This window comes from Corythoichthys intestinalis, chromosome 1 (assembly GCF_030265065.1).
Source record: "Corythoichthys intestinalis isolate RoL2023-P3 chromosome 1, ASM3026506v1, whole genome shotgun sequence".
In the NCBI taxonomy this organism is placed as follows: domain Eukaryota; kingdom Metazoa; phylum Chordata; class Actinopteri; order Syngnathiformes; family Syngnathidae; genus Corythoichthys; species Corythoichthys intestinalis.
Genome location: NC_080395.1, coordinates 5,154,416 through 5,276,311, shown reverse-complemented (window position 1 = coordinate 5,276,311; position 121,896 = coordinate 5,154,416). Strand labels below are relative to the sequence as shown.

At 42.2% G+C, this 121,896-nt stretch overlaps 3 protein-coding genes across 7 annotated transcripts; all 3 read left to right on the top strand.

The window, feature by feature from the left end:
• Positions 1 to 6,710: 6,710 nt before the first annotated feature.
• Positions 6,711 to 118,214, top strand: LOC130913785 (NACHT, LRR and PYD domains-containing protein 12-like). Of its 3 annotated transcripts, XM_057834545.1 has the most exons (10): positions 6,711 to 6,733; positions 17,816 to 18,123; positions 26,479 to 28,306; positions 31,802 to 31,972; positions 32,347 to 32,517; positions 32,876 to 33,046; positions 33,402 to 33,572; positions 43,320 to 43,493; positions 45,376 to 45,462; positions 117,864 to 118,214. In XM_057834545.1, exons 2-9 carry the CDS (start codon positions 17,868 to 17,870, stop codon positions 45,452 to 45,454), a joined length of 3,021 nt encoding a protein of 1,006 aa, XP_057690528.1. In that variant the 5' UTR covers positions 6,711 to 6,733; positions 17,816 to 17,867; the 3' UTR covers positions 45,455 to 45,462; positions 117,864 to 118,214. The 3 variants fall into 3 exon arrangements, with proteins under 3 accessions (XP_057690528.1, XP_057689024.1, XP_057689721.1); XM_057833041.1 differs by lacking the exon at positions 117,864 to 118,214 and having other exon boundaries at positions 45,376 to 46,425; XM_057833738.1 differs by lacking the exons at positions 6,711 to 6,733; positions 117,864 to 118,214 and having other exon boundaries at positions 15,047 to 18,123; positions 45,376 to 46,425.
• On the top strand, positions 48,346 to 63,704 carry LOC130913116 (NACHT, LRR and PYD domains-containing protein 12-like). The gene is made up of 9 exons (XM_057831851.1): positions 48,346 to 49,779; positions 52,429 to 52,731; positions 52,858 to 54,769; positions 60,305 to 60,475; positions 60,647 to 60,820; positions 60,992 to 61,165; positions 61,337 to 61,510; positions 61,667 to 61,840; positions 62,301 to 63,704. The coding sequence occupies exons 2-9, from the start codon at positions 52,476 to 52,478 to the stop codon at positions 62,311 to 62,313; spliced, it is 3,048 nt and encodes a 1,015-aa protein (XP_057687834.1). The 5' UTR covers positions 48,346 to 49,779; positions 52,429 to 52,475; the 3' UTR covers positions 62,314 to 63,704.
• Positions 69,922 to 84,656, top strand: LOC130911024 (NACHT, LRR and PYD domains-containing protein 12-like). 3 transcript variants are annotated; one of them, XR_009062599.1, is made up of 13 exons: positions 69,922 to 69,979; positions 73,205 to 73,507; positions 73,961 to 75,872; positions 77,070 to 77,240; positions 79,500 to 79,673; positions 81,548 to 81,724; positions 81,909 to 82,082; positions 82,161 to 82,334; positions 82,592 to 82,765; positions 82,937 to 83,110; positions 83,184 to 83,282; positions 83,378 to 83,428; positions 83,501 to 84,656. XR_009062599.1 is itself a non-coding variant. In XM_057829619.1 (11 exons), the coding sequence occupies exons 2-11, from the start codon at positions 73,252 to 73,254 to the stop codon at positions 83,191 to 83,193; spliced, it is 3,396 nt and encodes a 1,131-aa protein (XP_057685602.1). In that variant the 5' UTR covers positions 69,922 to 69,979; positions 73,205 to 73,251; the 3' UTR covers positions 83,194 to 84,656. The 3 variants fall into 3 exon arrangements, 2 of the variants coding, with proteins under 2 accessions (XP_057685602.1, XP_057686738.1); XM_057829619.1 differs by having other exon boundaries at positions 83,184 to 84,656; XM_057830755.1 differs by lacking the exons at positions 82,592 to 82,765; positions 82,937 to 83,110; positions 83,184 to 83,282; positions 83,378 to 83,428; positions 83,501 to 84,656 and having other exon boundaries at positions 81,909 to 82,074; positions 82,161 to 82,327.
• Positions 118,215 to 121,896: the final 3,682 nt, after the last annotated feature.

Genomic DNA, 121,896 nt, shown 5'->3' with positions numbered 1-121,896 from the left:
AAACACTTCACGTAACTATAAAACAATCTTGTTTTTGATTAAATAAAACATTAACATCCAATGAAATATGGCCCGAAACCGGCCCGACTGCAATGTTTTTACAACATACCCAGAGAGCAAAATATAACTGGAGCGGATATGGGTCAAGATGTACTGCAAATTTCGGCCCAACTTCGTAAAACGGATCCCCCCCAGTGTCTTTTTCGAACAATGTCCCAAACTCAGTAAGGACTCACTTGCCGGATCAGCAACCAGTTTTGGGCCAGATGTGGTCCAAAGTAGCAGACATGACATTACTGTCTGGCCCGGATATGGCACACGTTACCCAATTTGGGCCATATTTGTATCAAAACCATTTTCAGTAATAAATTTGGAGTCCATTTTGTTCAATGTATCATACTGTACTGTGTTTTAATTGCAAATTAAATTTGTCTCTTAAAATCAATAATGACAACGCTTCTTTTTCATGCCATTTATTAATGCTAACATATTAATGCAACATAGAAACATTTTTTTCACAAAATATTTTAATTGGAACAAGCAACTCAACATTAAAGATGACCACCTTTTAGACTGTAAATAACATATTGTATTTGTTAAGGTTCTGGGATAACGGAGGACCTAATTCATTAACGATGAGAGGGAGTGTTAAATAGTGTCCGAAGAATCGAGTGGGCAGTTTGGTGATAGAACAGGTGAACAGGCAGGCAGGCGTTTCGCCAGGCAAGTAGTACAGGATCTAGGGGGGGAAAAAAACACAAAAATTAGCTCAGTCTCAGGATTACAAGATTCTTTGTTAGCTGAAAGTCACATACCTGTAGATGAGTTGTTGATCTGCAGATGAGGCGAGGTCAAGGACCTGTTTAAAGCTTGGGAAATCTTTTTGTATCCAAATCCGGCTTTAAACTTCTCCACAACAGTATCTCGGACCTGCCTGGTGTGTTCCTTGGTTTTCATAATGCTCTCTGCACTTTAAACAGAACCCTGAGACTATCACAGAGCAGGTGCATTTATACGGAGACCTGATTACACACAGGTGGATTCTATTTATCATCATCGGTCATTTAGGACAACATTGGATCATTCAGAGATCCTCACTGAACTTCTGGAGTGAGTTTGCTGCACTGAAAGTAAAGGGGCCGAATAATATTGCACGCCCCACTTTTCAGTTTTTTATTTGTTAAAAAAGTTTAAATTATCCAATAAATGTTGTTCCACTTCACGATTGTGTCCCACTTGTTGTTGATTCTTGACAAAAAATTAAATTTCATATCTTTATGTTTGAAGCCTGAAATGTGGCGAAAGGTTACAAGATTCAAGGGGGCCGAATACTTTTGCAAGGCACTGTATATGTATATATATATATATACTGGACTGTCTCAGAAAATTAGAATACACAATATTCTAATTTTCTGAGACAGTCCTGTATATTGTTCTATGTAAAGGACGTCAGCCAAGGTCGGCCCCCCACATTTTTACCACCCCAAATCTGGTCCCCTTTGCAAAAAGTTTGGACACCCCTGCTTTAAATGGTGGATTAATGTACAGGACTGTCTCAGAAAATTATATATATATAGAAAATATAAAATATATATATATATGTATATATATCAGGTCTGTCAAGCGATTAAAATTTTTAATCGAGTTAATTACAGCTTAAATAATTAATCGAAAATTATCGCAATTAATCGCAATTCAAACCATCTATAAAATATGCCATATTTTTCGGTAAATTATTGTTGGAATGGATAGATAAGACACAAGATGGATATATACATTCAACATACGGTACATAAGTACTTTATTTCTTTATTATAACAATAAATCAACAAGATGGCATTAACATTCTTAACATTCTGTTAAAGCGATCCATGGATAGAAAGACTTGTAGTTCTTGAAAGATACATTTTAGTCCAAGTTATAGAAATTTTATATCAAAACCCTTCTTCATGTTTTCCTTTTAATAAAATTTGTAAAATTTTCAATCAAAAAAATCAACTAGTAGCCCGCCATTGTTGATGTCAATAATTACTTACATAATGCTCATGGGTGCTGAAGCCTATAAAATCAGTCGCACCCATGCGCCAGCAGAGGACGGCAAAACTCTGAAAAACACAAGTACAGCTTTCACTCTGCTGTCATTTTAATCTGTTTGAGCAGGGCATTTGTGGGTTAATTGCGTCGAATATTTTAAATTTTGACAGCCCTTATATATATATATATATATATATATATATATATATTTATGAATATTTATTTATTTATGTATGTATTTATTTATTTATACAGTGGGGCAAATAAGTATTTAGTCAACCACTATTTGTGCAAGCTCTCTGTTAGGTTTTGTGTTGGTTTCTCCTAGTGTGACTTGTCCCTGTGATTACCCATTGCTCTCACCTGTGTGTGTTTTCCCAGTGTATCCTGCAATCTGCGTCCACCTGTGTTACCCAGCTGTTCCTCGTCTCGTTACCCCTTGTCAGCGTATATAATGACCCAGTTTTTTGTCACTCCTTGTTGCGTCATTGTCAATGGACTGGTCCACGTTCATGCCTGCGTTCCCCCCCAGTTCCTCGTGTTACTCGCCCTGCTTTGAAAGTAAGTTTTGTTTGAACCTTGCCTTTTGATCCCTAGTCCTTTTGTTTGTACTTTGTGCTTTTGTTAGTTATAATTAAAACCATTTTTTGAGTTCTCTGCCACCTGCCTTGCATTATTGTTTCACTGCATTTGGGTCCACACAACCTGCCTGTCCGCGCATTCCCTGACAGAATGGACAGAATGACGCAAGCACCAGTGGACCCAGCAGGAAACATCCGGCACTGGCATGCTCGCCAACGGCTTTCTGCCCGTTCCCCTGATTTTGTGTTCCCTCGGCACATTTTTATTGACTCTGATTCTGACTCAGACCCGGATTTTGATTTTACGCCTTCCGTTTCCCCTGATTATTTTTCATACCACCCTCCGCACTCTGTGTCCCGTTCGGAACTCATCACCAAAGACTCCTACCTGGGATCTCGTTGGGCCATCTATCGGGGACCACCCCGGGGTGGCCTGAGGAGTCGCCCAGGCTCATTGCGGCCTAATGGGGCTATTATGCAGCCCCTGCATCCTGAAGGCGCTCGCCAAAAGCCTCGGCGTGGTCGTCAACGCCGACGGTGTGCGGCGGTGCAGACGTCGTGGCTTCCCGAGGCTCCCGCGCTGACTCCCCGCAGTCAAGTTCCTCCCGCGCCGACTCCCCGCAGTCAATTTCCTCCCGCGCCGACTCCCCGCAGTCAAGTTCCTCCCGCGCCGGCTCCCCGCAGTCAAGTTCCTCCCGCGCCGGCTCCCCGCAGTCAAGTTCCTCCCGCGCCGGCTCCCCGCAGTCAAGTTCTTCCCGCGCCGGCTCCCCGCAGTCAAGTTCTTCCCGCGCCGGCTCCCCGCAGTCAAGTTCTTCCCTCGCCGGCTCCCCGCAGTCAGGTGCCACCCGCGCCGGCTCCCCGCAGTCAGGTGCCACCCGCGCCGGCTCCCCGCAGTCAGGTGCCACCCGCGCCGGCTCCCCGCAGTCAGGTGCCACCCGCGCCGGCTCCCCGCAGTCAGGTGCCACCCGCGCCGGCTCCCCGCAGTCAGGTGCCACCCGCGCCGACTCCCCGCAGTCAGGTGCCACCCGCGCCGACTCCCCGCAGTCAGGTGCCACCCGCGCCGACTCCCCGCAGTCAGGTGCCACCCGCGCCGACTCCCCGCAGTCAAGTGCCACCCGCGCCGACTCCCCGCAGTCAAGTGCCACCCGCGCCGACTCCCCGCAGTCAAGTGCCACCCGCGCCGACGCCCCGCAGTCAAGTGCCACCCGCGCCGACTCCCCGCAGTCAAGTGGCTCCCGCGCCGACTCCCCGCAGTCAAGTGGCTCCCGCGCCGACTCCCCGCAGTCAAGTGGCTCCCGCGCCGACTCCCCGCAGTCTTGTGCTCCCGCCAGCAGACTCCTGCGACTTCGCTGCTGTCCCGCCAGCAGACTCCTGCGACTTCGCTGCTGTCCCGCCAGCAGACTCCTGCGACCCCGCTGCTGTCCCGCCAGCAGACTCCTGCGACCCCGCTGCTGTCCCGCCAGCAGACTGCTGCGACCCCGCTGCTGTCCCGCCAGCGGACGACCCCGCTGCTGTCCCGCCAGCGGACGACCCCGCTGCTGTCCCGCCAGCAGACTCCTGCGACTCCGCTGCTGTCCCGCCAGCGGACGACTCCGCTGCTGTCCCGCCAGCGGACGACACCGCTGCTGTCCCGCCAGCGGATGACACTGCTGCTGTCCCGCCAGCAGACTCCGAAGTTCCTAACCCTCGTCCCGACGATGCTGCTCCCCGCTTCTTGCCACGGCTTGGCGGCATGAAAGACCGAGCACTGCCTCGTCTTGGACGCCCGCCTGATCGACCCGTGCGGTCGCCCAACGTCTGGCGCCCTGGACGCCCTCCAGATTGACCGGTGTGGTCAGCCCATGTCTGGCGTCCTGGACGCCCGCCTGACTGGCCCTGACGGGCTGGTGTTGCTCCCTCCTCCGAGCAGCCTTCTGACTTTTCGTTTCTTCAGGACGTCTGGGATCTGTCCTTTGAGGGGGGGGTACTGTTAGGTTTTGTGCTGGTTTCTCCTAGTGTGACTTGTCCCTGTGATTACCCATTGCTCTCACCTGTGTGTGTTTTCCCAGTGTATCCTGCAATCTGCATCCACCTGTGTTACCCAGCTGTTCCTCGTCTCGTTACCCCTTGTCTGCGTATATAATGACCCAGTTTCTTGTCACTCCTTGTTGCGTCATTGTCAATGTACTGGTCCACATTCATGCCTGCGTTCCCCCCCAGTTCCTCGTGTTACTCGCCCTGCTTTGAAAGTTAAGTTTTGTTTGAACCTTGCCTTTTGATCCCTAGTCCTTTTGTTTGTACTTTGTGCTTTTGTTAGTTATAATTAAAACCATTTTTTGGAGTTCTCTGCCACCTGCCTTGAATTATTGTTTCACTGCATTTGGGTCCACACGACCTGCCTGCCCGCGCATTCCCTGACACTCTCCCACTTGAAAATATTAGAGAAGCCTGTAATTGTCAACGTCAATTGTCATGGTTGGGTAAACCTCAACCATGAGAGACAGAATGAGGAAAAAAACCCAGAAAATCACATTGTTTGATTTTTAAAGAATTGATTTGTAAATCATGGTGGAAAAGAAGTATTTGGTCAACACCAAAAGTTCATCTCAATGCTTGGTTATGTACCCTTTGTTGGCAATAACTGAGGCCAAACGTTTTCTGTAAGTCTTCACAAGATTTTCACACACTGTTGCTGGTATTTTGGCCCATTCCTCCATGCAAATCTCTGGAGCAGTGATCTTTTGGGCTGTCGTTGGGCAACACGGACTTTCAACGCCCTCCTCACCCCGTGGTGTCAAAATGATTACAAGAACGGGGAGCAAAAATCCCAGAACCACACGGGGTACCTAGTGAATGACCTACAGAGAGCTGGGACCACCGTAACAAAGGCTACTATCAGTAAGACAATGCGCCGCCAGGGATTCAAATCCTGCACTGCCAGATGTGTCCCCCTGCTGAAGAAAGTACACGTCCAGGCCCGTCTGCGGTTCGCTAGAGAGCATTTGGATGATCCAGAAGAGGACTGGGAGAATGTGTTATGGTCAGAAAAAAACAAAATAGAACTTTTTGGTCGAAACACAGGTTCTCTTGTTTGGAGAAAAAAGAATACTGAATTGCTCCATACCCACCTTGAAGCATGGGGGTAGAAAATAATGCTTTGGGGCTGTTTTTCTGCAAAGGGACCAGGACGACTGATCTGTGTCAAGGAAAGAATGAATGGGGCCATGTATGGAGAAATTTTGAGAGAAAATCTCCTTCCATCAGCAAGGGCATTGAAGATGAGACGTGGCTGGGTCTTTCAGCATGACAATGATCCCAAACACACAGCCAGGGCAACAAAGGAGTGGCTTCGTAAGAAGCATTTCAAATTCCTGGAGTGGCCTAGCCAGTCTCCAGGTCTCAACCCCATAGAAAATCTGCGGAGGGAGTTGAAAATCCATGTTGCCCAACGACAGTCCCAAAACATCACTTCTCTAGAGGGGATCTGCATAGAGGAATGGGCCAAAATACCAGCAACAGTGCGTGAAAAGCTTGTGAAGAGTTACAGAAAACATTTGGCCTCCGTTATTGCCAACAAAGGGTACATAATCAAGTATTGAGATGAACTTTTAGTATTGACCAAATACTTCTTTTCCACAATGATTTGCAAATTAATTCTACAGAAATCAAATCATGTTTCCCCCCCCCCCACATTCTGTCTCTCAGGGTTGAGGTTTACCCATGTTGACAATTACAGGCCTCACCAATATTTTCAAGTGGGAGAACTTGCACAATTAGTGGTTGACTAAATACTTATTTGCCCCACCATATACCGTCCTGCTCCATCTGTGTCTTGTTCCAGTAGCCTACTTGACATCAGGTTGTCCTGGTCCCCCAACAGCTGACGCGAACCTTGTTAACCTTTGTTACTTTCATTTTTGTTGAAAACAACAATGCTTTGAAGTTTTTCTCCCGCCCCCAGTCTTTAAAAATAGACCAACTGGGCACAAAACCGCCCAATCTGGAAACACTGGTGGCAATAATGCACACACAGGTGTTGTGGGTGTCACCGAAGGTCACACCCAGTGTGCCCTGTCTCGGAGGACCGGACAGTCAAGTAATCACTCAGACGGGAGGCGACGAGGCGACAACAAGGCCACGTAAGTTTTCTCTTATACTGAAAAGGAAAACACGAACAAAAAAAGGAGTCACAAATTTGTTTGCTTTAAAGTTGTTTTTTTTAAATAATTTGCTCCTTTGGTACATTAGCCTATTGTTTCATTTATCGCGCTGCATTTCTATCATGTGCGTAACGGGAAACACAAAAATATCTTTAAAGCCAGGGGCAGTGGCGCCTCCAGAAATTTTTCATAGGGGTGGCCAGATGGGGCCACTTAAAATCTTGGGGTGGCACACCAAAACTTAAAGCCATAATTTCAGGTTTTCGTTATATTATTGCAGTAAAAAGGTCAGGGGAAATCTATCAGAAAGACTTAAGGACACGGCTACTGATATACTTTGGTGTATTGTGTAATACTTGATGTTACTAATGATTTAATGTGCATAGTCCATAACTGTCCAGTCAACATTTTGACTTCCACAACAATTCTGTTTAATTGTGTTATGTATATATTAGGCAAAAGGTCTACATTTAACAAAACAAAATAATTACTGGGGAAAAGCAGGTGCTGGCAGATTTGCATTTGGGATGAAATGCATAACTAATGCTACAACAATCTAATGATATACTGGCAAGCGGGGTGGCCAGGGGTGGCCACGGCCAGGGGTGGCCACCCCCTGGGGGCGCCACTGGCCAGGGGTCCCCAAACTTTTTCCTGTGAGGGCCATATAACTTTTCCCTTCTCTGATGAGGGGCCGGGGTCAGTTTGTAACTGAAAAAGTGTGACGATTGCAGCAGTGCCTAAATGTAAAAAATTTTTGTTTTTCAGAAAGCCACAATCAAATAACCCTTTCTGGATTCTTCACGGAACAAAAGTAAATAAAATTAAAATAATAATATATAATAGTAATAAATAATAATAACACTATTAATTAAATAGATAATAACCAAATAACCCTTTCTGAGTTCTTCAAAGAAAAAGGCCAGGAAATAAATAACACTATTGAGAAAAAAAAAAAAATAATAATTCAAAACGCTCTCTGGTATTGTTCAGGGGGCCGGACGAAATGTGGAGGCGAGCCGTATCCGTAGTTTGGGGACCCCTGTTTTAAGCCATACAGTACATTTTGTGTCCGAAACAAAAATGTCTTTTGGCTTGAAATACCCGATTACATTTTGCGTAAGACGGAATTTTCGACGCCCGTTTACTGGCATTGGAGCTTTTCTCCTTTTTTTAGAAAGACATGGGTGCAGAAGCAGGTTAGGCAACTTCTTGTGGTATGTAGAAGTGGCAACTCGCCTCAATGACACTTGGAATGCATTTCCTTGTTGCCAGCTATTATTTGATTGTTTGAAATCTTGCCTCTTTGAAAAAGAAAATTAGACCGAATCTGGTTTATTATGTCTTTAACTATACTGTCAGGTATTTTCAACATCAAAACATGTGATTTAGTGTCACAATATAGCTAACAATATAGCTAACAAAGCAACAAGGGAGTTCCGACATGAATGAAAAAGATCGATCTGATTTCCAGGCTTTGCGTCGCGTCACTCAAACGGTTTACTACAGGGGGTAGAGGGGTGTCCAAACTTTTTGCAAAGGGTGCCAGATTTGATGTGGTAAAAATGTGGGGGGCCGACTTTGGCTGACGTCCTTTACGTAGAACAATATATTGAAGCAAATTTTAGCAAGCCATTCTGTGTTTATTAGTTTTTTAATTAATAATTTCAATCTCGCAATTAGCCTTTGTGACGTTTTCTTTTGACTCTCAGGCTCTTGCAAAATCATGCTGCTGTAAAATTAAACTACTTTCAAGTTGCTTCAATTTCTCGCAACGTATCTTCCCTGTAATCTTGTTGTACATGTCAGCGTGTTTTGTTTGTTAATATCGCCTCAAATTGAACTCTTTAAAAACAGCGATGGTCTCTTTGCAAATGAGGCAGACACAGTTGTTGGCTATTTTAGTGACGAAATAAACCAATTTCCACCTATCCTTGAAGCGTTGGCCGTCGCAGTCAACTTTCATTTTTTGTTGATTTTAGAAAATTGGGAGTAAAGGGTCACATGGGGTAATGTTGCTTAGAGTGCTGCTGCTTTTTAGTGGGTAAATGAGGAGCAGCATTTAGTGTGAAAGCTACTTTGGACATGTCTGGTTTACGAGCTCAAGTTACAACAAGGTGTCGTCCGTAGATACCCGAACGACGGTCATCTCGCTCACGCGTTTACAAGGTATGTTAGGGTTCGTGGATGGGAGAGGATCCCAAAGCAGACAACGGGACCGATAGGCTGTGGAAAACCAAATGTTTTGTTTATTGTTTGAGCGTTGCTGGCGAGATCCAGACCGACGAGAGGCAGGCAAAGCTCGGGGAGGAATCAGGCGTGGAGATCCGACAAGGGGCGTGCGTAAACAGGTCCTGGGACAAAAGCAAAAAATCGTGAGCCGAGAGAGAAGACAAAAATGCAAGTAAGGCGGGATACAACTGACAGCAGGACTAGACGAGTTGATCTGGCGACGTGATGGTGCGTCCGCTGGTCTTTTATAGCTGGCTGATTGTAACTGCTCACAGCTGCGGCCGCTCCACCCGTCTGACGTGTAATTAGGAAGGAGGGGCAGAGGCCCTAACAGGACCCCCCCTCCCACGGGCGCCACCTGGCGACCGATGGAGAGAATCGGGATGGGCGCGGTGGAAATCCCGGATGAGGGCCCGAGACAGCACCCATCGGGATGGGACCCAAGAACGCTCCTCAGGACCATAGCCCTCCCAGTCCACGAGGTACTGAAGCCCCCTGCCGCGTCGGCGGACGTCCAACAGACGCCTCACTCGGTACGCAGGGCCCCCATCGACTGACAGAGGTGGAGGAGGGGGCGGAACAGGGGGGGACAAGGGACACGAGGAAACAGGTTTGACCTGGGAGACGTGGAATGTGGGATGGATGCGGAAATGCCGAGGGAGCTTGAGGCGTACAGCCGCGGGGTTCACCACCTTGATAATCTCATATGGGCCCACAAACCGGGGGGTGAGCTTAGCGGTACCCGACTTCACCGGCAGAGACTTTGACGCGAGCCAGACCTTCTGGCCCACGGTGTAGACCGGAGCTGGCGTGCGGCGGCGGTTGGACTGGGTGCAGGACTCTTGTGAGGCCCGTAGAAGCGCAGTGCGAGCCTGGTTCCAGACCTGGGAGCACCTGTCGACGTGAGCCTGGACTGAGGGCACGGCGATGTCCTGTTCCTGTGTGGGGAATAACGGGGGCTGGTAGCCAAGGGAGCAGAGGAACGGGGACATACCGGATGAGGAGTTCGGAAGGGAGTTGTGAGCGTACTCGATCCATGGCAATTGGTCGCTCCAGGAGGCAGGATCGGCTTGCGTGGTGCATCGGAGGGCAGCTTCTAGTTGTTGGTTGGTGCGCTCACACTGTCCATTCGTTTGTGGGTGATAGCCGGATGAAAGACTCACCTCAATGCCCAATGCTGAGCAAAAAGCCTTCCACACTTGGGAGGTGAATTGCGGTCCCCGGTCTGACACTATATCCGCTGGAATGCCATGCAGACGGAGGACGTTTTGTGTGAGGAGGTCAGCAGTCTCAGAGGCGGTAGGAAGCTTACGGAGAGGAATGAAGTGGGCTGCCTTGGAAAATCTATCCACCACTGTGAGGATTACCGTGTTGCCTTTGGACGGAGGGAGACCGGTTACAAAGTCCAGGGCGATATGCGACCAAGGGCGACTCGGGATGGGTAATGGCCGTAGGAGTCCAGCGCTGGGTCGGGTAGTCGTCTTGCTACGTGCGCAGACCGTGCATGCAAGGACAAACGATCGGGTGTCAGTCGCCAGGGTGGGCCACCAAAACCGCTGGCGTAGCACCGCCAGTGTTCTCCTAATGCCAGGATGACAAAACAAGCGCGATGAATGCGCCCAGTCCAGTACCTGGGGGCGAAGGTCTGGAGGCACAAAAAGGTTGGACTGGTCCCCCTCACGAGGGTCTGGGTGCGCTCTGTGCGCTTCTTTAACCTTAGCCTCGATTTCCCACTCCACCGAGGCGAGGAAGCAGGTTGGCGGGAGGATAGTCGGCGGTTCTTCTTGGGACTGGCTCTTTTGGAATTGCCGGGACAGGGCGTCTGGTTTTGTGTTCTTGGAACCTGGAATATAGGACAAGGTGAAATTGAACCGGGAAAAATACAAAGCCCACCGTGCTTGACGCGGGTTGAGGCGTTTAGCAGATTTTAGGTATTCTAGGTTTTTATGATCTGTGAGTACGACAAACGGTAACGATGCTCCCTCCAGGTGATGGCGCCACTCCTCCAGGGCCAGCTTCACAGCAAGGAGTTCCCGATCGCCGATGGTGTAGTTACGTTCGGCGGGGGACAGCCGACGGGAGAAAAAGGCGCAAGGATGCACCTTGCCGTCGGCTCCGCGCTGGGACAACACAGCACCCACTCCTACCTCAGAGGCGTCCACTTCCACGATGAATTGAAGCACTGGGTCAGGGTTGGCTAACACAGGAGTTGAGGAGAAACGGGTCTTGAGTTCTTGAAATGCCATACTGGCAGAGGGAGACCAGCGGAATGGCGTGGCTGTGGAAGTGAGGGCAGTGAGAGGAGCAGCAATCCGACTGTAGTTACGAATGAACCGACGATAATAATTTGCAAAGCCCAGGAAGCGCTGGAGCTGTTTTCGGTCTGTGGGAAGAGGCCAATCCTGGACCGCAGAGATCTTGGCTGGGTCCATGCGTAACATGCCTTTGCCGATGATGTAGCCGAGAAATGTGGTCTCGGGGACGTGGAATTCACATTTCTCTGCCTTAACGAAGAGCTTGTTCTCGAGTAGACGCTGGAGGACCTGGCGGACATGACGCTCGTGATCAAGTTGGGTGTTTGAGTAGACCAGGATGTCGTCTAGGTAGACTACCACGAACTGATTGATCATGTCACCGAGAACATCATTCACGAGGTTCTGGAAGATTGCGGGGGCATTCGTGAGACCAAATGGCATGACGAGGTATTCGTAGTGACCCAGGGGTGTGTTAAACGCGGTCTTCCACTCATCCCCCTCTCGAATGCGGACAAGGTGGTAGGCGCTGCGGAGATCAAGTTTGGAGAATATAGTGGCACCCTGGAGGGGTGTAAAAGCGGAATCGATGAGCGGGAGGGGATATTTATTCTTCACCGTGATATCGTTCAAGGACCGGTAATCGATGCAGGGACGTAAGCCGCCATCTTTTTTCGGCACGAAGAAGAACCCCGCGCCCACTGGGGAAGAGGATGGCCATATAACACCAGTTGCCAGGGATTCCTTGATGTACTGTTCCATCGCCTCCCTCTCAGGTTGAGAAATGGAAAACAGGCGCCCCCTGGGGAGGGCTGCTCCTGGTAGGAGGTCGATAGCGCAGTCGTACGGGCGGTGTGGGGGGAGCGAAGCTGCGTGCTCCTTACTGAAGACCTGCCCGAGATCATGGTAACACTCAGGTACGGCGGAGAGGTCGGGCTGCTCAGCTTCCCGGACAGGGCAGGACGGCGTCAGGGAGGATTTGAGACAGTGAGCATGGCAATACGGGCTCCAGGCTGTTATTTTGGGGTGGGACCAGTCAATGGACGGATTGTGTCTTTTCAACCATGGCAGCCCGAGGACGAGGGGGGTGCGAGGGCTCTTGAAAACGAGGAAAGGGGTCACCTCCCGGTGATTACCCGATGTGAGGAGGTTGATGGCGTCCGTCTGACGAGTCACCTGGAACAGGACTCGGCCGTCCAAAGCGGTGGTTTGTAAAGGGGCCGAGAGAAGATGTGTCGCAAGCCCTAACTGATGGACCAGTTCTCCATCGATGAAGTTCTCATCTGAGCCACAGTCCACCAAGGCGGTGACTGTGCGTGACTGGCTCTTCCAGGAGAGGGTGGCTGGGAGTTGAAGTCGGCGACCTGGAATATTGTTCATGTGGCTCACGAGTAGCCCCTCTGCTACTGGTGAGTCTGTTGGCCTTCCCGGGCGTATTGGGCAATCGCGAAGGAAATGTCCCCCGGCTCCACAGTAGATGCATAATCTGCTATTGAATCTTCGCTCACGTTCTCGAGGTGTTAGTCTGGTTTGGCCCATTTGCATGGCTTCCGGGTTGTCAGCAGGAGGCGCGCCTGCGCGCACACACGCAGCGCTGGGTGCCTGGTCGGGAGGCGGAAACGGCCGGGGGAGAGAGAACTGGGCGTGAGGAGTCTTCAGTTGCTCCCGGCGTTGTCGCTGGCGTTCCCGAAGCCGATTGTCCAATTTAATCGACAGTGCGATCAAACGATCGAGCGAGGGGGATTCATCTTGAGTTGCCAGTTCATCTTTGAGAGATTCGCTGAGAGCACGGGTAAATACTTCCTGTAGTGCCTCGTCATTAAAATGGCTCTCGGCCGCCAGCGTTCGGAATTCCACGGCAAACTCGGCGACGCTCCGGGATCCCTGGCGTAGCGACATGAGTCGCTTAGCAGCCTCCTTGCCACGAACGGGGTGGTCGAAGACTTTCTTCATCTCCTCAGTGAACTCGACGTAGGACTTGCACACGGGGGAATCCTGCTGCCACATAGAGGAAGCCCACTCCAACGCGACACCACGAAGACAGCCTATCAGATAGGCTATCCTCGCTTTTTCGTCCCGGTAAGTAGACGGCTGTTGTTCAAACACCAGGCTACACTGCACGAGAAATGCCCGGCAGGTTCCGAGGTCGCCGCTATAGGGAGCTGGGGCGGGAACGTAGGGCTCGCGGTGAACGGCTGTGGCGGGTGGAAAGTTAGGTGACAGGCGTGTGCGTGGTTCGACCGGGCGATCCGGTTGAGGAAGCGGCGTAAGCCGCGCCTGGACGGCTTGGAGTGTGTGCCCGATGTTCGTTACCATTTCGAAGAGGTGCTGGATGGCTTGATGGTGTCCGTCCAGCCATGTGGGCGGGCAGCTGGCGTTGTCCGCGGGATCCATTTGGCCAGATCAAACTGTTAGGGTTCGTGGATGGGAGAGGATCCCAAAGCAGACAACGGGACCGATAGGCTGTGGAAAACCAAATGTTTTGTTTATTGTTTGAGCGTTGCTGGCGAGATCCAGACCGACGAGAGGCAGGCAAAGCTCGGGGAGGAATCAGGCGTGGAGATCCGACAAGGGGCGTGCGTAAACAGGTCCTGGGACAAAAGCAAAAAATCGTGAGCCGAGAGAGAAGACAAAAATGCAAGTAAGGCGGGATACAACTGACAGCAGGACTAGACGAGTTGATCTGGCGACGTGATGGTGCGTCCGCTGGTCTTTTATAGCTGGCTGATTGTAACTGCTCACAGCTGCGGCCGCTCCACCCGTCTGACGTGTAATTAGGAAGGAGGGGCAGAGGCCCTAACAAGGTAGAAGGATGCCTCTAGACACCTGGCGTAAAGAGCTGCTGTTGAAAATGCTGATGGAGCTGGAGGAGGATGGCTGCCAGTCCACTCCAGTTATTAAGTTGCGATAAGCCATGAAAAGTTGTCGTTCACAGATACCCAGTTGACAGTCACCTCACTCACATGTTAACAAGGAGGAAGGATGCCTCTAGACAGCGGGCATAAATAACTTATTCTAAATGCTGTTGCTCCCTCTAGCGCTCAATTAAGGTATAGTTGCACAGAGCTTATCGATTGCGCCAAAGGCATGAAAACGATCAATTCACAATGAGAAAAAACCCAAATCAAAAGTAAAGTGTAACGCAGGCAACAATTTGAAAAAGTAGTGGAGTAGAAAGTACATACCGTATTTTTCGGACTATAAGTCGCACCTGAGTATAAGTCGCACCAGCCATAAAATTCCCAACAAAGAGGAAAAACACATATATAAGTCGCACCGGAGTATAAGTCGCATTTTTGGTGGCGATTTACTTGATAAAATCCAGCACATACTGGACTGTCTCAGGAAATTAGAATACACAATATTCTAATTTCCTGAGACAGTCCAGTAGAACAGATATGTCATCTTGAAAGGCAATTTAAAATAAAAATACAATACAGAACAACATGCTGAATAAGTGTACAGTATGATAATGTTACATGATATATGAACAACAAAATGCGAATGGACTGCCCTCACCACGACGCTATGGCTCGGTCCTGGCTATACAGCGAGCTAAACTCCCAAATGACAATGCTGGACATCTGTATAATTTGCTGACTTTATTTTGGCCATCGTTATGACAACATCATTTGAAGAGTGGAACTAAAAATAGAAATAATACAAATCAATTTGGTCCTCAATACCAAACAGATATTAAATAAAGAATAATTAGCTGCTATCATAGCAAATACACAAACGGTTAGCATGCGTTTGCTAGCATTAGCACATCGTTCAAACAACCACACAACTGGCTCTAAGTGTCCGATCGCAGGTGGAAAACACACAACAACATCAGAAAAGATGATACACACAGGCCTTGCCTCTTTAGAGATATTTTACAAGCATAACAATTCATCTAATAGCATATAAGGACCATCTACAGCAATATAAAGAAGCAATCAACACCGCCCGGACCACCCACTATGCCAACATTATCCTCTTTTTTTCCACCATAAACTCCTTGCTCAAACCCCATGACAACTCGTCTGCTTCATTCACTCCAGAAAAGTTTCAATTATTTCTTTCATTTTTCCCCCCCAAAATTGACAACATCTACAGTAACCTAAATACCTCCAGGATCCGTCCCATTGCTTTACTTACCCCCTCCATCCTTTCTTCCACCTGCCTCTATGCTCACTCCGATCAAGAAACTCACTCAACTTTCTCCAATATCAGCCACTCAACTTGCCACCATAATGTCTGGAATGAAAACTGCCACCTGCACCCCTAGATCCGACTCCCTCTTTTCTAATAAAAGACTGTCTCCCCGTAATCTCCTCACTTATCACCGACATCATTAACACCTCCCTCCGCTCTGGCTCTGTCCCCCAAACTCTCAAAATGGCTGCCATCACTCCCATCTTAAAGAAATCTGGCCTAGACCCCGATATACCAAGCAATTACCGCCCCATCTCCAATCTCCCTTTTCTGTCAAAAATCCTGGAAAGGGCCGTCGCCACCCAACTCAGAACCCACCTCACCAATAATAACCTGTTTGAACTTTTTCAATCTGGCTTCCGCTCACAACATAGTACCGAAACAGCACTTCTGAAAGTTACCAACGACATCCTCTTCTCATCGGACTCCGGACAACTCACCATCCTCATCCTCCTGGACCTCACTGCTGCTTTTGACATAATCAACCACACCATCCTGCTCTCCCGATTAGAATCTTTACACATCACTGGTACCGCACTTTCCTGGTTTCGCTCCTACCTCACCGACCGACAACAATTCATCGCCATCATTCATTGCACTTCCCCTCATGTTCCCCTACCACAAGGTGTCCCCCAAGGTTCAGTTCTAAGTCCCCTCCTCTTCATTCTCTCCGTCCTCCCCCTTGGTCAGATCATCCGTAAACATGGACTCCAATTTCACTGCTACGCTGACGACATCCAAATTTACATAACAACGCAACAAATCTCGCAAAGCACCCAATCCACACTTCAAAATTGCCTCGTGAAATTAATTCCTGGATGCAAGAAAACTATCTTCAACTCAACAGTAACAAATCAGACATAATCATCTTCAACCCTGCAGCCCACATCATAGACAGTCAATTTCCCTCACCATCAACAACTGCACCCTGCCTCTCTCAACACATTCCCGCAACGTTGGTATCATTTTTGACAATAAACTAAGATTCGACCACCACGTCAACCATATCACCAGAACTGCCTTCTCCCACCTCAAGAACATAGCCCGTGTTCACCCCTCCCTTACCTTCTCTACTGCTGAAACCCTCATCCATGCCTTCATAACCTCCAGACTTGACTACTGCAACAGCAGTCTCTTCAGTTCTCCATCCAAACTACTCAATAAACTAAAATATATCCAAAACTCCGCTGCACCCCTTCTCACCCGGACCCCCTATAGGAACCTCCATAAACTGCACTGGCAGCCTATTTCATACAGAATTCAGTTCAAAATCATCCTTCTCACTTACAAAGCACTCAATAGCTTGGCCCCTCCCTACCTCACAGACCTTCTCTGTCCCCACGCCCCTTCCCGTCACCTCCGCTCTTCTAACGGAAACATCCTCGCGCCGCCCAAACAAAGAACACACCGAACTTGGGGGGACAGAGCCTTCTCCGCTGCTGCCCCCTCCCTTTGGAACTCACTCCCTAAACCCATCCGTACCTGTTCAGACCTTCCCACATTCAAAAACTGTTAAAAACTCACCTTTTTAAACTAGCTTTTAACTTATAATTATTTTCTTTGTTTTGTTCTGTTCACGTTGTTTGCTGTTTTTGTTCCTACTGTAAAGCGTCTTTGAGCATTGGTAAAAGCGCTCTACAAATAAAATGTATTATTATTATTATAAACAATGAACGTAGGTTCACAGCCGTGTTTTTCTCTCTCTCGCAAACTCGCCCACTCGCTCAGAGCTGCGTAGCTGTCCGTCTTCTTCTGGCGTCTGAGCGCTCTTCTTCGCGTAAACAACTGCGAGTGTGCCCCCACTTGGGCGTGAAAGCGCCACAAACTAAAATCATGCATTTCAATATAAAAAAGCCAATAATACAATTGAACACACAATGCCAAAGGCAGAACGCGATTGTGGCCGGTATGTTAATGTAACATAGCTATTAAGAGTTATTCAGATAACTATAGCATAAAGAACATGCTAACAAGTTTACCAAACCATCAGTGTCACTCCAAAACACCAAAATAACATGTGAAATGATATCATTATGTGTTCATAATTTCACCCATAAGTCGCTCCTGAGTATAAGTCGCACCCCTAGCCAAACTATGAAAAAAAACTGCGACTTATAGTCCGAAAAATACAGTATTTGTTATGTAAAATGTATTGAAGTAAAAGTAAAAAGTACCACTTCATATTTGTACTCAAGTCAAGTATAGATACAAATAAAAATGTACTTAAGTACAGTAATGAGAGAGTTTTTCTTCGTTACATTCGACCACTGCTAAGAGGAAAGATGAAGATTACCCTGACATCTGTGTTTTGCGTGACGTCACTCAAATGGTTTATGATCTCAAGTTACAATAAGTCAATAAAAGTTGTCGTCTGTAGATACCTGATCGACGGTCAACTCCCTCACGTGTATACTGTATAAGTCTGAAGGATGGCTCTGGACAGCGGATGTAGGGATCTGCTGTGGAACACGCTGAGGGAGCTGGGGGAGGATGACTTTGAGTCCTTCAGGTTCCACACGGCCCTGCCTAGAAGGGTGCGTGAAAACACCCGCCTTGAGTACATTGCTGACAAGCTCTTGATTAAGCACGGCGAGAACACTCTGGATGAGACCGTCAAGATTCTGGAGAAGATCGGGAACAACGATTTGGCCGAGAAGCTGCGCAGCGACATGCTGAAAATAAAAGGTTAGTCCCTGACGTAGCTTCCCGTGGTAGAAAGCAGGTGACTTGAAAACTGTGGAAGTTAACCATGAAACAACCCGTAGCAAAAATGTTGTTGCTCATTTATTTCCCAATATCATCTCCTGAGACATAACTATTCCTTCTCATTTTGTGATCATTTGTTGCTGCTCTGTTGCTCCTAAGAGGCCCTTAGGAACAATAGATAGACACTATTTCTCTTTTCATTTAAGAGATATCTGAGAATGGTGAGCTCTTATCCAGATCTCATCAATAGCGCTTCCTCATCTCATTTATTTCTTTGGAATGCATCACCGAAGCAATAGATGAGGTCATTTTGAGCCACACATGAGGAACATCAGAAATGATTAAGAATGAAAAATAAATCCTTAGTTCTTAACAAAAAAAAAGTTATTGATCAGTGTAACAGTACACTGATTGATTTTTCACGACATGGCAGCAGTTTATATAAATAGAAACCAGTTCACTTAAAAGAAATTACATGTGGGACATCATAAAATTGAATCACTTCTCCAGCTAATCATTGGCGTTGTGTTTCTACAATGAAAGGAGTCTCTCTCATTTTAACCCTTTACACTCCGAGCAATTTTTGTGAATTGAGGGTTTGATTTTTCTGTTAGCATTTATAAACCGCCCCCGAAAAACACATGTTGCACATATTTTTAATCCTAGATCATCAATCGTCAAAAACTTTTTTCCCTAAATTTCTTACATTTTTGAAAGTGTCATCACCAGCTTAAGTCAAAAGAATTTCACATGCTAAATATGGAAAATCACACACATTGCTTGATGACTGATAAACTATAAATCTCAATAAGGTTTTGACAACTGATAAAAAAATATTGAACATCTTAGCTTCGATTTGGCATACTGCACATCGAGGTTGAGCAAATGAGCACGGTGTCATTTGCATTCCAAAAATGGCAGGTTTAAACAATAGTTTGTAAACAATCCACATTATTATCACGAAACTTGAAAACTCACAATTTCTATTCATTTCAATGAATTGAAATGTCATCTTTTACATCTGAGAGGGGTCTGTTCATGCCTCTGGCTCTACCTCTCACCCTCTCAGCCCTTGGAGCTCTGGCAGACGGTCGATCTGAAAAGTGAAAAATTATATACCGTCCCTGACAAAAGTCTTGTCGCTTATCCATTTTGGAGAAACAATTGTTAATAACATGACTTTTAATTATTCAATTGGTTTCAGAAATGGCTCATATGAAAGCTAAGACCCTCCCAAATGATTTTGAATGTTCAAAAATATACTTGTTTCACTGATAAAAGATTTATCATTTAATGAAGACATAAAGGTCAAATTTTGGCAAGACAAAAGTTTTGTCGCCTACAAAAAGTAGTGTGAAAATTGAACTAAAAATGTACTTCAAATACAAAAATATGTTACATAACATAAGCGAATGAAGTAGTGGTGCTGTGAGATCCAAATTTAATATCTTGTATGACTTCCATGGGCTTGAAGGACTGCATCCATGCGGTTCGGCAAGGATTCATACAATTTATTGATGAAGTCATCAGGAATATCAAAAAAAGCAATCTTGCATGCCTCCCAGAGCTCATCAACATTCTTGGGTTTCGTCTTCCATGCTTCCTCTTTCATCCTGTTCATGTCTGGTGACTGGGCTGGCCAGTCCCGGAGGATCTTGATCTTCTTTGCCTTGAGGAACTTAGAGGTAGAGATTGAAATAGGCGATGGAGCATCATCCTGCTGCAGAATGTGTCCCTTTTTATGGGTAGGATTGTAAGAGGCAGCTAAGATTTGACAATATTTCAGACTATTTATCTCTCAGGGTGCAGGCAATTAAAAAACCGTATGGCATTTGCTAAGGCCCACAGCCTGTCAAAAGGATGGATGCTGGAGAAGTGGTAAAATGTGGATTTTTCAGATGAATCTTCCATTCAATTACAGCACAGTCACCGCAAATATTGCAGGAGAACCAATGGAGCCCGCATGGATCCGAGATTCACTCAGAAAACAGTGAAGTTTGGTGGTGGCAAAATCATGGTCTGGGGTTACATCCAGTATGGGGTAGTGACGGGATCTGTCGTTCACTTGAGTAAACGAATCCATTCTGGTTCGTTCAGTAAAAAGATTCGTTCAAACAAATAATTCAACGAATCGTTCGCACCCCTCAACTCCCTCCCCGCCCAAATGAATCGTTCGGTTAGTGAACGGGAAGTGACGTTGCCGAACGAATCACGAAAGACCGCTTCGCAGTATAACCGAATGGGAAGTGACATTGCTTGGTCCCTCCCTCTCTTGCACACAGGCTCCTCATTGACTGCTCGTCGTAGATTTAGAAATGAGTGACAGGCGATATTATTCTGCATTCACAGACAGCCTGGTCTGCCTCCCGCTGCTGCAAAAGCGAGGGAGAACTTCCGCGTCGTCTGTCGTATTTCTATGGGAACAAAGTCATGGCTCGTGCTTGCATTTCAATTTAGGACACGGTTAAACATTTTCCTTTTGTGGGGGGAGTGGGGGTTTGGGGTCGGGGGCACACGGACCTTCTTTAGCATGATCTTGATCACATATACAATGCTGCTGCTACCAGCCAACGCGGCATGCTTGCTGTCACGAAAATAAAAATAAATCGAAAGTTTAATTTCTAAATATGGAACGACCAACACATCATATTTACCTCTCGCTTTGTTGTATTTTTGTTTTTATGCTCATCACTATTATTTTTGGTCACTATTGTTAAAACTAAAGTGTAAATAGCTAGTTGTCAAATGTGCTGCTCTGAAATAAAAACAATACTACATTTTGATATTTGACAGTTTAAGTGCAAATCAGTATTAAGATGATCGTATTGAATTTTTGCACTGGTATTAATAAATAAAATAATCCGGTCAGCTCCCCTGTCGTCCCCTCATCTCAGATCGTCAAATGCTGACGAGAAATAATTGTTTGCTCTTTATGATGTCGCCTTTCTACTCTCATTACTCTGTTAAGAAAAATGTCCCGTGTCCGCGTGCGTTGTTTTTGGGCGCTTGAGTAGCACATGATGGACGGATTGACATAATTTGTCAAACCAACCAACACCCGACATGCTCTGACACGAAAAAAAAAAAAAAAAAATACTCCGAAAAAATGGACATGTATATGCAGTAGTTTCATTGTAAATCAGTATTATGGTGATCATACTAAGGTAAATATTGCTGCCATGAAGCCTCCATATAGTGACAGTTCTCTGCCCCCGTCACTGCCGTCACGCGACCGCAGCTCAGCTTTTGCTTGCCTCGTAGCTACCCGTGGTTTAAACTACTGTAAATTTGATAGTATGTCGTCATAGGTAGTCCCGAGTCTGTTGAGAAAAGTAGTACACTAAACCATGCTCGCTAGATTTGTGTGGTGTTTTTGTCTGTTTGAGCAGCATTTGATAGGCTCCACGTTAACAAATATGTGACAAAGTCATTTCCTTTCATTTTATGACTCGTTCACCGCATAGTCATTACTGGAAAGTCAAGTTAGCAGCAAGCTAGGTCAGGAACCGGAAGACCGAGTCACTGAACGGGAAGTGACATAACTCAGTCTTGCCCCCCTGCCTGCACGCTGGCTGCTTATTGGCCACACGGGGAAGTGGGTGACAGATGCCCTGATTCTGTTTCCGGTCCCTCCCGCGATGAGGCTGGCGTCTGATTGGTCGTGTACGATGTCAGAAGACGCTGCCGCTTGCTCAACGCCCTCCCACGCAGCTAACGCAGCCCCAACTTCATAGAACGAATCAGTGCAGATGGTGATTAGTTCGGTCTCGTTCACCCAAACAATTCGTTCAAAAAGAACGAATCGTTTGCGGCCGATACAACACTAGTATGGGGTGTGCAAGTGATCTGCAGGGTGGAAGGCAACATAAATAGTCTGAAATATCAACAAATCTTAGCTGCCTCTTACATTCCTAACCATAAAAAGGGACAAATTCTGCTGCAGGATGGGGCTCCATCACATAATTCAATCTCTACCTCAAAGTTCCTCAAGCCAAATAAGATCAAGATCCTCCAGGACTGGCCAGCAGTCACCAGACATGAACAGGATGAAAGAGGAAGCATGGGAGACGAAACCTAAGAATGTTGATGAACTTTGGGAGGCATGCAAGCCTGCTTTCTTTGATGATCCTGATTACTTCATCAATAAATTGTATGAATTCTTGCCGAACCCCATGGAAGTCATATAAAATATTAAATTTGGATCTCACAGCACCACTACTTAATTTTCTTATGACATGTATGGAATAGCCACGACTTAACTTTCGGCTAACGTCGCTAGCTTATACTGTTCATTCCACAACAGTTGGCAGCTCTGCTTTTACAAAGTCATCAGTCATCTATCCAAAAATCACACTTACTTTTTGGCAAATCCTTGATCATAAGCAGACCGGTTAAGGAAGCAGGCATCTTCGAAGTGTTTGCAGCAGAGAACACTACTTGATGATGGCGTGAAATTCGTTCGCTTCGTGCGAACGAAAGATGTCCATTTACGTGCCCTGCAGTGCTATCCTTTTGCCACTCATACAACTTTTTGTTTGAGTGAGAACAAAACATCGCCACACACCGCCGTGGCATCTTACCGAGAGGCAATGCAACAAACAATACTGTTCTATGGCGGACTTCCCTCGCACTACCCTCTGTGACGTAATTTCAGAAGATTGCCGAAGAAAAGCATTTTCGTTGTCAAGGGCGTTGCTATGGGTTAAACAAAGAATCTGGAAGGGTTGCTTTAAAAAAAATAACGAAAATATGCTTATAACTTTTTAGCCATTGATATTATTCAAAAACATGGTTGGCCAACCTTACTTCACATACTACTGAAATGCAAATAAAACTGTTTCAGCACCGTTATTTTCCTCACATACTAAATGCCAAAAATTGAAGATCGCGCAAACGTTTTTAAATCATAAGGAAATGAATAAGTAGCCTCACATAAATGAACAAATATAAGTCCAAAGTGCACATTGACAGCTAATATGTTCTGAACCTCCCCATCAGAGCAAATAAAACTAAATAATGATAAATAAGCCTCCTCAACTCTTTCGTTGCTCTTAAAGATTTGATCATTTTTATGTTGTATTGCCCTTTTTTGTCACATCAATTCAGCCATTTTTTGTTGTTGGTGGTGCTTTTTTAGAAAACATGCACATTTGAACCAATCAGAGCTAACTATCTCTGCTGGTTACATGTCAGTATGTCAGCCAAATTAACAGACAAATGAGTCCAGGCATTTTGCTTTGCAGTGTGCATTGGCACATTGACGTGACTCATCATCGTCAGACTCAGATAACTGCAGCAGCTGGGGAAACCTCTATGCCGTCCGTGGAATAAAGTAAATAATAAATATTGGTGGAAACACTACACAAGCACTTTATTATGTTTGTTGTTAACAAGTGTGTATGTAAATCTGATGTTGTTAGATTGTTTTCTTCTTGGAGATGAAATGCATGTGTGGCAGCTTAGCCTTTTTTATTTATTTTTTTTTTATTTTTTTTTTTTACATAGTGTTTTGACAGTTGCCGTCATATTTTTGGAATCAAAGCACCGTGTAACGGAACTGCGTTCTGGCCCTGAATCTTAAACCGGAACTGCCTTCCTGAACCGTTCTGGCCCACTTTCACCCCTGGACATAACTATTGCTTTTCATTTTGTGATCATTTGTTGCTGCTCTGTTGCTCCTGAGAGGCCCTACAAAGGTCGAAAATAAAAAGCCAACAAAGTCACGCCAGTGGGCGTAACCTGGGTGACGTCACAGGCCAATAATGAGGTCATTTTGAGCCACACATGAGAAACATGAGAAATGATTAAGAATTAAAAATAAATCCTTAGGTCTTTAAAAAATGTCATTGATCAGTGTAACACACTGGGGAAAAAAATGCCACTTCTAAAACGAGTAAAAAATGACTTGAAATGAGATAAGATTTGCTTATGACAAGAACATTTTGCCAAAGCAAGACAAAAATTGTTTGTTCCATTGGCAGAATTTTCTTAGTTGTTATAAGCAAATCTTATCTCATTTCAAATAATTTTTTACTCGTTTTAGAAGCGCCATTTTTTTGCATTCCAGTTGATTTGTTTTTTCAGCACATGACAGTAGTTTATATGAATAGAAAACAGTTCACTTAAAACAAAAAATATATTAAATGTGGGACATCATAAAATTAAATCGCTCCTCCAACTAATCATGGGCATGGTGTTTGAACAGTGAGAGGAGTCTCCGCATGTCAAAGAACCGGAGAGATTCCTCTCATTTTAACGCTTTACACTCCGAGCAATTTTTGTGGAATGAGGCGTTGATTTTTCAATGAGTATTCATACACCCCCCCAAAAAACTGCGCAAACATGCCTTGTTTCACATATTTTTATTCCTAAATCATCAAATGTCATCATCAAACTTTTATTTTTCAAATTTCTCACATTTTTGAAAGTGTCATCACCAGCTAAAGTCAAAGAATTTCACATGCCAAATATGGATACTCACAAACATTGCTTAATGACTGCTAAACTATAAATCTCAGTAAGATTTTGACAACTGATTATAAAAATAAACTTCTTCGCTTCGATTTGACATATTGCACATCGAGGTTGAGCAAATGAGCACGGTGTCATTTACATTTCAAAAATGGCACTAATTGACAATAGTTTGTAAACAATCCACATCATTCCCACGAAACTTGAAAACTCACACTTCCTATTCATTTCAATGAAATGAAATGTCATCTGGGAGGGGTCTGTTCATGCCGCTGGCTCAACCTCTCGTCCTCTCAGCCCTTGGAGCTCTGGCAGAGGGTCGATCTGAAAAGTGAATAAAAATTATATATATTCTATTGTTTACAAATAGCCAAGTGGTTCTTAACCTTGCTAAAGGTACCGAACCGCACAAGTTTCACATGTGGATTCACCGATCCCTTCGGAGTTACATAATAAAGCAGTTTATTTCTAATTCAAAACCTATCTATCTAAGCTAACGAGCTAATAATTTAGCAAACTTCTGTTCAAAATTCTTCATTTTGACAGCTTGTTTTATATACGGGTCAATATTTGAGACCACGCTGGCCATCGGTCTGTTGTATTCCCTCATGCCAAGTGTGAGCCAACCTTCCACTGAGCAAACCAGTCCCTGGGGAAGAACCTCCTATCTGATCGAGGACTAGCTGATAAAAGAAATGGATTAAGCATGTAAATTGGGAGCAAACAAGTCCAAAACTTAGTCTAAAAAGCCACTTTGCCTTGATTTTAATCAGCATACAAAAATAAGGCTCTGGTTGTCTTTACCTTTGCCGAACCCCTTAGACTTGCTCACCGAACCCCTGAGGTGTGATCGAACCAACGTTAAGAACCACTGGAATAGCTGTTTTCACACTATTTTTAAATTCACACATGAGTATGATATAAAAGTCAAATATAACAATAATATCTCATAGTCTATCAAAGAATTTGTAGGTGTGTAATGGTATTTGGCCGTTTACAAACAGACAAAAACACATTTTTTTGTCATTGTTTACATGGCCAATAATACAAGATGTTATTGATTCAGCAGGGAGGGCAACTTTGTTCAAAGTATTTCTGTAGGACTCAAATCTTACCTAATATGACTTGATCTTCGGTATGTTTATGATAAATGGCTATATTTTTTCATTTTATGACCTTCTTGGAGGAGATCAATGCCAACGTTGATCACATTCTCTTCCTTCGAATCCATTCCCCCTCTTTGTGTGGACTTCTCTTCAGACTCGGACTAATTCACTGCTTCTACTTGCCTCCTAAGAACTAGATGTGCTTCTACTGGTGTTCTACACCTTATTCTAACCCTATCTTGTCGTTGTGATTCTATTTTGTCGATGTAATTGTGAGAAAATTTGGTTATTTCAGCAGAGACGTGATATAAAACATCGTGGATGCAAGATGGCGGCCACTAATGTGAACTTCAACTTCAAGTCACCTTAGGAAAATTCATTTAGTTAACATGCGACAGTGCTGCCATCCGGTGTTGAATGAAAGAGCGATTATTTCTCTATATACTGGTCTAAATGACGTCTTTATGATGAGTACAACAGACGATATGGGCCACAGAAATCAAGGGGAGGCAAGCATCCCCAATTGTATAGCACGGAGTGTAAAGGGTTAAACACTAATAAAACATTAAAACATCCCTAAATAACTCAACCATGGAGGTATTTATGAAGAGAATCTGCCTTGAGTTACACAATCACATTGTCCATTATGTGAGGGTGGGACTTTTACGTATTCATCTCTCTGGTGGCTGTGTGCCCTGGGGTTGTTTGCAAGGTTGTTGTTTTTTGTCCATAACGGCTCACCGCTGCTTTCTCGCAGGCTTCTCCGTCCTTGATGATGATCAGATTGCCACATTGAAGGCGGACCTGCAGGACAACCTGCAGAGTTTGTACAGCTCTGTTTCCGAGGGCAAAACCAAGCGCAGGCAGCAGCAGCCTCTGGCGAACGTCTACACGGAGCTGGACATCACCTACGGGGCCGACGTCAGGCCCGACGAGCGACACGAGGTGCTTCAGATGGAGACGCGTGCCGCCGCGGCCAAGAACTCTATCCTGCCGTGCGACATCTTCAAAAGCCATGACGGGCAGCCGCAACCGATACGCACGCTGCTCACCGTCGGCTTCGCGGGAATCGGGAAAACCTTACTGGTTCAAAAGTTTGTGTGTGACTGGGCCAGCGGGAAAACCAACCAGGACGTGCACTTCATATTTCCCTTCACATTCCGTGAGTTGAACACGGACAAAGGGAAAAGTTTTACGCTGGCCAAGCTCATCCGACGCTACGTTTGCGAGAGTAGGCATATGAACGAGGAGACACTGAACAATATATTTGCGGAAATGCAGACGTCCGGGAAGCGGGACTACGAACGCAGCAGGCTCAAAATCTTGTTTGTCTTGGATGGACTGGATGAGTGCAACTTTAAAATGGACTTGAAGAATGAGATGAAAGTGGACATAGATGTGAAGAAGGCTTACCCGCTGGAGGTGCTCCTGGCGCACCTCATCAAGGGGAACCTGCTTCCTTGCTCCCGGGTTTGGATCACCACGCGGCCCGCGACGGCCCGCGATATCCCCTCCGACCTCATTGACAGCAGAACGGAGGTGAGAGGATTCAGCGATTTCAAGAGGCTGGAGTACTTCAGGAAAAAGTTCCCAAATGAGGAGTGTGTCATTGAGCACATCCGAAAAACTCGCACCATCTTCATCATGTGCCACATGCCCATCTTCTGCTGGCTCACCGCTACAGTTCTTCAGGATCATTTGGACAAAGGGAAGGAGGGAGAGCTTCCCACAACGCTGACCGACATGTACTCAGAGTTTGTGTTTAATCAACTGAAAAGGTCAGGGAAGAGACAGATGACCAAGTACATTTATTATGTGAAAGCGCTAGCAAAGATGGCCTTTCACCACACCATGAGTAAACAACAGATCTTCTATGAGCAGGATCTGGTGTACAGCGGCTTTGATTACAGCCAAGCCGCAAAACACTCCGGTATATTCACCGAGGTGTTGAAGGAGGTCCAACCACTCAGAAGAAACCAACAGGGCAAGATGTTTCAGTTCGTCCATCTGACCGTGCAGGAGTATATGGCCGCATTACATGTGATGATTTGCCTTTTCCATGACAACAAGAATGTACTGGATGATTCAGGACGCATACAAAGACGTTTTAGGTTTTTCAAACAAAAGACAATCCCTGAGGTCCATGAGTCAGCTCTCCAGGTAGCCTCGGAGAGTGGAGGATACCTGGACATGTTCATCCGCTTCCTCTTTGGCCTTTCCTTGCCATGCAACCAGAAAACAGTGGGGGAACTGCTGAAGGCTCCTCGGGACTGCAGGCAAAATAAGTCCAAGAGTGTCAAGTTGATCATGGAAATGATTAAACGGAACACTCCAGAGAAGAACATCAACTTGTTCTACTGCCTAAACGAGCTGAAGGACGACTCTTTGCTGAAGCAGTTTCAGAAGGAAGATAGTTCAGACTATATTGACTGGGACAACATGCCAAATGACATGTGGTCGGCCTTGGCCTTCTTCTTACTGACAGACGACGAAACCATGAACAGCTTTTGCCTGAGGCTTTACAACCCGTCGCCTTTGGGGCTCCAGAAGCTGTTGGTGGTGGTCAAGGCTTCTCAAGAATCAATGTGCGTGGTTTAAAGTCTTTTTTAAGTGGGAAAGATCCAAAAGCACAATGGCAAATCCAAAAACAAGTGCAACAAGTCACAAAACATGATGACTCAACAAAACAAAACAACTGCAAATCACAAAACAGGCAAAAAGAAAAAGAATCTGAAAACAATTGCATATCACAGAATCCAACAACAAATCTGAAAAAGAAAGCTAATGAACACATTCACTCCCAAAGACGTGTTTGTACATTTTTTGGGAGCACTTAGGTTTGCTACCAAAGGCTTATAGAAACAATCCTTCCAGTCCTTTCAACTAGCGATGTAGGATAATACATTTTTCAACCGATAACCGACAATTTCCTCCTCGTCGCAGTTGATGACCAATAATGTCAAGCCAATAATTCTATTAAATGTTATATATAAAATTTTAAAGTGTACACAAGAGCAAATATTACTGTGTAAAAATAGAATTTCTTGCTGTTTTTTTTAAACATCAAATGTGAAAAAGTAGTAAATTCCAACATCTAAATAATGACAGCTTGTCTGACATTGTGTAATGGTAAACGTTTGGCAACAATTACTTACAGAGTAAATACCTATGTTGCACAAAAATGCCTTTAAAAGTAAGCCATTCCTAACATGCATATATACCATTACTACACTGCAAAAGCACACCTCCTTAAAAACAGTTAAATTCCTGTGTTTTCAGTATAAATCTATTGGAAATAAGTGAAATTGTCTGCCAGCACTTCAAGTACATTTCACTCACTTAGATTTTCATGAATTTATGGAAACCTCAAATCATGGTAACTGATATATACAAAATAAATACATTTAAAACGTTGTACAATAGTATTTTTACACGTGTGAGTAGCTTCATTAGCACACACAACAGAATGTGAGGAAGTCAGATCCATGAAGACCATGAAAAATAAAATGCACATCTTCCTTTCAAATTCAAAATACAAAGTAACTAAAAACTTACAAAGAAAATGTTAGCCTAGTCTTATTTGGGAGAGCAACTTGGTCATGGTTATAAATCTCACGGCCACTGGGAAACAAGCTTGAATGAAGGGAAAAAGAATAGCGTCAAAGTTCGCTGATTGCGACAAATGATCTTGCCCTAACCAAAAATACACGTTCGCTGGAAAGGGACAGGTATCACTCCCAATGTTTTTATTAGATGAAACCGTTACACAACAATATTTATATTTTAACTTGTCTTTTTAACACAAAGGCATGACATGTAGACTAGAGTTGACACAATGGCTGAAAATGGCGAAACTTTACTTGAGTTTTTTGCCCCCTCCGAAAAAGAAAAAAGGTCGTGCAGTAAATATTTCTTAATTTTATTTAGAAGTGTTTTTTTTACTGTTTTTTTCTTTTTTTTTTTTTTTTTTTGTATAGCAATTATTTTTGTTCTTGCTCAAATCTTGAGCAAACGCAGGTGTGCCTGTGGATAGTCTAAAAGTTCTATTCATTTTAATTTTATTTGAAATATGTTATTTATTTATTTTAACATTATATTCATGTTACAATTTGCAAATATGTTCTGAAAAATAAAAAAAATCCCATACATCTCAAAATGACACATTTTGGAGCTATAATTGCAATACCGTAAAACAGCGGTATTTTTGCCCAAGGTTATCGTACCGTCAAAATCTCATACCGGCACATGCCTAGTCATAAATTTATAGCATACTAAATGCATCATTGACTGATTGACTTCTTGTGAGTGTGGTTTGGTGCATGTTGAAATGATCATCTAACCACTGTGCCGTCATGATAAGCATGCTTACTTGACTGACGTCAAGTGTCCAAATGTCCGTGGTGAAACTGATGTGATCGGCATGCTTTTCACAAAGAATGGTGGTCATATAAACTGCATTATTTTTTCATCCGGGGCTTTGGCTCTCGGGTCACTTCAGTAAAAAAAAACGTTTCTCATCCGACCGAGCCTGACACCTCCTCCCGCCTGTGCTCTTCGATCCGTCCGGCCCCCAAATGAGCACCCGCGCCAGGCCTCAGTCTGGCCGTGGTGCTTAATGAGTTGAACCGGAGATGAGTGGGGCGGGGCTGCCCGAGACCAAGCTGCCAAAAGAGTCTCTCGATCGTCACAAGCCCCGTAACTTAGCTTAGTTTATGTTTGTTTACGTTCGCTTTAGCCTTCGCGCTAGCAGCAGCCTTGTATTCGTTCCAAATATCTTTGTGATGCAGCTTTAATTTTCTGATCAGGTTAGGGGTGTTGCATGAGGACACTTTCTTTCCGCCTCGTGGAACTTCTGCAGTGCATGTTTTTGCAGATGGCGAGAGCGCCGTTTGTTTCACACACGGAAAAATCAACCTACGCTGGTGACAGAGCCGCCACGACATCCAACTACCTCAACCATGTCGCGTCACTCATGCATCAGGGGCTTCCGAGGGAGGAGGGGTTGAGGAGGCGGCGGTGCAGAATTGGACAAAACTGCTTCGATTGCGCACAATTGGAGGCCAAATCAAGTATCTAATTATCGGATTCCATTATCGGTTGAATTTTTTTTTAAATCTGTTATCTGAGTGACGTCATAATTGCCACTATTGGCCAATAATTATCGGTAACCGACATTATCGTGCATCTTTACTTTCAACTGTTTGTAACTGAACAGAATCTCCAGCTCTCCATAACGCTACCAAAGGCATATAGAAAAAGGAAATTACTCCTGATCTTCAACTGTTCATCACTGTAGAACGGAAAAGAGTCAAACATTTTGTGAAACAAAAATAAATGTTTGTGTAGCCATCAAACACAATATTCTGTAGCGCTTGACAAGTCGGCCAAAATCATCGTAAATGAACAGAAGACGATGTCTTCTGAAAAACGGCTGGGAGTGAAAGCGTTAGGAAACCGGAAATGGTTGGCACTGGTGCCGAAGTTGACTCGCGGCTGTTTGGACGAGAGGAAAGACTCATTTCGAGAGGTCTCTATATACCCGGGTCTCTTGCTTTCTTTTGATTTGATGATGGTTGTGTATGATTCATTGCGAGGATTTCACGCTGCTCACCGAGATGAACATTTTTCATTGCTGGCCAGCCTTAATTTCAATGTGTATGGCGGCAAAGAAAATGTTGACCTGAAGTTCATCCTGAAACATTTTCAAATTCAGAATCTTAAAAGAATGTCAAATGCGTCGAAATTCGAGGAAATTCCGAGTTTCAATCTTGAATTAAAAAAAAACAACAACAAAAAAAAAACACATCGCGGTGGGTCTAGATGAACGACCTTGTTGAGGACATCCAAAAAAAATGAAGACTGCATCACAGTCAGCACATGAACGTTCCTGTTGCTCACATTCTCACTTGAAAATAAAATGCAAAATATCGATAAAACAATTAGTTTTCAGATTTGTCATGGGGTTTTGTTATTTTATTTGTCATCTTGAAATAAAATCTATGAATATTATTCAAAGCAGCATACCAAAGTCAGCAGGTTTAATGTTTGGCTCACGTCTTCCTCCTGCCTGTTTTCTACAGTCTAGGATCTTGTAACCTGAACAAAGACAGCTGTCACCTGCTGGCTTCCGTTCTCAGCTCTCCATCCAACATGAAGCATCTGGACCTGTCCCAGAACCATCTGTCAGACGAAGGGGTGGAGATCCTCTCGAAAGGACTGGCCAGCCCAAACTGCATCTTGGAGTCCCTCAAGTAAGGAACTCTTCCTGTTCATAATCTTCTGTGTTTCCGGTCGACCAACCAATAGAATCACTGCTATTATTAGCAAAAAAAAAAAGAACAATTCACTCAATGTGGTCGAATGAAACAAACATCCTTGTTTACGACATCCCAAAAAAAATGAAGACTGTTACGGCCAGCACATGAGTGTTCCTGTTGGTGACATCTTGACTAGACAATACAATCCATTATATCGATAAAACGATTAGTTTTATCGATCAGGTTTTGTAATTTGCCTTTTTTTTTGTCATCTTGAAATAAAATCTATGATTATTATTCAAAGCAGCATACTAAAGTCAGCAGGTTGTATGTTTGGCTCACGTCTTCCTCCTCCTTGTTTGCTCCAGTCTAAGTCGTTGTCACCTGGACAAAGGCAGCTGTCACCTGCTGGCTTCCGTACTCAGCTCTCCATCCAACCTGAAGAGTCTTGACCTAAGAGGTAACAAACTGTCGAACGAAGCGGTGGAGATCCTCTCCAAAGGACTGGCCAGCCCAAACTGCATCTTGGAGTCCCTCGAGTAAGGAGCTGCTCCTGTTCATAATCTTCTGTGGTTCTGGTCGACCAATAGATAGAATCACTGCTATTATTAGCAAAAAAGAACGATTCACTCAATGTGGTCGAACGAAACAAACATCCTTATTGACGACATCCAAAACTAATAAAGACTGTCACAGACAGCACATGAGCATTCCTGTTGGTGACATCATGACTAGAAAATACAATCCATCATATCGATAAAACGATAAATCAGGTTTTGTAATTTGCCTTTTTTTTTTGTCATCTTGAAATAAAATCTGATTATTCTTCAAAGCAGCATACTAAAGTCAGCAGGTTGTATGTTTGGCTCACGTCTTCCTCCTCCTTGTTTGCTCCAGTCTAAAGAGTTGTAAGCTGGGAAAAGGCAGCTGTCACCCGCTGGCTTCCGTACTCAGCTCTTCATCCAACCTGAGGCATCTGGACCTGTCCCACAATGATCTGTCGGACAAATGGGTGGAGATCCTCTCGAAAGGACTGGCCAACCCAAACTGCAAGTTAGAGTCCCTCGAGTAAGCAGCTCCTCCTGTTCAAAATCTTCGGGGGTTCCGGTCGACCAATCAATAGAATCACTGCTATTATTAGCAAAAAAGAACGATTCACTCAATGTGGTCGAACGAAACAAACATCCTTGTTGACGACATCCATAACTAATAAAGACTGTCACAGACAGCACATGAGCATTCCTGTTGGTGACATCATGACTAGAAAATACAATCCACCATATCGATAAAACGATAAATCAGGTTTTGTAATTTGCCTTTTTGTCATCTTGAAATAAAATCTATGATTATTATTCAAAGCAGCATACTAAAGTCAGCAGGTTGTATGTTTGGCTCACGTCTTCCTCCTCCTTGTTTGCTCCAGTCTAAAGAGTTGTAAGCTGGGAACAGGCAGCTGTCACCCGCTGGCTTCCGTTCTCAGCTCTCCATCCAACCTGAAGCATCTGGACCTGTCCGAGAACAATCTGTCGGACGAAGGGGTGGAGATCCTCTCGAAAGGATTGGCCAGTCCACACTGCACCCTAGAATCCATCCGGTATGAAGCTCCTCCTGTTCAAAATCTTCGGGGGTTCCGGTCGACCAATCAATAGAATCACTGCTATTATTAGCAAAAAGAACTATTCACTCAGTGTAGTCGTACGAGACAAACGTCCTTGTTGACGACATCCAAAATAAATGAAGACTGTCACAGCCAGCACATGAGCGTTCCTGTTGGTGATTGAAAATAGAATACATCATATCGATAAAACCAAGGGCGTAGGTTTGGTCTCTGTATTGGTAGGGATGATATAACAACCCAACCTGCATGTACAGTACACTTTTTGCTGTGGACGGGACATGATAAGACCAACAGACTGTGTGAACGGCGGCCAGGGCTACATTTCTCACCAATAAGAATGTAATTAATTGATAGGCTAAATGATAAAATACAGTGGGGCAAATAAGTATTTAGTCAACCACCAACTGTGCAAGTTCTCCTACCTGAAAAGAATGGAGAGGCCTGTAATTGTCAATAGGGGTAAACCTCAACCATGAGAGACAGAATGTGGAAAAAAACAGAAAATTACATTGTTTGATTTTTAAAGAATTTATTTCCAAATTAGAGTGGATAATAAGTATTTGGTCACCTACAAACAAGCAAGACTTCTGGCTGTCAAGAGGTCTAACTTCTTCTAACGAGGCTCCACTCGTTACGGCACCTGTTTTAACTCATCAGTATAAAAGACACCTGTCCACAACCTCAGTCAGTCACACTCCAAACTCCACTATGGCCAAGACCAAAGAGCTGTCGAAGGACACCGGAGACAAAATTGTAGACCTGCACCAGGCTGGGAAGACTGAATCTGCAATTGGTAAAACGCGTGGTGTAAAGAAATCAACTGTGGGAGCAATTATTAGAACATGGAAGACATAGAAGCCTACTGATAATCTCCCTCGATCTGGGGCTCCATGCAAGATCTCCCCCGTGGCGTCAAAATGATAACAAGAACAGTGAGCATAAATCCCAGAACCAGACGAGGGGACCTAATGAGTGACCTACAGAGAGCTGGGACCACAGTAACAAAGGCTACTATCAGTAACACAATGCGCCACCAGGGACTCAAATCCTGCACTGCCAGACGTGTCCCCCTGCTGAAGCCAGTACACGTCCAGGCCCGTCTGCGGTTTGCTAGAGAGCATTTGGATGATCCAGAAGAGGACTGGGAGAATGTTTTATGGTCAGATGAAACCAAAATAGAACTTTTTGCTAGAAATACAGGTTCTCGTGTTTGGAGGAGAAAGAATACTGAATTGCATCCGAAGAACACCATACCCGCTGCGAAGAATGGGGGTGGAAACATCATGCTTTGGGGCTGTTTTTCTGCAAAGGGACCAGGACGACTGATCTGTGTAAAGGAAAGAATGAATGGGGCCATGTATCGAGAGATTTTGAGAAAAATCTCCTTCCATTAACAAGGGAATTGAAGATGAGATGTGGCTGGGTCTTTCAGCATGACAATGATCCCAAACACACAGCCAGGGCAACAAAGGAGTGGCTTCGTAAGACGCATGTCAAGGTCCTGGAGTGGCCTAGCCAGTCTCCAGATCTCAACCCCATAGAAAATCTGTGGAGGGAGTTGAAAGTCCATGTTGCCCAACGACAGCCCCAAAACATCATTGCACTAGAGGAGATCTGCATGGAGGAATGGGCCAAAACACCAGCAACAGTGTGTGAAAAGCTTGTGAAGAGTTACAAAAAACGTTTGGCCTCCGTTATTGCCAACAAATGGTACATAACAAAGTATTGAGATGAACTTTTGGTGTTGACCAAATACTTCTTTTCCACCATGATTTGCAAATAAATTCTTTAAAAATTAACGGTGTGATTTTCTGTTCCCCCCCCACCCCCACCCCATTCTGTCTCTCATGGTTGAGGTTTACCCATGTTGACAATTACAGGCCTCTCTAATATTTTCAAGTGGGAGAACTTGCACAATTAGTGGTTGACTAAATCCTTATTTGCCCCAGTGTACATCTGTATCTACTGACATTAACTCACACACTGCAAATTCACAGTATAATGTGTTAATCTGATCGTTTTTCTTAAATCTAGTCTAATAATTTTCTTCATATTGTTTTGAGTTTTAAAGCCTAGTTAACAGATGAATGTGTCAGATTCTTACACTTACCTTTAGTAAATATTTCCCCTTCTTCTTATTAAACCCCACAATCAGTCGGTCATTTTTCACCTAAATCAAGAAAAAATGCTTTTAAATAATGTTTTGAACAATATATAATTGAAGAACATTTCTGACAAGTTTTTTGAAAGATTAAATATAGAAGCTTTTTGCTTAAAATAAGTCTGTCAAGTTTATTTTCAGATAGCTATTTTTCTTTAGGAAATCGGATTAAAATTTACTTGAAACAATGGCAGATAATTTCACTTATTTCTAGTAGATTGACTGATTTAAACCTTTGTTTTCAAAAACTACAAAGGAAACATTTTGAAAACTTCCAGAATAAATGTTTGGATTTTATTCGGAAATTTCAATTGCAATATTTGAACACAAATTTGTGTATTAAAATACAAAATTGTTAATCATCTCTTAACTATTCAGGAATGCAAAAAAATCAATGTCTTAATACCACTCAAAATTGTCTGTATAAATAAAGTAAATATAACAAAAACTCTTAGTCAGGGAATAATAAAAATAAACAAAAAAAGAGCCTTCCTTTCAGAAAAGCACGACTGCTTTTGTCCACAAGCACAGCCAAACTCAACAAAAAATGAAAGCTCCTTTGGGCTGCTTAAGACCACATAAGCAAAATAAAAATTGGGAAGAAGGGGGTAAACCTTAGTTCACTACATTTCTTTCAGCTGAGCAGAGTTCACTCTATTTCTCAGTTTAATTAACATTAGGATATTCGAATACACATACAGGAGGACACTTCTCCTGAAGTATGGAGGTAGATTTGTGTCTTTATTAATCAAGCAAAAAAAAAAAAGCTGCTACAACAACAACAAAAAAGTCACTTCAATCCAAATATATATTTTCAATTTGAAGAAAAAAAAGGACAGCTAGGACAGCTGTGTTTTTATTATTTAATCAAAAAAAAATTTGCTTCAAACAAAAAAAATATTTTCAAAAGAAAAATCACTTCAATCAAAAATGAAAAATTTTCAATCATAGAAAAAAAAATTTTGAATGCGAAAAAATATTTGAAACTTGGAAATTTGCATTTGAACACTTCATTTTTCATTGAAACTGTTTTCTTTGATGAAAGTAATCCTGTTTGCGTTTGGGCCATATTGTGGGTAGGACATTTGTGTCTAAATCATTCAATCCCAGGAAAAGTTGCTTCAATCAAAAAACTATTTTCAATCAAAGAAAAAAATCATTTGCAAAAATAAAATTGCCCTTCCCTAAAATATATATATATAATATATATATGTATATATATATAATGTATATGTACAGTGGGGAGAACAAGTATTTGATACACCTTCAATGGGAAAACCCTTTGGCAGTGTATCAAATACTTGTTCTCCCCACTGTATATACATATATATTTATGTATTAGATTTTTTTTTTTTTTTTTTTTTTAAATTGAAAGATTTTTTTTTTTTTATTGAAGTGTCAATTTTTTTGGAGAGCAAAAAGTTTTGAACTCATTTATTTGAAGTACTAAAAGTTTTGAATGCACTTTTTTTTAAACTAAAAAAAGTTTTGATTGAATCATTTTGACACAACGATCCAGCTTTGCCGCTACTTCCGACATGTTTAAGTGACAAGTGACTCCGCCAATGGGGTAAGCCATAAAAGCATGATGAAGCGAGAATAATGGCCACCAGGGTACCAGCCAGCCATCGGACTCGGCTCGGAGCCTGCTGCTTAATGTGATTCAACACGCGAAACCTGACCCGTTGCCCTGACGTGACAGATGGCAATCGGCGTTCAACCGGGGTGTCGCGTCGTGCCGGTACAGGGGTGTAAAGCCTCATATCTTAAGCGACTAGTGAAGGGATATGTCGTTCACTTGAGTAAACGAATCCATTCCGGTTCGTTCAGTAAAAAGATTCGTTCAAACAAATCGTTTAACGAAGCGTTCGCCCCCCACTCACCCAAATGAAATGACGTTGCCAAACAAATCACCAAAGACCGCTTAGCAATATAACTGAACGGGAAGTGACATTTTTTGGTCCTGCCCCCTCTTGCACACAGGCCCCTAATTGGTCGCTCGTCGTAGATTCAGAAGTGAGTGACAGACTATATCGTTCTGTTTTCGCTGCCTTGTCTCGTCTCTCCCCCGCAGCTGCAACAGCGAGGGAGATCTTCCGCGTTGTCAATCGTATTTCTATGGAATCAAAAGGCATGGCTCGTGCATGCATTTTGATTTAGGAACACGGTGAGACATTTTCCTTTTGGGTAGGCTCGGGGGCGCACGTACTTTCTCTACCAGGATCTTGATCACATTGCACAACATTGCCACGACCAGCCTCCGTGACACGCTGTCACGCGAATAGAAAGAGAAATCGAAAGTTACATTTCTAAATGTGGAAGGACCAACACATTATATTTACCTGACGCTCGGTTGTGTTTTTACAGGACTGTCTCATAAAATTAGAATACACAATATTCTAATTTTCTGAGACAGTCCAGTATTGCGACATCACCCGTGCTGGCTTGTGTTGTTTTGACCGGTTGAGTAGCGCAGGATGGACGGATGGAAATTCATTAGTCAAACCAACCAACAACTGACACGGAAAAAATAAAAAACTCGGGGGGAAAAAATTACATGTATATACTGTTTCATTGCAAATCAGTATTATAGTGATTACACTAAATATTAATTTTGGTAAGCAAGCCTCCATAGATTGACAGTTCTCTCCCCCCTGCGCTGCCGTGACGCGTCGGCAGCTCACCTTATGTTTGCTTCGTAGTTCCTGGCGAAATAATTTTCAACTACAGTAAATTTGATAGTATATCATCATATGTAGTCCCGAGTTTGTTGAGAAAAGTAGTACACTAAACCATGCACGCTAGGTTTGCGTGGTGTTTTTGTGTGTTTGGCCAGCACATGATAGGCTCCACATTAACAAATATGCCACAAAGTCCTTTCCTTTCACTTTTTGACTCGTTCACTGCGTGACTGCAAAGTCAAGTTAGCAGCAATCTCGGTCAGGAGCCGGAGGACTGAGTAAGTGAACGGGAAGTGGCATAACTTAGTCTTGCCCCCCGCCTGCAAGCTGGCTGCTTATTGGCCACACGTGGAAGTGAGTGACGGCCGCTCTGTTTCCGCTCCCTCCCCCTGCCCGCGATGAGGCTGGCGTCTGATTGGTCGTGTCAGACGGTGCCGCTTGCTCAACGCCCTCACACGCAAGTCCCGACTCCCAAATTCAGTGCAGAAGATGATTAGTTCGGTCTCATTCCTCCAAACAATTCATTCAAAAAGAATGAATCGTTCACGACCGATACAACACTATAAGCGACCGGCCTCCGCGCTGGGGCGGTGGTGTGACATCGGTATCTCACCGGAGTGCCCGCGACGGTACGGTGCCCTGTCGCGGCACACTGGTGGGACCCCAAGATCACCTCCTTGGAGGGTCCCGTGTCACAGAATAGTCATCATGCTTTTATGGCTTACGCCATCGGCGGAGTCACTTGTCACTCAAACATGTCGGAAGTAGCGACGAAGTGTGATCTTTGTGTGAAAATGATTCAATCCAAACTTTTTTTATTTCCCAAAAAAAAAGTGCGTTCAAAACTTTAAGTACATCAAAAAAAAGAATTCAAAACTTTTTGCTCGACAAAAATGTGACACTTCAATAAAAAAAATATATATAATTCAAATTTTAAAAATATTTTTAAAAATTATATATATATATATATATATATATATTGAGGTAGGGGCAATTTTACTTTTGCAAAGGATTTTTTTCTTTGATTGAAAATAGTTTTTTCGATTGAAGCAACTTTTTCTGGGATTGAATGATTTAGACACAAATGTCCTACCCGCAACATGGCTCAATGAAAAATGAAGTGTTCAAATGCAAATTTCTGAGTTTCAAATATTTTTTCGCATACAACATTTTTTTTTCTATTATTGAAAATTTTTCATTTTCGATTTAAGTGATTTTTCTTTTGAAAATATATATATATTTTTTGTTTGAAGCAACTTATGTTTTTGGTTGAATATAAAGACACAAATGTCCTAGCCAAAATGTGGCCCAAATTAGGGCTGGGCGATATGGCCTTAAGCACATATCACGGTAAATTGAGCAGATTTACCTCGATAACGATAAATGACGATAAATTCGCCCAAGCGGACTGTTATATAATTTGAAAATCTGAATAAATGCATGAAATACAGATTAACCGTTTCTAATTGATTTAATTATCAGCTTTCAATTTTATTTAACAATCAGTCTAAACATTAAGTATGTAAAAAATTATTGTAAACAATAAGAATTCAAGTATGAACATTTATAACAGCTTGTATGGCTTGAACAATGTACATCGTCAAAATCAATATGCCTGTGCAAACATGTCTTTGTAACACAAATGAATTACAGCTTGAACAGTACACTCCAAAAAGACAATTTGTTGTTAATGGCTGCAGTGACATAATTACTCAACACAAGTGTTTACTTCAAGGTTTCAGGGGTTTTTCCCCAGTGCATTTTTTAATACATGCAAGCACACATGAACCCCAACACAGACACACACACATTAAAGCTATATTGATCTTTTGCAAAGGAAAATTTTTAAGATTTTATGATGGGAGTAATGACACAGAATTAAGCACATACAGAAAAATAGCTGGGGCCATTAAACAGTCATATTATAATTTTCACTGTTGGATTGTACTTTATGCTAAATGCTTTACCATCACAAAAGCTATCAGAGAAATCACACACAGAGATACAAAATAACGCGACTTACTAATTGCTAGATGCAGTCCGTGCCCAATCCACTCATTAAGTTCAGCCGTTTCGACGAGGTTAGAACTGCTATACGACTCCATCACGTTCATTTGTAGCGTTTGCCACGAGCGTTAGTTTGTGGCCTGGCTACCAGTAGAAAGCACTGAAAGCACCCTCTCCGGAAATCGTGAGAACAAGGGAGGACAACGGGTGAACGCCCGTCTGGATTCCGCCAAGAGTCTACTTAGGCTACGTTCATACTACAGGTCTTAATGCACGAATCCGATTTTTTCGTGTTTTTCCGACTCGAGTGAGGCATTAACTTGATGGTCTGAACGTGACAAGTCGCATAGAACAGGACCATTTCAAATCCGATCTGGGTTACTTTCGTATGTGGTCTAAATCCGATCTGGGCCACATTTTTCCAGACTGTCGCTGTAGCTTGCAGTGAACACGGCTTTTGGGGAAGGGCTGGGCTTTACAACAGTCATAAAAAATAAAAATGGGTTGAGGATAAGCCTGAGAATGCTCAGTTTTCTCTGTTACAAGTGAGCAATATTTCAACATTGCTTACACGGCCGAGAGAGAGTCGGGGCTAACTGCTCGTGTGTGACGTGCACGGACAGTGCGTGCATGCTATCGATCCATATAAACTTTGAATATAAGCCTAAACGGGGATTATTTATGTCTGTTATTTGTGTCCTCCTTTTGAAAAGCAAAATATGATATCCCTGGAATGACGGATGACGTGTGTCATTTGTTTTGATGCTTCTGCGGATGCGGGTCTTCTTGCTTAGCGCGTGTCGGACTGCGAATTAGTGCGCATGCGTAATACTTGAACGGTCTCAATGGATAAAGGCAGTCTGAACGGGCACGCCAAAAAAACGGATATGACAAAAAATCGGATTCGTGCATTAAGACCTGTAGTATGAACGTAGCCTTAGTGTCGGGTGAAAGTTTGGCGAACCTCCCTTAAGACGCACTCCATCGCGTTTGCTTGTAGCGTTAGCCGCTAGCGTTAGCCTACCGGGCTTCTGTTTGTTTGGCTTCCTGATAACCATGAGACACCATACGTTTTTTTTTAAAGGGGAATGAACGTAGCCGAACAACACAGCGTCAAAGCGGGATGAAAATACTGTATTTTCTTGTTTTATTAAATTACCCAATTCACCAACATGGTCAAAATTACGTCGGTCATCGTGAATAATTTTGGTACCGGTAAATTTTCGGTTTACCGCCCTGCTCTAGCCCAAACGCAAAACTACATTACGTCAATCAAAAAAGTTGTTTCAATCAAAAAGAGAAAATTCAATCAAAGAAAAAGTTTTGAAATGCATTTTTTTTTCTTTCAAATTTATTTTTGCATTCAAACACTTTTTTTTTTTTTGATTGAAGTGACTTTTTTTTTTGATTGAAAATATATATTTTGATTGAAGCGACTTTTTTTTTTGATAGAATAATAGACACAAATCTACCCCCATACTGAAGCAGATTCCTGATCAGTTTACTTTACAGTTTAGTTACTTACAGCGGCTGCCGGCTGGAAAAAACAACAACTTCTAATTAGGCTAGGTTCATACCGCAGGTCTTAATGCACAATTCCGAGTTTTAGTAATATCTGTTTTTTTTTTGGCGTACCCGTTCCGACTGCCTTTGTCCATTGAGCACATTCAAGTGTTAAGCATGTGCATTAACTCGCAGTCCGACAGGCGCTGAGCGAACGGACCCGCGTGCGCGGAAGCATCAAAACAAATGACTACACATGCTGGCTCTGCATCATTCTAGGGTGATCATATTTTTATTTCCAAAAAGAGGACACAATTAAGAGACATAAATAATCCCTTATATTCAAAGTTTATATGGATTGATTGAACGCATGCACCGTATGTGTGTACGTCGTGCACGCACGCACACACATACGGTCAGTTTGCCCCGACTCTCGGCCATGGAAGCGATACTGAAATCTGCTCATTTACCACACAGAAAGAAAACCGAGCATTCTCAGCCTTGACTCGTGATTTTATTTTTTTTCTGACTGTTGTCAAGCTCGCCTATTCTCAGAAAGCCAAGTTCAAGCTGGGCGCTAACGCCTAAATCGCTGCCGTCCTCCATTCCTGTCGCTCTTTGCTGACGTAATTGCTGCATGAATTCCGACTTGGGAAACTTGACAGTTCAGTTCGCCGCCACGTTCTGGAAAACTGTGGGCCAGATCGGATTTACACCACAAACAAAAGTGACCCAGATCGGATTTGAAATGGTTCACTTCTGTGCGACTTGTCCCATTCAAACCGTCAACTTAATGCCTCACTCGAGACGGAAAAACACGAAAAAATCGGATTTGTGCATTAATACCTGCGGTATGAACTTCCTCCTCCTAATATCCCTCCTCTTCGAAGCGGGCGGAGGAGGTGGCGGCATGTCGACATGTAACTTAATTCTGTGCTGTGAGAGAGTGGGGGTGGGAGGTGGGAATAATCAGCCAATCAAACGTGCGTTTGAGGAAAAAAACATGGACTGGCTCATTAGCAAGTGAAAAAGGAGTAAATGGAAGTCTGATAATATTAAAAATAATTCACTTAATAATGCTAGGGTCAATTCTATCGTCACATCATATAGGAAGACAATCTAAATGAGCTATATACATAACTGAACACATTATATAATGCATATAAGGTTGCTTAAAAGTTGGTGGGGACAATTTGACCATCCTAAAAAGTTGGCAGTGTATTGTCCCTATCGTCCCTATGCAAGCCTATGCCCTTGGATAAAACGATTAGTTTTTTCAGATGTATCACAGGGTTTTGTGATGTGCTGTTTTTTTTTGGTAATCTTCCGGGTTCCCTTCCTGACTTCAGGCAGTTACCTCATTTTTTGCAGGCTGTCAGAGTGCGGGTTCACCAATAAAGGATGCCTTTTTTTGGCCGAGGCGCTCAAGTCATACCCCTCCCATCTTCAAGAGCTGGACCTGAGTGTGAATAAAATAGGAAAAGAAGGAAAGAGGGTCTTATCGGACGTCCAAGAGGATCCCAGCTATCGCCTGCAGTATGTCTGGTAGGATCAAAACATTGTTGCTTGTCAGAGTGCTCAGGGTTTCTGCTAGAATTTTTTGAAGCTGTGGTGGTGGTGGGCTGCATCGGATTCAGACAGCGTGCCGTGGTGGAATTTTTTCCATATCATGACAAATAGGATTTTTTCTTTTTTTAAAACAATTTATTATATTATCGATTATTATCAATATATTTTATTTTTTCCAAGAAGAACCATGAACAAGATCTATTTGCAAAGTTTGCATCCTGCCTGCACTTGATTTTTAAAAATCAATTTGAAGGCTCTTTCATGAAGGAAATCAGCAATAAGTGGTCCATATATAGTCAATGTGATGCGTGCCACCAGATTGTCCCCAGCCGGCTCCTCAGGTCTGTGTCAGTCTTTACCCATACCAAAAAAAGAAAAAGAAAAAGATGGGAAATGAAGACACACAAACATCTGTAACTTACATACACATAAACTGGATTAGCCAATAGGACTACAGTATTTCAAATCCATGTTTTCAAAGATTACATTAGTCAATTGACTTTAAGTCAAAACTGAAGTGTCTTTGAGGGAGTTACTTTTCTGATTATTTGAAAGTTAGTCCCTAGTACAAACCGATATAAAAACATATTTGTTTCAATGAGATGAAATATACTTATTTCAATGCAAATTCACCATCTGTTTTGTAATTTTTGGGACAAGGGGTGTGCCAGGCTATAAACAAACCTTTTTCAACACTGTACCTTTACCCGTTAACACCTAAGCCCATGGAATTTGCATGCCTCTAATGTTGCCATTATATTTCAAAGAAAAAATTGTTCACAATGGCCAGGTTGGGTCCTTATTTTTTCAGGACACCATAATCTTCATATCCAAACTGTTGTTTTCTTCACCAACTAATGATAATCAGCATTTTAGAAAATTTGTAATGTTGATGTCCCATTGACATCCAAACATGCTCGATCAACCGTTTTAAAGCTTGGTAATATTCATTCAACATGTTCGGATAAACATTTAACAGAACAAAATGAGACTGAATAGTTTTATGTTTGACATTTCAACACAAACAGCAAGTATGGTCATAGGCGTTTTTGGCTGAGGCTCTCCAGTTAAACCTCTCCCATCTTCAACAGATAGACCTGAGCCTCAACAATCTGTCGGACGAGGGGGTGGAGATCCTCTCGAAAAAAGTACAATAAAATTTACACTGGTGGAATGAATTCCACATTTTCTTTCAAAGTATCTTTAGAAATAAGACTTCTTTTAACCAATATACCTTGTTTTCACAGATTTCTGTACTATTTCTCATTTTTGTCGTGTTACCGCTGTACTTAATAGTGGTTTTACACGTTCTGCATATGAAATACATGTTAGCGAATTAGCTTAGCGCTCGGCACAAACTACTAACATCTCAAAAACAACAACAATAAAGGCTAAACACTTCAAGAGGGTTCGTGTACTCACCTATTATAGACGCACACGGGTCTTAGCAACACACTCAGGACATTTTTCAATTGACATGATTTACAACTGCTGCACAACTGAAAGACAAGCAGCAACGAATGATCTCTCTTCCCCTCTCTCTCTAAAAAATAACTCGCGCACAGAAGCGCAACCGCCTGTCTCATACCTGCCTGTCTCAAACACAAACTTATTTCCCAGTCTTTCGAAACGGAGTAAATATCTCGCTCATTAGCCGACAGCATCCATCATAACTTTGTGCGTGCGTCCGTTAAAGGTTTCCGGGCGGCAGACGTGTCTGGAATTTTGCTATGCTACGAACGGCTGTCATAAAGTTACGAGGAATAATTATCGTTTTTGAACATTTATGAATCGTAATCGAAATGTCACGTGCCGAATCGCGATGCATGTAATAATCGATTTTTTGGAACTCCCTTAGGTTCGAGTCGGAATCCGACACTGAAAGCGAATCAGAGGAGGAAGAAAGTCCCGAAGAACATGATTCTGAGGAGATTTGACCGTACAGGTTCTAACCGGAGGCAGAATCACCATAACCATAAGCAACTTGGATTCCATTAACATCAGATCTCAGGCGCTTGAATGGTAAATATCTTCCATTGACACCCTCGTCTCCACACGACAGCACGGCTAGCGATTGAGAAACTAATCATTACAATCTAAAACAATTTCAAAGCAAGATTTTTTACTGGTGCACTTTTGACCAACAAAGTTTCAGTTCTAAATATAATCGTTAACAACTCTTCATTGGCAACACGTCATTTGCCACTTGGTCAAAGCGGTCAAATGTTTTGATCAAAACAACAGAATACCAGAGGTGGATAGAGTGGCCAAAAATTTGACTATCGTGACATAAAAAAAAAAACAATTGTTCTCAAGTAAATGTAGTCATCTAAATTATGTGCTCAAGTACAAGTAATGATGTGTTTGCTGAAAAGAATACTGAAGGAAATAGGGTGTGGGGCCTATAAAAGCTCGGCTTCCTCGCACCCCTTTTCGAGCTACATATATGCATGTATATATTTTTTTTATTATCATTGTTGTTTTTCTTTTCTTGTTGTATTTCTTTTATGACTGCCCGAAATAAAAATCATATCTTGAGTAACATTGTAACTCCTTACAGTGTCTGTTTTTTTTTTTTTAAACAATGGTATACTCTTTTTCTCAGCACATTATCTATTTGAAGAGTTATCATTATACCGTACTATAACCCATTACATGACTATATTAGACCAAACAAATACACAAAATGAATCAAATTCAGATTAGAACTACCACCTGACCAGTAGTGCCATCTCGTGGAGAAAAACAAAATTTCTATCGTGAAACAGAAATGATCACATTTTGGATTTCCCGTGGTCTTTCAGTGCCAAATAAGAACTGGGAGAGAGTTTGAAATCCAGCCATGTTGACTCCATATCGAATAGTTTCATTTTTGCAGTGCTTTCATGATGCCACATCAATGGTCCCTAGCGACGGAATAAACAGTTCACTTGAGCAGGGGTGTCAAACCAATTCCACAAAAGGCCAAGAGGGTCCTGGATTCCGTTCCAACCAATGAAGGGTCACCTTTTCACTAATCTGATCTCCTACAAGTGTAATTGGTTGATAGCAGTCAGGTGCTGCTTGTTTCAGCAGGAAATTCATTGGTTAATCTGTCTTGGCTGAAATTAAATCCAGGACCCTCTGGGCCCTTTGTGGAATTGGTTTGACACCCCTGCACTTGAGGGAACGAATCCAGTACAATTTTTTCAGTCAAAATTATTCGTTCAAACGAATCATTTACCCCTCCAACCCCACCAAATGAATGGTTCGGTTATCGACGTTGCCAATCGCATCACCAAAACCAATCAGCAACTTAATAGAACGGGAAGTGCCTACACTCACGGTGAACGGTCAAAATCTTCGAAACTCTAATATTAGAAACAATTGCATTCAAGATATATGTTATCATCAACTATTTATATAACACCAAATTTCTCACACTTTTAATTGCACCAAAAGCAAAAGAAATTCATTTAAAAAGTACGAATGGTGTTTACCCTTCTGGGGAGTTTCTACGTAGGATATTTGAAGTTAGAAATTGTTCCTTTTTGTAAGGAATTTACTGGAAAGTACTGACCACATCTTCTACAACCCCTAGCAAAAAGTATGGAATCCCCAGTCTCGGACGAGCACTCACACAGATATTTTATCATGTAGAACAAATTCAGATAAAAAGCTTGAAAGAAATTATGAATTCGTTCAAAAGTGCAACTCTGTAGCATCAGAAATCCTAAAAGAAATGAAGAAAAAACATTGTGGTAGTCAGCAAATGTTAATTTTATCGAGCAAGTGCAGGGAAATATATATGGAATCACTCCATTCTTAGGAAAAAACATGGAATCATAAGAAACAAACAAAGAAATAATCAAAACACATCTGTAGTAGCACCACCTCTGGCTTTTATGACAGCTTGCAGTCTCTGAGGCATGGACTTGATGAGTATTCATCATCATTTTGGTGCCAACTCCCTTTGATTGCAGTTGCCAGATCATCCTTGAGGTTCGGAGCCTTACTGTGGACCATTTGTTTTCAATTTCCATCACAGGTTATCAATAGGGTTGAGATCTGGACTATTTGCAGGCCATGACATTGACTGGATGAGTCTTTCACCAAGGAATGCTTGAACAGTTTTAGCTTTGTGGCATGATGCATTGACAAACATATTTTCAATTGAAGGGATAAAGAAAGCTGTCTAAAATTTCAATGTGCAAACTGCATTTTTTGAAGATTTAACCACAGCCATCTCCCCAGTGCCTTTGCCTGACTTGAAGCCCCATATCATCAAGGACCGAGGGAATTTTGATGTTTTCGTCAGGCAGTCATCTTTGTAAATCTCACTGGAACATTATAAAAACAAAAGTTCTAGCATCATCACCTTGTCCAATGCAGATTCTTGACTCTTGGCCAAACCTGTGCTGCATTTGTGTGCGAAAACAATTTCCCGTGTTGAATGACAAGGAGATTACACGGACAATTCACAGGTCGCGTCTTAGTTTCATGTCAGGGACTTTCTCGGGAAGCGATGTGCGTGAAAGCAAGCCTTAAATTCCCGGGTCACAGCACGATGGCTGATGACGTAAATATCATCACATCACTTCCTCTCTCTTCGCAGTAAGAAGAAAAGCGGTAAACAAACATAGCTGGGAATAGCTAAATTAAACTGAAAACAACTAAATTAAATTGCTACGGGATGGTAGGGTGGAGGAAGAGATGCGTTCAAGGGTCCATTAATTTAAATACATATTCGTCACCAAGATCTGCACCTGCGGCGGCTCCACTCACGCCTGCGCCCGAGGATTCCGTGCACACCGCGAGAGCGAGCCTCTCCCCTCTGCTGCCCTGCATATAGAAAAGGGGGAATAACACAATGGGTCTGTGACAGTAGGTCGACAGGAATCTTCTCTGGGATTGTCTGGTCTTGATAAGATTGAATTGGCTGCAATTACGACGTAGGGAACGCGCACTCTGGAATAAAACACAATTTGACCAACGTTGTGACAGCCGACGCCGACCAAAAATGACGTCATGTCCAGGTTATAAAATCGCGCCAGCAGCCCTCCCCACACATAGGGCACCAGTGGGCAACACTGGACAAGTCTGTGAAAGCGTCCAACCCGCGTCATTCTCGGGACATCCCGCGTAAATCCCGCGTCACCTTACACAGGAATTTCCCTGGATATGTGTGTGAAAAGGGCTTGAGTGACCGACGCTATTGTTGTGTTTCCACTCTCTCCTTCCCCTGCCGCTGCAGTCGTGAGAGAGAACTTCCGCCGCGTCGTCGGTCAGGCCTAGGGCTGGCCAGGTGTGTGGCTGTGTGTGTCATTCATTTACAGGCCCAGCACCTGACGGGTAGAGCGACGGCAGCTGTCAGCAATCACCATCACCAGCCTACATAAGCCAGCCAGAGCTCCACCACGTCGCTGGATCGTCTCTTTCAGTATACTCTTAGTGCCTTCTCGCATTTTGAATGTTTCTGAGTGACCTCAACTGATCATGGACCTTTTAGCCTTGTCCTAGGATCCCGCCAACGCCTCACGTCTTTTGCTACCTCTGCCCAGGCTCTCTACACGGAAGAACACCATGGCTCTGGAACAAATAAACTTTTTTGACTTCCTAACCACGCCATCTCATGTACCTGCTTTAGGGTTCTCTGCTCACGATCGTAACACGTATTTTTATGGGATCAAAGTCATGCTTCTGTGTGACACGCTTGCTGCTGTGTAACTGAAATGAAAAGAGAGACCGAACCTTTAATTTCCAAATATGGAACAACCAGCACATCACATTTACCTGACGCGCCATTGTATTTTTGTTTTTGTGCTATCGTTTAAAGTGTGTGTATAGCTAGTTCTCAAATTTGTTGCTCTGAAACAAAAACTTATAATCAAACGATACTGAAAAACAGTAGTGGGAAGTCAAGTCCCGTTGCAGAACGAATTATCTCAACAATCTCGGTCAGGACCGAGAATAAGTGAACGAGAAGTGACATAACTCGGGTCTTTCCCCTGCCTGCAAGCTGGCTGCGTATTGGCCACACGTGGAAGTAAGCGGCAGACGCTCTGATTGTTTCCGCTCCCGCCCCTTCCTGCAATGAGGCTGTCTCAACTCTCAACACCCTCCCACGCAAGGCCCAACTTTCTTAAGAATGAATCAGTGCAGAAGGTGATTACTTCAGTGTCATTCCTCCAAACGATTTGTTCAAGACTGACACAACACTAGAGCACTGAGACAAGTGGCCACCCGCACACTCTGGAAGAGTCGACACGACAAGGCTGTCCGGGTAAGTTTTCTCTTTCACTGAAAGGAAACACATGAGTGTCGAGTTCCAAAGTTTGCCCATAGGTTTCTCCTTTGGTCAGTTAGCCTCCCGTTTTGTGTGATGACTATTATGTGCTTAAATAGTGCATCTTCTTTTAGAGAGACAAGGTTTCGCTAGCAGTTACACAGCTTCCTGTTGTCTTCAGATATGTGACTCACTTCCCTGGTGCTTGCCATACATTTCCTTATTTTTTGAATAAAATACTTACATACAAAGTATGTACAAGGGTCATTGGAGAATTTGAAAAAGTAGCATAGGATTCATGGCCTGCCAGACGTTCAATCCACTTTGACTGGGAGGTAGGGATGGGCGATACAACACTTTACGGAGATTCTACAGTACTAGCCAAAAGTATTGGCTCCCCTGCAATTCTGTCAGATAATGCTCAATTTCTCCCAGAAAATGATTGCAATTACAAATGCTTTGGTAGTAATTTCTTAATTTATTTTGCTTGCAATGAAAAAAACAAAAACGAATGGGGGGGGAAAAAAATAAATCATTATTGTTTGACACAAAACTCCAAAAATGGGCCGGACAAAAGTATTGACACTCTTTGAAAAATCGTGTAATGCTTCTCTAATTTGTGTAATTAACAGCATGTGTTACTTATCTGTGGCACATAACAGGTGGTGGCAATAACCAAATCACAATTGCAGCCAGTTAAAATGGATTAAAGTTGACTCAACCGCTGTACCGTGTCCTTGTGTGTACCACATTGAGCATAGAGAAAAGAGAAGACCAAAGAACTGTCTGAGGACTTGAAAAGCAAAATTGTGAGGAAGCATGGGTAATCTCAAGGCTACAAGTCCATCTCCAAAGACCTCAATGTTCCTGTGTCTACCTTGCCTAGTGTCATCAATAGGTGTAGAGCCCATGGCACTGTGGCTATGATGTGGACGGAAAAGAAAAATTGACGAGACATTTCAGCAAAAGATTGTGCGGATGGTGGATAAAGAACCTCGACTAACATCCAGACAAGTTCAAGTTGTCCTGCAGTCTAAGGGTACGACAGTGTCAACCCGTACTATCCTTTGGCGTCTGAATGAAAAGGGACTCTATGGTAGGATACCCAGGAAGACCCCACTTCTGACCCAGAGACATAAATAAACCAGTCTAAAGTTTGCAAAAACTTACCTGAGAAAGCCAAAAACATTTTAGAAGAATGTTTTCTGGTCAGATGCGAAAAAATTAGAGCTTTTTGGGAAAAGGCATCAACATAAAGTTTCCAGGAAAAAAACAAGGTCTTCAAAGAAAAGAACACTGTCCCCACAGTCAAAAATAGAGGAGGTGTTTTGGGGTTGCTTTGCTGCCTCTGGCACTGGAGTGCTTGACCGTGTGCATGGCATTATGAAGTCTGAAGACCAACACATTTTGCAGCATAAATTAGGGCCCAGTGTGAGAAAGCTGGGTCTCCCTCAGAGGTCATGGGTCTTCCAGCAGGACAATGACCCAAAACACACTTCATAGAGCACTAGAAAATGGTTTGAGAGAAAGCACTGTAGACTTCTAAAGTGGCCGGCAATGGGTCCAGACATGCATCCCACAGAACACCTGTAAAGAGATCTGAAAATGGCAGTTTGGAGAAGACACACTTCAAATCTCAGAGAGCTGGAGCAGTTGGCCAAAGAAGAATGGTCTAGAATTCCAGCAGAGCATAGTAAGAAACTCATTGTATACCGGAAGTGGTTGTTCGCAGTTATTTTGTCTAAAGCACAGGTGTCAAACCGATTCCGGAAAGGGAAAGGGAAAGTGTGTGCAGGTTTGCTTTTCAACCAATGAAGAGGACACCTTTTCACCAATTAGATCTTTTACATGTGTAATCAGTTAAACTTTGTCAGGTGCTGCTTGTTTCAGCAGGAAGTTTATTGGTTAAACTCTCTGCGCGTTTATGGCTGGAACAAAATCCAGCACCCACTAGGCCCTTTCTGGAATCGGTTTGACACCTGTGGTCTAAAGGTTGTGGTACCAAGTATTAGGCTGAGGGTGCCAATACTTTTGTCCGGCCCATTTTTGGAGTTTTGTCAAAGTTTAAATGTTTATTATTTTTTTAATTCTCTTTTGTGGTTTTTCATTGCAAGCAAAATAAATGAAGATATTGCTACCAAATCATTTGTAATTGCAATCACTTTCTGGGAGAAAGTTAGCATTATCTGACAGAATTGCAGGGGTGCCAGTACTTTTGGCCAGCAGTGTACAAAGTATGTACAACAGTCATTGAAGAATTTGAAAAAGTAGCATAGGACTCATGGCCTGCCAGACGTTCAATCCATTTTGACTGGGAGGTAGGGATGGGCATTACCATGCTTTACGGAGATTCCATATCATATCAATTTGATTTAATTTAAATGTACAACTTACTTAGACATGAAAAGAAAGGGCACAAATGATGAGGTGTGTCCAAACATTTGGCCTGTACTGTATATTGTCAGGTATTTTCAATATCAAATCTCGTCATTTTGTGCCACAATTGTAAAGAACCAAGTGACAAGGGACTTCCAACAGGAATGAAGAAGATTGACCTGACGTCCCTGTTTTGCATCACGTCACTCAAACTGTTTCCTAGCTCTCTTTACTCTAACTTTGTAAGTCAATAAATGTTGTTGTCCGCAGATACCCGATCGTAGGTCACCTAGCTTACGCGTTTACGAGGAAGAAGGATGACTCTGGACAGCGGGCGGAAGGAGCTGCTGTGGAAAACGCTGATGGAGCTGGGGGAAGACGACTTCAAGGCCTTCAAATTCTTCACGGACCTGCCTCAAAGGGTACTTGACACCCCCAGCCCGGTGGACGTTGCTTACGAGATGGTGAAGAAGCACGGCGAGAACGCTTTGGAGGAGACCATCAAGATTCTAAAGAGGATCGGTAACAATAACTTGGCTGAGATGTTGCGTTGCAACGTGCTTGAAATAAGAGGTTAGTCCGAAAGTAGCTTGTGGGGTTAGAACGCTGGTGACTTAAAAACTGTGGAAGACAACCGTCTCAGGTGGCTGTGAAGTTGTTGATTTTTGTCCATAACGCGTCATCGCTGCTTTCTTGCAGGCACCGTCTTCTCAGTCCACGATGACAATGATCAACTTGCCAGATTGAAGGCAGACCTACAAAGCAACCTGCATAGTTTATACAGCATTGTTCCCGAGGGCAACACCGAGCGATGGAAGCAGCAGCCTCTGGTGGATGTCTACACGGAGCTCGATGTCACCTACGGGGCCGACATCAGTCCCGACGAACGGCACGAGGTCCTTCAGATGGAGACGCGTGCCGCGGCGGCCAGGGAGTCTATCTTGCCTTGTGACATCTTCAAAAGCCCTGACGGGAAGCCGCGACCGATACGCACGCTGCTCACCGTCGGCTTCGCAGGAATCGGAAAAACCTTCCTGGTTCAAAAGTTTGTGTGCGACTGGGCCAGCGGGAATACAAACCAGGACGTACACTTCATATTTCCCTTCACCTTCCGTGAGTTGAACACGGACAAAGGGAAAAGTTTTACGCTGGCCAAGCTCATCCGACGCTACGTTTGCGAGAGTAGGCACATGAGCGAGGAGACGCTGAACAATATATTTGCCGAACTGCAGACGTCCGGGAAGCGGGACTACGAAAGCAGCAGGATCAAGATCTTGTTTGTCTTGGACGGATTGGACGAGTGCAACTTCAGAATGGACTTGAAGAATGAAATGAAAGTAGACATGGACGTGACAGAGGCCTACCCTCTGGAGGTGCTCCTGGCGCACCTTATCAAGAGGAACCTGCTTTCCTGCGCCAGGGTTTGGATCACCACGCGGCCCGCAACGGTCCGCGAGATTCCCTCCGACTTCATTGACAGCAGAACGGAGGTGAGAGGATTCAGTGATTCCCGGAGGCTGGAGTACTTCATGAACAGGTTCCCAAATGAAGATCGCATCATTGAGTACATCCAAAAGTCTCGCACCATCTTCATCATGTGCCACCTGCCCATCTTTTGCTGGATCACCTCTACAATACTACAGGATCATTTGGACAAAGGGAAGGTGGGAGAACTTCCCACAACGCTGACCGAATTGTACTCAGAGCATGCCTTTCGCCACCTTGACAAGAGCAAGGAGAGACAGACGACGGAGTATGCCTGTGACGTGAAAGCGCTAGCAAAGCTGGCCTTTCACAACACCATGAGTAAACGTCAGATCTTCTATGAGAAGGATCTGGCGGACAGCGGCTTTGATTACAACCAAGCCGCAAAACACTGCGGAATATTCACCGAGGTGTTCAGGGAGGTCCGTCCGCTCAGAAAAAACTTACAAGGCAAGATGTTTCAATTCATCCATCTGACCATCCAGGAGTATATGGCCGCATTCTACGTGATGATGAGCCTCTTCCACGACAACAAGAACGTAGTGACTGATTCAGAGCTGGAACCGGGAGGTGTTTTCCAAGATGAAGATAAATCAGAAGAATTAGAAGAAACAGAATCAGAAAACGAAGAAACAGAATTAGCAGAAGAAGATAAAGAAGATGAAGGTTCTTGGAAAATCACTGAGGTCCTAAGGTCAGCTCTCCAGAAAGCCTCGGAGAGTGAAGGAAACCTGGACTTGTTCCTTCGCTTCCTCGTTGGCCTTTCCTTGCCGTGCAACCAAGAAGTAGTGGGTGAACTGCTGAAAGCCCCTCAGCACTGCAGGCAAAGCAAGTCAAAAACAGTCAAGTTGATCAAGGAAAGGATCAAACGGAACACTCCAGAGAACAACATCAACTTGTTCTACTGCTTAAACGAGCTGAAGGACGACTCCTTGCTGAAGCAGATCCAGAAAGAAATAGTCATAAGTTTCCACTGGGAAGACATGCCAGATTATATGTGGTCTGCCCTGGCCTTCTTACTTACCAACGACGAAACCTTGAAGTCCATTTACCTGTCGGAATACGCCCAATCACCTTTGGTGCTCGAGAAACTGTTGGTGGTTGTCAAGGCTTCTCAAAAATTAGAGTAAGTGCTAATGGCAAATCCAAAAACATGTGCAACAATTCACAAAACTTGATGACTCAACAAAACAAAACGACTGCAAATCACAAAATGGGCAAAAAAAAAAAAAAAAAAAAAAAGAAGAAGAATGAAAACAATTGCATATCAAAACCAGTCCAACAAGTCACAAAACACGATGACCAAAAAACAAAACTGCAAATCGCAAAAAAACAAAACAAAAAAACAACAACTCTCAAAACAAGACAAATGCAAAAAAATAAAATGAAAACAAAAACAATTGCATATCTCAACATCCAACCCAAAAACAAAACAAAAATAACTCAATCACTCCCAAAGATGTGTTTGTACTTTTTTTGGAACACTTAGGTTCGCTACCAAAGGCGTAGACAAACAGGAGTTCCTGATCTTTAACTGCTCATCACTGAAGACCGAAAAGAGTGGAAAAACTTATTTTCATGAGGAAAGATGGGAATCTAATGGCGTACCGCACACAGGCTATTTTTAGACCGTGACGTCGCATCGTAAAGCGGAAGTAAAGCCGAAGTGGGACATTATAGACCCGCCCTCGCATGAACCCAACGTAATTAGTGCTACTTTTCTCCGGTAATCTTTCAAAAACAAACATGCCGATCACGCATTGCTATTTTGGAACTTGTAGAAACGACTCTAGACATTACGACCATGAAGGATGTTTTCTTCATACGTTCCCAGAAACCAAAAACTTGGGAGGAAAAAATGTGAAAACCGAATCAACTTGTGCGGACTTTAACACCAGCTCGGCGAATCCATTCACGTTTCATATGCAGTAAACATTATGTTGGGTTGGCATGGTCTTTTAGAGGACAAAGAAGTAAGCCATTTTTATATTTTTAACTTATTTTTTTTGCGTAACGTGCCGTACTGCTTCTGTCTGACAATGAATGACCTGAAAAGAATTACAATGGTATTTGACTGCCACTGTTACCGTTTCTGTTATATATATAAAAAACAACAACTTTAGTAAGGGGGAAGTGTAAATAAATTATAGGATTAAGATGTGTTATCAATGAAAAAATTAAAAGTGTTCGTTGGCTGTCACTGAGTAGCATTTGCGATCGCTACACAAAGCTAACTAAATTACCCCCCAAGAACGGTAAGAGACGTAGGACAACCAGAGGATATGTAAGAAAGACAGGGCTGATGGTAAAGGATACCTTGTTGAAACAGGAGAATGTCATTGTCCGTCGCGTCGATGAAAAAGCTAAAGCTATGCGTAGGTTGGCTCGTTTTTTTCGTCTTTTTCAGCCTTCGACACTAAAGCCATCTCTTTAACTGAGCATTTTTATGTTCTTCCACATCTTTGCCAGTCAATTTGCCACCAGGCACATCATTTTCGGAGAGAATTAGTAGGATTAGCTCTGTAAACATCTCCTTCGTACCCGATTTCCATTCATTTCCTATTAGGGACAAACGGTGGCCTGTCCCTACTTAGCAACAGTAGCTAATGTCATGAATATTAATGAGCGGAAGTGACGTGTTGCTTGCGTTACGCCATTGTTCGTTTTTAAGTTTGTTTCGCCATCAAACACAATATTCTGTGGCGCTTGACGGAACAGCCAAAATCTTTGCAAATCAACAGAATGTCTTGTGAAGATGGCAGGGAATGAATGAGTTAGGAAACCGGAAATAGTTGGCACTGGTACAAATGTTCCCTGTAAGCTGCGCACATGCGCATTGGCGCATTTCTTGCACATACTTAGTGCACAGGAAAAATTCAACGAAAACATATTGTAGCTTTAGTAAGACTACTGTTGGCACCTTAGGCGGAGGGATTTGTAAGCGCGACACTCCTATTGGTGCGCTCGATACGGCAACGCGACGCTCCCATTGGTGACACCATAGTTGTATGTTGTTGCAATGCTGCAATCTCTTTCTGTTGTGATCAGGGGTAAAAGTGGCTAGAATTTCGTGCTAGAACTCCCTGACATAAAATTCGACACAGAGCCCTTTTTTGGGGGGGGGTTAAACCTCCTAAAACCACAGAAATGTAAAAACTGCTTTTGGCACTCTTATAAATATAACACATTAAAACACAACAGATCAAGGGTTCAATCCTGGGCTCCAGCCTTCCTGTATGGTGTTTGCATGTTCTCCCCGTGCCTGCGTGACTTCTTTACTGGGTACTTTAGTTTCCCCCCCACATCCCAAAAACATGCATAGTAGGCAGATCGAACACTCTAAATCAGTGGTCTCCAACCTGGTCCTCAATGGCCAGCTGTGGGTTGTGGTGTTTGTTCCTGCCGATCCAGCACAGATAGTTGAACCAATGAGCTTTCTGCTAAAACATGCAGCACTTGACTGCAATCAACTGATTGCACTAGTAAAACACCAGATTGGTGAAAAAGTAGTCATCTTGTTTGGTTGGAATAAAGTCCTGCACCTACAGCGGGTCTTGAGGACCGGGTTGGAGAACACTGCTCTAAATTGTCCCCAGGTATGACTGTGTGCACGAATAGTTGTTCATCTCCTTGTTCAATTCAATTCAATTCAATTTTATTTGTATAGCCCTAAATCACAACAACAATGTATCAAAGGGCTTTACAGAAATGAGGCAACAAAAATGAATAGATACAATTCAAGTCCTGGGTATCCCCTGTCCTTAAGACCCTCCATGCCGGCAAGGAAAAACTCCAAAAACTCCATAGTCAATTGGGAGAAAAATGAGAAACCTCGGGGAGTACCACAGTCAGGAGAGATCCACTCCCAGGACGGATAGACAGCAACCCCAGAACTGCCAGTGGGAGTTAGCAAGCGAAGTTACAGTCCGTAAAAAATGCAGTGGAGTAAAGGAGCAAGAAGAGGTCCATCTAGCCAGATGAGACGGGGGAAGCAGCGAGGACGTCTATCCAGCCAGGGGTCCGGACAGTCAGGAGGCTGCAGCTGAAAAATTGCCCCTCCCCAGAGGGGAGGGGGGAAAGGGGACACCGGGTGACTAGTGATGAAGAGACTAGACAACTAGATATTAACATTGGAAAATAGAAATAAAGTAAGACAAGTGGTAGGTAGAGTAAGAAAAGGAGATAGAACTCAGCGGCTGTACTTCCCCCAGCATTATAGCTTCTAGTGCAGCTTAGACTAAACTGTGAGTCTACTCCGACTTCAACTAGCCTCACCATAAGCTTTGTCGAATAGGAACGTTTTTAATCTAATCTTAAATGTGCAGACTGTCTCGGCTTCTTTAATACTAGCTGGAAGCTGATTCCATAAAACAGGGGCTTGGTGGCTAAAGGCTCTAGCTCCGACAGTACTTTTAGAAACCCTGGGAACTACCAGTAGACCTGCATTCTGAGATTGGAGTGTTCTGTAGGGGCGGTAAGGAACCAGAGCATCGGTGAGATAAGATGGCCCCAATGCATTAATGGTCTTAAATGTAAGAAGGAGTATTTTAAATTTAATTCTAAACTCGACTGGAAGCCAGTGAAGTGCCTGGAGCACAGGGGTGATGTGCGCTCTTCTATTGGTTCCTGTTAAAAGTCTTGCTGCTGCGTTTTGGATTAGCTGAAGACCTTTTAGAGAACTTTTAGGACAAGCTGCAAGTAGGGAGTTACAGTAATCCAATCTCGATGTAACGAACGCGTGAATTAATTTTTCTGCATCGCTTTTAGATAAAATATTTCTAATTTTGGCGATGTTGCGCAGGTGAAAGAAAGCCGTTCTACAGGTTTGTTTAATGTGTGCTTTAAACGATAAGTCAGGGTCAAATAAAACTCCTAGGTTTTTAACTGTGGTGCTGGAGGCTACACTTACATTATCCAGAGTGACTATCTGGGCAGCTAAAGAGTCTCTCACACTTTTCGGGCCTATTATAAGGACTTCTGTCTTTTCAGGATTAAGTAGAAGATAGTTAGTGCTCATCCAGGTATTTATATCTCGGACGCAGGTGCTTAGTTTTTCCACTTGCCTGACCTGCTCAGGTTTAATTGATAAATACAGTTGTGTGTCGTCAGCGTAACAATGAAAGTTAATGCTATGTTTTCTGATGATATTACCAAGAGGAAGCATATACAGTGTAAACAAGATGGGCCCGAGGACCGATCCTTGCGGCACACCATAACTAACTCTAGAGTACGATGATAATTGCTGGTTTACATTGACAAACTGGTACCTATTAGATGAATATGATTTGTTCTCTGCTATTGGCTGGCAACCGATTCAGAGTGTACCCCGCATACTGCCCTTAGTTAGCTGGGATTGACTCCAGCACCCCCGTGACCCTCTTGAGGATAAGCGGCTCGGAAAAATCATGAATGAATGAAAGGTTTCACACATGCATTAGGCTACTGCATTACACTGGATCAAGGCATATTGTATTTTTTCACTGATTTACAAAATTCCATCTAAAACGCCACTTAATGTTTATTTACCCTTATTTATTCAAATCTAAAAGCAAAACCTCAATTTTAACTATTTAAGAACACAGCATGTACTTTAAAATTGGAAATAATGTGAACATAAACTTTTTTTTTTAAATAATAAAGATATAAGTAACATGCATTCACAAAAACTCAGTACAAATGACTAACATGCGCAGTGAAATGGAATATATTTTAAAGCAAACATTGACTTTTTTTTTTTTTATTATAAGGAAATAAGTAGCCTTACATAAATTAACAAAAGAGTCCAAAGTGACCATTATCATGGAACCTCCCAAAATGAATTAAATATACCTGATCAACTCTTTCCTTTCTCTTAAAGATCTGATCAATTTTCCGTTGCATTGGCCCTTTAATTCAACAAGCTTGTTCTTTTTCCCCGTATTTGTTGTTCCCAAAAAAAAATAAAACAGGCATTTGAACAAATCAGAGCTAACTATCCATGCTGATCACATGTCAGTATGTCAGCTGATTGAACGGAGAGCAGAGTACAGGTTTATTTATTCATTTATTTTCTGCCTGCATGTCCAGGGCGATGCGACATGAGAAACGCTGGGAAGAACGACATACAATACATAAAATGCGTAGATTTCACAATCAGTGGGCCTATTTTTAAAAACTTAAAATTCAAATATTTTTAAACCCAAAGCCACTAGCGACCTAAAACCAAATCAGGCACCTCCCTCAGGCATATATGAGTCTCCATGAGCAACGGCATCAAAAAATTAAAAGTCGTTCAATGATAAAATCCTAATTATTTTTTATACAAGTATGACAAAACTTAAAATGGCTATAAAATTCTCAGATTTCACAAAAATATGCACAAAAATCACCAAATGCAGAGATAATCACCTATATTTTCAGGATCAATAGCAATATTTAACATATCATATAAGTTTTTGCCAGAAAGAGCAACTTAAATTACGCTATTGTGTAGGAATACAAAATCCAACATGGCGGCCGTCACAAAACAAAGAGCTTTTTATGTTGAAAATTCTTGTAAATAAACGCTTAAATCATGGCGTTTCTATATATATGAACGTAAAACAGTGTAGTCTTGGTCTAAAGCACAAAAAAAAAATTTGGGGGCCCGCTCTCACGTGTTCCTCCTGCTTGTGATCTCCAGGCTAGTCGAATGTTACCTGGACAAACGCAGCTGTCACCTGCTGGCTTCCGTCCTCAGCTCTCCCTCCAACCTGAGGCATCTGGACCTGAGTCTGAACGATCTGTCGGACGAGGGGGTCGAGATCCTCTCGAAAGGATTGACCAGTCCTCACTGCATCTTACAATTCCTAGGGTAAAGAGCTCCTCCTGATCATAATCTTCTGTTGTTCCGGTCGAAAAATCAATAGAATAACTGTTGTCATTAGACAAGGAAAGGCAGATAAAATGTTACTTTCAGTACAACCTTTATAAATTTCACCAGTTTCCCTTCGCTGGCTTCAGTCAATCATCTCTTTTGTTGCAGGCTACAATGCTGCGGAATGACAAAGCAAGGATGCATTTTGTTGGCGGAGTCTCTCAAGTTAAACCCCTCTCATCTTCAAGAGCTGCACCTGAACTTCAACAATCTGTCGGACGAGGGGGTCAAGATCCTCTCGAAAGGACTGGCCAGTCCGTACTGCATCTTACAAGTCCTCAAGTAAGGATCTGCTCCAGTCTGAAATCTTCCGTGGATCCAATTGTCTAATCAAAAGAATTGCTGCAATTATTGACCAAGGAAAAGGCAGACAAAATGTTACTTTCAATCAAACCTTCATAACTCCAACCAGGTTCCCTTCCTGACTTCAGGCTATTATCTCATTTGTTGCAGGCTGTCAGAGTGTGGGATCACGGGGCGAGGATGTGTGTCGTTGGCCGAGCCTCTCATGTTAAACCCTTCCTATCTTCAACAGCTTTACTTGAACTTTAACAATCTGACAGACGGGGGCGTTGAGGCCCTCTCGAAAGGACTGGCAAGTCCACACTGCACCTTACAAGTCCTCGAGTAAGTATCTCCTCCAGTTAGAAATCTCCCGTGGTTCCAGTCGACCAATCAAAAGAATCACGACTATTATTAGCCAAGGAAAAGGCAGACGAAATGTTACTTTCAATCAAACGTTTATAACGCTAACCAGGTTCCCTTCCCGACTTCAGGCAATTATCTCATTTGTTGCAGGCTGTCAGAGTGCGGGATCACGAAGCAAGGATGCATTTCATTGGGGGAGGCTCTCAAGTTAAACCCCTCCCATCTTCAAGAGCTGGACCTGTGCTGGAACGATCTGTCGGACGAGGGGGTCAAGATCATCTCAGAAGGACTGGCCAGTCCACACTGCAGCTTAAAAGTCCTCCAGTAAGGAGCTCCTCCAGTTAGAAATCTTCTATGATTCTGGTCGACAAATCAAAAGAATTGCTGCGATTATTAGCCAAGGAAAAGGCAGACAAACTGTTACTTTCAGTCGAACCTTGTTCCCTAACCGACTTCAGGCAGTAATTTCATTTGTTGCAGGCTTTCATGGTGCAATATTACGGATAAAGGGTGCGTTTCATTGGCCAAGGCGCTCAAGTTACACTCCTCCCATCTTCAAGAGCTGTACCTTTGGGGCAATCAAATAGGAGAGGAAGGAAAGAGTGTCTTATTGGACGTCCAAGAGGATCCCAGCTATCAGCTGAAGACTGTGTGGTAGGATCAAAACCAAGGGCGTAGGTTTGGATAGGGACTGAAGGGACATAACACGACCCACTTTTTAGGATGCTCAAATTACCCCCACCAACTTTTAAGCAACCTTATTAGCATTATATCATGACTTCAGTTAAAGAGGTCATTTAGATTGTCTTCCAATATGTTGCAAGGACTGAATTGACCCTACTATTAGTAAGTGAATTATTTTTGTTATGTTCGGACTTAAGGGCCGTTTACGTGGTGACGCTGCAACACCAAGACGCAGCAATTGTGTTTCGGAATGGCCTCGGCTTTACAGTATTTGGTGACAGCGAAAACGGAAGGCCAAACCTTTGATTCTGGGCTCCCAAGCGGAAGAATGTGTTTTATCGTCCCTACCAATGTTGAGACCAAACCTATGCCCTTGATCAAAAAAAGTGTTTATTCACGTTCCATTCTGATTGTTTGCGTCTTTCTTCAGCTTCACCGGGTGAAACGAAGAACAACGTTCGGTCCTTGGCGTCAAGAATGGCGAGTCATTCCAAGTGTTCATTTTTAGAAGACGTTGAGCCCATTTGGTCTCCTTCAGATTTAGTTCGGTGCTACGTACTGTCCGACGGTCTCAAGAGCATCGGGTGTCGGATCAACATGCAAAAGCAGCCTCGAACTTGAGGCGGTCCGCCCGCCGGCGTCGCAATGTTTATAGTGACGCCGCTACTGGCAGGTGGAGTTCAAGGAGGAAGGTCTACGACTTTGCCACCAAACTACTGGCAGTTGTTTTCGGACATGAATTGAAATGGGTTTGTCACGAGTAGACGTCCAGTCCATTTGGACTGGGAGGGGCTGACCAAAAGGATTGGACTTTCAGCACCGTGAACAGCAACCAGTGAGTTCAGTAAGTACTAGAGGCGTGCGAAATTTCCGATTCTTTGATTATTCACGATTCGGCCGTAGAAGATTTGAGATTGATTCACATACATCCATTTTTCGATTACTGAAATATATCAAGGAAAGCGGAACTAAAACACAGTCAGCACGGTCTTCAGGACGCAATGAGGAACGGACCGAGAGTAAATGTCACAGGGTAGAAGTGTTGTTATATTATTTGGATTGTTTTGGGGTTTTCTGTGATGTTTTGCTTTTTGTATTTACTGCTTGTAGTGTTTAGTTGAGCCTCCAGCCTAAATGACCCCAATTAGAACACCTGTAGAACTGTGGCCATTCTCAATAGACTGAGGACTAAGCCAATTGGAGGCCGACAGGGGCGGGACAAGTTTGGCCTATCATCCACACGCACACCTAAACCGGAGTTCGCAAGAACGATGCGGAAAGTGAATAAGTGTGAATTCTGCGTTTGTGGCGCCATCATGTGGACACTGATAACCGAAGATTTAACCGTGGAAATGTCACTGGCTGCGACAAACTTTGTCCCCACGTCACACATGAGACCAACGTTTACATCTGGAGTCAACATGGATATTGTCGCTGTGTTTAGATCTAATTATTAGACAGGTAGTGTTGGCAACCATTTATTTACAAACTCTTGAATTGCTCCATATTGAGGAACACAAGCGGAGGACGGGATTACTGACAATTATTTGTCGGCGTATGAGACTGACGCCATGTTTTCCAATTTGAAGAAGTGACGTCGCGAGAAGGGAAGCTTACTCTGATTGGATGGGATTTGGAGATCTGCTGCCACCTTGAGGCCTGGCATTGTTATGAATGTACTTAACACGAATAAATGCGGTTGGCTGTCGATGCTGTTTTTTTTTCTACAAACGTGCAGTTGTGGACGTAATTATTTTTCTGGCGTATTACTGCAGAAATCCTCGTTAAAAAGAAAAAAAAAAAACTGCTAGGTGTGGACATGGCCTGGCACTGAATTGATGACCTTGCATGTAAAATAAAATCATTCAATTCACCATTCATTCAAGTCTTTGATTTAATATTGCATTATTCCATATCTTTAAATTGTGTGAACATATAATGTAAAAAATCTAAGTAGTAATGAATGAGTGAACGAGGTTGCTTGTGGACTTTTTGTTCTGATAAAAATGTATTCAAAAGCATAATTTTTTCAATGTTTACAATCTAGTTAGTTCCTTTTTTTTTTTTTAACAAGCAATTTCACCTGCTGTGGACAACACACACTGGCCCGGAACCGACGATGCCAGCATGCACAAGAATTCCTCAGGCAGTTGAAAGAGGTTTGAATAATCCAGTATTGAAGTTCTGCATTGCGTGCCATATTCGGCTCAGCCATGCAATTTCATCTACAGTTTCATTATCTCCTTGACTCCCCACTTCGTCATCTAAGTGCTGCCATAGGCCATCAGAAAAAAATTGAAGTGGACGATCAATAAATTGAAGCTGAATTACGATCTCTAATAAATTATCAACAATGCAACTGTAAAAAAAAAAAAGCAAGGGAAAGCTATATACTGTACCTGTGTTTATCCTGGGCAGACCTGTTAAGTTTCACGATTTGGTCGGGAGACTCCCGATTTTGACCCCAATGCTCACGCCTCATGATTAGAAAGCCAAATCTCCCGATTTTCCAAAAATGTCAATTTTTTTTTTTTTTTTTTTACGTTTTTGTTTGTCACCGTTTTGTAACGATACCATTCGGCCCGATTCGGAAAGTGACCACGAACGAATAGCCTGGCCGTCTCCGACTTCCCTGCCCTCCCTCCCCTTCAGAGCCGGAAAAGCCCAACCAAACATCTGACAGGAAGGGAAGAGGCAAAGCACCACCGACTTCCCAAGATGCTGGCACTAATAAACCGGCTTTTAGACTGGTTCAAGTCTTTATTTTGGAAGGAAAAGATGGAGCGGACCCTGGTCGGCATCCAGTATTCGGGAAAAACGACGTTCGTCAACGTAATTGCCGTAAGTCTTACCTGCCAGCAATAGCTAACTAGCCTAATGCTAATAGCATTAGAGCTAATGATGGGAGAACGATGACGAGGAAGAAGTCGCTGCTTTACTCTGTGTTTTCGTGGATCAAACATCATGGAATATTAAACCACTGCGGTCCTACCCCCACAATATATGAATTTAAGGGAGAAAGCATATCGTTACTTACTTGAAGTTTAATCATTTAGATTCGCTAATATGCTAAAGCTAAAGTGTATACTATACACTTTATTACATTATATCATTATTACTGTGCTGAAACAAAAAATATAAAGTTTCAATTCTAGGTTACAATTCAATTAAAAAACTGCCATGACAAAGATACTTTTAAAAACAAATATGATTAATTTTCTAAATGATGTAATTAATGTTTTTAATCTTGCTGATTTAGTCTGACGAAACCCTAATTGGAGTGATGGTTGATGAGATGAAGAGGCTGCTGAGGAAGCTGATGTCCACATTTGTGCAAATGGATGTGATCAGGAAAGCTGAGGATATCCTAGATGTTGATTACAGGAACAAGGAGAACTGGCATGACACAGGCAACATAGCAGTATCACATGATGCCAGACAATACATGGAGCAAGTTGAAGACTATCTCTGATGCCACCAAAAAGAGGTTCTTTGACAGTGTCGTTAATTTTTACACAAGTGTTGTGACCAAAATGAACTTGAAAAAAAAATGGTTGCATTTTGTCTTAGCGATTGTCGCGCGCGCGCGCCTCATCGGGGTTGGCAAACAGAAATCTCCCTATTTGCAATTTCTACAATTTAACAGGTATGCCTGGGTGTATCAGAAAAAATATTCTCAGGCTTTGCCCGATAATGCCTTTGCATTGAGGAGGTGCTCTTGTTTGTATGACAGTTCGGAAGAACAAATGCGACATTTGACCTGCAAAAAATGAATGGGCATGATATACTGTAGTTACTCTACCTTCAGAGGTGAAAGTGGGCAGAAACGGTGCTTTAATCCTGAAAAAATGACGCCAACTGTCAAAACCCCATGTTCAAAAAAGTGCCAGGCTGCCACACACACATCTATAAGAAGAAAACAACCTACTAACGTCAGATTTTTTTTTTAAACTTGTTTTTTATTCACTTAAACAAAACCTAACACACACCTAGTGTCTTGAAATAACAAACAACAAACCAAGGTAAAACACACCATTAAATCAAAAAGAAAAAAGCTTGCATGAATAAAATATTAAATATCATTAATCAACAGTATCGAGGCCCAACCTTCAATCTCTACTCAGTAACCCAGTCCACATGTCAAAGTTCTTGTTTATCATTTGAAATTGGTGTCCTCTTTTTTCTAAATTGACTTTCTTGTAGTCTTAATCTAAACGTAATTCTCTCCCTTTTACATAGCTCTTCCACCGTGCACATCCACGGCTCCTCACCACAGTCTCGTAATTACTTTTTAACTTGCCGTCAGCAACACCTTGACAAGGTACTCATCCTCCTTTTGAATCATTTCCCGGGTTAAGTTCCCCAAATAAAGCACCTTAAATGTTTTCAGAATGGCATATCCTATTATTTTCAGCAAATCCTTTGAAATGACATCCCAATATTCTTTTATATTTTGGCAAGACCAGAATATATGCAAGTGTCCCACATTCTTATCTCCACATTCTCTGCAGCACGGTTGTTGAGCGAATGCCATTTCTTTCCTTCGCAGAGGAACGTCAGATTTATATACACAAGTGTTAACAAGAAGCTTAATAAAGTGCTTGTGTAGTGTAATCCGTTTCCACCAATATTTATGATTTATTTATCCTACATAGTTCTTCCCAGCATCTCTGTCAGTATCAGAGTCTGACGAGTCGCGTCAATGTCGATTCTGACCCTGTTGTGCGTTTTTTTTTTAAATTCTGTTTAATTCCATTCAAATGGCTGAAATGTGAACAGCATGGATAGTTAGCTCCAATTGGTTCAAATGTTCAAAATGTTTTTTTGGGGGGCCAACAAATTACAGGGGACGGGTGGACAAGCTTGTTAAATTAATATGATAAAAAAGGGCAATGCAACGGAAAAATGATCGGATCTCAAGAGAAAGCAAAGTTGAAGAGGTTGATTTTATTGTATTTTTATTTTATTGTATTTATTTATTGCTCTGACGGGGAGGTTCAGGACCTATTTGGACTTGGGCCATGTCCACACATAGCAGGTTTAAAAAAAATAATATTTTTTTTAAAACGAGGATTCTGCCCTAATATGTCGGGGGGAAATAATTGCGTCCACACCTGCACGTTTGTGTAGAAAAAAAAACAAACTTCCACAGCCAACCGCTTTCTTTCATTAAGTACATTCAAAACAATAAAATAATTTTCCAAAATACCCATTATTCAATAAGAAGCAAAAAATCGCCTATTTAATATACTCCGAATGTAAAAATTGGTCCCATGTGTGACGTGAGGACAAAATTTGTCACAGCTAGTGACGTAAATCTTCGGTTATCAGTGTCCATATGGTGGAGCCACAAACGCAGAATTAGCAAATCTTCACCTTCCCCTGTCGTTTTTAAGAACCCTGGTTTAAATCTGCGTGCGCGTGTGGATGATAGGTCAAACCGGAGAAAAATATCTTCTTTTTGCCAAATACCCTGCTATGTGTGGACATGGCCTTATTTGTGTTCATTTATGTTAGTTTATAAGTATAATGTTTAAAAAGTCAACGTTTGTGTTATTTTCAAAATGTATTCCATTTCACTTTGCATAACACAAGTCATTTGTACTAATTTGTTATTGTACATTTATTTTAAAAAAGTTTATTTTAAATATTTAAAATTTAAAAGTGATCGACGAAGAGAGCTGCAAAATGTCATTGTTTCAGTCTCTCTACTCCTACTCTCTACACTATTTTTACAGGATATTCTTTTTATCAAAGTATTTTTCCCCAATTGCTAAATAAATTGTGTGGTCATGACAAATAGTCTTGTGATAAATGGAATATGAAATATTAAAAATGCATTCATTCAGTACGACATGGCAAAATTACTCCATAATTGTTAGGCTTAATAATAATAATAATGGTTTATAATTTTATAATGCGTAAAAACGCATCAAACTATGTCATGAAAACATGTTACAATTAGATTTTTGCACAATAAACATAAAATGAGAGTTGTGCATCATGTAAAAACCAAAGGATAGATTATGAATGAAAGTTAACGCACTCACGTAAAGCTGTCGGAACACGAGGGGCGAATGAAGAGGACGTTGCGATACACTTATACAGTAGAGGTCCCTCGTAGCCAATGGCTAACTCACTTCCGCTCATTAATATTCATGAAATTAGCTACTGTTGCTAAGTAGGGACAAGCCACCGTTTGTCCCTAATAGGAAATGAATGGAAATCGTGTACAAAGGAGATGATTACAGAGTTAAACCTAACAATGCTCTCTGAAAATGATATGCCTGGTGCCAAATTGACTGGCAAAGATGTGGAAGAACATAAAAATGTTCAGTTAAAGAGATGGCTTGAGTGTCGAAGGCTGAAAAAGATGAAAAAAAAAACCGAGACGACCTAAGCATAGCTTTAGTTTTTTTTATCGAAGCGACTGACAATGACATTCTCCTGTTTCAAAAAGCTATCCTTTACCATCAGCCCTCTCTTTCTTATATATCCTCTGGTTGTCCTACGTCTCTTACCGTTTTTGGGGGTAATTTAGTTAGCTTTGTGTAGCGATCGCAAATGCTACTCAGTGACAGCCAATGAACACTTTTAATTTTTTCATTGAAAACACATTTTAATTCTATAATTTATTTACACTTCCCCCTTACTAAAGGTGTTATATATATATATATATATATATATATATATATATATAAAACAGAAACGGTAACAGTGGCATTCAGATACCATTGTAATTCTTTTCAGGTCATTCATTGTCAGACAAGCAGTACGGCACAACGTTACGCTAAAAAAATAAGTTCAAAATATAAAATGGCTTACCTCTTTGTCCTCTGAAAGACCATGCCAACCCAACATAATGTTTACTGCATATGAAATGTGAATGGATTCACCGAGCTGGTGTTAAAGTCCGCGCAAGTGGATTCGGTCTTCACATTTTTTCCTCCCGAGTTTTTGGTTTCCGGAAACGTATGAAGAAAACATCCTTCATGTGTCGTAATGTCTAGAGTCGTTTCTACAAGTTCCAAAAAAAGCAATACGTGATCGGCACTTTCGTTCTTGAAAGATTACCGGAGAAAAGTAGCACAAATTACGTTGTGTCGATGCGAGGGCGGGTTTATTATGTCCCACTTCGGCTTTACTTCCGCTTTACGATGCGACGTCACGGTCTAAAAATAGCCTGCGTGCGGTACGCCATTGGATGGATGCCAGAAAGATGCTAGCCATTAGCCAATGGCAGAGCAGCTATGTATGTATGCCACGTTCAGTAAACTCTGGGAGCAGTGAGTCCAAGCCATTTAAGCTTTTCTTATCCTAAAATTTCTTTCTTAACAAAAGGCAATATTTTCCCTTTCAGACGTGTCTTAACCTGAAAATTCTGTGGGTAGAGACGTTCTTAAGTAGAGGTACCACTGTATTTACAGTACTTCTGCCTGCTTGTTCCTGTAAAGTTATTGTCACTTATTCAGTAATATCATTTTAGCACAAATTTTGCTCCAAGCTGGAACATCATGTGAGCAAAAGCAGTAAAAGACACTTTAACCCTTTCAGGTACAGCAGTGGACAGCAAAAGTGGCCACTTAAGATACTGGCACTGTGATGAGAATGGTTTAGTGTTCCATTTAGCTTGCCGTAGCAAAGTATGAGTGATGGTGACGTATGAGGAAATACGAGTTGTTGAATATACGCAGTTACTGAGTGGATGCTAATAAAGAGCTTGTTGCTATATCTCATCCTCGTCGCAAGTCCATTTCATGACAAGCACCCTTTTTAGAGAAGGAACTATTTTGGGTCATTCAAAAAAAAATTTTTTTTTAAGTTATTCATTATTGTAATTTTTTATGATTGTAAATGAATTTAGGAATTAATGCAACATCAACAATAAAATGAATGAACTGAAAATGAATAAAAACAGAAATATAGACTGTTTAGAGTTTTTCTCCCGCCCCGAGTCTTCAAAAATAGACCAACCGGGAACAAAGCCACCCAATCTGCCCACACAGGCGTTGTAGGTGTCACCGAAGGTCACACCCAGCGTGCCGTGTCTAGGAGAACCGGACAGACAAGTCGTCACTCTGACAGGAGGAGACGAGGCAACAAGGCCGCGTAAGTTTTGTCTTTAACTGAACAAAAAGGCACACACACAAAAAAAGTCGCAAGTTTGTTCGCTCCAAAGTTTGTTCATTTAAACGTTGATAAAAGTTAAAAGTATGTTGTCAAATGTAGTCTCGAGTTAAGTTGAGAAAAGTAGTACACTAAACATTGCTCACTATGTTTGCGTGGTGTTTATGTGCGTTTGACTAGCATATGATAGGTTCCACATTGAAGAATATGCGACAAAGCCCTTTCCTTTCAGGTTTTGACCTGTTCACAGCAATACTAGGAAGTGAAGTTACGCGTTGTGAGTAGCAATCTCTGTCAGGACCATGCATGCTGTTTCCGCTCCCTCCCCCGATGAGGCTGGCGTCTGTCTGGTCGTGTGCGATGTCAGATATTGCAACTTGCGTCTCAACTCTCAACACTCTCCCACGCAAGACCCAACTTCCTTAAAGGGGATGTAGTGCCCTGGGAAAATGTTAATATTCCATCATTTATCCATAAACGCATGCCTTTTGTATTCATATCATGCCACTTCGTGTAATTACACACAAGAAAATGAGAGAAATTTGCCTCGATTGTCAAGCTAAAACGACCGGCGCCCGAGATCTGGCAGATTGTGTGCGTGACGTCACGACAAGTGAAGAGAGTCCCACCGGCCACTGGGGGGGCAGCGCCTGTCTGCATCAATCGAATTTCTTCTGGTGAGGGGAGAATTAGGGGTGTTTTGAGCTGTTTATGATGATGCATTGTGTTCGTCCTGCACATATTCCAGGTTCCCTCATGAAGAAACACCCCTCGTTGTCAATAAAAGAGAATTCAGAATTGACAGTGAGGGGTGTTTCTTCAACAAGAAAAAGGCTCAGTGCTTTAATACTGAATGGCAGACAATTTCGTTTCTAGTTTCAGCGACGAATCCGACGTAGAAGGACATAACGAATGTTCATCTAATGGTGACGAGGAGAGTTACGAAGCTTTAATCGGTGTTTTAGGTTACAAATTTGAGCCCGAACGAACGCCAATGCAGCGTAATGAAACGGTCATTGAGGGGAGCAATGACACTGATGAAACATTGGCAGCAGATCGTGTGGGAAACACCAATGATTTGTTTTGCATTTCTTTTTGTGAAGCTGATACACCGTGACTGCAAAATAAAGGAATGCATAGAATAACTAGAAACTGCAATTTCGGGAGAAATTACACCTGGGTCTTTCCTCAGTGGAGATACAAATCTTAGCTCCACTCAGGTGTAGCAATAGAATGGACAATAATGCCAACATTGGCATTAAACAAAGTAAACGCCATTAGAGATGATTGGGAGAATTGGACATCCATGTCCGTCAATGGCAGCAGCTTCCATAAGCGTCATTGCAATCGGGGACATTTGGGGTACACATCCTATTGATATCTGGTCATTTCCTGTTGATTTTGAAGAAGAAAAAAAAAAATCCCATTAAAAATGAATGGGGAAAAAATTGGACGACCATGGACGTCAATGGTATCAACGTACATAGGCGTCAATGGAATCCAAGTACATTGGCATCAATAGAATGAAAAAACATAATTAAATGCCATTAGAAATGAATGGGAAATTTGGACGTCCATGGCCGTCAATGGCGGCACCCTCCATAAGCTTCAATGGAATTGGGGAAGTTTGGGGGACACGTCCGATTGATATCTGGTCATTTTTTTGTTGATTTGGGGGAAAAAAAAAATTCCCATTGAAAATGAATGGGAAAAAAATTGGACGTCCATGGACGTCAATGGTATCAACTTACATAGGCGTCAATGGAATCCAAGTACATTGGAATCAATAGAATGAAAAAACATGGTTAAATGTCATTAGAAATGAATGGGAAATTTGGACGTCCATGGCCGTCAATGGCGGCACCCTTCATAAGCGTCAATGTAATTGGGGAAGTTATGGGGACACGTCCGATTGATATCTGGTCATTTTTTGTTGATTTGGGGAAAAAAAAAAATTCCCATTGAAAATGAATGGGAAAAAAATTGGACGTCCATGGACGTCAATGGTATCAACTTACATAGACGTCAATGGAATCCAAGTACATTGGAATCAATAGAATGAAAAAACATGGTTAAATGTCATTAGAAATGAATGGGAAATTTGGACGTCCATGGCCGTCAATGGCGGCACCCTTCATAAGCGTCAATGTACTTGGGGAAGTTATGGGGACACGTCCTATTGATATCTGGTCATTTTCTGTTGATTTGGGGAAAAAAAAAATTACCATTGAAAATGCATGGGAAAAAATTAGGACGTCCATGGACGTCAATGGTATCAACTTACATAGTCAATGGAATCCAAGTACATTGGCATCAATAAAATGAAAAAACATAATTAAATGCCATTAGAAATGAATGGGAAATTTGGACGTCCATTGATGTCAATGGCATCACTGTCCATAAGCGTCAACAGAATTGGGTAAGTTTGGTGGAAACGTCCTGTTGATATGTAGTCATTTGCTGTTGATATGAGGGAAAAAAAATTCCCATTGAAAATGAATGGGAAAAATTTTGGACGTCCATGTCCTTTGGTCTGATGAGACGGGTTTGCTTTCTTGTGTACCGTCTTCAGAAGAGGCTTCCTCCTGGGGTGACAGCCATGCACACCAATTTGATGCAGAGTGCTGTGTATGGTCTGAGGACTAACATACTGACCCCCCCCCCCTCCTTCAAAATCTGTAGCAATGCTGACAGCACTCCTGTAACAAGCCACATGACATTTTGGAGGGAAAATGACAATCATTACTCAATTTGGACATTTAGGGATCTACGTAGTAGTTTCTAAGGGGTGTATTCACTTTTGTTGCCAGGGGTTTAGATATTAATGGCTATATTTTGAGGGGAAAATAAATTAACTCTATTATATTAGCTGCACTTTCACTACTTTTCATTGTGTCAAAGTGCCATTTTGTCAGTGTTGTCCCATGAAAAGATATACTTAAATATCTGCAGAAATGCAAGGGGTGTACTCACTTTTGTGATACACTGAATATAACTTGTCTGCCAACTTTTTCTTTTGATGAGGTCTTATACACCGTTTACTTATTTCTTGCGCATTCATGTGTGCAAAAACCAATTTTTAACGGCGTGCAATGACGGGGGCCCCAGGGATATCTCGCTTGGAGCCCCAAGAGACCCAAGAAATGCCACTGGTCAAATCACTCAAATGGTTTACGAGCTCAAGTTAATAAAAGTTGTTGTCCGCAGATATCCGATAGACGGTCACTTCGCTCACGCGTGTACAAGAAGGAAGGATGGCTCTGGACAGCAAGCAGAAGGAGCTGCTGTTGGGAACACTGAGGGAGCTTGGGGAGGACGACTTTGAGGAATTCAAGTACTACACTGATCTTCCTAAATGCGTACGTGAAAAGCCCAGCCGTGTGTACATTGCTGAGGAGCTTGTGATGAAGCACGATGAGAATACTCTGGATGTGACCATCAAGATTCTGGAAAAGATCAATGAAAACAACTTGGCCGAAAAGTTGCGTCGCAACATGCTGGAAATAAAAGGTCAGTCCCTAAAGTAGCTTCAGGGATTAGAACGCCCTCACTTAAAAACTGTGGAAGTCAACCGTGAGACGAGGAAAAATTACTTGTCCTAAAATTCTGTTCCAGTCTGCATGAACCTCAGGTTGTACTGATTAAGTTGAGCCCCCATTCTCAAATGCTCCCTCCTTCCACCCTGGAAGACAATCGGAGCTTTATCAGTTTTGATCAAAGTCAAAGACATTTGGAAAGCCTGTTTGTCTTGTCATGCAGCATGTAGAGCTCCTAAAAAAATAATCTGTTTCACTTCTTAAACTCATATTTCACAAACACAAAGTAGACTATTAGCTGATGAAATTTCATCTAAAATGTTTCTTTCAAGTTGTCACATCTATGTCTCTGGTGGCTGTGTGCCCTGGGGTTGTTTGCAAGGTTGTTGTTTTTTGTCCATAACAGCTCACCGCTGCTTTCTTGCAGGCGCCGTCTTCTCCATCCATGATGATGAACAGATTGACAGATTGAAGGCAGACCTGCAAAAAAAGCTGCATAGTTTATACAGCTTTGTTCCTGAGGGTAACACAGAGCGCTGGCAGCAGCAGCCTCTGGCAAACGTCTACACGGAGCTGGTCATCACCTATGGGGCCGACATCAGGCCCGACGAGCGACACGAGGTCCTTCAGATGGAGACGCGTGCCGCGGCGGCCAAGAAGTCTATTCTGCCATGCGACATCTTCAAAAGCCATGACGGGCAGCCGCGACCGATACGCACGCTGCTCACCGTCGGCTTTGCGGGAATTGGGAAAACCTTCCTGGTTCAAAAGTTAGTGTGCGACTGGGCCAGCGGGAATGAAAACCAGGACGTACACTTCATATTTCCCTTCACCTTCCGCGAGTTGAACACCGACGAAGGGAAAAACTTTACGCTGGCCAAGCTCATCCGATGCTACGTCTGTGAGAGCAGGCACATGAGCGAGGAGACTCTGAACATTATATTAGACGACCTGCACAAGTCCGGGATACGGGACTACGAAAGCAGCCGGATCAAGATCTTGTTTGTCTTGGACGGACTGGACGAGTGCAAGTTCAAAATGGACTTGAAGAATGAGATGAAAGTAGACATAGACGTGACAGAGGCCTACCCGCTGGAGATACTCCTGGCGCACCTCATCAAGAGGAACCTTCTTCCGTGCGCCCGGGTTTGGATCACAACGCGGCCCGCAACGGCCCGCGACATCCCTTCCGACCTCATCGACAGCAGAACAGAGGTGAGAGGATTCAGTGATTTCCAAAGGATGGAGTACTTCAGGAAAAAATTTCAAAATGAGGAGCAAGTCATTGAGCACATCCGGAAAACTCGCACCATCTTCATCATGTGCCACCTGCCCATCTTCTGCTGGCTCACCGCCACAGTTCTTCAGGATCATTTGGACAAAGCGAAGGAGGGAGATCTTCCCACAACGCTGACAGACATGTGCTCAGAGTATGCTTTTAACCAGCTGGACAAGTCCAAGGAGAGACAGACGACCGAGTACGCAGATTACGTGAAAGCGCTAGCAAAGCTGGCGTTTGACCACACCATGAGTAAGCAACAGATCTTCTACGAGAAGGACCTGGCGGATAGCGGCTTTGATTACAGCCAAGCCGCAAAACACTCCGGAATATTCACCGAGGTGTTTAAGGAGGTCCGTCCGCTCAGAAGAAACCAACAGGGCAAGATGTTTCAGTTTGTCCATCTGACCATCCAGGAGTATCTAGCCGCAGTCCACGTGATGATTTGCCTCTTCCACGACAACAAAAACATACTGGATGATTCAGAGCATGCATTGGAATGTGTTTCCCAAGAAGAAGAAAAATCAGAAGTATCAGAAGAAACAGAATCAGAAGTTGGAGAAAAAGAATCAGAAAATGAAACAGAAGATGAAGGGGATTGGAAAATCACTGAGGTTCACCGGTCAGCTCTCCAGAAAGCCTCGGAGAGTGAAGGAAACCTGGACATGTTCCTCCGCTTCCTCTTTGGCCTTTCCTTGTCGTGCAACCAGGAACTAGTGGGGGAACTGCTAAAGGCTCCTCGGGACTGCGGGCAAAGCAAGTCAAAGACAGTTGAATTGATCAAGGAAAGGATCAAACGGAACACTCCAGAAAAGAACGTCAACTTGTTCTACTGCTTAAACGAGCTGAAGGACGACTCCTTGCTGAAGCAGTTCCAGAAGAAAAGAGATTCAGAATATATTGACTGGGACAGCATGCCAAATGACATGTGGTCAGCCTTGGCCTTCTTCTTACTGACGGATGACAAAACCATGAAGTCCTTTCACCTGGGGAAATACACCCCATCACCCTTGGGGCTCGAGAAGCTGTTGGTGGTGGTCAAGGCCTCTCAAAAGTCAGAGTATGTGTTCAAAAGTTTTCCTGAAGTACGAAAAATACGAAAGCACAATGAAAAAAATCCAAAAAACAAGTGCAACAAGTCACAAAACACAATGACAAAACAAACACAAAACAACTGAAAATCGCATAACAAACAATATTCACAAAGGACAAATTTATTTAAAAAATTAATAAAAATCACAACAAAACAACTCCAAAAACAATTAGAAATCTCCAAACCCAACAAAGAACCTGAATTTTTGGATCACTTGGATTCGCTACTAAAGATGTATAGAAACAATACTTCCTGAAATTCAACTGCTCATAACCGAAGAACGGAGGAGTAGAAAAGCTAATTTTCATAATGAAAGATTTGAATCTAATTCTTCTTTTTTTAAGTTTGTGTAGCCATCAAACATAATATTCTGTGGCACAGAAGGTTCTGGCTTCGGATGAATGGCTGGGAGTGAGTGAGTTCAGAAACCAGTAATGGCTGGCACCAGTGTCAAAGTTGACCCGTGGTTGTTTGGACGAGAGGAAAAATTTGAGAGGCCTCTTCATATACCGTATACCCTACTCGATATCTAGTTTCGAATTGAGGATAGCTTTGAGCGATATACTGCAAGGAATTTATTTTCATTCATCGTGATGAAGAAGAGCGTCCGAAATGAGTTTCCACTGCAGGGTGTCGATGCTCTCCCTTTGAGATAGGGTGAGAAGCTTGGTCATCTGGAGGGACTAGGTGTCGGGCCACTTCTCCACCGCGTTGAGAGAAGCCAGTTGAGGTGGCTCAGGCATCTTGTTCGAATGCCTCCTGGACGACTCCCTGGAGAGGTGTTCCTGGCATGTCCAACCAATGGGAGGCCCCGGGGACGACCCCGGACACGCTGGAGAGACTATGTCTCTCAGTTGGCCTGGGAACGCCTCTGGAGGAGCTGGTTGAAGTGGCTGGGGAGAGGAAATTCTGGGCTTCCCTGCTAAAGCTGCTGCCTCCGCGACCCGACCCCGGACTAAGCGGTAGATGATGATGACGATGAGATGAACATTTTTTACCGGTTTTTATTTTTTTTCATTATTATAGGTTTTGTGATTTGCTCTTTTTTTGTGTTTGTCGTGTTTTGTATCTTGAAATAAAATCTTTTTATATTATTCAAGACCGCTTATGTCAGCAGGTATATTTGGTTCACCCTCTCAACTTCCTCCTGCTTGTGTGCTCCAGGCTGCGGGATTGTGAACTGGACATACGCAGTTATCACCTGCTGGCTTCCGTTCTCAGCTCTCCATCCAACCTGATGAATCTGGACCTGTCCAGAAATAATCTGTCGGACGAGGGGATCGAGATCCTCTCGAAAGGACTGGCCAGCCCACACTGCATCTTAAAAGTCCTCCGGTAAGGAACTCCTCCTGTCCAAATCTTATGTGGTTCCAGTCAACCCATCAAAATAATCACTGCTGTTATTACCCAAGAAAAAGGCAGACAAAAATGCAAGGTTCAGACTGCAGGTCTTAATGCATGAATCCGATTTTTTCGTGTCTTTCCGACTCGAGTGAGGCATTAACTTGATGGTCTTAACATAGGGTGACCAAACGTCTTCTTTTGCCCGGACATGTCCACCTTTCACGTCGTGTCCTCTTCATCCGGCCGGGTTTTATAAATTCATGAAAATGTCCAGTTTTTATGATCTTCCACGGGACCAGTTTGAAGAGAATCCCTCCGGCCGCTCGGGGGCAGCGCTTGCCTGCGTCGTCGTGGCTCCTACTAGTAGGGGCGGGAGAAGGAGTACAGTTTACCCCTTGTATTATGGGGCATTACCGCCATCTACTGGGTTGACGGTTTGGCAAGAAAACAGGCAGTTACAGACTACAATAAGGAGTAGTTGTAAGAGAGGTGTATAGTGCTCCGTACACCTTTCTGTAAGTTTATCTTCTGTTAATGTCGCTCATGTGTCTTCTGCTATATACTATACAATATATGGGCACAAAGAGATGCAGTATGTTGTATTATTCTTGTATTAATTGTTCTGCATTCATGTATTTGGTTAAATGTTAGTATTATATTCTAAGTGGGAGCGCCTGCACAGTTGTTAAGTTTTTTACGATAAATACGTATATAATGACAACAGTTGACTTCTGTCGAAGTTTTGTACTAGCGTGATCTGTAAAATCCCGTTTGGTGTCGCATCGTTGTGCTACAGATGATTGTGAACTTATATAGCAAAGTTTGATTTTGCCTCGTCTCCCGGTACTCGCTAATAGGGTAGCTATCAGTGAGCTAACTAAGCCACACTACGCATTATGGGAAACGTAGTTTTGAACTGCTGCGTTTGGAAACGTAGTTTTGAACTGCTGCGCATGGAAACATGCCGGTTGAATAGTCTGTCAGTTTATTTTAGTTATTGTTTGCGTGCAATCTAGAACATTGAATGAGAATAAAAATTGAGTGGGAATAACATTTTCTCAACGACAATTGTCGTGATAATAATTTATAAAAATATTTATGGGGCACAAGCCTACTGTGTGGCTGTATTGACTGTACTATATTTCCACGGGTCTGCATGATATTTTTTTGGTCATTATTTAATTTTTTTTGTGTGTGGTTTTTTTGTTTTGTTTATGTTTTAGTAAAAATAAAGCCTGTTGAGCAAAAAAACTTGTTTCCATATAGTATATAATATATACTATTTGGCTTTTTTTTTTTTTTTTAAATAAAACTGAATTTTTCTGTCCAGACAGAGGAGGCACACTTTAAATTTATTAAATTGATACAGGCATCTTTGAGTGAACTTTGAGGAAAATTCAAGTATCTCGAGGCCGGGCAAAGTGTCCTCTTTTTTGGAAATCAAAATATGGTCACCCTATCTTAACAGGACAAATCGCATTGAAGTAGATCATTTCAAATCCAATCTGGGTCACTTTCGGATGTTATTTAAATCCGATGTGGGCCACATTTATCCAGAATGTGGCGGCGGTCTGAAATGTCAAGGCTTCCAAATCGAAGTTCATGCAACAATTACGTCACCAAAGAGCGACAGCTGCAGGCCGGACGGCAGCGATGTAGCTGTGCATTAGCGTTAGCGCCTAGCTCAAACTCGTCTTTTATGCCGTAGGCAGGCTTGACCACATTCATACAAAAATTAAATGAAGAATAAGCTGGATAATGCCGATTTTCTTTCTGTATTCAAATGAAAAATATTGCAGTATTGCCTACATGGCCGAGTCGGGGCAACACACACACACACACCCATAAGCCTTATGTGTGTGCATGCGTTCTATCAATTCATATAAACTTTAAATATAAGACTAAACGGCGAATGTAAGACTAAACGGCAATTATTAATGCCTGTTATTTATGTCCTCTCTTTGGAAATCAAAATATGATCACCCTGGAATGGTGTACACCCAGAATGCGTAGTCATTTGTTTCAATGCTTCTGCGCATACAGGTCAGTTTGCACAGCGTGTGTCAGATTGCCGGCGCAATTGACAAAGGCAGTTAGAACGGGCACGCCAAAAAAACACATAAGATAAAAAATCTGAATTGTGCATTAAGACCTGAGGTGAGAACGTAGCCAAAGTTACTTTTAGGAGAACTTTCATAACTTTAGCCAGGGTTCTTTCCTCACTTCAGGCAATTATCTCATTTGTTGCAGGCTGTTGGAGTGTAAGATCACAAAGCGAGGATGCATTTCATTGGCTGAGGCGCTTATGTTAAACCCCTCCCATCTTCAAGAGCTGCAACTGAACAACAACGATCTGTCAGATGAGGGGGTCGAGATCCTCTCAAAAGAACTGGCCAGCCCACACTGCATATTACAAGTCCTATGGTAAAGAGCTCATTCATTTAGAAACTTCCTGTGGTCCCGGTCAATTAATCATAAGAATCGCTGCTATTGTTAGCCAAGGAAAAGGAAGACAAGAAGTTACTTAAAAAAAAAACATTCATTTTCCGAGCCACTAATCCTCACTAGGGTCACGGGGGTGCTAAAACCAATCCCAGCTAATATGGACAGTAGGTGGGGTACACCCTGAATCAGCTGCCAGCCAATCACAGCCACAAGGAGGCAAACAATCATTCGTGCACACACACTCATGCCTAGTGTCAATTTAGTGTGTCCGATCAGCCTACCACGCATGTTTTTGGGATGTGGTGGGGATACCGGAGTACCCGGAGAAACCCCACGCAGACACGAGGAGAACATGCAAACTCCACACAGGAAGGCCAGAGCCCGGGATTGAACCCTTGATCTTAGAACTGTGAGCTAGACGTACTAACCACTCTGCCACTGAATAAATGATAATAATAATAATGATAATAATACATTTGATCTATAGAGCGCTTTTACAAATGCTCTAAGACGCTTTACAGTTGAAACAAAGAAAAGCAACAAACAATGTGATCAGAACAAAACAACAGAGAAAAGAATTACAAGTTAAAATTCAGTTTAAAACGCTGAGTTTTCAACACATTTTTAATGTAGGAAGGTCTGAATAAGTCCGGATGGGTTTAGAGAGTGAATTCCAAAAGGAAGGGGCAGCAACAGAGAAGGCTCTGTCCGGTGTGTTATTTGTAGGGGCAGTGCGAGAATGTTTTCATTAGATGAGCAGAGGTGACGGGAGGACTGAGAAGGTCTGTGAGATAAGAAAGGGCCAAGTTATTCAGTGCTTTGTATGTGAGAAGGTACTGTATCCTGTAGGAAATGGGGAAGTCAGTGCAGTTTGTGGAGGACGGGGTTAATGTGATTCCTATAGGGGGTGAGAAGGCGCGCAGAGGAGTTTCGGATATATTGTTGTTTATTGAGGACTTTCGATGGAGAACCGAAAAGAATGCTGTGACAGTAATCAAGTCTGGAGGTGATGAACGCATGGTTGAGGGTTTCTTCAGCAGAGAAGGTGAGAGAGAAATGAATACAGGCTATTTTCTTGAGGTGGGAGAAGGCAGTCCTGGTGATGTGCTGGTGGAATCTGAGTTTATTGTCGAAAATGATACCTAGGTTGAGGGAATGTGTTGAGAGAGGCAGGGTGCAGTTGTTGAAGGTGAGGGAAAATTTGATTGTCCTTGAAGTGAGCTGCCGGGTCGATGGTAATTACGTCCGATTTGTTACTATTAAGTTGTCGATAGTTTTTCTTGCATCCAGGATTTAATTTCACTGAGGCAGTTGTAAAGTGTAGATTTGGTACTGTGCAAGATGTTTTTTTGTGGAGATGTAACTTTGGATGTCGTCAGCGTAGCAGTGAAATCGCAGTCCAAATTTACGGACGATCTGACCAAGGGGGAAGATGTAAAGAATGAAGAGAAGGGGGCCAAGAACTGAAACTTGAGGGACATCTTGCGGTGGGGGAACTCCAGGGGACGTGCAGTTGTTGATGCTAATGTATTGTCGGTGGTCGGTGAGGTAGGAGCAGAACCAGGAATGTGCAGTGCCTGTGCTGTATGGAGATTCAAGTCGGGAGAGCAGGATGGTGTGGTTGATTGTATCGAAAGCAGCAGCATTGAGGTCTAGAAAGATGAGGATGGTTGGTTTCCCAGAGTCCGAGGAAAGGAGAATATTGTTGGTTACTTTCAGTTCTGTATGATGGGTGTGATGTGATGGCAGCCAGTTTGAGAATTTGAGGGACAGAGTGAAATCTTTTAGGAGAACCTTAATAAGTTTAGCCAGGTTCCTTTCATGACTTCAGGCAATTATCTCATTTGTTGCAGGCTCTCAAATTGCAACATCAAGATGCAAGGATGCATTTCATTGGCTGAGGCTCTCGAGTTAAACCCCTCCCATCTTCAAGAGCTGCACCTGAGCTTCAACAGCGATGTGTCGGATGAGGGGGTTGAAATCCTCTCACAAGGACTGTCCAGCCCAAACTGCATCTTAAAAGTCCTATGGTAAAGAGCTCTTTCAGTTAGAAATCTTGAATGGTTCAGGTTGACCAATCTGGTCGACTAATCTAAAGAATCACTGCTATTTTTCGCCAAGAAAAAGGAAGACAAAAAGTTACTTTTAGGAGAACCTTCATTACTTTGGCCAGGTTCCTCTTCTGACTTCAGGCAATTATCTCATTTGTTGCAGGCTGTTGGAATGTAAGATCACAAAGCGAGGATGTATTTCATTAGCTGGGGTTCTAAAGTTAAACCCCTCCCATCTTCAAGAACTTCACCTGAGCTGGAATGATCTGTCGGACGAGGGGGTCGAGATCCTCTCAGAAGGACTGGGCAGCCCACACTGCAACTTAAAGGTCCTAGAGTAAGGAGCACCTCTAGTTAGAAATCTTCTGTGGTTCCAGTCGACTGAGCAAAAAAATCAATTATCTAATTTTTGCAGGCTGATATGTTGCAATATAACTAAGAATGGATGCAGTTCATTGGCAGAGGCTCTCAACGTAAACCCCTCCCCTCTTCAAGAGCTGGACCTGAGCTTTAACAGTCTGTTAGACGTGGGGGTTGAGATACTCTTGGAAGGACTGACGAGCCCACATTGCATCTTACAAGTCCTCAAGTAAGGAGCTCCTCCTGTAAGAAATCATCTCTGATTCCAGTCGACTAATCAAAAGAATCAGTGCTGTTATTAGCCAAGGAAAAGGCAGACCGATTGTTACTTTCAGAAGAACCTTCATAACTTTAACCAGGTTCTCTTCCCGACTTCAGGCAATTATCTCATTTGTTGTAGGCTGGACAACTGCAAGATCACGAAGCAAGGATGTGTTTTCATTGGCCAAGGCTCTCGAAAAAAAATCAATTATCTAATTTTTGCAGGCTGATATGTTGCAATATCACTAAGAATGGATGCAGTTCATTGGCAGAGGCTCTCAAGGTAAACCCCTCCAATCTTCAAGAGCTGCAACTGAACAACAACGAGCTCTCAGATGAGGGAGTCGAGATCCTCTCGAGAGGACTGGCCAGTTTTAACTGCAACTTAAAATGCCTTGGGTAAGGAGCTCTACCAGTTAGAAATCTTCTGCGGTTTAGGTAAACTAGTCAAAAGAATCACTGCTGTTATTAGCCAAGGAAAAGGCAGACAAAATGTTACTTTCAGTCGAACTTTCATCACATTAACCAGGTTGCTTTTCTGACTTCAGGAAATTATCTCATTTGTTGCAGGCTGGAATCCTGTAAGATTACAGATAAAGGATGCATTTCATTGGTTAAGGCCCTCAAGATAAACCCCTCCCATCTTCAAGAGCTGGACCTGTTAGGTAATGAACTGGGAGAAGAAGGCGAGAGGGTCTTATTGGACGTTCAAGAGGATCCCAGCTTTAGCCTGAAGACTGTCTAGTAAGATCCAAACAATGTTGCTTGTCACAGTGTTTATTCACGTTAAATTCCCATTCTTTGTGTCTTTCTTCAGCTTTGACTAGTGAAGCAAAGAACAACGTTTGATTTGAAGACGTTGAGTCCATTTGGTTTCTTTCAGACGGTTTTGGCGCTGCGGGCAAAGTTTGCGGAGGTTCGCCCACCAAAGTCAAATTCTTTCCTGTGAGCCATTATTGCCTTTCTTATCCTAAAATTTCTTTCTTAACAAAAGGCAATATTTTCCCGTAGAGACGTGTCTTAACCTGAAAATTCTTTGGGTAGAGACGTTCTTAAATAGAGGTACCACTGTATTTACTTCTGCCTTCTTGTTCCTGTAAAGTTATTGTCACTTACTCAGTAATATCATTTTAGCGCAAATTTTGCTCACATAAAGTGAGTGTACTGTAGGTGTCACCGAAGGTCACACCTAGCGTGCCGTGTCTAGGAGGACCGGACCGACAAGTCGTCACTCGGACAGGAGAAGACGAGAAGACGACATGGCCGCGCAAGTTTTCCCTTTAACTGAAAGAAAAGGCACGTAAAAAAATTAAAAAAGTCACGAGTTTGTTTGCTCCATAGTTTGTTCATTGGTTGTTCCTTTTTGTCAGTTTGGCTTTTGTTTTATTGATCACGTTGCAATTTCATAATGTGTATATTGAGAAGCATCTATTAATCACACAAGTACTGCATTTTGCGACCACCAAAATGTCTTTTGGCTTGAATTGTATTTTGCGTAATTTTTCAAGCTCATTTATAAGCAGAACTCGAAGAATATTGACATTGAAGTGGTACATCTTTTGATAAAGAGATTGGTGCTTGAGCAGGTTTGCCAATTTCTTCTCACCTCACTGGCGCTTGGAATGCATTTCCTTGTTCTGTATTGTTTTTTCATTTACAATAAAATAATTAAATGGAACGTACTAGGCATGTGCCGGTACGAGATTCTAACGGTATGATAACCTTCAGCCAAAATATCATGGTTTCACGGTATCACGGTACAGTGATCCTTTGCTACTTCATGCTTCAAACTTCCCGCCCTCAGTCCATCGCAGATTTTTTTTCATTTACAAAATAAATAAATACAGATTAGCCATCCCGATCCGATCACATATTCTCACTCTCCCCCCCAGCTTATTTTCTTGGTCAGGCAGTGCACTGGAGTCGCTTATTAAAGTTAACGATGATTGACGGACGTTAAGGTTTGATCTTCTTAGAGAACCTTGGAAGCTGAAACTTCAAAGCACCGCATGCATCAATCATTGTTTAACTTGTTAAACAGTTGCTGTGGCAACTCATTGTATGTCAGTAAGCAGCTTGAGCAGATTTGAGTGGACTCACTCGATGAAGCATTTAGGCATACAGTGGGGAGAACAAGTATTTGATACACTGCCAATGAATACTTGTTTACATTATTCTTGTTTAAAAATAATTCAGTGGGACAGTAACATGTTTAATAATGATCATAATTATTACATTTGAAGTGCTTAAAAACCATTTATTGAAGAAAAAAAAAATATACACATACACTCACCGGCCACTTTATTAGGTACACCTGTCCAACTGCTCGTTAACACTTAATTTCTAATCAGCCAATCACATGGTGGCAACTCAGTGCATTTAGGCATGTAGACATGGTTTAAGACAATCTCCTGCAGTTCAAACCGAGCATCAGTATGGGGAAGAAAGTTGATTTGAGTGACTTTGAACGTGGCATGGTTGTTGGTGCCAGAAGGGCTGGTCTGAGTATTTTAGAAACTCCTGATCTACTGGGATTTAGTGTTGTATCGGTCGTGAACGATTCGTTCTTTTTGAATGAATTGTTTGGAGGAACGAGACCGAACTAATCACCTTCTGCACTGCTTAGTTCTTAAAAGAAGTTGGGAGTCGGGACTTGAGTGGGAGGGCGTTTAGCAAGCGGCAGCGTCTGACATCGCGCACGACCAATCAGACGCCAGCCTCATCGCGGGCAGGGGGAGGGAGCGGAAACAGAATCGCAGGGTCCCTCACTGACTTCCACGTGTGGCCAATAAGCAGCCAGCGTGCAGGCGGGGGGGGGGGGGGGGGGGGGGGGGCAAGACTGAGTTATGTCACTCCCATTTCAGAAACTCGGTCCTTCAGCTCCTGACCGAGATTGCTGCTCTCGACTTTCCAGTCACGCATTGAACGAGTCAGAAAGTGAAAGGAAAGGACTATGTCGCATATTTGTTCATGTGGAGCCTATCATATGCTGCTCAAACAGACAAAAACACCACACAAACCTAGCGAGCATGGTTTAGTATACTACTTTTCTCAACAGACTCAGGACTACCTATGACGACATACTATCAAATTTACAGTAGTTGAAAACACTTTCGCGGGTAGCTCCGAGGCAAGCAAAAGCTGAGCTGCGGTCGCGTGACGGCAGTGCAGGGGGGGAGAGAACTGTCATTGTATGGAGGCTTCATGGCAGCGATATTTACCTCAATTTTGCACAGAAAAAAAGAATATTTAGTATGATCACCATAATACTGATTTGCAATGAAACTGTATATACATGTCAATTTTTTCCGAGTGTTTTTTTTCTTTTCGTGTCAGAGCGTGTCTGGTGTTGGTTGGTTTGACAAATTATGTCCATCCATCCATCCATCCATCCATCCATCCATCCATCCATCCATCCATCCATCCATCCATCCATCAAGTGCTACTCAAGCGCTCAAAAACAATGCACGCGGGCACGAAAGATGTCGCAAAATGTCTACATTTTTCTTAACAGACTATGAGAGTAGAAAGGCGACATCGTAAAGAGTAAACAATTATTTCTCGTCAGCATTTGACGATCTGAGATTAGGGGACGACAGGGGAGCTGACCAGATTATTTTATTTATTAATACCAGTGATTTGCAATGAAACTGTCTAATATCAAAATGTAGTATTGTTTTCATTTCAGAGCAACACATTTGACAACTAGCTATGTACACTCTAGTTTTAACAATAGTTACCAAAAATAATAGTGATGAGCATAAAAACAAAAGCACAACAGAGCATGAGGTAAATATGATGTGTTGGTCGTTCCATATTTAGAAATGAAACCTTCGATTTATTTTTATTTTCGTGACAGCAAGCATGCCGCGTTGGCTGGTAGCAGCAGCATTGTATATGTGATCGAGATCATGCTAAAGAAAGTCCGTGTGCCCCCGACCCCAAACCCCCACTCCCCCCACAAAAGGAAAATGTTTAACCGTGTCCTAAATTGAAATGCAAGCACGAGCCATGACTTTGATCCCATAGAAAAACGACAGACGACACGGACTTTCTCCCTGGCTTTTGCAGCAGCGGGAGGGAGATGAGGCTGGGAAAGCAGAACGATATCGTCTGTCACTCATTTCTGAAACTATGACGGGCAGTCAATGAGGAGCCTGTGTGCAAGAGAGGGAGGGACCAAGCAATGTCACTTCCCGTTCAGTTATACTGCGAAGCGGTCTTTGGTGATTCATTCGGCAACGTCACCGAACGAGTCCTTTGGGCGGTGGGGGGTGTCGAACGATTCGTTGAACGATTTGTTTGAACGAGTCTTTTTACTGAACGAACTTGAACCGCATATGGGCTGAATTATCTGTTTATACTCTGAAACAAAGCTATCACATAATGTCATTTTCATCTGAGTTATATTCACTAGTGTAGGATTATCTTGAAGTACAGACTGAAAGGTAATTAGAAAATGATCTGACAGTACTGGGTTGTGTGGGTGGACAATGACGTCACTGATCTCAGTACCGTAGGTTAAGATCAGGTCCAGGGTGTGCTTGTGACTGTGAGTTGGTTTATTTACATTTTGAATGACGCCAGTCCCAACTAGTAGGTCACTAAAGGCCTTAATAAGAGAGTCGCCGTCAACATGTATATTAAAATCCCCTACAATTATAATTCTATCCCAGTTCAGTATAATATTGGATAAAAAGTCAGAGAAGTCTAACAAAAACCTTGAGTAGGGACCAGGAGGGCGATAGACAACTATGAAAAGAATTGGTTTTTTGTTCTTCCAGTTGGCATCAATAATTGATAGTACTAGGCTTTCAAAGTAGTTATAAATGTAATTAGCTTGACTTTTTGGGCTCATATCTAAATAAGAGTGATATTACTGCCACTCCTTCACCACGGCCAGTGCTTCTAGCTGTGTAAAAGTTCACGTGACTTCGGGGTGTCGATTCATTAAGTCTTACAAAGTCATCCTGCTGAAGCCAAGTTTCAGTCAGGGCCAAAATATGTATATTATAATTAAGTCATTTAAAAAACGGAGATTTGGGCGAGATTGACCTAATGTTTAACTCATTTGCTCCCAAAAACGTATAAATACTTTCTATTTATAAATGCTTCATTGTCCCAAACGTATTTGTACGTCTTTTGCGTTTTTTATTATTTTTATTTTTTACAAGAAGCATCTATAGCTTCAGATCCATCTAAGAAAGAAAAAAAAAATCATTTTAAAACAAACAAACAAAAAAAAAGGCCACTGGAGGGCAGTAGCGCATTTTGTAAGACCCGCAACCCAATTCAACAGCAACGAACGGCCGGGCAGCTCGGTCAGAGCGTTGGCGGAATGATGCCAGGCGACGGACGACTGAGCATAAGAACCGAGAGGACGCCTGGGAAGCCAGGCGCTGCACGGCCGAACAAAACGACTGGGACCACCAGTGCAGCGGGCTCGCCGAGGAAACCCCGCAGAGACTAACAAATAATCCATCTTTGTGAGACAGACAACGATGAGGGAAAAGTTTACACGGCTGACGCGGTGACAACAGCGTCATCTCTCAGTAGTCATGTGTAAATAAATTGTTACTTTGCTATCAAAAGCTCTATTTGACTTGTTTTTTATGTTATTTTGTAAAAGGAAAACATTATTCAGATGTTTGGGATGTGACTAATGCAAGAAACAGCTGTGTTGAAGTCAGTTATGTCTGAAATGGATGCGTTTACAAAATGCTCATTTTCTGTTTGTTCATCAGAAATTGGAAAATTGCTCAAACTAAGCAATTTTCTAATGCTGATTTCTGAAGAATGGAAAAAGATATGAACTTACCTTTTTTTCTGCCGAAAGAAAAGAGTCGAATCTTTCTTTTGGTGGGTTCCATGTTTATATAGCAATAGAACAGAATTTTCTATGGGCCTTGCAAAATCAGTCAAAATCCAGTGAAACAGCCGGGAGAAAAGGCCTTGCTCTGGTGAAAATGGCTGGGAGTGAATGAGTTAATAATCCACATTTTATATGTTTATTAGGAGTTCTTTTATTTTCACAGCTATCAGGAGCTATATGTAATACATTTAAACCAGTGCTTTATTCTTTATATAGCTAAAGTGTGACACATAAATAAGTCACAGACTCACAGGAAACATATGTACACAATAAATAATGACGTGCACCAACCAAAAATACGACATAGTTAAAAAGCTGGCAGTTTGTGGCTGACTGGGTCACCGCTCCATGTAGCCATTCCGAACACACACATACTTGTCTCGGTGGTTCTTACATTTTTTTATTCACTCGCTGGCTGACCTCCGGCCCCGTATTTTCAGCAATCTTGTTATGTATGTGCATGTTATTCACGATTTTACCACAAGATGGTATCAGTTGTCCATGTTCTACATGTTGAGTATTGTAAGTAGAAGAAACAAAAGAGATAATAAAATGAAGAAGTGTGAACCAGCCAGCTGTGTCTGCGTAGCTCGGTGTCAATGTAAAAGTGTTTACATTTAGACATAAAAAGGAGCGACATAACATAAATTGGCGACGAGGATGGGATGTCCTAAGTGTTTCTCAGCGGCAGCAAGAAGGCTGCTGCTCTGAAGCAAGTTTTGGACGCAAAAGTTCACCCACGTCTGGCGAACGGCTATGCTAATGAGCTAGTAAGGAAAAGGAAAAGTTATTTTCCCCCCAGCGATCAATTGACTGTGGATTTACAGTATAATTGACTGGTGGCAGACACATTATGGCTGGAATAATCGGTCATATGGATCCTTTTGAGGAGGCTGGTGAACAATGGATGACGTATATTGAGCGTTTTGAACATTACGTTTTGGCCAATGACATACAGGACGCTAAGAAGGTGTCTGTGCTGTTCAGCGTGATGGGTCCCAAAACGTATGGATTACTGCGGAGTTTGGTGGCTCCCATGAAACCTGGTACGATGAACTATGGTGATATTGTTGCTGCACTACACTCCCACTTTGCCCCAAAACCACTTGTTATAGCTGAAAGATTTCGGTTTCACAAGAGAAATCAGGGGGAAGGAGAATCCGTGGCACAGTATGTCGCAGTGCTAAAAAGACTTTCAGAGCATTGTGATTTCGGTGGCTATTTGGTGGATGCACTACGAGACAGATTCGTGTGTGGATTGAAATGTGAAACTGTCCAGAAGCGTCTTTTGACAGAGAAAGACCTCACATTTCAAAAAGCAGTGGATTGTGCTGTATCAGCAGAGACTGCAGCGCGGGATGTGCAACAATTAAACAGCTCACTCAAGGTAAACGCGGTACTAGCGCAAAGAAGTGACAAATGTCGTCGCTGTGGAAAGAACAATCATACTGATGATGACTGTTGGTACAAAGACCAGGATTGTTACCAGTGCGGGAAAAGAGGCCACACAAAACAAATGTGCAGAAGTAAAGTTAAAAACAGCGAACAGAGAAAATAAGCACAATGATGGAAAACCTAAACAGATTGGTAATGCAAATAAACGCTATGATAAAGTGAAAAAGAAGATTCACCGCGTTGACGCAAATGAAGATGAAAGTGAAAATAAATCAGATACAGATAGTGATTTGGGATTATATTCCTTGTCTCAAAAAGGGAGATATTCACGCCTATCGGTAATGCCTGTTGTAGATGGAAAGAAAATGGAGATGGAATTAGACACAGGGGCTGCCGTGTCATTGCTTCCATGGGAACAATATAAAAGACAGTGGAGTCAACTTGCATTACAACCCACAGATATTATGTTAAAAACATACACAGGTGAGCCACTGGCAGCAGAAGGGGTGATTAAAGTGCAAGTGGAGTTAAACAAACAGCGTGCTGTTTTGCCCTTGTACGTGGTAAAGGTCAATGCCCCCCCCCCCCCCCCCCCCCCCCTTTATTTGGTAGGGAATGGCTGAAAGTCATTTAACTGAACTGGAAAGATTTAAAGACTGTACATGCAATTGAGCAACGACAAGATGACAGTTTGGAGACAGTGTTAGAAAGACACTCAGCTGTTTTCTCAACTAGGCTGGGCACAATGAAAGGTGTTAAGGCCAATTTGACCCTCAAATCTGACAGTGTGCCCAAGTTTTGCCCGCCACGTAACGTGCCCTATGCTCTTCGACCACGTGTGGAGCTGGAGTTGAAACGCCTGATGGAGTTAGGGGTCATCTCACCGGTGGCACACAGTGACTGCCCTTGGTACCTGTCATTAAAAGGGATGGTACAGTGAGATTGTGCGGGGATTTCAAAGTCACCCTCAACCCGGCACTATGTGTGGATAAATGGTAAATGGTGTCCAATTCCACGCATCGAAGATCTGTTTGCATCTCTAGCAGGAGGTCAACACTTCAGCAAGCTGGATTCATCAAATGCCTATCTACAAATGGAAGTTGAAGAGAACTCAAAGAAATTGCTGACAATATCAACACAAAAAGGACTATTCCACTTCAACAGGTTACCTTTTGGAGTAGCATCAGCTCCTGTCTTATTTCAGAAGGCTATGGACCAAGTACTTCTTGGACTGTCATTTACACATTGTTATTTGGATGACATCCTAATCAGTAAGGGTGTAACGGTACATGTATTTGTATTGAACCGTTTCGGTTCGGGGTCCTCGGTTCGGTGCGAGGTCGCACCGAATGAGTTACTGACGAAATGTAAAATGCTGTCAAATTTAGCGCGGTAACGGGCTGTAATTTTTTTTTTTTTTTTTAATTAATCACGTTAAAATATTTGACGCATTTAACGCAAGCGCGGAATGCCCGCTCATGCTTCCCATAATCCCACTGTTACGTCCCACGGACGGCTGGTAAGGGCGTAACGTAAAACGAGACACGCACACAAGTTGCAAGTGGACACAAATTTATTGACACAAGTCGAACTCGCAATGAACAAAATATACAAAATGCGGAAGAAGCTGGCTTCAGCGTAAGCCCAGGCCAAAACAACAAACAAAATGAAACTACGCTTGAACCCCACCCGCTAAGTAAACCCTGATCGTAAAAAAGAAAAAACAATACAGCAACTGGCACTAACCTGGCTTCTACCCTAAACAAAACGGGTTGAACGAAAACGGCAGTTTACCTCTACTGGTGCGGTGATCTTATTTCCAGTGGTGAACAAAAACGATCCAATAACAAATGAACACAAAAGACCTCACCGAAAAAGCGGGAGTGTAACAAAATAGCGATCAAATGCACAGGTGAATTAATAGCGAGCAGGTACGCGGCACATATGCTGTCAAATGCGAAGTTGCGAACTCGGAGTGTTGACTGTAAAATGACGAGCGGTCAGATGACTTTTGTTAACGCTGCCTTTATTTGGTTAACAAGACTCAGGCACAATACAACACACACGCGGGTATGCATGCTCAAACAACGGCCTAATAGTATTACCCAGAGCCGTATTACCGTGTATCGGATTAGCTGCCGTAACGCAAGTGTCGTTATTGCCGCAAATGTAAACAAAGCGCTGCATAATGGATACATGTCAGAGGGCGGCTAGTTCGGGTGGCCCGTCAGCGGCGGTGACGTCGTCAGCCCGTCCGGCGTCAATCAGAGTACGCCACGTTGGGAGGGGAGGCAGCCAGCTGGCGGACGCGGCGATCAGATGACTGACAGTCTCAAAAAAGATAACAATTAAACGGCCAGGGCCGTCGCACCACATACAGTAGAAGTGCAGTGAGCAGCGTGGGTAACGGTTATATGTTAACATGGAAGATGGTTGGCCCTCTGGGTGGGGAACTCAAATTAAAAAAGAATATAGATGGAACAACTCTTCACTTCAGTGTTGCAACTGTTCAACTTTGCACATCAGATATTTATTTTAAAGAAAAAGTCTTAGCCAAAGTTATTTTTTTTTTATTTATTTATTTTTAAATATCTACATTTCAGAATATTGTATTTTCTATTATTGAGCAGAATTCTAGCTTTGTATGGACTAATGTTCCTATTGTTGAAAGCACAAAAGTGTGTAATAAACAACTAGCACATTTATATTTTGCATTTTGTTTTCTTACTGTACCGAAAATGAACCGAACCGTGACCTCAAAACCGAGGTACGTACCGAACCGAGATTTTGGTGTACCGTTACACCCCTACTAATCAGTGGTCCTGACAAACAGACACATCTCAAAACCCTGGATGCTGTGCTGGGCAGGCTAAAGGAATATGGCTTGCATCTCAAGAAAGAAAAGTGCTTGTTTTTCCAGAAGTCGGTGGAATATTTGGGTCATATCATCGACGCAGCTGGGCTCCACAAATCACCTGAGAAAGTACGAGCCATTGTGGAAGCACCAGCACCAAGTGATGTCAGTCAGCTACGTTCCTTTTTAGGGATGCTGAATTACTACGGACGTTTCATTCCGGACCTTGCTACTGTTCTACAACCACTGAACCAGCTGCTAAATAAAGAGAAAAAAAGGCAGTGGACATCTGACTGCGAGGCAGCTTTCCAGAAAGCTAAAAAGCTCCTAGTATCTCAGGAGGTATTGACACACTACAATCCTGAGCTACCCCTCCGTTTAGCTTGTGATGCTTCACCATATGGAGTCGGAGCTGTGCTGTCGCACGTAATGCCTAACGGTGATGAAAAGCCCATCGCCTATGCATCGCGAACTCTGAGTAAAGCTGAAAGAAATTATGCTCAGATTGAGAGGGAGGCGTTAGCAATTGTGTTTGGAGTACGCAAATTCCATCAGTACCTTTATGGGAACAAGTTCACGCTGCTCACTGATCATCGCCCGCTAACAACCATCCTGAGTCCAGTGAAAAGCACACCATCAATGGCAGCGGCGAGAATGCAGCGTTGGGCACTCCTCCTTTCAGCACATAATTACACCATTCAGTACAGGAAAGGTGAATTACATGCTAATGCTGATGAACTGTCAAGACTCCCGCTTCCTCATGCTACTATTGAGAAAGCAGGCGCAGTGGAAGTGTTCTATGCATCTCAACTGGATACTCTACCTTTCAGTAACAGCAAGATCAAGCATACCACCATGACTGATTCAACCTTGTCCAGAGTCATGGAAATGGTGGCAACTGGTCGTTTTCCTGCCGCTAAGGATGCAGACGAAGAGCTGTCTCCTTATATCCTGCGCCGACATGAACTCACAATTCAACAAGGATGTCTAATGTGGGGTGTGAGAGTTATTGTACCACCAAAATTGCGTCCCCATGTCCTGGAAGAGCTACATGCAGCACATCCAGGTGTCGTGAGGATGAAAAGTCTAGCTCGCAGCTATGTGTGGTGGCCTGGCATTGACTCTCAAATTGAACATCAAGTGAAGTCCTGCCACACATGTCAGCGTGTGCAAAAAGACCCTGCATTGGCGCCATTGCACCCTTGGATGTGGCCGTCAAGCCCTTGGGAAAGGATACATGTGGACTTTGCAGGTCCATTTGAAGGACATATGTATCTTGTTGTGGTTGATGCACATTCAAAATGGCCTGAGGTACACATCATGGAAAGTATCACATCGAGTAAGACAATACAAGTGCTAAGAGGACTTTTTAGTCGCTATGGTATTCCACATATTCTTGTTAGTGACAATGGACCTCAATTCTGTTCGGAAGAATTTAGCACATTTTTGAAGGCAAATGGTGTCAAACATATCCGTTCAGCACCATACCATCCTGCCAGTAATGGTTTGGCAGAGCGTTTCGTGCAGACGTTCAAGCAGGCTTTAAAGTCTTCCAGAGGAACCAAACCTGTACAACAGCGGCTTGATGCGTTTCTGTTGACATATAGAAACACCCCCCACGCAACAACAAAAGAAACACCTGCTATTTTGTTCATTGGACGGAAGTTGCGTTCTCGTTTGGACTGTTTGAAACCTGATGTTGCTCAAGCAGTGCACCTATCACAGGATGACCAACAGCAAGCAGCATGATCACAGATCCACCTAAAACACCACATAAGGAACCTACCAAGATAGTAGAGACAGAAAGACGCTATCCTGTGAGGATTACAAAACCACCTGCTCGTTATTGTGACGAGTAAGCGTTAGTTAAAAAAGTTGGTACTAAGTTGATTGCAATTTGTAAGAGTACAACTGTTAAAAAAAAAAAAAAAAAAAAAAAAAAAGGTTAATGTTATGGGCAATGTATCTTGGTGGGAAGGAAATGTTATGTATGTGCATGTTATTCACGATTTTACCACAAAATGGTATCAGTTGTCCATGTTCTACATGTTGAGTATTGTAAGTAGAAGAAACAAAAGAGATAATAAAATGAAGAAGTGTGAACCAGCCAGCTGTGTCTGCGTAGCTCGGTGTCAATGTAAAAATGTTTACATTTAGACATAAAAAGGAGTGACATAACAAATCTCCTCCCATGAATTGCTTGCCATTTGCCAATCTTCATAATGTCTTGACGAGACATTGTAGAAAATGTCGTACTTGCTCTCCGTTGATACTCTCGTCGGCTCGGTCCATTTTTGCGTGTAGCAAAGTAATATTTGACAATGGCGTTGATTTCGCGCTGAACCTGAAACAACAGTCTGAGCAGACCAATCACGGTCCATTTCCACCACATCACACGCGTTGACGCGACGCCAAGTCAGAAAATTTTGAAGGAACAAGAGAGGCAAAAAAATCCACAGAAAGGTATTTCAATTTAATGAATGTAATTCCGGTGTTTAAGCCTTTCTCTATTGTGTCCAGACTTCCACCCCACTTCGGTCCTCTTCGCAAGCCCACCTATAGAGGCTATCCTCGGTTTGGCATCAGACAGCCACGTGCGCTGACGTTGGTCGGTTTGTCCACTGAGAATGCTCTATTTTCGGCGTTCATTCCCCTCTGCTTCCCCGGTGACGAGCACCGCCTGCCTGCTGGGGCCGCAGCAGAACGACGAGCCGAAACCCGCTCGCCGCCGGGGGCTGGACAATCGGTGAAGACAATCACCCCAGCAGCTTTGTGTGACACGAGACGGGGTAGTTTTGTATGATTTTTCATTTTTGAAAGCTGAGAAAGAGACTTGACAGTGCCGCTCGGCTCGGGTTAGCATGTCGCCTAGCTGTCACGCCTTTTGTTTTTTTTAGGCTCTTTCCTCCGCCTCCGAAGCTGGGACAGGGAAAAGAGAAAAGCCGGACTAAGTCCGGTGGCGTAAAATACCGTTGGGGAGGTTTAAGAAGTTGGCAGTTTTGACCATTATGCAGTAGTTTAGCCCTGCCGTACTGAGTAAATGCGTTTTTATTATTTCATATTCCATTTAGCACAAGACTGTTATTTGTGATGACCAGTGTTGGGCACGTTTCTTTCAAAAAAAGTAATTATAGTTACTCACTACTTCTTCCAAAAAGTAACCGAGTTAGTAACTGGATTACTCTATAGTAAAAGTAACCAGTTACCAGGGAAAGTAACTATTTCCGTTACTTTAAAAAGAAGTTGTTGGATGTCAAAGAATTTGAAATTTTCTGAGCAGTATTCGAGTCAGTTGAATAAAGAAGGTAGTTGTGTTATAGAACCTTGAAATATTTATTGCACCTCACCAGCAACAGATTTATCCTACACTTGAAGTGCAACAAAAATAAACAGATTTGAATTGCTCACCACAGATGTCGACAAAAGCTTTGTCCCGGGACATAAATTACACTTTACATGCATGTTCTTTCCTTTAATTTTGACCAACTTGAAACAGTGTTTATATCTCCACCTCGTAAAGGACAAATTTTCCTCTAAATGCTCTGCCATCATATCACTCTGCATCTGTTTTGCGTGTGTGTGTTTGCCGCATGCGCTGTCCCGGTTTGTGTATGAAAACACCGGCTCTAAAGTACGTGCGCTATTAGGCTCGAGCGTTTACGCCACAAAATGTGGGATCACATGAGAATTGACAACAATGCAGCCATATTGGAAGCAGGTCTGTCTCACGGCCAGTTCGATAAAGAGACAAACTCGTTACTAAGGCGAAGAACAGATATGTGATCAAACTTAAGGATGTGAACAATGTTGACCCTTACGAGCAAGCCGAAGACAAATGGAGCAAAGATGTCGACAGGCTTCCACAATTACGCGAAATGGACATTCTGCTGTATTTATTGTTTGGTGTATGTTACCAAACTCATCAGCGATTCCGAAATTACAAATCGCTACAAACAGTTTTGCTGCGGATGGGTGCAGGACCTGCACATTATGACCGTATCAAATGGCAACTCCATTGTTCTTGCAGAAATAGGCTATGTGTGTTTACTTTTTTCTTTGCCATGAACCTGAACGCACCCCAAGTTTTGGATGACAAATAAACAGAGCAGAGTAGACTCGCTACGGCTGGTAGTTTCTTCAATTTATTCAACGTAAGTAATGCACCGCTTTTGACAGTCAGTAACGGTAACGACGTTGTAACGGCGGAAAAAATAATTCGTTAGATTACCCCGTTACTGAAAAAATAACGCCGTTAATCCCAACACTGGTCATGACCATACCATTTATTTAGCAATTGGGGAAAATACTTCAATAAAACCAATATCCTGTAAAATATTGAAGTAGACAGATTAAAACAATGATGAAATTTTGCTGCTATCTTTCGCATTTTCCTCGTTCTAGCTCTTCCCCCTCAATGGGTAGAGTTCTAAATCAGCTGAACTCGTTACTCTGCTGACGTCACCACCCAGCTGTAGGCGCTAGAATGATAGGCGTACCTAAACGGCAGATTGAAAGACTCATTTGTCGTCATCTGTGCTTTGTCGAATTATTGTATATAGTCAAATCGTCTCAATATATTAAAAGATATCAATCAATATATTTCCAATAATTATGAACGGTGGCCAAGTGGTAAGCACATCCGCCTCACAGTTCTGATATCAAGGGATCAATCCCGGGCTCGGTCCTTCCTGTGTAGAGTTTGCATCTTTTCCCCGTGCCTGCGCGGGTTTTCTCCGGGGACTCCGATTTCCTCCCACATCCCAAAAACATGCGTGGTAGGCTGATTGAACACTCTGTCCATAGGTACGAGTGTGCGCGTGATTGGTTGTTTTTCTCAGTGTGCCCTGCGATTGGCTGGCAACCAATTCAGGGTGTACCCTGCCTACTGCCCGTAGTTCACTGGAATAGGCTCCAGCACACCCGCGACCCTTGTGAGGATAAGCGGCAAGGAAAATAAATGATTGAATGAATAATAATGCGATTTAAAAAAAATTTTTTATCGTGTCACAGGCACTTTAACTCTTTAACACCGAATGTGTCAGTTGCGACACTTTACGCATATCATCTTTGAAGCCTCGTCGCGCTGTAGATACGTCACCCATGTGCAACTGCCTGGTCTCATTTGAAAGTGCGGAAGTTGAGGTCCACCTCAGTTTTTACTTCAAGTCAAGTAAAACAGGAGATAATGTCATTCGAGTTTTATTGCACTCATAAATAAGCATTAAAACGCTGCATTGACCATGTGTTTATGTCCATATTTCCATCATTTCTTTTCCTTTATGAAAACTGAAAGCACCACCAAAGACGACATATCGCAAGAGCCGTTGTGGGGTCAAGAAGGACGAACGTAATGTTAACATTTTTGATAAATTGCCGAGGGTGGCGCCACCTAAGGAGATGGGGGCGACGTAGCAAGCGACGCCCCGTAAGATTGAGCGAGCAACTTTGAAACGTGCGGAATATATCGAAAACTAAATTTTGCGCAAGGTTATGCATTATTTCATCAACTCAAGAAAGAGGATGAGCCGGATTTGCCGTTGTTTTACTTGTATGAGCCGGCGTCTCGGCGAGTAACAACAGCACGCAAACCTTGGAAGAGTGGCGCGTGGGCTGTCTGACGTAGCTCCGTGTCCTGTTCAAGAGCAAATTTTGAGACTTTTTTTTTCAATGTTTGATTTTTTTTTCTTCTTCACTACCAATCTTTTCAATTTTTATATACTGTAGATGTGTGTGTTCGAGAAGGTTGATTGAATGTACCTGTGTATACTTTTGATAAGGTGATGGGTACAATTCCTCACCTCACAAAGAGATATCCTCCAAACCCTTTTCATGTTAGATGAGATATATGTTAGATACACACATATACAGTGCCTTGCAAAAGTATTCGGCCCCCTTGAACCTTGCAACCTTTCGCCACATTTCAGGCTTCAAACATAAAGATATAAAATTTTAATTTTTTGTCAAGAATCAACAACAAGTGGGACACAATCGTGAAGTGGAACAACATTTATTGGATAATTTAAACTTTTTTAACAAATAAAAAACTGAAAAGTGGGGCGTGCAATATTTTTCGGCCCCCTTGCGTTAATACTTTGTAGCGCCACCTTTTGCTCCAATTACAGCTGCAAGTCGCTTGGGGTATGTTTCTATCAGTTTTGCATATCGAGAGACTGACATTCTTGCCCATTCTTCCTTGCAAAACAGCTCGAGCTCAGTGAGGTTGGATGGAGAGTCTTTGTGAACAGCAGTCTTCAGCTCTTTCCACAGATTCTCGATTGGATTCAGGTCTGGACTTTGACTTGGCCATTCTAACACCTGGATACGTTTATTTTTGAACCATTCCATTGTAGATTTGGCTTTATCATTCATCATTGTCCTGTTGGAAGATAAATCTCCATCCCAGTCTCAGGTCTTGTGCAGATACTAACAGGTTTTCTTCCAGAATGTTCCTGTATTTGGCTGCATCCATCTTCCCGTCAATTTTAAACATCTTCCCTGTCCCTGCTGAAAAAAAGCAGGCCCAAACCATGATGCTGCCACCACCATGTTTGACAGTGGGGATGGTGTGTTCAGGGTGATGAGCTGTGTTGCTTTTACGCCAAACATATCGTTTTGCATTGTGGCCAAAAAGTTCAATTTTGGTTTCATCTGACCAGAGCACCTTCTTCCACATGTTTGGTGTGTCTCCCAGGTGGCTTGTGGCAAACTTTAAACGAGACTTTTAATGGATATCTTTGAGAAATGGCTTTCTTCTTGCCACTCTTCAATAAAGTCCAGATTTGTGCAGTGTACGACTGATTGTTGTCCTATGGACAGACTCTCCCACCTCAGCTGTAGATCTCTGCAGTTCATCCAGAGTGATCATGGGCCTCTTGGCTGCATCTCTGATCAGTTTTCTCCTTGTTTGAGAAGAAAGTTTGGAAGGACGGCCGGGTCTTGGTAGATTTGCAGTGGTCTGATGCTCCTTCCATTTCAATATGATGGCTTGCACAGTGCTCCTTGAGATGTTTAAAGCTTGGGAAATCTTTTTGTATCCAAATCCGGCTTTAAACTTCTCCACAACAGTATCTCGGACCTGCCTGGTGTGTTCCTTGGTTTTCATAATGCTCTCTGCACTTTAAACAGAACCCTGAGACTATCACAGAGCAGGTGCATTTATACGGAGACTTGATTACACACAGGTGGATTCTATTTATCATCATCGGTCATTTAGGACAACATTGGATCATTCAGAGATCCTCACTGAACTTTTGGAGTGAGTTTGCTGCACTGAAAGTAAAGGGGCCAAATAATATTGCACGCCCCACTTTTCAGTTTTTTATTTGTTAAAAAAGTTTAAATTATCCAATAAATGTTGTTCCACTCCACGATTGTGTCCCACTTGTTGTTGATTCTTGACAAAAAAATTAAATTTCATATCTTTATGTTTGAAGCCTGAAATGTGGCGAAAGGTTGCAAGATTCAAGGGGGCCGAATACTTTTGCAAGGCACTGTATATATTTATATATTCCCTATTTTACACTGTATATAAAGGCCAAAAACGCCTATGACCATACCTGCTGTTTGTGTTGAATTGTCAAACATAAAACTATTCAGTCTTATCTTGTTCTGTTGAATGTTTATCCTAACAGGTTGAATAAATATTATCAAGCTTCAAAACGGTTAGTCGAGCATGTTTGGTGGTCAATGGAACATCAACATCACAAATTTTCTAAAATGTTGATTATCATTGGTCAGTGATGAAAACAAAAGTTTGGATATGAAGATTATGGTGTCCTGAAAAAAGGGACCCAACCTGGCCATTGTGAACAATTTTTTCTTTGAAATATTAAGGCAACATTAGAGGCATGCAAATTCGGCCAACATTGGCGTAGGTGTTAAAGGGTTAAGGTACAGTGTTGAAAAAGGTTTGTTCATAACTTGGCACACCCCTTGTCCAAAAAATTACAAAACAGATGGTGAATTTGCATTGAATTAAGTATTTTTCATCTCATTGAAACATATTTTTATATCGATTTGTACTAGGGACTAACTTTCAAACAATCAGAAAAGTAACTCCCTCCAAGACACTTCAGTTTTGACTTAAAGTCAATTGACTAATGTAATCTTTGAAAACATGGATTTGAAATACTGTAGTCCTAACGGCTAATCCAGTTTACGTGTATGTACGTTACAGATGTTTGTGTGTCTTAATTTCCCACAGCTTTTTTTTTTGTATGGGTGAAGACTGAGACAGACCTGAGGAACCGGCTGGGGACAATCTGGTGGCACGCATCACATTGACTATATATGGTATGGTCCACTTATTACTGATTTCCTTCATGAAAGAGCCTTCAAATTGTTTTTTTTTTAAATCAAGTGCAAGCAGGATTCAAACTTTGCAAATAGATCTTGGTCATGGTTCTTCTTGGAAAAAATAAAATATATTAATAATAATCAATAATATAATAAATTGTTTTAAAAAAAGAAAAAATCCTATTTGTGAAAAAAATTCCACCACGGCACGCTGTCTGAATCCGATGCAGCACACCACCACCACAGCTTCAAAAAATTCTAGCGGAAACCCTGAACACTCGGACAAGCAACATTGTTTTGTTCCTACCTGACAGTCTTTAGGCGATAGCTGGGATCCTCTTGGACGTCTGATAAGACCCTCTTTCCTTTTTCTCCTATTTGATTTGCAATCAGATACAGCTTTTGAAGATGGGAGGGGTTTAACTTGAGCGCCTCGGCCAAAAAAACGCATCCTTCATTGGTGATATGGCACAATGACAGGCTGCAACAAATGATATTACAGCCTGAAGTCAGGAAGGGAACCTGGAAGATTACCAACCGGAGGAGCTCCTTACTCGAGGGACTCTAAGATGCAGTGTGGACTGGGTTGAGATCCTCTTGAAAGGACTGGCCAGCCCAAACTGCATCTTAGAGTCCCTCAGGTAAGGAACTCTTCCTGTTCATAATCTTCTGTGGTTCCAGTCGACCAATCAATAGAATCCCTGCTATTATTAGCAAAAAAAGAACGATTCACTCAATGTGGTCGTACGAAAAAAACATCCTTGTCGACGACATCCAAAACTAATAAAGACCGTCCAGGGCCGACCCAGGCCATTTGGGGGCCCTAAGCAAAATAATGCAAAGGAACCCATATTTTTGGCCCACCATTTTGTCACAGTGTACTGTGAAACCCATACATGCAATCCAACCCAAACGTCCATATTTTGTCAGATTTTGTTGCACTGCATACTTCAAACTTCTCACCCCAAATGATTGTCAGTACTTACAGTAGATAGCGCCAAATCTTTTTCTAAAAGAGGAAAGAAAGAAGTTAAGGAAGAACTTTTATTTTTTTAAGCTTGTAATCAAGTATGCAAACTCACAAAAGTCAAATGAAGCAAACTGTAGTAAACAGAATAGAAATTAAACAATTGCCAGATAGGGGGCCCCCTAGTGGTCAGGGGCCCTAATTAGCTGCATAGTCTTCGTATGGGCTGGGCCCTGAGACCGTCACAGCCAGCACATGAGCATTCCTGTTGATGATAGTTTTTTCAGATTTGTCACAGGGTTTTGTAATTTGCTCTTTTGTAGTATATTTGTCATCTTGAATTCAAATCTATGATTATTATTCAAAGCAGCATACTAGAGTCTGCAGGTTTTATGTTTGGCTCACATCTTCCTCCTGTCTGTTTTCTCCAGTCTAAGTGGTTGTGACCTGGACATAGACAGCTGTCGCCTGCTGGCTTCCGTTCTCAGCTCTCCATCCAACCTGAATCACCTGGGCCTAAACCGGAACAATTTCTCAGACGAGGGGGTAGAGATCCTCTCGAAAGGACTGGCCAGCCCAAACTGCATCTTAGAATCCCTCTTGTAAGGAGCTGCTCCTGTTGGTAATCTTCTGTGGTTCCGGTCGACCAATAGATAGAATCACTGCTATTATTAGCAAAAAAGAACGATTCGCTCAATGTGGTCGAACGAAACAAACATCCTTCTTGATGACATCCAAAACTAATCAAGACTGTCACAGCCAGCACATGAGCGTTCCTCTTGGTGACATCATGACTAGAAAATACAATCCATCATATCGATAAGACGATTAGTTTTTTTCAGATTTGTCACAGGGCTTTTTAATTTGCTCTTTTGTATATTTGTCATCTTGAATTTAAATCTATTATTGTTACTCAAGGGAGCGGACTAAAGTCAGCAGACGTTATGTTTGGCTCACGTCTTCCTCCTGCCTGTTTTCTACAGTCTAGGATCTTGTAACCTGGGTAAAGCCAGCTGTCACCCGCTGGCTTCCGTTCTCAGCTCTCCATCCAACCTGAGGGATCTGGACCTGTCCGAAAACGATCTGTCAGACGAAGGGGTGGAGATCCTCTCAAAAGGACTGGCCAGTCCAAACTGCAAATTAGAGTCTCTCAAGTAAGGAGCTCCTCCTGTTCATAATCTTCTGTGGTTCCGGTCGACCAATCAATGGAATCACTGCTGTTATTAGCAAAAAGAACAATTCACTCAGTGTAGTCGTAGAAAACAAACGTTCTTGTTGACGACATCCAAAATAAACGAAGACTGTCACAGCCAGCACATGAGCGTTCCTGCTGGTGATTGACAATAGAATACATCATATCGATAAAACCAAGGGCGTAGGTTTGGTCTTAATATTGGTAGGGATGATATAACAACACAACCTGCATGTACAGTACACTTTTTGCTGGGGACGGGACATGATAAGACAGAACAGACTGTGTGAACGGCGGCCAGGGCTACATTTCTCACCAATAAGAATCGAATTAATTGATAGGCTAAATGATAAATGCAAAATACATCTGTATTGACTAATTTACACACTGCAAATTTACAGTATAACGTGTTAATCTGTTCATGTTTCGAGTTTTAAAGGCTAGTTAACAGATGAATGTGTCAGATTCTTACATTTACCTTTAGTAAATATTACCACTTGTTCTTATTAGGCCAAAAAACAGTCGGTCATTTTTCACCTAAATCAAGAAAAAATGCTTTCAAATAATGTTTTGAACAATATATGATTGAAGAACATTTCTGACAAGTTTTTTTAAGATTAAATATAGACGTTTTTTGCTTAAAATAAGTCTGTTAAGCTTATTTTCAGCCTGCAATTTTTCTTATTTTATGAAATCTGATTAAAATTTACTTGAAGCACTGGCAGATAATTTCTCTTATTTCCAGTAGATTTAGACTGATTTAAACCTTTGTTTTCAAAAACTACAAAGGAAACATTTTGAAAACTAACCCCAGAATAAATGTTTTGATTTTATTCGGAAATTTAAATTGCAGTATTTGAACACAAATTTGTGTTTTAACATACAAAAATACAAAATTGTTAATCATCTCTTAACTATTCGGGAATGCAAAAAAATAAATGTCTTAATTCCACTCAAAATTGTCTGTATAAATAAACTAAATATAACAAAAATTCTTAGTCAGGGAATAATAAAAAAAAATTTTTTTTAAAAGAGCCTTCCTTTAGGAAAAGAACGACTGCTTTTGTCCACAAGCACAGCCAAACTCAACAAATAATGAAAGCTCCTTTGGGCTGCTTAAGAACACATAAGCAAAATAAAAATTGTTTAGAAGTGGGTAAACCTTAGTCCACAACATTTCTTTCATCTGAGCAGAGTTCTATTTCTCAGTTTAATTAACGCTAGGATAGTTGAATACACATACAGGAGGACACTTCTCCTGAAGTATGGAGGTAGATTTGTGTCTTTATTATTCAAGCAAAAAAAAAAAAGCTGCTACAACAACAACAAAAAAGTCACTTCAATCGAAATATATATTTTCAATTTAAAGAAAAAAAGTCACTTCGATTAAAAAAAAAAAAAAGTGTTTGAATGCAAAAATATATTTGAAACTCAAAAAATGCATCTGAAAACTTTTTCTTTGAATTTTTTTTTTTTTGATTGAAACAACTTTTTTGATTGAAGTAACTTAGTTTTGCGTTTGGGCCACATTTTGGCTAGGACAACTGTGTTTTTATTATTTAATCAAAAAAATAATTTGCTTCAAACAAAAAAAATATATTTTCAAAAAAAAAATTACCTCAATCAAAAATGAAAAATTTTCAATCATAGAAAAAAAAAATTGAATGCGAAAAAATATTTGAAACTCTGTTTGTTTTCTTTGATTAAAGTAATCCTTTTTGCGTTTGGGCCATATTGCGGGTAGGACATTTGTGTCTAAATCATTCAATCCCAGGAAAAGTTGCTTCAATCAAAAAACTATTTTCAATCAAAGACAAAAATCATTTGCAAAAATAAAATTGCCCTTCCCTAAAAAAAAAAAAAAAAAAAAAAAAAAAAAAACATATAAATATATATATATATTTGATTTTTTTTTTAATTGAAACATTTTTTTTTTCTTATTAAAGTGTCAATTTTTTGGGAGAGCAAAAAGTTTTGAACTCATTTATTTGAAGTACTAAAAGTTTTGAATGCACTTTTTTTAAGTAAAAAAAGTTTTGATCGAATCATTTTGACACAACGATCCAGCTTTGCCGCTACTTCCGACATGTTTAAGTGACAAGTGACTCCGCCAATTGCGTAAGCCATAAAAGCATGATGAAGCGAGAATAATGGCCACCAGGGTTCCAGCCAGCCATCGGACTCGGCTCGGCTCGGAGCCTGCTGCTTAATGTGATTCAACACGGGAAACTTGACCCGCTGCCCTGACGTGACGGATGGCAATCGGCGTTCAACCGGGGCGTCTTTGGGGCAGTTTACATGGCGACTCAGCAACACAAAGACGCAAAGATTGAGTTGCAGACTCGCTTTGCGTGCATTTGGTGTCGGCGAAAACGAAAGGCGAAGACGCAAAATTCTGAATCCGGCCTCGAAAGTGGAAGAATTCGATTGCGGGGGAATGAGGGGGGCTTGCTTCGCATGCATATCAAAGGCTACTGCCGCGCCGGACCCGCGACGATAACGTCAGCACTCGTACACGTCACATTGGGCGTGTGCAGCGGTGCTATTTAACATTAAAAACTGCTAATGGCGGAACGCCAGCTTTAATTTACTGTTTTAATAATATTTTTACATTTAAATATGTTTAATGTTTCCATTTTTGTGCCTTTTGGAGCAAAAGGAAAATGCCACTGCTTCGAATGGGCGGGCATGTTTTCTTCCGGAATGAGGAGCCCCGCGGGGTCATCATTCGCTGTCACCTTGTAAATCTGCACTGCCCCCTAGGGCCTGGCATGAATACTACATCGTTTTCACGCGGAATTGCAACATTGTTCGAATGGAAACGAAACCATGTAGATGCACATTTGAAATTTTTCGTCTTCTCGGAGAGTCTCCATGTAAACGGCCCCTTTCTCTAGCAGGATCTTGATCACATTGCCGCTACCAGCCTCCGTGACATGCTGTCACGCGAATAGAAAGAGAAATCGAAAGTTTCATTTCTAAATGTGGAAGGACCAACACATTATATTTACCTGACGCTCGGTTGTGTTTTTATGCTCATCAATATTATTTTTGGTAACTATTATTAAAACTAAAGTGTAAATAGTGTTGTCAAATGTGTTGCTCTGAAATGAAAAGAGTACTAAATTTTGATACAAAAAAAAGTTTCATTGCAAATCAGTATTAAGAGGATCTTATTGTAATATTATTTTTGCACTGGTATTAATAAATATATAATCCCGTCAGCTCTTCTGTCGTCCCCTCATCTCAGATCCTCAAATGCTGACGAGAAATAATTGTTTCGTCTTTACGGTGTCGCCTTTCCACTCTCATCAGTCTGTTCAGAAAAATGGAGACATATTGCGACATCACCCGTGCCGTGCCTGCTTGTGTTGTTTTGGCCGGTTGAGTAGCGCAGGATGGACGGATGGAAATTCATTAGTCAAACCAACCAACAACTGACACGGAAAAAATAAAAAAATTACATGTATATACTGTATCAGTATTGTAGTCATTACAGTAAATATTAATTTTGTTAAGCAAGCCTCCATAGATTGACAGTTCTCTCCCCCCTGTGCTGCCGTGACGCGTCCGCAGCTCACCTTATGTTTGCTTCGTAGCTCCTGGCGAAATAATTTTCAACTACTGTCAATTTGATAGTATATCGTCATATTTAGTCCCGAGTTTGTTGACAAAAGTAGTACACTAAACCATGCACGCTAGGTTTGCGTGGTGTTTTTGTGTGTTTGGGCTGCACATGATAGGCTCCACATTAACAAATATGCGACAAAGTCCTTTCCTTTCACTTTTTGACTCGTTCACTGCGTGACTGCAAAGTCAAGTTAGCAGCAATCTCGGTCAGGAGCCGGAGGACCGAGTCGCCGAACGGGAAGTGACATAACTTAGTCTTGCCCCCCGCCTGCAAGCTGGCTGCTTATTGGCCACACGTGGAAGTGAGTGACGGACGCTCTGATTCTGTTTCCGCTCCCTCCCCCTGCCCGCGATGAGGCTGGCGTCTGATTGGTCGTGCGCGATGTCAGGCGGTGCCGCTTGCTCAACGCCTTCCCACGCAAGTCCCGACTCCCAACTTCCTGAAGAATTAATCAGTGCAGAAGGTGATTAGTTCTGTCTCGTTCCTCCAAACAATTCGTTCGAGAAGAACGAATCGTTCAAGAGGAGATTTAACGATAAATGACGATAAATTCGCCCAAGCGGACCGTTATATAATTTGAAAAAATCTGAATAAGTGCATGAATTGCAGATGAACTGTTTCTCATTGATTTATTTACCAGCTTTGAATTTTATTTAACAATTGTACATGCAGTCGAAACATTAAGTATATAAAAATGTATTCTAAACAATGAGAATTTAAGTATGAATATTTATAAAAGCTTGTATCGCTTGAACAATGTACATTGTCAAAATCAATATGCCTGTGCAAACATGTCTTTGTAACACAAATGAATTACAGCTTGAACAGTACACTTCAAAAAGACAATTTGTTGTTAATGGCTGCAGTGACATAATTACTCAAGACAAGTGTGTACTTCAAGGTTTCAGGGTTTTTTTCCCAGTGCATTTTTTAATACATGCAAGCACACATGGACCCCAACACAGACACACACACATTGAAGCTATATTGATCTTCTGCAAATGAAATATTTCAAGATTTTATGATGGGAGTAATGACACAGAATTAAGGACATACAGAAAAATAGCTGGGGCCATTAAACAGTCACATTATAATTTTCACTCTTGGATTGTACTTTATGCTAAATGCTTTATCATCACAAAAGCTATCAGAGAAATCACACACAGACAGAGATACTAAATTACGCGACTTACTAATTGCTTGATGCAGTCCGTGCCCAATCCTGTCCTTAAGTTCAGCCGTTTCGACGAGGTTAGAGCTGCCATCCGACTCCATCACGTTCATTTGTAGCGTTAACCGCTAGCGTTAGCCTGTGGCCTGGCTACCAGTAGAAAGCCCTGAAAGCACCCTCTCTGGAAATGGTAAGAACATGGGAGGACAGCGGGTGAAAGCCTGTCTGGATGCCGCCAAGAGTTTACTTAGTGTCTGGTGAAAGTTTGGCGAACCTCCCTTAAGCGACACTCCATCGCGTTTGCTTGTAGTGTTAGCCGCTAGCGTTAGCCTACCGGGCTTCTGTTTGTTTGGCTTCCTGATAACCATGTGACTCCATACGTAAGCACACTGACTGCTTTCTTAAAGGGGAATGAACATAGCCGAACAACACAGCATTAAAGCGGGATGAAAAGACTGTATTTTCTTGTTTTATTAAGTTACCGAATTCACCGACATGGTCAACATTACGTCAGTCATCGTGAAGAATTTCGGTACCGGTAAATTTTCGGTTTACCGCCCTGCTCTAGCCCAAACGCAAAACGACATTACTTCAATCAAAAAAGTTGTTTCAATCAAAAAAAGAAAATTCAATCTAAGAAAAAGTTTTGAAATGCATTTTTTTTTTTCAAATTAATTTTTGCATTCAAACACATTTTTTTTTTTTTTGATTGAAGTGACTTTTTTTTTTATTGAAAATATATATTTTGATTAAAGCGACTTTTTTTTTTGATGGAAAAATAGACACAAATCTACCTCCATACTGAAGCAGCTTCCTGATCAGTTTGGCAACTTCACACAGTTTAATTGAATGGTAATGCTCAACTGAGATGCAGGTCGGACTTTCAGTAGCAAAATTAGTGCTGCGTTTTGCCACCTTTTCACTTTTGATATTACTTACAGCGGCTGCCGGCTGGAAAAAACAACAACAACTAATTAGGCTAGGTTCATACCGCAGGTCTTAATGCACAATTCCGATTTTTCGTCGTATGTTTTTTTTTTTTTTGGGCGTACCCGTTCCGACTGCCTTTGTCCATTGAGCACGTTCAAGTGTTAAGCATGTGCATTAACTCGCAGTCCGACAGGCGCTGAGCGAACGGACCCGCATGCGCAGAAGCATCAAAACAAATGACTACACATGCTGGCTCTGCATCATTCTAGGGTGATCATATTTTTATTTCCAAAAAGAGGACACATATAAGAGACATAAATAATCCCTTATACTCAAAGTTTATATGGATTGATTGAACGCATGCACCGTATGTGTGTACGTCGTGCACGCATGCACACACATACGGTCAGTTTGCCCCGACTCTCGGCCATGGAAGCGATACTGAAATAGAGTACTGCTCATTTACCACACAGAAAGAAAACCGAGCATACTCAGCCTTGACTTGTGATTTTATTTTTTTTTCTGACTGTTGTCAAGCTCGCCTCTTCTCAGAAAGCCGAGTTCAAGCTGGGCGCTAACGCCTAAATCGCTGCCATCCTCTGTCCTGTCGCTTTTTGCTGACGTAATTGCTGCATGAATTCCGACTTGGGAAACTTGACAGTTCAGATCGCCGCCACGTTCTGGAAAACTGTGGGCCAGATCGGATTTACACCTCATACGAAAGTGACCCAGATCGGATTTGAAATGGTTCACTTCTGTGCGACTTTTCCCATTCAAACCTTCAACTTAATGCCTCACTCGAGTGGGAAAAACACAAAAAAATCGGATTTGTGCATTAATACCTGCGGTATGAACTTCCTCCTCCTAATATCCCTCCTCTTCGAAGCGGGCAGAGGAGGTGGCGGCATGTCGACATGTAACTTAATTCTGTGCTGTGAGAGAGTGGGGGTGGGAATAATCAGCCAATCAAACGTCCGTTTGAGGAAAAAAACATGGACTGGCTCATTAGCAAGTGAAAAAGGGGTAAATGGAAGTCTGATAATTTTAAAAATAATTCACTTAACACTAGAAAACCCAACATTTTTTTAGCCTACTGGAAAGCCCAGAAGGGGATCAGATGATCCCCACAACTCTGGGTATCCACAATTAGCATCTGTATATGTGCAAATGAGTGTGTCATTGTCTCTCAAATAGGTCACTCAAGCACACAAGCAAACAACCTTACTCTAACCCACAAGGGTTGGTCAGTTTACACTGACTCTTGCCATGATAGTTTCAGTTATTATTTGAGAGTTTTATTTTTGAATATGGTTTTATTTTATTCATTCACTGCTCTGCCCATTTTTTCTTCTTCTCCTATAGCACACACAGGCAACTTTATGTATAAATTACTGCAATGAAATAAACAAACGCACAGACCATTGCAACGTGTATAAAGTTATAATGAATGAAATAATCAATACATTTGTGACGACAAAAAAATCTCAAATGTTTTGGTCTCACAACCCAACCCAAGTGTGATCAGCTCTGCCATGTGGCTTTCTGAATGCAAAGTGCTAACTACGTCAAGGGGCGGGGGATGTGCCTATCTTGATGACCGAGCTAGTGTGAGCGAACGACAGTCGACTGGCGGGGTGGATTTGAACAGGAGCAGGAAATTATGGTGGCTGAGAGGTGTCAGGCGAAATGCAAAGTCTCAACACTTTGCAAATAAAAAAAAGCATGAACCCCAATTGCAAACGCTTTGCAAAAGAAAAAAAGCATGAATGCAAACCGCCACAACACGATCCCCAGTTCCTAAAGTGCGATTGCAAATTGGCAAAAGCACGAACCCTAATTGCCACAACACAACAGCAAATGGTTCGTAGCACGAATGGCTCAGAAGGCGAATGCAAAGACACAGCAGCAAAAATCCCGCAACGGAACAGCAAAATCCCACAACACGACGGCAAGAGGATGACCTGGAAGTACAAAAAAATTAAGATTTAAAAAAAAAAGGGGACGACATATTGTATATTGCTGTATGTGCTATCTGACCATCTCTACGGACCTCTGTGAAGTTGGCCCCCTCCCCCCCATCAGACATATTTATACAAAAATGATGTCAATCGTTTGTACTGTAAAAGCTTTGTTAGTGCTGCTTTCGTTCTAGAGATATTTACAATTCTTTTTGGGTAAATCTGAGGTCAGCTAGCCCCCCATTTCAATTCAGAATTGTGTCTGTCATTTGTGCTAGTTTGTGCTGCAACGGTTTTGTAGATCAGTATTATGCTTTTATTGAGATATTAATTTTAAGTGGTGACGTCACTCGTAGCTTTTCCTTAGCTTAGCTCCCGTGGCTAATAGAGCATACCAACTCTCTCAATAACAGAGGTGTGTCCTAACAACTAACACGAACGTAGCACAAACGAATGGCAGCACTTCAGGACCATTTTGCAGTAAATGAGGGGCTTAGAGTGACGTCATCACTCAAAATTAATATCTAAAGCCCCCCAATTTACTGCGAAACGGACCCGAATTTGTTTGTGTTATGATCGTGCGTGTTAGGTAGGTAGCTAGGACACCCCTCTGTTATTGGGAGTTGGTATGCTGCATTAGCCGCGGGAGCTAAGCTAAGGAAAAGCTACGAGTGACGTAACCACTCGAAATTAATATCTGAATAAAAGCATAATACTGATCAACAAAACCATTGCAGCACAAACGATTGACACAATTGTTAATTGAAATGGGGGGCTAGCTGACCTCAGATTTACCTATATAAAAGAATTGTAAGTATCTCTATAACGAAAGCAGCTCAAACAAAACTTTTACAGCACAAACGATTGACATCATTTCTATATAAATTTGCGTATGATGGGGGGGGGGGGGGGGGGGGGAATTCACAGAGGTCCGTACAGATAGTCACAAAGCACATATAGCAATATAAAAAGTGTCGTCCTTTTTTTTTTAACTTCCGGTCATCCTTTTGCCGAGTCCTTGCTGAGTGAGGCTGCTTTCTCTTTCGCTACTACTACTAGTCAGGCTACTTTCAGACACTTATTTCTTACTTGCCTACTGTAGGTTGATAAATTTGTAGGTAGATTTTTTTATTTCTTGGTCAAGCCAAAAAAAGTTATTTCAATCAAAATATATATTTTCAATCGAGGAAAAAAAAGTCACTTGAATGAAAGCAAAATGTGTTTGAACAAGTCAGGCTGCTGTTTCTTTACTTGCAACCAGCCATTAGCTGTGGAAGGGGGTTTGAATACCCTCTACATGTTAAAAAACAATTTTGAAAAGATCAGTTAACAATTTGCTGTGGATATACATTGATATACATAGATATTCAGAAATACTACAACAAAGCACACCAAGCAACAGTGGTAACAAGAAAAACACCTCACATGAAATGGCTGGAAAAAAATATGCAAAACTAGTAAATACCACTCTTGGTTCAGAAACAAGCTATCATTCAGGCAACTTTTGCATTCAAACACAGTTTGCTTTCATTCAAGTGACTTTTATTTTCTATTGAAAATATATACTTTGATTGAAGGAACCTTTTTTTTTGATTGACTAAGACATACAAAAATCTACCTACAAATTTATCAACCTACAGTAGGCAAGTAAGAAATAAGTGTCTGAAAGTAGCCTGACTAGTCGTAGTAGCAAAAGAGAAAGCAGCCTCACTCAGCAAGGTTTCGCCCAACCCCCCCCAGGTAAAGTCGCCTGACTGAGCTTGTTTCGCCCATCCCCCTCCTCAGCTAAAGTAGCCTGACTGAGCCTGTTTCTTCCCAACCCCCTCTTCAGCTAAAGTAGCCTGACTATCAGACACTTATTTCTTACTTGACACTAAACTGCTAAACTTCTGAGAATATTTTGATAACAGTATTTTAATAATTCTAATTCATTCGGATGTATTTGTTTGAATACCCTCTACATGTTAAAAAAAACATTTTTGAAAAGATCAGTTATCAATTTACTGTGGATATACATTTATATTCATAGATATTTAGAAATACTACAACTAAGCACACCAAGCAACAGTGGTAACAAGAAAAACACCTCACATGAAATGGCTGGAAAAAAATATGCAAAACTAGTAAATACCACTCTTGGTTGAGAAACAAGCTATCATTCAGGCAACTTTTGCATTCAAACACATTTTGCTTTCATTCAAGTGACTTTTATTTTCTATTGAAAATATATACTTTGATTGAAGGAACCTTTTTTTGGGATTGACTAAGACATACACAAATCTACCTACAAATTTATCAACCTACAGTAGGCAAGTAAGAAATAAGTGTCTGAAAGTAGCCTGACTAATAGTAGTAGCGAAAGAGAAAGCAGCCTCACTCAGCAAGGTTTTGCCCAACCCCCCCTCAGGTAAAGTAGCCTGACTGAGCCTGTTTCGCCCATCCCCCTCCTCAGCTAAAGTAGCCTGACTGAGCCTGTTTCTTCCTAACCCCCTCTTCAGCTAAAGTAGCTTGACTATCAGACACTTATGTCTTGCTTGACACTAACTGCTAAACTTCTGAGAATATTTTGATAAAAGTATTTTAATAATTCTAATTCATTCGGATGTATTTGTTTGAATACCCTCTACATGTTAAAAAAAAACATTTTTGAAAAGATCAGTTAACAATTTACTTTGGATATACATTTATATTCATAGATATTTAGAAATACTACAACTAAGCACACCAAGCAACAGTGGTAACAAGAAAAACACCTCACATGAAATGGCTGGAAAAAAATATGCAAAACTAGTAAATACCACTCTTGATTCAGAAACAAGCTATCATTCAGGCAACTTTTGCATTCAAACACATTTTGCTTTCATTCAAGTGACTTTTATTTTCTATTGAAAATATATACTTTGATTGAAGGAACCTTTTTTTTTGATTGACTAAGACATACACAAATCTACCTACAAATTTATCAACCTACAGTAGGCAAGTAAGAAATAAGTGTCTGAAAGTAGCCTGACTAGTAGTAGTAGCGAAAGAGAAAGCAGCCTCACTCAGCAAGGACTCGGCAAAAGGATGACCAGAAGTTAAAAAAAAAAAAGGATGACACTTTTTATATTGCTATATGTGCTTTGTGACTAGAAATGAGATGGGCTCGGCTTGGGGGGGGATCCCAGGGTCCTTGGTAGTTTTAGGAAGCACCAAAACCCCTGGTGGTTCTAGTGTAAAGCAACATAGGATAACAATGACAAAACAACCCAAATTTAATTTCTGAAAGATTTATTTGTTCCCATGACACACAGTCCACCAGCAAAAACGAGGCGCTGCCAAATAAAGAAGTGTACGGGGGGGAAAAAATGTCTCATGTCTGTCAGAAATGTGGCCGACTGACTTGTGGCTCATGCTGTACGTCTTACCCAGTGATGTGTCAGGATTGTATACAGTACACTGTACAGTTTTTTGTTTTGCTCTAAATAAATCTTTCAGAGACTGAAATTCGGTTATTTTGTCTTTGTTATCCTACATTGGTTTAGGCTTAGAGTCTACATTATAAGCCTGCTGGAAATGGATTCAAGATGAAAAAAAAAAAAAAAAAGGATTGCTAAAATATAGTTCAATATACTATGAAAGTCAACCTGTTCAGCTACACATCCACATTAGGTCTGTGGCATATTTACTGTAGCTAAATGCTTCATTCCCACATACATACACGTTTGCTTTTTTTTTTCTTTCTTTCTTTCTTTCTCTATGTAGAGATAGAAAAACACTCCGGTTTCCTCCAACATTCCTAAGACGTGCATGCTAGGCTGATTGATCATTCCAAATTGTCCGTAGGCGTGAGTACCAACGACCACCATCAACGACCACAATAGATGTGCAAATTAGGATCAGATGATCCCTCTCTGGGCACAAAAGGTATATTCATCAACTGATCCCTCCTTGGGTTTTCTAGTGTTAATAATGCTAGGGTCAATTCTAGCGTCACATCATATAGGAAGACAATCTAAATGAGCTATATACATAACTGAACACATTATATAATGCATATAAGGTTGCTTAAAAGTTGGTGGGGACAATTTGACCATCCTAAAAAGTTGGCAGTGTTTTGTCCCTATCGTCCCTATGCAAACCTATGCCCTTGGATAAAACGATTAGTTTTTTCAGATGTATCACAGGGTTTTGTGATGTGCTGTTTTTTTTTGGTAATCTTCCGGGTTCCCTTCCTGACTTCAGGCAGTTACCTCATTTTTTGCAGGCTGTCAGAGTGCGGGTTCACCAATAAAGGATGCCTTTTTTTGGCCGAGGCGCTCAAGTCAAACCCCTCCCATCTTAAAAAGCTATACCTGGGGGGCAATCCAATAGGTGAAGAAGGAAGGAGGGTCTTATCGGACGTCCAAGAGGATCCCAGCTATCGCCTGAAGACTGTCAGGTAGGATCAAAACAATTTTGCTTGTCAGAGTGTTCAGGGTTTCCGCTAGAATTTTTTGATGCTGTGGTGTTGGGCTGCATCGGATTCAGACAGTGTGCCGTGGTGGAATTTTTTCCATATCATGACAAATAGGATTTTTTCTTTTTTTAAAACAATTGATTATATTATCGATTATTATCAATATATTTTATTTTTTCCAAGAAAAACCATGAACAAGATCTATTTGCAAAGTTTGCATCCTGCCTGCACTTGATTTTTAAAAAACAATTTGAAGGCTCTTTCATGAAGGAAATCAGCAATAAGTGGTCCATATATAGTCAATGTGATGCGTGCCACCAGATTGTCCCCAGCCGGTTCCTCAGGTCTGTGTCAGTCTTCACCCATACAAAAAAGAAAAAGATGGGAAATGAAGACACACAAACATCTGTAATTTACATACACATAAACTGGATTAGCCAATAGGACTACAGTATTTCAAATCCATGTTTTCAAAGATTACATTAGTCAATTGACTTTAAGTCAAAACTGAAGTGTCTTTGAGGGAGTTACTTTTCTGATTATTTGAAAGTTAGTCCCTAGTACAAACCGATATAAAAACATTTGTTTCAATGAGATGAAATATACTTATTTCAATGCAAATTCACCATCTGTTTTGTAATTTTTGGGACAAGGGGTGTGCCAAGCTATAAACAAACCTTTTTCAACACCGTACCTTTACCCGTTAACACCTAAGCCCATTTTGGCCGAATTTGCATGCCTCTAATGTTGCCTTTATATTTCAAAGAAAAAATTGTTCACAATGGCCAGGTCGGGTCCTTTTTTTTCAAGACACCATAATCTTCATGTCCAAACTGTTGTTCTCTTCACCGACTACTGATAATCAGCATTTTAGAAAATTTGTAATGTTGATGTCCCATTGACAACCAAACATGCTCGATCAGCCATTTTAAAGGTTGGTAATACAGTGGCACCTCGACATACGATCGCTTCGACACACGATCTTTTCAACATCCGACGTAAAATTTGACTCGCCATTTGTTTCTACATCCGACGACATGCTCGAAATACGACGACATGACAGCACTGCAAACGAACGCACGGTGGATTTTCTTGTGTGAGAAATCAACATAGTTTTCAAAAAAAGTTGATACAGTTGGAGAAACAAGGAAAAAAGTGATGCTTACCTTTGAAATGAAGATGCAAGTTATAGAAAAATATGAGCTTGGGGTGCGCGTCCCTGAACTGGCTCAACAATACAGCTCCATGGTCCTCTTCCGACCACCGTTCGCCACTATTTATAAGTTAAGGTGACAATTATTATTGTGGTAACATTGCCAAGGAAATCGCCAGCTTCGTCACGTTTTTATCATTTATTTAAGAACTTATCCAACACAAAACGCCCATTGTCTTAAGCAGTTGACTGCTCTCAAGAAAACGAAAGTATTATCTCTACCGCACCGACCTATCTCACCGAGACGTCAGCTTCGCGGTGCGTTCAGGGACAGTAAAAAGTGTCCGCCATATTAGAATCCGATTCGTTACATTATTTACAGGAATAATTATTAATTCTTCTTATTATTATTATATTATTCTGAATTATTTATTTATAACTTATTTGTTTTTCTATGTTTAATTGCCATTTGTAACAGTGCCAGCAGTATTTCTTAAGAATTTAGTGTATGTTTTTAGGCTTTGGAACGAATTAATGGAATTATAATGTATTCCTATGGGAAAATCCTGCTCGACATACGACCATTTCGACTTACAAACAAGGTCCTGGAACGAATTAAATTCGTATGTAGAGGTACCACTGTATTCATTCAACATGTTCGGATAAACATTTAACAAAACTAAATGAGACTGAATAGTTTTATGTTTGACATTTCAACACAAACAGCAAGTATGGTCATAGGCGTTTTTGGCTGAGGCTCTCCAGTTAAACCCCTCCCATCTACAACAGATGGACCTGAGCCTCAACAATCTGTCGGACAAGGGGGTGGAGATCCTCTCGAAAAAAGTACAATAAAATTTACACAGGTGGAATGAATTCCACATTTTCTTTCAAAGTATCTTTAGAAATAAGACTTTTAACCAATATACCTTGTTTTCACAGATATCTGTACTATTTCTCATTTTTGTTGTGTTACCGCTGTACTTAATAGTGGTTTTACACGTTCTGCATATGAAATTACATGTTAGCGAATTAGCTTAGCGCTCGGCACAAACTATTAACATCTCAAAAACAACAACAATAAAGGCTAAACACTTCAAGAGGGTTCGTTTACTAACCTCTCATAGACGCACACGGGTCTTAGCAACACACTCAGGACATTTTTCAATTGACATGATTTAAAACTGCTGCACAACTGAAAGACAAGGAGCAATGAACGGACTCTCTTCCCCTCTCGCTCTAAAAAATAACTCGCGCACAGAAGCGCAACTGCCTTTCTCATACCTGCCTGTCTCAAACACAAACTTATTTCCCAGTCTTTCGAAAAGGAGTAAATATCTCGCTCATTAGCCGACAGCATCCATCATAACTTTGTGCGTGCGTCCGTTAAAGGTGTCCGGGTGGCAGACGTGTCTTTAATTTTGCTACGCTACGAACGGCTGTCATAAAGTTATGAGGAATAATTATCGTTTTTGAACATTTATGAATCGTAATCGAAATGTCACGTGCCGAATCGCGATGCATGTAATAATCGATTTTTTGGAACTCCCTTAGCTTCGAGTCGGGATCACACTTATATTTTGGATCAGAGGAGGAAGAAACTCCCAAAGAACATGATTCTGAGGAGATTTGACCGTACAGGTTCTAACCGGAGGCAGAATCACCATAACCGTAAGCACCTGACACACAAGCAACTTGGATTCCATTAACATCAGATCTCAGGCGCTTGAATGGTAAATATCTTCCATTGACACCCTCGTCTCCACACGACAGCACGGCTAGCGATTGAGAAACTAATCATTACAATCTAAAACAATTTTAAAGCAAGATTTTTTACTGGTGCACTTTTGACCAACAAAGTTTCAGTTCTAAATATCATCGTTAACAAGTCTTCATTGGCAACACGTCATTTGCCACTTGGTCAAAGCGGTAAAATGTTTTGATCAAAACAACAGAATACCAGAGGTGGATAGAGTGGCCAAAAATTTGACTATCGTGACATTAAAAAAAATAATAATAATAGTTCTCAAGTAAATGTAGTCATCTAAATTATGTACTCAAGTACAAGTAATGATGTATTTGCTGAAAAGAATACTGAAGGAAATAGGGTGTGGGGCCTATAAAAGCTCGGCTTCCTTGCACCCCTTTGTATACTTTTTTATTATCATTATTGTTTTTCTTTCCTTGTTGTATTTCTTTTATGACTGCCCGAAATAAAAATCATATCTTGAGTAACATTGTAACTCCTTACAGTGTCTTGATTTTTTTTTTAAACAATGGTGTACTCTTTTTCTCAGCACATTATCTATTTGAAGAGTTATCGTTATACCGTACTATAACCCATTACATGACTATATTAGACCAAACAAATACACCAAATGAATCAAATTCAGATTAGAACTACCACCTGACCAGTAGTGCCATCTCGTGGAGAAAAACAAATTTTCTACCGTGAAACTGAAATGATCACATTTTGGCTTTCCCGTGGTCTTTCAGTGCCAAATAAAAACTGGGAGAGAGTTTGAAATCCAGCCATGTTGACTCCATGTCAAATAGTTTCATTTTTGCAGCGCTTTCATGATGTTACATCAATGGTCCCTAGCGACAGAATAAACAGTTCACTTGAGCAGGGGTGTCAAACCAATGCCACAAAAGGCCAAGAGGGTCCTGGATTCTGTTCCAACCAATGAAGGGTCATCTTTTCACTAATCTGATCTCCTACAAGTGTAATTAGTTGATAGCAGTCAGGTGCTGCTTGTTTCAGCAGGAAATTCATTGGTTAATCTGTTTGCGCAGTCATGGCTGAAATTAAATCCAGGACCCTCTGGGCCCTTTGTGGAATTGGTTTGACACCCCTGCACTTGAGGGAACGAATCCAGTACAATTTTTTCAGTCAAAATATTCGTTCAAACGAATCATTTACCCCTCCACCCCACCAAATGAATGGTTCGGTTATCGACGTTGCCAATCGCATCACCAAAGACCAATCAGCAACTTAATAGAACGGGAAGTGCCTACACTCACGAAGTCGAAATCTTCGAAACGCTAATATTAAAAACAATTGCATTCAAGATCTATGTTATCATCAACTATTTATATAACACCAAATTTCTCACACTTTTAATTGCACCAAAAGCAAAAGAAATTCATTTAAAAAGTACGAACGGTGTTTACCCTTCTGGGGAGTCTCTACGTAGGATATTTGAAGTGAGAAATTGTTCCTTTTTGTAAGGAATTTACTGGAAAGTACTGGCCACATCTTCTACAACCCCTAGCAAAAAGTATGGAATCCCCAGTCTCGGACGAGCACTCACTCAGACATTTTATCATGTAGAACAAATTCAGATAAATAGCTTGAAAAAAATAATGAATTCGTTCAAAAAGTGCAACTCTTTAGCATTCAGAAATACTAAAAGAAATGAAGAAAAAACATTGTGGTAGTCAGTAAATGTTAATCTTATCGAGCAAGTGCAGGGAAATAAATATGGAATCACTCCATTCTTAGGAAAAAACATGGAATCATAAGAAACAAACAAAGAAATAATCAAAACACATCTCTAGTAGCACCACCTATGGCTTTTATGACAGCTTGCAGTCTCTGAGGCATGGACTTGATGAGTATTCATCATCATTTTGGTGCCAACTCCCTTTGATTACAGTTGCCAGATCATCCTTAAGGGTCGGAGCCTTGCTGTGGACCATTTGTTTTCAAATTTCCATCACAGGTTATCAATAGGGTTTAGATCTGGACTATTTGCAGGCCATGACATTGATTGGATGAGTCTTTCTCCAAGGAATGCTTTAACAGTTTTCGCTTGGTGTCATGATGCACTGACAAACATATTTTCAATTAAAGGGATAAGAAAGCTGTCTAAAATTTAAATGTGCAAACTTACATTTTTTGAAGATTAAACCACAGCCATCTCCCCAGTGCCTTTGCCTGACTTGCAGCCACATATCAAGGACTGAGGGAATTTTGATGTTTTCTTCAGGCAGTCATCTTTGTAAATCTCACTGGAACATTATCAAACAAAAGTTCTAGCATCATCACCTTGTCCAATGCAGATTCTTGACTCTTGGCCAAACCTGTGCAGCAGTTGTGTGTGAAAACAATTTCCCGTGTGGACTGACAAGAAGATTACGCGGACATTTCACTGGTCGAGTCTTAGTTTCATGTCAGGGACTTTCTCGGGAAGCGATGTGCGTGAAAGCAGGCCTTAAATTCCCGGGTCACAGCACGATGGCTGATGACGTAAATATCATCACATCAGTTCCTCTCTCTTCGCAGTAAGAAGAAAAGTGGTAAACAAACATAGCTGGGAATAGCTAAATTAAACTGAAAACAACGAAATTAAATTGCTATGGGATGGTAGAGCAGAGGAAGAGATGCGTTCAAGGGTTCATTAAATACATATTCCCCACCAAAATCTCCACCCGCGGCAGCTCCACCCGGGCCTTCGCCCGAGGTTTCCATGCGCACCGTGAGAGCGAGCCTCTCCCCTCTGCTGCCCTGCAGATAGAAAAGGGGATAACATTTGTTGTCAGTGCAAAGGGTGTGTCAAGTGGGAGGTTTTAAAACAACTGACTTTAGCCTGTGCTGATATATCACAAGATATCTACTCCTATAAATGTGCTAGTTTCGTTATGAGTGATATTGGACTGCGATAATAAAACAATAGACTTTAGCCTCTGCTGCCATCTCACGAAGCATCATGTCATCTAAACCCACTAGTTTCCATACGTGTGCTCTGAGAAAAAAAAAAGAGACTGGAGAAAAAATGACAGACGAGAAATCGGCGTCGTAAAGTCGAAATAACATATGTCGGGTACGTCGTAACCCAGGAACTACCTGTTTTTGTTTGGAAAATTTTTGAAAAGGAAAAAAAAAAATTCTATTTTTCAATAGATTTGTGTAGTATTTTTTAAAATATAAGTTTAAAAAAGAAGAGGAATAAACAGTTAACATCTCTATAGTCTGATCTGGTACAATACAGGATACAACAAAGCCAATACAAGCGACTATTATATGCAAGATAGCAAAAGGAATGTCAATTAGTTTCCTATTTCAATCAGTCGTGTTCATCGGCAGAACAGGAAACAATTCTCCACATTAGTCTGGAGGACGGCTGGAAGAAGGACCACAGAATGCAATCGTCCCGCGTAAACGAAGCAACGACGTCAACTTGGGTCACAGGCAAAGCCTTCTACCGTCACTGCTTTCTGCACCAACACACTTGTGTTACGTAGCTTGGAAAAACAGAAACTGAGCAGGACAAAGGTTTCTCAGTCGCGTGTGTTCCCCTTTTTAAGGTTCCCCATAAAGGGACTCTTTGGCCACAAACTGAGCAGGAGAAAGGTTTCTCCCCAGTGTGTGCTTTTTAAGGTTCCCTTTTGAAAGAATCTTCGACCGCAAACTAAGCAATAGAAAGGTTTCTCACCAGTGGGCGTTCTGGTGTGTCTTTTTAAGCTTCCTTTTTGTGACCAAATTTTTTTTTACCACAAACTGAGCAGGAGAAAGGTTTTCCTCCAGTGTGTTGTCATGTGTTTCAACACCTAGGTAACGACTGGGGTAAAGGTTACAAGAGGTCAATATTTTAGGGTTTGGTGAAGCAAATAACAATTCTCATTGATGCTACATTGATGATCACATTGACAGCAACATACGTCAAAGCAA

Excerpts from the sequence above, each read along its gene's own strand:
- LOC130913785 (XM_057834545.1), top strand. The coding sequence starts at position 17,868 with ATGGCTCTGGACAGCGGATGTAGGGATCTGCTGTGGAACACGCTGAGG. Across the intron at positions 33,573-43,319 it reads TGCACCCTAGAATCCATCCG|GCTGTCAGAGTGCGGGTTCA; the intron begins GTATGAAGCTCC and ends CATTTTTTGCAG. Across the intron at positions 43,494-45,375 it reads TATCGCCTGCAGTATGTCTG|GTTCGAGTCGGAATCCGACA; the intron begins GTAGGATCAAAA and ends GAACTCCCTTAG.
- LOC130911024 (XM_057829619.1), top strand. The coding sequence starts at position 73,252 with ATGGCTCTGGACAGCAAGCAGAAGGAGCTGCTGTTGGGAACACTGAGG. Across the intron at positions 75,873-77,069 it reads AAGGCCTCTCAAAAGTCAGA|GCTGCGGGATTGTGAACTGG; the intron begins GTATGTGTTCAA and ends TGTGTGCTCCAG. Across the intron at positions 82,083-82,160 it reads TGCAACTTAAAGGTCCTAGA|GCTGATATGTTGCAATATAA; the intron begins GTAAGGAGCACC and ends TAATTTTTGCAG.
- LOC130913116 (XM_057831851.1), top strand. The coding sequence starts at position 52,476 with ATGACTCTGGACAGCGGGCGGAAGGAGCTGCTGTGGAAAACGCTGATG. Across the intron at positions 52,732-52,857 it reads CAACGTGCTTGAAATAAGAG|GCACCGTCTTCTCAGTCCAC; the intron begins GTTAGTCCGAAA and ends GCTTTCTTGCAG. Across the intron at positions 61,511-61,666 it reads TGCAGCTTAAAAGTCCTCCA|GCTTTCATGGTGCAATATTA; the intron begins GTAAGGAGCTCC and ends CATTTGTTGCAG.